This window comes from Pseudorca crassidens, chromosome X (genome assembly GCF_039906515.1).
Source record: "Pseudorca crassidens isolate mPseCra1 chromosome X, mPseCra1.hap1, whole genome shotgun sequence".
NCBI lineage: Eukaryota > Metazoa > Chordata > Mammalia > Artiodactyla > Delphinidae > Pseudorca > Pseudorca crassidens.
The window spans coordinates 2,852,718-2,970,987 of NC_090317.1; the positions used below are offsets into that span (position 1 = coordinate 2,852,718).

Sequence of the window (118,270 nt, forward strand, 5' to 3'; positions counted from 1 at the left end):
GGGGGCCAAATGCAGCACAGCTTCAGGGGCCCTCCCCTGGAGCAGAGGCAGGGAGGTCCCCTGTGGCCCTTGGTTGTGGGCTCTGATGCCCAATCTTGTCCTCTCGCCAGGAGTCTGGCTAGACAGGCCTGGTCCTGGGCTCTAGAGGTATAATGGGGTGAACGATAGTCCCTCAAAAGATATGTGCACGCCCTAACTCCCAGAACCTGTGAATGTGAGTTTTCCGGGAAAAAACTCTTTGTAGATGTGATGAAATTAAGAATCTCAACATGAGATCATTCTGGATGACCCAGGTGAGCCTTAAATCCAATGACAGGTGTTCTTATAAGAGATAGAAGAGGAGAGACACAGACACAGAGGAGAAGCCACTTGAAGACAAACGCAGAGACTGGAGGGATGTGGCCACAAGCCCTGGGTAAGGCAACTCCTGTGGCTTTGGGCAATTATTAGAGAGCCTTGGCATGCAACCTTCACGGAAGGAGGGAGTGAGGGCCTGAGGCTGGGAGGGGGGGCTCTGGGAGCTCTCCGTGCTACCCTATTTCTGTCCCTAGCCCAAACCTCTCCTCAGAGCCCTTGCCCCTTATATCCAGCTGGCTTCTTGTCATCTCCACTTTGATGTTTCCAACTCATATGTCCAAAATAGAACTCATGATTTTCTATGCTCTTCCTGAGTCCTCAGCCACAGTGACTGGAGCCCCCATACACCCATGTCACAGGCCAGAAATCAGAGACACGTCCCTCACTCACCTTCCACATCTGACCAGCCACAGTGTTTGCTTAGTTCTCCACATGTTTTAGGTTCGTTATATCTGCCCTATCGGCTCAACTCTATGACGCTGCCACTACTATTGCTCAGGCCACCACCATCTCTCCCAGGACAACCCCAACTGCCCCTTGATAGACTTTCTGCATCCACTCTGTGCCCTGCCCCCCCATAATTCTTCCACAAGGAAGCAAGAGAAAACACCTGAAAATACGTGCTCATGTTACACACACACACACACACACACACACACACACACACACACACGAGTGCACTTGCATCTCTGACTTCAAACTGTTCAGTGGGTTCCTAACTCTTAGGTAAAGACCAGCCCCTCCCTGAGGCTCACGAGGCCTACACGGCTTGTTCTCTAGCTTCAGTACGTGGTGTTCTCTCTCTGTGGCACTCTGTGTGTGTGGCTCTCGCTCCCGCTCTCCCTCCCTCCCTCTCTCCCTCTCTGCTCCTGCCACACTGGTCTTCTTTCAGTTTGATACTCACTGTGTTCCTTTCAGCCCCAGGACTGAAAATTTACACCCGCATTTCACTCAGCTGACACCAGTCAGTGTGCTGGCCCCTCCTCTCACTCCCCCGCCCCCGGCCTTAGCCCTGTAGGGACACGGTGGACCCTTCAATGGCACTTTACGGCAGGCCATGGGAGACTCTCCAGGGAGACCTCGTCCCAGCTGCCATCCTTCAGCTAATTCCCTTTGCGCTGCCATTGGCCACAGTGAGGTGTGACGGCTAAAGATTCCAAGTGGTACAAGGGCCTCCCAACGACACGCCTCGAAAGGAGCCCCAGCCCCCAAGCTCCTGCTGGGTGGCCGGGGGCTGGAAGGTCATGGCTAATACCTGCAGGGCAAGTCTGGGGGAAAGCGGGCGGTGGGGGGGCTTAAGGTGCGGGGCCATAGGAGAATGGGGTCGGGGGCCGGGTCTTTGCTTCCTGTCTCTTGGAACTGAAGTGTGAGGGGGAGCCAGTCCGATGGCGAGAGCAGGGCCTGTGGTCTGTGGTCAGAGGCAGGGCACACACCACTGCCCGAGCAGCCCGTCCAGGCCCAGGTGGAGTCGGCAGTGGAGAGAGGAGCCTGTGAGGAGGGGTGGGGAGGCCCTGGGACCGGGAGTCTCGAGGCACAGCTTCAGTGAGTGTGAGTGTGTGTGTGTGTGTGTGAGTGTGCACACATGTGGTGTATATGTGGGTGAGTGTGTGTGGTCCACGGTAATGGTTTCTGTGAATATGTGTGAATGTGTGTGTGACTTTGTGTGGGGTTTGTGTGAGTGTGTGTGAGTGTGTGTGGTTTTATGAACGTGTGAGTGTGGGAGCACTCAGGCTGAATTACTTTCTCTGACGGGAGCCTGAGACTTCCAGTGGCTTCCCTCTTCCCCATGAACTGGAGGAAGAACACAGCTGACTCCTTCCAACTGAGGGGGCCAAGGAGACTGGTTGGGGGGGACCCTGTCCCCAATGTCCTGCCCTGTCTCCATTCCCCAAAGCTTCAGGTGCTCTACTCATGTCCCACATGGAGTGGCTGGAGACGTCTCCACAGGCCTTGACATCCTTTCACATCTCCTTCTCCGTCTCTGGCCCGCAGTCCAAGCCCACGTTGTTCTAGCCCCTCCTGGCCCTGCGGGGACCCGAGGCAGCCGGCGGAGGCCCACAGAGTGGCGCCCTCCACCCCCTGCCACGCCCTCTCCAGCAGACAGGGCTACGTCCATGGCTCTGCAGCCGCGGGGTGGCCGCTCACCGTGTGGACGGCTCTCCCTGGAGCCCCAGGTGCCAGCCCAGTCCCCGTGTGCAGAGGGGAGACTGTATTTAGCAAATGGCCGCTGAGATCCCCCCTGTGGAGCGGCTGCTTGGGTCAGCACCTCGGTGCCTGTCCCTTGGGGGGCACTGTGGAATTGGCCTTGAGCAGCTCCCCACAGGGGCTTGGTGTGGGACCTTAAGCCTTGCTCTGCAGACACACTCTAGTGGTCACACTGGGCTTTGGGGGACAAGTTCACCAGAGCGGGGCTCCAGGGACTCTGCCAGCAGCCAGCCCCCCCAAGGAGCCAGCGACCTCTGGGTGAGCAGGGATCTGGGCTCAGGTTGGCCTTGAGGGAGCTTGTGAGCCTGCACTCCAGTGGCCGCCTTGCAGACCCCAAAGCCTGGTCTTTTTGAAGACTTTGGGCTGGAGAGGCTGCTTCAATCATTGCCACGTGAGCTGCCAGTCTCTCCATCTGGTGTGTTCCAGACATCTGGTTCATTCCAAGCTCTTGGGGGATCTGAGAACCTTGCCCTGGGGGCTGCATCAGGAACTCGTGCTGGCTGCCAGCACTGCTACAGGGCGGTGCTGCCCTGCAGGGTCCCCAAGAGGTCAGGCCCCAGAAATTTCCCCTCAGTGATCCTTTCGCCGAGCCCTGCCCTCTGGAGCCCATGGACACAGATGCCCTCAGGGCTGGGGGGCTCAGGGACCCAAGGGCACACGTGTACTTCTAAAGCAGAAGGTGGATGTTTGCAGGTGCACATAGAGGGGCAGCGGGGAGGGGTGGAGGAAGCAGTGAGGCATCCCCAGCTGGGAGACAGCACTTGTCAAGTGTACCGTGTCGCCCGGGGTAAACTGCAACTCATTTTCCCAGAATTCCCTGCTCTTTATGGTCCCAGGTTCGGGTTGACCACAGGCTGCTGGTTCCTTGTTGCCCCTTGCTCCGCTTTGTCCTCCTGGGGTGCCTCGCCATCCTCATTGCCTTTGCCTTTCAGCAGTAACTTCGGGCCACTTTCTCTTTAACTTCTTCCCAGGGGGCTGGGAAGGTCTGCCATCTAATGCCCTGGGTCACGGTTTAAGGAACCACTCAGTCTTGGGATTGCCCAAGACCCCCGACTTGGTCATCAAAGGGATGGAGCCCATTCGCCACGTCCAGCCGTGTTGGGATATCAGACATCTCCTTCTATGCTAGTCTTCAGCTCCCTTGTGAGGCCCCTGAGAGGCAGCCAGCTGAGGGCTGGCTCCCAGCCATGACACATCTCCCAAAGATCTAGTGTGACATGTAACAGACACATTGGATATGACCTCACAAGTATGATGGCTGGCAGAGGGCTGGGCTGGGTGACAGTTCTCACCCATCTTCTTCCGCATAGAGCAGCTCTCAGCTTGGACGGGCTAGGTCTTCCCAGCCTGGGCCCCTCCCCAGTCGACAGCCTGTGAGCTGGCGGAGCTGGGTGCTCTGTGCTCCTGCCTGAATCTTAGCTGCTTGTGAAACATACTGACTTAAGAAAGGAAATTCCTTCAAAGCCTTGGGCTTTCCCCCCCTCCAGTTTAACAGAAAAATGATGGGCTGGCCTGGCTTCAAAGAGGAAAATGGCTACAACCCCAGACTACAAATTAGGAAGCTCTCCAACCAAACACTGCTATGTCTGGACAGGGATAGGGAGCAAGCTGGGCCAGCAATGCATCCTCAGAACTGGAGCAGGAATCAGACTGCCCCTAAGTCCAAGGTTACAGTCCGGAAGATCTGGTTAGATTAATGAAAATTAAAGACACAGAGCACCGGAGCAGCAGAATGTCACTGTGGAGACCCAGGGAGAAGATGTGGACATGTTGGCAAAATCAAGGGCATTCACAGCCCAATATGGGCCCTATACATAAAAGGGAAACAGCAACAATTACAAAAATAATAAGGGGAGGAAAGGAATGGAAGCAAACAGGAAAAGGAAAGCACATCACAAGGGGAATTACACGAATAATACAGGAAGACTCTAGATAAAAACAAAAGAAAACAAATAAAAAAAACCCCCAAAACTCCATAGATGCAAAAAAGTTTCAGAAAACATGATTGCTCAGAATAAAATTTGAAGAAGAGATGTAGGGTTCAAAGAAGAGACTATAGGAAGGCAGAAGGAGATGGAAGGAACGTAGCAGAACTCAGAAAAGAACTAGAAGAGAAAAATAGAAATATTACTGAGATGAAAGCCACACTGAGAGCAATAACGATTCAAGTAAATGTGACCAAGGAGACCACGTACATAATGGCCACCTGGGGACACAGCAATTAGGCTTGAAGAAATCACAGAATACAAAATTGGAGAGAGTAGAAGATTGCAGAACAGACGACAATCTGGGAGATAGCAAAGGAGATGCAACACATATATAATTGGTTTCCTAAAAAAGAGAACGATCAAGAGAACAATATCTTCCTGGGAAAAGTCATGCTGGCCTTAGACTTCTCTGAATCCGTTCTCTGTGCCAGAAGCCAGTGGGAAAAGTTTTCCAAACTTCTGAGGAAGACAGTTTGTTCCGAGAATGTTCCATTCATCCAACTTGTCCTTCAAGTCTAAAAGCGGAAAGTTAAAATTACCACTGAAAAATAAAGGCTAGCCAAATAAAAGATGAATTGAAGCAAAGAACTTAGAAATGGAAGAACAATCCTGACCACTGAATCCATTTATATGCAGAACTAATATTCCATAACTGTGGAATTATGCATTCATACTTACCCTACTATAGGACAGAACGGAAATCTCAGAAATCTTGACAATGTAAAAGTAATAATCTAACCAAAACCAGAGGTGGAGGACTGAGGGGGCGGCAGGAAGAGTGTGGAATGATTTGTTCATCTGTTAGAGCAGAGAGTCATTGGATACTGTGTTGGAATATATCATTAACATAATACTTCAGGGACTTCCTTGGCGGTCCAGTGGTTAAGACTCTGAGGTCGCAAAGCAGGGGGTATGGGTTTGATCCCTGGTCAGGGAACTAGGATCCCACATGCCATGCAAGGCATGACCTAAGACATAAAATAAATAAATAAAGATTAAAGTTCAAAAAAAACCCCAAAACATAATATTTCACTCTTTAACTTTTGTGAGATCTTTTAGGAACTAACACTCCTCGTGAAGAAACATTTAGTACAAGTTCAGGTTTCTTGCAATTTCTTCTTCTTTGTTCCCAATCAAATTAAATGAGTGTAATGCAGGCATACATCAGACACGTCTCGGGTTCGGTTCCAGACTACCTCGATAAGTGAATATTTCAATAAAGCGAGTCCTGCTCAGTTATTTATTTGAGAAGTGTTTACTGTACCCCTCCTGTGTGCGTTTGTCAGTCGAGGGAGGACGGGGCCTGGGCTGGAGTCATCGGCAGGGATAATGGAAAGGGGTGGATGGCTGGACTGGGGATCGACCGAGGGGCTGAGAAAACAAGGGTTCGTGATGGACTGGAGAGGGGCATGGGCTTGTGGTTGAGGAAGAAGGAGGAGTCAAGGATGATGGGGAGGTTTTCAGCCTGGGCAACTGGATGGGAGTTACCGGTCAGCAGGTGTGTCCATCAGGGGGCAGGCGATGTGCTCCTAACCTGGGCTGCTCTCGTGTTGGGAGAGGGAAGGGCACAGGTTGAGGAGGACATCACCCTGCACGCAGCCTCTGCCGGGTCCTCACTCAGTGTGCCCTGCTGGAAGCTGCCTCCCCTGCCACGTTGGCATCTGTGCCCACGGGCTGGTAGCATGTATCCTCCAAGGCTTCCTTCTAGGTCAAGGTGGCTTTCATGGCTGGCCTGGGAAGCCAGCTGTGAGTAGCATGCGTGGTTCAGGTGGGGAAAGAAACAGATCCAAGTCCCAACAAGCGACATCTATCGGCCCTTGGCGCTGTGTGTGTGTGTGTGTGTGTGTGTGTGTGTGTGTGTGTGTGAGTGAGTATGTGGGGGAGCTTCTCATAGATGGAGACAGGCACCCTCTATGGGAAACGGTTGTGTCCCAGAGCCCGGTAGGGGCCTCCCCCAGTGCAACGCCTCCCCAGCTCTGGAGCTGCGTTGGGTGAAAGGGAATGGGCAGGAGGCCAGAAGTATCGAGAAGTATTGCTCCCCTCCCCAGCAGCCTCCCAGTAAGAGATGGGAGAGGGTGCTGCAAGCCCCCTTCACTTCCAAACAACAGCTGCAGAGGCTTGTCTTGGCTTGAAACTTCCCAGGCTACAGAGGGATGCTAGCGCTACCCCCTTTTCCGTCTGCCTCTGTCTCTCTCCCCACCCCTCTCTCTCCCTCTCTCTGTGTCACACACACAAACACGAAGCCAAGAGGCCCCTGAGGAAAGCCGAGACCTCACTGGGTACAACATAACCCTGTGTGGCTTCCAGTCAAAGCTAAGAATGATCTAGCCCTTCCTGTTCTCAGAACTGTGCTGTTTCCCAGACAACCAGTTTTGTCTAATCATGGTCAAGGCAACGTACATTTCTGCTCAGAATCAAGGTCACAGTATAATACCAATTCACCACGGCAACAGCAGAGTACTCATCTGACACGGGAGATGGGATTTGCAAGGAAAACCGCGTGCAGAGCGCTAGTTCCCTGCCCGCCGAGCTAAGCTTCTTTGTCGCAGGCTCCTGGTTACCCTGCACCGTGAAATAGGCTTCACCCTGGTGGACTCTGGAACCCATGTCCTTAAGAGGTGCAGACGCCCTTGGAAGTTTGACGTAAGTAATTTGCCAGAGCCAGCCAGGCACGTGGTGCCACTGGTAAACCAATGTGTCACAGCAGGATCGTTCTACCTGCCCTGGCTTCAGGGGCTTAGTTCAGTCTGCAAACCCACACAGGTCACCTTGCCCTTTGCAAACAAGCTCCGTGCTGCCCCAAGTCAAGCTCACCGTGGGACCCAGGCAGCCGCCCGCCATTGGTGGGTCTCGGACGGAATAGCTCTGATGAACAGAGGTTCTAGAACAAAACCTTGTAGCTTAAGATTTGATCCTGTTCCTAATTTTTAGGCCCAAGGCCAATTGTCAGTCACCTCCTAGCTCATGGCTGTCATCTCTGGCCCCTGAAATCAGAGCGAGGAGGCACTGCTCCCTCTGTTTTGGTAAGCGTGGGCCTGGGAGCACCATGCAGTCTGTGAGTCTGAGCTCAGGTCCGGAGCCTTGGAGCCCTGCGGCCCCATGGGCTGAGGTCTTCATGAAGGTGAAGGTCACCTCGCACGGTCTGCCCTACCCCCAGCCCCATGGAGGGGACTGGCTGTTGGCCTCGGGGAGAAAAGGGTGGAAAGAGAACACAGGCAGGAAGGAGGGCAAGAGGACCGCCTGGGCATGAGCCTGGCCATGATCAAGGAGAGCTTGGGAACTGGGGTGGGTGCGCGTATGGTGGTCCACGTTGGGGGAGCTGGTGTGGGGAGGGGGCGGACTCCACACACTCTTACTGTTGCTGTTGGTGTCAGAACTCGGGACAGCAAGTCCGTGTCCCCTCTGCTGTCTATCCCAAGGCGGTGCCAGGTGTTTGAACTGGGGTAATGGGGTCCCACAGCAGTGACATTTTTAAAAAAGGCCACCAGGACAAAAGGAAACATTAGGTGTAACACCAGCTCCCGGGTGGCTTCGCATCCACCCTGGTCAGTGAGAACGCACAGGTAACCATGCTGGGTTAGTGAGTCCTCAAAAATGCACGCTTCTGACAACCTCGAATGTCATGTGGGCCTCCCCCGACCCTGATTCAAGTTAGGACGCATGGGCGGGGCAGCCATTTCTCTGGTGCTGAAAGCAGGACATATTTCTCAAGATGACGTGAAACATACAGGGTGGCAGGCCCGAAGCTGCAGCACCAGGAGAGAGGGACCGTAAGAGGGGCCCCCTCAGCGCTCCTGGGGCCCTGGGTCCTGCCTGAGGCCTTGAAGGCCAGTTTCAAGTCCCCCTCCTAGGTGAGGGCGGGCGATGGGGTCTCTGAGGGGCCCTCGGGAGCAGAGATGCAGTGAGAAGTACCACTGCCTTCTATTTGTGTCTCTGAGCGCCCCAACCAGAAAGAAGGTGGCACAGAGGAGCCCGCAGGTACATTCTGCTCCTGGCATGCTAGCATCCCTCCCTGGCCGTCCGTGCCCTCTCCTCCCCAGGCAGGGCTGTCTCTCCACATTTGGGACCAGACTCTGAAGCCCGCCTTCCACAGCACCCTCTCCAGGGGTCTCCCGCCTTGCCTCGGTTACAGCCTGTGACCTCATGGGCCACTTCTGTCTTACCTGCTGGCCTGAGAGCCTCCCTTGGGGACCTCTCAGAGCCCAACTGACCCTCTTCCACCCGAAGGCACCATTTCCAGAAGCCCCACCTTGGTGACTTCTATTTCAGAGCTGTAAGGCCTCGAGGTCGAGAACTGGCCTGCAGTCAGTGAGCACAGCTCCAAGGGCAGGGTCTGGGAGAGTGGCCAGTGCTGACAAGGTCTGTCCTCAATCAGCAGCTCAGCTGATGGAAACATGTGTTCTAACTTAGAGCGCTCCGTGACTCAGGCCAGGGTCTCCCAGGAAGGGCTGGAGGCAACCTCTGTAGCCACGTGGTCAAGTGATCAAAGCCCGCCTGACAGGAAACTCTCTCACTCCACTGCTTTGGTTACCAACTTTCCGAAACTTACATTCTGTTCGGATCTCACGGTTCAAGGAAATACCAAAAGCACTTTGTAGCAGATGCTGTGCTGGGCACTTTTCCACAGCTCACCTCATTTCATCTTTACAACCCCTCCCTTCACTTATTCTGCCAGTGATCGTTGAGGCCCGGCCCACGCCAGGCTAGGTCTTGGGGCACGTGAAAGCCCAGAGGACAGACTCAGGGAGGTGGACATTCATGGAAGATCCCACTCCCACGTTAGAAAAGAATGGACTGGGAGAAGTGCCCCGAAGTGAACAGACAGGATAGAGATGAACAGGGGTGGGGTCAGGGAAGGCGATCTGAGCAGGTGACCTCGAATCTGAAACCTGAAGGACAAGCAGTAGGGGCAGGAGGCTGTTCCATGGAAGTGAGACACACGTGCCAAGGCCTCGTGTGGCACATGTGACCCAAAATGTGGAACACGATGGGAAACTGAGGCTTTCTTTGCCAGAACCATTGTTATGACCCCACTTCTTTCCTGGCGGGGTGACTATTTCCCTTTCATGACCACGAGCTCCGTGAGGGCAGGGAACGTGTGGTTCCCCAGACACCCCAGCTCCCTGCCCTTTGCCTGCGCACAGCAGGTGTCGTTCTAGGACACTGAAGTTCGTGGAACACCCGCTCTGGCCCGCCTGGGTCAGGAGTTCTGGGCACAGACATGGAACTCGGAGTTTGGTGGGGGAGCGGGACAGCTCCCTGGGGGCCCCACACCCCCACCTAGAGGCCCGAGAGTGGGCCACCAGGGAGCCCCGAGATCCATTTGGAAACCTTGGCTGCAGCTGAGCCCACCAGCCTCACCGCCCACTCTTGCCAGCTCCCTGAGCCTCCTCTCCACCCCCCGCTCCCTGCACTTCCCTCCACCGTCTCCTCTGTGCCCTCCCCAGGCCTTCCAGTGTGCCCTCCTCCAGCCCGCACCCCCTCTCCTCCAGCTCCTGCTTCAGCTGACGTGCGTCTCTAGGGGCCACCACCTCACACTCCTCTTGTCTTCCCACCTACAGAGTCACTTCCTGTACCTGCGTTCCTCTGCCTGTGTATACACTCTGGCCCTTCTAGTCAGATGCGTGTCGAGTGTCCCTGTTGCTTGTGCCCCCCTTGGTTCCCTGTTCTGTGGGCACACCCTGGGCCTGCCCCCTCCCTGACAGCCGAGCACCTCCTCATTCTGTCCTCCCCCCACTCCTCTCCTCCCCCCTCCCGTGACCTTGATGGGAGACAGCACCAGCCCAGCCCCTTCTGGGCTCCCCTTCTTCACTGCCTGGAATTTCGGGGCTGCCCCTGACCACCTCCTCGGCACCCCTGCCTCCCACGTTGCTGCTCATTCATCCCATTTCTTGAGCATCAACTGTGTGCCTGGCACTCTGCTAGGCACTGAGACAGAGCCGGGAACCCAGATCAGCCAGTTCCCTGCCCTCATGGATGTCACAGTCCAGACACAGGAAAGTCACCTCACAGTTAAAAAACCGCTTACAAATGGTGACAAAGTGCTGTGTAGGAAAACGCCAGGCATCCTGAGAGCCCAAAAGGGTCCAAGTGTAGTCTAGGAGGAAAGGGGGCAGAAAAGAGGCCTCGAGGAAGTGACTTTTATGCTGTGATCTCCAGGAAGAGGAGAAGCAGAGTCCCTTCTCTTGGGTGTTAGCCTGCTGCAGCCATGTGTTCAGCCAGGGACCAAATCATGATTGGCAAGTGTATTAGCTAGCTACGGCTGCGTAACAGATTATCACAAACTCAGTGGCCTTCACCAACAGCCGCTTATTAGCTCATAGCCCTATTGGTCAGAAGTTCCAGGAATGATATGGCTCGGTCCTCTCTCAGGGTCTCACAGGTTTCACTCAAGGTGTCACCAGGCTGCCTTCTAGCCTGGAGTCTCATCAAGGTCATTGGCCACGTTCAGCTCCTTGTGGCTATAGGAACCAGATCCCCGTTTCCTTGCTGGCTGTCAGCTGGGAGCTGCTCTCAGCTCGCCGAGACTGCCTGCATTCATGCTACATGGCCCCCTCCATCTTCAAAGACAGTAGGAGAATTTCCTTCTCATTGAATCCCTTTCATGCTTTGAATCTCTGACTTCCTGGTCTCTGGCTACTACCAGATTTAAAGGGCTCCTGGGATCAGGTCAGGTCCAATGGGGATAATTTCTCTTTCTTAAAGTCACCTGTGTCCTAGAACATAACCCAGTCATGGGCGTGGTGGCCCATCAGATTTGCAGGCTGGGGCATCACGCAGGAGCTGGGACTTGGGGTATGTCAGAGAAAACTCAAAGCTGAACCCTAGTTAAAGAGGCAAGAACAAATGTTAATCAGTAATATACTATTGCACTGGGGAAAAGAGCCCAGTGTGAACTCAACACAACTCCAATCCGTACAGAGGGGACTGGGAGTTTTAAGTGGGGCTGGTCCACGTGAAACCTGCATGGCTTTGCTAACTGTTGCTTCTCAAAGTTAGGCTCCTGCCATCCCACAGAGGCTGGGAGATCAGGGCCCATCTTTAGGCGTGGGCTAGAACAAACTGCAAGTTCTTTTGGCAGCCTTGAGTTTTCTCAGGCCAGTGCTCTAAGGAGGCTAGGGTCATTCTAGGGAGGCAGACTGGAGCTGTCAGAAACTGTGTTAGTGTTTTTTTTTTTTTTAATTTAATTTAATTTATTTAATTTATTTATTTTTTATATAGCAGGTTCTTATTAGTCATCAATTTTATACACATCAGTATAAACATGTCAATCCCAATCTCCCAATTCATCACACACCCCCCACCCCCCCGCCGCTTTCCCCGGTTGGTGTCCATACTTTTGTTCTCTACATCTGTGTCTCTATTTCTGCCCTGCAAACTGGTTCATCTGTACCATTTTTCTAGGTTCCACATACATGCATTAATATATGATATTTGTTTCTCTCTTTCTGACTTCCTTCACGCTGTATGACAGTCTCTAGATCCATCCACATCTCAACAAATGACCCAATTTCTTTCCTTTTTATGGCTGAGTAATACTCCATTGTATATACGTACCACATCTTCTTTATCCATTCATCTGTCGATGGGCATGTAGGTTGCTTCCATGACCTGGCTATTATAAATAGTGCTGCAATGAACATAGGGGTGCATGTGTCTTTTTGAAATATGGTTTTCTCCGGATATATGCCCAGTAGTTGGATTGCTGGATCATATGGTAATTCTATTTTTAGTTTTTTAAGGAATTTCCATACTGTTCTCCATAGTGGCTGTATCAATTTACATTCCCATCATGTGTTAGTGTTTTGTTCAAGTCTTTATCAGCCAAGGTTGAGGCTTGTGGGGAAGAGTGCTCAGAGGAGGAATTCTGCCGGCCACAGTGAGCCACTCATGTGGGTCTCATTCCACGTGCCAGTGGGCGCTTCGGCACGGCCACGAGTGCATCCAGGGTTTGTGGGGCCTAAAGCTTATGCAATTTGGAGGGCCCTGTTTAAGAAAAACAACATAAAATTACAAATACAATATTGCTAGTGCCCCTCCCAGGACCTGAGAAGGAGCCTATGCTAAGGAGCTTATACAATCGGGGGAGTCAGAAGTCTGAAATCAGTATCACTGGGTCAAAATCGAGGTGTCAGCAAGCCTGTGCTCCCTCTGGAGGCTCTAGGGGAAAATCTGTTTTCTGGTCTTTTCCAGCTTCTAGAGGCACCTGCAGTCTTTGGCTGGAGGCCCCTTCGTCCATCTTTGATGCCAGCGGTGCAGCATCTTCTAACTCTGTCTGCTGCCATCACTTTGCCTTCTCACTTCTGCGGCTCAGATCACCCCCTTATAAGGATTCACATGACCGCTTAGGGCACTCCCAGATCATCCAGAGTTGTCTTCCGGTCTCAACATCCTGAACTCGAGCACAACTGCAAGGTGCCTTTTGTCATATAAAGTCACATTCACAGGTTCCAGGGATTAGAACGTAGACATCTTTTGGGGGCCACCACAAGTCCACTGCCCTTGGCTACAGGGGCTCTCAGCAGTACAGGAGGTGCAGAAGCCTTGGAGCACAGCCAGGGAAGAGTCTGCGCCCTCTGGAAAATTCTGCTTTCTGCTGGGATTTACAGCACAATCCGAATGGAATGTAAGAACTGGGAAGCCGGCCTAGAAGATTCAATCCCTGTAAGGGCTGTACAAGTCCCTCGTACCTAGAATTCCATTATGCTTACTCAGGAACTGGGAAGGACTGTAAAGGTCCTGGCCCAGCTGGGGTCCAATGAGCTCAGAATCACAGCCCATGGAGGGAAGGGCCACTGCAGTCACCTAAAAGGGACGAGTTGATGACCATAATAAAGGAGGCAGGAATGTACAGTGGAGAAAGGACAGCCTCTTCAATAAGTGGTGCTGGGAAAACTGGACAGCTACATGTAAAAGTATGAGATTAGAACACTCCCTAACAGCATACACAAAAATAAACTCAAAATGGATTAGAGACCTAAATGTAAGGCCAGACACTATGAAACTCTTAGAGGAAAACATAGGCAGAACGCTCTATGACATAAATCACAGCAAGATCCTTTTTGATCCACCTCCTAGAGAAATGGAAATAAAAACAAAAATAAACAAATGGGACCTAATGAAACTTCAAAGCTTTTGCACAGCAAAGGAAACCATAAATAAGATCAAAAGACAACCCTCAGAATGGAAGAAAAAATTTGCAAGTGGAGCAACTGACAAAGGATTAATCTCCAAAATATACAAGCAGCTCATGCAGCTCAATATCAAAAAAACAAACAACCCAATCCAAAAATGGGCAGAAGACCTAAATAGACATTTCTCCAAAGAAGATATACAGACTGCCAACAAACACATGAAAGAATGGTCAACATCATTAATCATTAGAGAAATGCAAATCAAAACTACAATGACATATCATCTCACACCAGTCAGAATGGCCATCATCAAAAAATCTAGAAACAATAAATGCTGGAGAGGGTGTGAAGAAAAGGGAACACTCTTGCACTGCTGGTGGGAGTGTGAATTGGTACAGCCACTATGGAGAGAGTACGGAGGTTCCTTAAAAAACTGCAAATAGAACTACCATATGACCCAGCAATCCCACTACTGGGCATATACCCTGAAAAAACCATAATTCAAAAAGAGTCATGTACCACAATGTTCATTGCAGCTCTATTTACAATAGCCAGGAGACGGAAACAACGTAAGTGTCCATCATCGGATGAATGGATAAAGAAGATGTGGCACATATATACAATGGAATATTACTCAGCCATAAAAAGAAACGAAACTGAGCTATTTGTAATGAGGTGGATGGACCTAGAGTCTGTCATACAGAGTGAAGTAAGTCAGAAAGAGAAAGACAAATACCGTATGCTAACACATATATATGGAATTTAAGAAAGAAAACGTCATGAAGAACCTAGGGATAAGACAGGAATAAAGACACAAACCTACTAGAGAATGGACTTGAGGATATGGGGAAGGGGAAGGGGAAGCTGTGACAAAGTGAGAGAGTGGCATGGACATATCTACACTACCAAACGTAAAACAGATCGCTAGTGGGAAGCAGCCGCATAGCACAGGGAGATCAGCTCAGTGCTTTGTGACCACCTAGAGGGGTGGGATAGGGAGGGTGGGAGGGAGGGAGACGCGAGAGGGAAGAGATATGGGAACATATGTATATGTATAACTGATTCACTTTGTTATAAAGCGGAAACTAACACACCATTGTAAAGCAATTATACTCCAATAAAGACGTAAAAAAAAAAAGGGACAAGTTGATGGATTGATCGGTCCATTGGGCACCACCTGATGGTTCAAACAGGCGGGGCGGGGGGCACTCGCATACTGCCTGGTTTCCTGCTGTGGTCGCATTTCCCGCTTCCTTGGGTTATTGAGCAGGAAGCAAAGTCTACTATGTGTGAATCCGAGGCCCCTCTTTGGTCTCGAAAGGGCTCTGTCCTTCCTGTCAGCCTCACATTCTCTCGGTCTAGCAGGCTCCAGGCTGAGCTCGCAGGTGCCCTCTGTCCTCTGGACCATGGGGACTGCCCCCTGTGGTTCTCCCGGCCTCCAGGTCGGTCTCCTCCACCCAGCAGTAGAGGGGTCCTTGGCGAGGGCCACTCACATCTCGCCCTCACCTGCTTAAAGCCGCTCAGTGGCCCCTTGCTGCCCCCAGCCGAGGGGCCAAGGTCGGCAGCAGAACTGGCCCCATCTCCTCAACGTCCCCCCACCCTTCTGCACACAAAAGTCACCAGAGTGAACACCGCCTCTCGGATGGACACACCCACCCTGCTGAACTCGCCATTCTCTCACACTTCTCCTTTGTTCAAAGCCTTCCTTTTCCTCAGGATCAAGCCCGATTCAACTCCCATCCCTACTGGACTCTGGATCTCCATTGCATTCTGCCCCGGGCACTACTGCTTGGTGCACTCACAAGGGTATGGGTTTCATGGGGCTGCCATAACAAAGGGCCATGAACTGGGGGGCTTAAAGTAATGGAAATGCATTCTCTCCCAGTTCTGGAGGCAGAAGTCTGAGGTCAGGTGTGGGCAGGGTTGGTTCCCTCTGGAGGCTCTGAGGGAGAATCTGTCCCAGGCCTCTCTTCCAGCTTCTGGTGGTGGCCAGTAATCCTTGGTGTTCCTTGGCTTGTGGCCACATCACTTCAATCTCTGCCCTCATCTTCACGTGGGCTTCTCCTCTGTGTCTGTATCTTGTCTTCTGTCTCTTATATGGACCCTAGTCATAGGGTTTAGGGTTCACCCTCATCCAGAATGATCACATATTGAGATCCTTCACTTAATCACACCTTTTCCCCAAATAAGCTCACATTCACAGGTTCCACGTGGATATGTCTTTTGGGAGGCCACCAGTCAACTCTCTACAACAGGTGTGTGTTTTCTATTGCTGCATAACAAATGACCAAAAATTTAGCAACTTTAAACAGCACACATTTTAGTCTCCCAGTCCCTGGGTTAGGTATTTGGGCTTGACTGGTCCTCTGCACAAGATCCTGCCAGGCTGTAATCAAGGTGTTGGCTGGCTGCATTCTCATATGGAGGTGCAAGGGTCAATGCTCCTGGAAGCAGCCCTCAAACAATGACAGATGAGACTTGGAGGATAAATACCTCAGCTCCTTTGCATCTCAGGCTTGAGATTCACTTGTACACAGTGATGACTTGCTTGATAACATACCCAGTGCTGACATCCTTCCTTCCCTGCCTCACTTCCCCATTCTCCCACTGGCCTTCATGGGGTCACTTTTAAAATAAACTACTTTCACTTAAATCCTCATTTCAGGGTCTGCTCTGGGGAATATAATCTAAGATATGAGCCCTTTGTCTGTCTGGGAGAAGAGTGTTCCAGGCAGAGGAAACAGTGCAAAGGCCCTGTGGCAAGAACAGGAAGGAGGTTAGTGAGGCCAGAATGGAGTGAACATGGGGGAGAATGGTAGGAAATAGTGCCTAAAGTAAAACTGGGAGGGTGTAGTGTCACAGAAGCCAAGAGAATAGTGTTTCCAGGAGGAAAAAGTTGCCACTTGTGTTGAATTCTGCAGAGATGCTGAGTGAAATGAGGACATAAATGCGTCCATTGGATTTAATAACTTGGAGGCCATTGATGACCGGGACAAGAGTTGGGGATGGAAGCCAGATGAGAATAGTTTAGACAGGGAATACTGAACGCCAAGCCAGCATCATGTGTGATGTACGGCCGAAATACACATCACCTGCATGGGATGGGGGTACTCTCCTGAGTCAAGAGACTAACAAAGCGACTGCCAGACCAGCCAGGCATCAGCCATGCTCAGAACTCCTGTGGGAGAGTATTCCTTCTGAGGATGAACTCACAGACTAAAACCATAAAACACACCAAGAAGCCCAAAGCCCTGCCAGAGAGCCCTCCATCATTTCAGAGAGATAAAGGAAGGACCAGCACCCATAGGACAAGATCAGGATGTCATAAAACAAAGGCAGGAAGATACAGATGAAAAACCAAGGTAAGAGCTTAGAAATTTAAAATGGTCAATGGAAGAAAATTTCACTGAGTGAGTCAAGTAGCAGAGCAGACAGAGTTTGCTGGGGCTGCTGCAACAAAGTACCACAAACTGGGTAGTTTTAAGCAACAGAAACATATTGTCTCCCAGTTGTGGAGGCTGGAAATCCAAGGTCAAGGTGTGGGCAGGGTTGGTTCCTTCTGAGGGCAGGATCTGTTCCAGGCCCCTCTCCTTGGCTTGCTGATGGCTGTCTTCTCCCTGTGTATTCACGTCATCTTTCCCCTACGTGTATGTCTGTGTTCAAATTTCCCCCTTTTATAAGTGTACCAGTCATTACATTAGGGCCCACCCTAATGACCTTATTTTAATTTGATTACCTCTGTAAAGACCCTGTCTGCAAATAAGGTTACCTTCTGAGGTATTGAGGGTTAGGACTTCAACATAGGAAGTTTGGGGGTGGGAGGGAAACACTTCAGTCCATAACAGAAGATAGAACAAGGAACTTCTTGCCCCTAAAGCATAGCACAGGGAGACAAAGAGACATGGATGATGATCAGTCAAGACCCTCCAAGACAGAATAGGATATCCAATTAGAAAGAACAGTACGGGGCTTCCCTGGTGGTGCAGTGGTTGGGAGGCCGCCTGCAGATGCAGGGGACGTGGGTTCGTGCCCCGGTCTGGGAGTATCCCTCATGCCACGGAGCGATTGGGCCCGTGAGCCATGGCCACTGAGCCTGCACGTCTGGAGCCTGTGCTCCACAATGGGAGAGGCCACAGCAGTGAGAGGCCCGTGTATCACAAAAAAAAAAAAAAAAAAAAAAAGGACAGTATGACAGATCAAATATTCTAGGAGCTAATGGTTGAAAATTTTCCAGATTTGAATCAAGATACAAGTTCTCAAATTTCAAGAGCTCACCAAGAGCCAAACAAGGTTAAAAAAAGACAAAACACATCCTCAGCCACATTGTGGTGAAAGTGTAGAACGTCAAAGACAAAGATAAAATCTTCAAATTCATTCAAGAGAAAAGACAGATTGATAGTAAGTATGCATCATACAACAATAAAGGAATTCCAAGTCCTGATGGAAGAAAGCTGTCTACCTAGCATTCTACATCCCCGTGTAGTCTCACTCAAAAGGAAAGGCCAGATGTACCAAGCTTAAGGGATTCTTCTACCCACAGACAAATCTAAAAGAACTACTGTGGCAGCTACTGTTAGTTGCTTACTCAGCAACCTTCGGCTGGAAAGAGTCAGACATGCATATTGGCTCTCCAACTGTCTCCCTTCCTTATGCCAGGAATTTTCACCCCATTCAGGAGGTTCAGAGGCCATCTTCCTACCATGAAGATGTGAGCCACATGCTCAGGAATGACACGAAAAGAAGACAAAAGGAACCTGGGTCCTCAAAAAGTCCTTGAGCAGCAGGGCTAATCTTGGACCGCTGACTTGGGACTCCTTATTACAAGCATCCAAACATAGTCTTTACTTATACAACAACTAAAGGGTGTACTCCTGTAAGAATAAAACTTATCCTGTAAAGAGTTGTATGGAGAAGCAATAGTGAGCAAATAAATTGGCAAAAGATGTTGAAAAATGTAAATTAGTATTGGGGAGGGGTGGTGAAAATTTACACAACACTAAGGATGAAGTAGGGGCAGGGAGGGATATTAAAATGCATGAAAGTTCTCATCTTGATTGGAAAGAGGCTAGAGATGGTGACTGACCTTAATCTTTCTTAAAAAAAGATATAAATTAAGGCATGTATATTAAAATTAAGGATAATCACTAAAAGAATAGACACAAAATGTATAAATTCCACACTAGTAAAGGAAAATAAAGGGAAAAAGTTAAGTAAACAATCCAGTAGACCACAAGAAAGGAAAAATAAAAACAGCATATGAAATAAGATGTAAACCCCAAATGTTTCAAGAATCACAATAAGGGTAAGTAGGTTAAATAATTGATTAAAATAGAGTCTCAGATTGGATAGATAAAACAGAGATACATCTAACAAAGTGGTTAAGAAAGACTGAGAATAAAGGAAAAGAAAAAGATGAACCAACTCAATACTAACCAAAGGAGAAGAACTATTATAATGTTAATTATCTTACAAAATAGAATTTAAGGCAAATAAGAGGTAGAAGAAGCATTTATATTGATAAACAAAACAATCTACTTTGGACATTAAAAAAATGAATTAGCCTATGTGTAACTAATAATAGCAGATACTTACAATTCTAAGTACCTTATACTATTAAATCACTTAGTGCTCACAAAAATCCTATGAGGAAGGTACTACTGTGATCCCCATTTTACAGATGAAGAAACTGAGGTACAAACATTAAGTCAATCATAGAGAGGATCCAGGATTTGACATTCGTAGTCCAATACAGATTTTATGATTTTTAACTGCTATGCTATCCTTCCTTTTCTAACAATGTAGTCTATCAATCTATCTATCTATCTACCTACCTATCATCTATCTATCTATCTCTAAAAATTATAAAATCAGTCATTGGAGGAAATGGCCAAATCTACAAAAGATAAGAACAATCTAACATAAAAATAAGTATATATTAGACACATGTGAATGTGCACACATACATTCACACAAAAGCTTGTGCCCAACAGAGAAGGCTTTTCAGGCACACAGAGAATATTTGTAAAACTCAAGCACACATTAGGCCACAGTCTCCTCAAAAATGTTCTCTGACTACAGTGCAACAAAAATAGAAATCACTAAAAAAACCCTCTCCCATAGATTTACAAATATTTAAAACACACTTGCAAATAATCCATTAAAGAGGTAATGGAAAATTCTGAACATCATGAAATGAAAATTTTGATATATATCAAAATCTGTGGCGTTCAGCTATGGTAGTTTTTGGAGGAAAATGCATAGCTTTATAGGCATTTATTTAAAAAGAAGAGATCATGAAACTGAATTAGCAACTGTTCAGCTTAAGAAGCTAGAAAAAGAGCAACAGAACAAAGCCAAAGAAAGATGAGTGAAATAAATAATAAAGATAAATGTGAAAACTAATGAAACCACAAACAAATAATGAAATAACAAACAAAGCAGAAACGATGACCACTACCAAAAGCTGATTTTTTGGAAAGACTAATAAAATGTGCAAACTTCAGACAAGAGTGATCAAGAAAAAAAAAAGGCAAACAATAATCTGCATAACAGATTAAAGGAGAAAAATCATATTACCATCTCAATAGACCCAGAAAAGGGATTAGCCATACATAAATCAACACCTGTACCTGATGAAAGTTCTTATCTAACTAAGAATATAAGACAACTTTCTTAACCTAATAAAGGTTAGCTACCACAAAACCTACAGCAGCCACCATACTTAATGGAGAATAAATTCCCTCTGCTTGTTACTACTACCACTGTTCACATTTGCATCTGAAGTACTAACCAATGCAATAAGAAAAAGAAATGAGCAGGATGGAGATTAGAAAAAAGGAGACTAAATTACCAGTATTTGAGGACTGTTGGATTATGGATTCTATATTACAAAAAAAAGAGAATCAATGAACAACTTACTAAAATTAATAAAAAGTGTAGCAAGGTAGCCAGTAAGAAGGTCAGCATATAGAAAACATTAGTATTCCTATATACTATCCATCACCAAATAGAAGATGAGATAGAGACAAAGGAGATACAATTCACAAAGCTATAACAACGAGAAGGTATCTAGGAGTAAACCTAACAACAAATGTGCAACACCCTTATGGAGATAATTATCAAAAGTAAGTGAAGAGTAGAAAAGACTACCTAAGTGAATGGAGAGATATACCACACTCATGAAGGAGAAGGTGTTGCATTGCCAACATGACAATTCTTCTAGAAATTAAGCTCTGAATCAAATATAAATCCAATAGGTTTGTAAAAACCTGACAATCAGGTCCTAAAATTAACATGGATGAATAAAGACTGTGCAGAATATTTTTAAAAAGAAGAACAAAGAAGAGTACTTGCTTTATCAGATATCAAGACATTTTCAGCTCTGGTAATTAAAGAAGCCTGGTATTGGCTCAGGAATAGACAGATGAATGGAACAGAAAAAGGATGAGACCTTTACATATCTAGTATATGACATCTGGTATATGACATCACGAACCAGTGGGAAAGAAGAGTGTCTTCAATAAATGGTGATTGGAAAATTCAGCGCTCCACATGGACAAAAAGAAAATAGATTCCTACCTTACATTATTCTCAAAAATCACCTCCAGAGGAGTTAAAGATATAAATGTGAAAAACAAAATTCAAATACCATTAAAATAAAATATGAGACAAATGATTTGTAGTAGGAAATTTTCTGAAACTTTCTTAAGTAAGACACAAAAGCACAAAGGCAAATACACATTTTACTACATCGAAATTAAAAACTGTGTTGATAGAAGTCACAATTAACAGGGTTTATAACCAAACGATGGACTGGAATAAGATATTTCCAATGTATAAAACAGACCAGGAATTAATTTCAAGACCTTATAAAAAATTCCTACAGATCAGGAAGAAAATGACAAATCATCCAACAGAAAAATGGGCAAAGATAAAAGCAGAAGATTCACTGAAGAAGAAATAAAAATGGCCAACACATCTATAAAAGATATTAGATATGATTAGATGTCATGGGGATATAAATTAAGATATCAACAAGGTACCGTTTTTATTTATCAAGTTGACCAAAGAAATTTCAAATGCTGGCAAGGGCGTAGGGAAAATTATATTCTCTTATGTTTCTGATGGGGGTGTAAATTGATAGATCCATTCTGGAGAACAATTTGACAATAACAAGTGAAATGAGAATGAACACTGTATGACTCAGCAATTTACTCCTGGCGCTATACCCTTGAGAAAATCTTGTCTATGTATACATGAGGACATATACATGGATTTTTGTTGAGGCATTTTTTTAAATAATAGGGCAAAATTGGAAACAATCCTAACATCCATGAGGAAGAGAATAGACATGTTCATAAGACATGTAAATAAGTTTTAAATATATGATCAAATGCTGCACAGTGATTCATTAATTCTGTCATATTCCAGTTAGTGACCAAAATGAAGTCACTGCCCTCATGGAGCTTACAGTCTTGAGAGAGGAGGCAGAAAGTAATGATACAAGTGTCAGATGATGGTATGTGATAAGAGGTAAGATAAAGCAGGCAAAGGAGACAACACATATGAGGGAGCAGCAACAAGCAGTAACTATATATACATGTATATAATTTATCCTTCAATGCAGCAATCCCACTTCTAGGAATCTACTCTCGAGATATACCTTTAGCGATATGAAAATACATATGTACAATGTTACTTATTGCAGCTTTACTAGTAATTGAAAAATATTGGAACATTGGAAACTACCTAAATGTCTAAACATAGGAGAGTGATTGAAGAGACTAGGATATATACACACAATAGAGTATTATGCAGCTGTAAAAAAAGAACGAGGAAGAGCTCTGTGCACTGATGTAAAGTGATTTACAGGAGTTATTGTTAGGTGGGAAAAGCAAAGTGCAAAGAGAATATATAGTATGGTGCCTTTTGTACAATAAGGAAGTGAAAATAAGGCAGTATACACACACGTGCTAATCGTTATAAAAACAGACAGGAAGGATAACCCAGAAAACAAAGAAGTTGGTTATCTACAAGAGGTGGGGGAAATGGAGCAGAAGGGGTATGGGAGGGATAGGAAGGGGGGAAAAACCCTAAAACAGAAAACAAACGAACCTGATTGGATGTCAACTGAATATTATAACCACATTGAGGAGGAAATAAAACACTAACTCATAAACACCATTTTAAAAAATTATTTTTTGGGCTTCCTTGGTGGGGCAGTGGTTGAGAGTCCGCCTGCCGATGCAGGGGACACGGGTTCGTGCCCCGGTCCGGGAAGATCCCACATGCCGCGGAGCGGCTGGGCCCGTGAGCCATGGCCGCTGAGCCTGTGCGTCCGGAGCCTGTGCTCCGCAACGGGAGAGGCCACAGCAGTGAGAGGCCCGCGCACCGCAAAAAAAAAAAAAAAAATATATATATATATATATATATATATATATATATATATATTTTTAAGCTTATTTGACTATTTAACCTCAGTATTGGGCAAGGTTGCTGGGCCAAGGGGGACTGCCAAGAGGCCCAAGCTCTTAGTAGGTTTGTTTATGGCAGTGGAAGTGTGAAGCAAGTTGGCTATATTACAGGCTGGGGCAAATGTGTGACTGAATGTGTCATTGTTGGGAGTAAGGGTTCTCACTGGAATAAGCGAGGTACAGATAAGGAACAGAGGAAGACAAATGAGAAGCCCGGGGGATGAATGTGGAATGAAGGCACACATGTACATGCATGCAAATGTGCACATGAATATGCATGCATGTAAATATGTATGTGTGTATAGTAATAAGTACATGGATATGTTTCTTAGCTCCTTTCAGTGAAAGAAGCCCAGTAGCAACTAATACACTCAACACCCAGATCTCGGTCCCTAATATCGTTCTTTACTAAAAGAAACCAGGGCTCCTCAGAGAAATAGCCGATCTCAGAACTGGGGCAGAAAGTAAGGCAGTGCTCAAATAAGTAAGGAAAGTAATGAATTATAAGACATTGAAAGATGGAAACCTGTGAGTCCACACCCATAATAAAGAGATAAATCGATGGATAAACAAATGGACAGGACTCTTGCTTTTAGTAGCAAAGATAGAAAGAGAGGATGAGAATGATAAGGTAAATGGGGCAAAATGTTAAGAGTAGGTGAATCTGGTTAAAGTGTATATGGGTTGTTTTTATTCTATTCTGGATACTTTTCTGTCAGTTTGAAATGATTTCCAAATAAAAATGGAAAATATTTAATTTATAACAGCATCAAGATTATAAAATATTATGATGTAGCACAGGTGATGGGTTGTCACTTGCATAACTTTTAAGTATGTACCTTTAAAAGATGGATTCTATTAACATAACTATAATATCATTATCACACTAAAAATTAACGACAATTCTGTACTATTGTCCAATATCCAGTCTGTGTTCAGATTCTCCATTTTCACATTTTTTCTTTATACGTAGTTTTTTTGTTTGAATTAGGAACCAATTGAGGTCAAGTGGAATGATATGTTTTCAAGTGTCTTTTTTTTTATAGTTTTCATATTTTCTGTGTGTTCAGTTTTTTTTAAATAAATTTATTTATTTATTTATGGCTGCGTTGGGTTTCATTGCTACACGTGGGCTTTCTCTAGTTGTGGCGAGTGGGGGCTACTCTTTGTTGTGGTGCGTGGGCTTCTCATTGTGGTGGCTTCTCTTGTTGCAGAGCACAGGCTCTAGGTGCGTGGGCTTCAGTAGTTGTGGCACACCAGCTCAGTAGTTGTGGTTCGTGGGTTCTAGAGCGTAGGCTCAGTAGTTGTGGCGCATGGGCTTCGTTGCTCCACGGCATGTGGGATCCTCCCCGACAAGAACTGGAGCCCGTGTCCCCTGCATTGGCACGCGGATTCTTAACCACTGCACCACCAGGGAAGCCCTGTTTTCAAGTGTCTTTTAAACTGCAGTTTCTTCCTCTAGCTCTTTTGGGGTTTTCTTTTGCAATTGATTTGTTGAGAAAACTGTGTTGTTTGTACTGTAGAGTTCCCACGGTCTGTATGTTGATGATTGCATCCCTGTGGGGGTAGTTTAACAAGTTCCTCTGAGCTTATTATTTCCTGTAAATTGTTAGTTGGATCTAGAGGGCTGACCAGCTTTGGGTTCAAGTTTTCCTTTTTTTTAGCAAGAATAGTTCATATGTGGAGCTGGGAGACTTTAACACACTTCTCTCAGTAATTGGCAGCTTTATGTAGTGAACATGTACAGAACACTGCACCCAACCACAGACTGCACACTGTTTTGCACACACAAGGGAACTTTACAAAAACTGACCACATACTGGAAGTAAAGCAAGTCTTAACATGTTTCAGAGGATCAAAATTATTCATAGCATGATCTCTGACCACAGTGTAATTAAGCTAGAAACCCATGAGAAAGGAAAAAAAGAACAAACCAGCAGCCCCTGCCATTTGTAAGCTGGCCTGGCTCTCATAGCCAGGCCATGCTGTTCTTTGACTGGGTGTAAACCCTCTCATGGAATAGCAAGCTTAGACAAGGTTACTCTGAGACCATGATAAAGTCAGATGAAGCAAGGCCATTTCATGATTTTTTTCTAAGCACAGATAAAACCAAGGTCAATGTGCAACCGGCAGATACCAAACATTTCCCTCTTACCTGACTTTCCCAATCACAGCTTTAGACTTACTGTAGTTGATCTCTCTGTAGAGAAGATTTACTGACATCTTCAGTCACAGAATTGCCCTTGCTTTCTGATTGCATCTAAAGCAAACCCTCAATTCCTTGGACTCTCCCCCAAATCACCCAACTAAAGCCCAAATATTACAATAGGTTCTTTCTAGTACATTCATTCTGAGACACCCCACAGCTCCCCATGACGTGCATCTCACTCACTACAGAGAGTAATAGGCCCAACTTGTTCATCTACAGTTCTGTTTCTGGGCATATTGACACTCATAACAAAAAGATTACTAGGAAAATCCCCACATGTTTAGAAATGAAGAAATACACATTTAAATAACCCAGCGTTCAAAGACAACAACATGATGGAAATTAGGTAATGTTTCATCGAATGATTAAAAAATACTACTCATCTGAATTGGTCAGTGGCCTGACAGGAAACAGACGGTGCATGCAAACTAAGTAATTTGAGGAGAGTTAAATAAAGGGATTGGAGTGGTTTTGTAATTTGTCATCTTGAGTACCCTGAACTACATTTCCCAGAATTCTCTTTCCTATAGGTTTCAGTTAGGGTGGGCCACCTAAGAGATTCTGATGGGAGATTTGGAGAAGAGAAGGGAAACACACATCACTGACAACATTCTCCTAACTAGAAGATAGAAGGAACAAAATAACAAGAAAAAGACAAATAACACAGTATAAAAATGGGCCAGAGTTTTGAACAGACATTTTTTTTCACATTACACACCCACCAGATTGGTGGGAACCAAAAAGTCTGACGATTCTAAGAGTTGGCACACCTGTGGAGCAATGGAAAATTAATTTCATACACTGCTGACGGGAATGTGTGCTGGAAAACAGGCTGGCATTTTGTAAGAAGATTGAAGGCATACTTCTATGAGCCAACATTTCATTGCCAAGTATACAAACTCTGGGGAAACTTATGTACGTTGGCACCAGGAAACAAGTGTAGGTGGTTGTAATGGGTTCAACAGTAGCCCCCAAGAGATACGTGCACATCCTAACTCCCAGACCCTGTGAATGGGACCTTATTTGGAAAAAGGGTCTTTGCAGGTGTGACGAAGTTAAGGATCTTGAGATAGGATCATCCTGGGTTATCTGGGTGGGCCCTAAATGCAATGACAAGTGTTCTTGTAAGAGCAAGGCAGAGGGAGATTTGGATAGACAGAAGAGGAGAAGGTCATGTGATCAGGGGCAGAGGTTGAGTGATTCTCCCCTAGAACCTTCAAAGGGAGCATGGCCCTGCTGACACCTTGATCTTGGATCTCTGGCTTCCAGAACGGTGACACAGTAAATTTCTATTGTAGTAAACCACCAAGTTTGTGGTACTGTTAAGACAGTCACAGGGAACTGAAACAATGGTTCATCATAGCATTTGGGTGCTGAAAACAAATCCACTATCCAGCGAGGATAGAATGGATATATAAGCTATGGTAAAGTTATACAGAGGAGGGACTTCCCTGGTGGCGCAGTGGTTAAGAATCCGCCTGCCAATGCAGGGCACATGGGTTCGATCCCTGGTCTGGGAAGATCCCACATGCCGTGGAGAAACTAAGCCCATGTGCCATTAGCTTGCACTCTAGAACCTGTGAGCCACAACTACTGAGCCCACATGCCACAGCTACTGAAGCCCGTGTGCCTAGAGCCCATGCTCTGCAACAAGAGAAGCCGCTGCAATGAGAAGCCCGTGCACCGCAACGAAGAGTAGCCCCTGCTCGCCACAACTAGAGAAAGCCCGCGTGCAGCAACAAAGACCCAACGCAGCCAAAAATAAATAAATAAAAAGTTATACAGAGGAATACCCTACCAAAATATGAGAATAAACTCTATATATACTACAGCATGGGTGAATTTTAAAGACAGTGCTGAGTGAAATAAGCAAGACACAGAAGAATACATAAATTACAATTCTATTTATATAAAGTTTTAAAAGAGGAAAACTTAAAGCACATTTTTTATGGTTGGATGTATGTTCAGGTGGCAAAACTCTGATGAAAAGCAGGGAAATGGTTACCATAGAAGTTAGGGAGGGAGAGGGAGATGATTTCGAGCAGACATGCTGGGGCCAGAGGGTAGGACTCTAAGTTTTTGATCTGGGGATGGTTATAAAAGTATATTCACTTTTTTTCTGTCTGCGCCACACAGCACATGAGATCTTAGTTCCCCAACCAGGGGTCAAACCCATGCCCCCTGCAGTGGAAGCGCAGAGCCATAACCTCTGGACTGCCAGGGAAGTCCCTAAAAGCACGTTCACTTTATTTAAAGTTCAGGAAATGCATGAAAAACATATATGATTTACACCGTTCTCCGCATCTGTGTTGTACTTCACAATTTGAAAGGTTAAAACATTACAAAACAGAATTGAAATGATGACTATTTGCAGATGATATGCCTCTATATCTGGAAAATCCAAGAGAATCTACTTTAAAATGTTACAAAGAGTTAAGAAGAATGCACTAAGTTGGCTGGGTACAGAATCATTTAGACAAATGACAAACTAGAAGACATAATGAAAGAAAAAACTCCATTTAACAAAAAAGATAAAATATCTAGAAATGAACTTAACAAGAAATATGCAAGACCTATGAAAAGAAACTTTAAGATGTTCCTCTGGGACATAAAAAAAAGTCCTGACTGAATGCAAAGGTCTACCAAGTTCTCAGGCAGGAAAATTTAACTTCAAACAGATGCAAAATCTCCCTACATCAATCCATAAACTAAAAATGTCTCAAAAATAAGATATAATTTGTCGGAACTTGTCCAGGTGATTCTCACATATTACTTCGGAAAACTAAAGGAGTGAAGATAGCCATCAGGTATTAAAACATAATAAACGCACAGTAATTTAAAAAGTATGGTAATGGTGTATGAAGACAATGACAGAACAGGAAAAAAAGGAAAGTCTAAAATACACCTGAATAGAAATAAGAATTTAGTATATGATAAAACTGTTATTTCAGTTCAGGGGAAAATGAGTCACTCAATAAATGGTGTTGGGGCCCCTAAGTGGCCATCTCGGAAAAATATAAAGTTGAATCCCTACCTCATACAGCAAACTAAATTTCAGATGGATAAGATTTAAAGATTAAAAAAGCAAAATGATAAAACTACTAGAAGAAACAATGGTACATTTAAAATATAATGTTGGAGGAGGGAACAACTTTTAAAGTACAACGTAGACCTCAGAAGCCAAAAAAGAAAAGGGATCCTAATTAAATACATAAAAACAAACAAAAAAAATTTCTTTAATACAAAAATTACCGGGCTTCCCTGGTGGCTCAGTGGTTGAGAGTCCGCCTGCTGATGCAGGGGACACGGGTTCGTGCCCCGGTCTGGGAAGATCCCACATGCCGCGGAGCGGGTGCGCCCGTGAGCCATGGCCGCTGAGCCTGCGCGTCCGGAGCCTGGGCTCCACAACGGGAGAGGCCACAACAGTGAAAGGTCCGCGTACCGCAAAAAAAAAGTAAAACTATAAAAACAGATTTATAAAAAGAAAACTGGACTATATCTTTCTAGTCCTTGGATAAAGATGTTATTAAGCAAATATGCAGACACCACAAAAGGAAAACTCGCTAACATCTGACGGCATAAGGATAAAAATACAACTTCTGCATCACAATAAATGTACTATAAACTAAGTTAAAAATAAATAACTGTGGAAGAAAGCATATGCAACACGTATAACAGATGAAGGGCTAATGTCAAGCAGATAAGAAGAACTACAAGTCAAAAGGAAAAAAGACAAAGAATATGAACAAGCAGTTTGCTGAAGCGTCAATGGGAATGGCCCATAAGTATTTGAAAAGGTGCTCAACCTGACTGTTAGTAATCAGGAAAATGCTAATGATAACAAGGAGATACCATTTTCCCATGAGTGTTGGCAAGGGTGGGGGGAAGTGGGAGCTCGTATATACTCTTGATACAGGCTCTTTTGGAGGGAAGTTTGACAGTATCTATTTTTTTAAGTGCCCATATCCTTTGAACCCAGTAAATGCCACTTCTGAGTATCTGTGGAGGAGACTGTTCATTGTCCCCACCTGAGGCTGTCTTTCCTGGGCGCTGGGCAGCTCAGCTAGACGGTTTCCCAGTCTCCTATGGGGTTGGTGTGGTGGCCCCTTCACTTCACTGGTGCCCGAGCACGGGTGTGCCACTGCAGGAGCTGACCCCGCAGTCAAGGCAATGTCCTTGAGCCGAGCTCCTGGGCATGGTCCCTGGACCACTGCTCAGCCACTAGCTGTCTGTTAGTGGTCGATGATGAGGCTAGTACAGACATCAGGAAGAAGTGTTATGAAGCTGTTATAGCAATTCAACATCGCCATGACGTCTTTATTGCATTTTACCGAAGTCTTGGTCTGCTGTGGATTGTGGGGGGGCATATAAGCTGGTCTGGAGGAGACAGAATAAACAAGATGCGAGGACCCGGGGTCCCTGAGTGACTGTACGGGGCAGAGCTGCCACATCAACCTGGACCGCTCAGCTCAGACTTCTGTGGGCAAGGAATAATCTTCAGTCTTCCGTAAACCACCACATTATTGGTGGACTCTTTGTTGAAGCCATCTAGTGCCGCCCTACCTGACTCAGCATCCATCCTGTCCTGTGTGATGGGGCAAGGCTGCCCATGCAGCATTGTTTCCAAAACCCTGCAAGACACCTGAATGTGCACCAGGGAGCAGAAGCAGGGAACAAAGCATGCTATATCTGTGCTGTGGAATACTGAGCTGTAGTTAGAAGCTCTATCCCAGGCATGCTTCATTATATGAAGAGAGTAAGCTGCAGAATAATCATATAGTGTGAGAAACTCTCCCACGTATATGTATCTATATGCATGTGAATGTGCGGAAAATGTCAGGAAGAATCCTTTCGGGGGGATTAGGAGGGGCCTAGAGAGTGGCCAAAAGGGCCTCTATTTTACCCCTATTTGTTTAATATTTTAAAATGAGCTTATACCCATGTTTTGCTTGTGTAATTAAAATAAATTTAAAAGAATATAAAATACAGAACATTTATACATTTTAAAATAATAATACAATACAGAATAATAACGTCATTCAGTGGTTCGGTGTACCAGCACAGCATTCACTGCACTGAGTAAAAGAACTTTAAGAATGAAATTTAGTACTCAGCTGTTTGATTCCATTTAGGTCATGAATATTTTCAGAAAAAGTCCTACGGGGAATTCTCATTTTGTAAGATTTTCCAGAAGGAAAATCTCCAAAGTTGTATACAACTCTGTCTTTGATAAATCATCTCTGATCCTGAAATAATAAAGAATTGAAGGTATGAAGAAAAGAATCAAGTTTTAGAGAAAAACGAGGCTCTCAAAACAGGAGGGATGGGGGTTGATGTGGGGGGGGGGGTGATAGTTAAAGGGTTTAGCGTTTCTTTTTGACCTGACAAAATGTACTAAAATTAACTGGTGATGGTTTTGAACATCATCATATTGTACACTTCAAATGGGTGAATTGTATCATGTGTGAGTCGTATCTCAATAAAGCTGTTAAAGAAAATAAACAGAAGGCTAGAAACAAAACAAAACAAAACAAAACAATTTGGTCTCAACTAAACAAACGTCAAACCAGACTTTACAAAATGCTTAAATTGCTAAAAAATTTCAAGGAAATCTTGTCACAAGAACTGCTATAGATGCCGACAGTTTTCAGTGACTAAAGACAATGGGTTTTTGAGATTTGACCAAACTGTTAATCCTAGGTTCTGTTGACTTAAAAAATGCGCAACGTGAGAGTTGCGAGTTAAGTTTTATTTGAGGCAAAATGAGGACTGCAGCCCGGGAGACAGCGTTTCAGATAACTCTGAGAAACTGCTCCAAGGAGGCGAGGGGAGGAGCCAGGATATAGAGGAGTTTTGCAATGAAGAGCAGGTAATTGGGAACATCAAAAAATTATTGTTAAATAAAGAAAACCAGATATCTCAAGGTAAGGAATTTAGTGCTTTTCTATGTCTGGGAAGATGCAAGAGTCTGGGCTCACTGAAATCATTCCTTTGACATGTACCTCAGCTATCTGGGGCCAGTATCCTGTGTTTTTTCATCCTGAGTTTCCTCAGGGCTCACCGTGGGGAGTGGCTGCAGTCTGACGGCTGCTGGATGGCAGGTATTCTTTTCAGCCCGGAGTTTCCTCAGGGCTCACCAGCTCACTTTGGAGGGCTGCAATCGTTGGTGACTGTGACATCCTTTGTTTCTTGATATGGCAGGAAATATTCCATTTATAACTATTCCATTTATCAGTACAAACTTCCTTGTGGAAAACATACTACCGAAACCTTTCTTCTCAAATCCTCGAAAAGCATGAGGTCATGCTGAGGCAAGTGCACAGCACAAGGACCCAATGAACCAGTCACAGACAACTGAGAGCATGGGTCCTGAAAGTCGGAGGATGAAAGTGTGTAACGAAATTGGAATAACAGTTACATTTGGAGAAAATTTCAGAATTACTGAATCTCAGAAGTTCATTCTCTGATGGCGAGATTTGGGACTTGGCCTTGGCCATCTTCCGTGCCAGCTCGGTGCTGTGAGGCTTCTAGAGGTTCAGGGTCAGCAGTCCCCACCCCCAACAATTCAGCACCTCCCATTCAGCTTCCCAGAGTGCAGGCGTCTCCTGGTCTGGGGGGTGGGGCTTCTGAGTCAAGGCTGAGGCTGCATCCGTTCCCATCCTCCGGGCACGTGCCACTCACCTGTCATGTCCAACCAGACTTTCAAGTGGAACGAAGTTGAGTTCGGCCAGGCTTCCTGCTCCCTGACGTGCCTGGGGCTCTGGCACCCACCCCGGCTCCCCCGGGGCCCTCCTTCCCTTCCCGAGGGTTCTGGGCCCCGCACCTCGCCCCATCTCCCCGTCTGTAAAGGGAGCCATCGGCGCCCGGCTCCGGGGGTGGGTGCGGGCGGAGGAGGCGCCCCGGGGGTGGGGCGTAGGGGGTCGCCCTGCCCCCCAGCTCCCCAGGCCCTGTCTGGCGGCCGCCGTCCGCCCGCTGCTCTGTCCCCACCTGCACGTGCCGCAGAATCCTCTGAGCGCACCAGTCCCCCAGCTCCGCGTAGCTGCCCGCCAGCTCGTCGTCGGCCTCCCCGAGCTGCTCCACCAGGCTGAGAAGCATCATGGGCACCGCCATGGACTCCGCGGCCGGGGCCCCAGGGAGCTGGGGCCGGCCCAGCCCAGAGGGGTCCTCCCGCACCCAGTGCACGATCTGATCCATCATCTCCACCGCTTCGCTCTGGGGAGGGATGAGGGGAGGCCCAGGCTGAGCTGCATCATGGGCGCCGCCATGGACTCTGAGGCCGGGGCCCCAGACAGGAAGGTCTTTGTGATGTAAAATCAACAGGACATGAGGATGGAGGGAGGGTGGTTCATTTGCTAATATTATGCGCTTGTGTTTGGCTCTGCAGTGTTTTTTTTAAATTTATTTTTTTATTTTTAACCCAAGTGTAACCGGTATCCACTAAACTGCACAAATCCTAAGAGCCCAGCTTTGTGAACTTGGGTCCCATTTGTGGTAGCATTTTGGTTATGGGTCTGTCTCGTTGTAGTGCTCTGTCCCCGGGGCAGGGGTTACGTCATTCTCTTTTGGACTTGGAAAACAGAAGGTCCTCAATAAATGCTTGTTGAATGAAGGTCAGAAAAGGGGTGAGGGGTGAGAGAGTACAGGGTTTTTTTCTAAGCTGTTTTGCCTGAAAAAATTTGGGGGCCATATTTTTATTATATATTTTAAAATATTTTAATTAAAGCAGTAATATGTGCTCAGTGGGAAAAAGGTCAAGCAGTTCACCAAAGTATAAGTCAAACTCATAAATGCATGAATCCAAGAGAAGCCCAAGTCCCCTCACCTCCATTAATGGTGGGCAGGGCAGCCTTGCCCACGAGTTTCTCTCTTCTTCTTTCTTCTTTCTCTCATCACCAGTGTGACAGTTTCAGTCCAGTCCTGCTGGACCACCTCAGACTCACATCAACGGTGCACTTCAATGTGAGGCTAGTGGCAGCCCAGCAGTCAGTCTTTTGAATGAAATGCATTTTAGCCCAGTGTTCCGATGATGACCTGGGCCAGCGGGGCTGGCACCCAGCCGATGCTCAGCATCTCTTGGAGGAGCTGGTGAGGGTGGACCTCGATACAGCTCAGGAAGCTTCAGCCTAGTGGGCTAGGAGACTATTGGGAGTATTCTGCATTTTAGCAGAAGTATCCCCTTTCTACTTACATGCTGGCTATGGACTGCATGTCTGTGCCCGCCCCCCCAACTCATACATTGAAATCCTAACCCTCAATGTGATGGGATTAATAGGTGAGGCCTTTAGAGGGCTTTTAGTTCATAAGGATGGAGCCCCATGAATGGAATTAGTGCCCTTATAAAAGAGACCGCAGAAAGCTCCCCCACCCTTTCCACCACAGGAGGACACAGCTAAATGACAGCCATCTATGAATCAGGAAGCAGGTCCTCGCTGGATACCAGCTCTGCCAGCACCACGATCTTGGACTTCCCATTCTCCAGAACTGTGAGCAATAAATATGTTGTTTAAAAGCTACCCAGTGTATGGTATTTTTGTTAGAGCAGCCTGAATGGACTGTGGCCCCTCCCAGGTGGTCCGTGAGCTGGGCAGAAGTGGGCTGGGGCACAGGGCCGTGGGTGGGAGCCTCCTTAGCAATGAGGGAGGCTCAGACGCTGGCCCATGAGGTGGGGGGTCTGGGAACTGTGAGCTCTCAGGTAAGCAAAAGACTTCTGGGGGCGCTCAGAGGAGGGTGGTGTTGAGAGAAGCCCTGGAGGTCCACAAGGCCCCAAGAGAAAAGCCCCAGGCTGTCCCCCCTCCCCTGGGCCCATTATTAGCTATTCAAGTGGGCCTGTGGCCTTGACTTTTACACAGGGAAGTTTGCCAGAACAGAGCTTGCACGTGTTTTAAGGAGAACTCGGCGAAACTCTTAGTAGCAAGCACATCATGAAACCGGCAAAGCAAACGCATGGTTCTTTCCAAACTGGGCTGCGCGTGGGGCAGGGCGGCATCACGCCACCTGCTAGAAACTGCATTTGGGTAGAAGAATAATTGACAGCGTGGTGAGGATGGGACCATGGGGGAAAGATGACATAGGCCTTGCCTGGGCGCCTCCAGGGAGACTGGGTTGGTGGGTGGAGTCATGCACCTTTCCAAGATGTGGCTTCCTCTTGTTGGAGCACATCGTGGCCCAGAAGGGCCCAACCCAAGCACTTCCTGGAGCCCACTTTACACTTGGCCTTCCAGGATGGGGCAGCTGACTCCATGGCCGATCTCTGTTTGTTTGCATTTGGGAGGGTCAGGAAGCCAGCAGCCTGTCCTTGTCACCTGCCTTTTCTGAGGCTATGGACACTACAGAGAAGGCCAGCCACTGGCCACCAAGAAGACTGACCTCCCCACTCCCACGCAGCCCAGAGAGGCTGGCCAATTCTCAAGTCCCAGAAGCCACTTCTGTCACCCCATTCCTGATTCCTAGGGGAGAAGCTCAGGGTCAAGCCGGTTTTCTGCTTCCACTTGGAATTCAGACCCAGGGGAGAGCTCCAGCTGGAGTGGAGGGAGGCAACTGGCTGAATGACAGGCCCCTTCTGCCAAGGGAGAGCTTAAACTTCCAGGAAAACCAGCCTTCTCTCTCAGGGCACCTGCTTTCCCCTCTAGGCATCCAGCAGGCAGTTGCAGGGGCTGGCGGGGGGGGCAAGGCAGGGGCGGAACTCCAGAGCGTGGAGAAAAGAGGAAGGGGAGAACTGATAAAGCAAGCTTTGACGAAATAAGTCAAGGAAGACCAATGCCATTGAACATACATTTATTGAAATCTACTCGATGCAAGGCACTGTGCTGGATCTGGAAGGGGAATCAGACATGAAGGGTCACCCTGTCTTCTAAGAGCTCACAATCTAATGGGCCGGGGAGGGTGGGAGGGAGAAGCTCTAGTGCAAAGCTGGTTATAGTAAGTGCCATAACACGGACAAGTTAAGGGGACTGGGGAGGAATGAGAAATAGTGCCAACAACCGAAATACAAGCTGGGGCAGGACACAGCTGTCCTCACATCTGCAAGTAGTGCTGAAGGCCATTTTTGTTTAAAGAGACCATTTCTACTCTTGAAAATAAACACCCAACTGATGCAATGAGAACTACACAACGTAAGGATACTAGTCATACAGAAGTTATCAATTCCCCAATCTGACGGGTTTGCTACGAGTAGCGAGACACTTCCAAAATAAAGAACAGGGTGGGCGGTGACTTAAACTCATTTCCTGGGGCAAACATGGGGTCAGTACAGGAACAGTGCCCAGACAGAAAAGCATTGGTCAAACTCAGAGACTAGGAGGCATAGATTTGCACCCACCCTGGCAAACAGAATACAGTACCACATTTAAAACAGGTGTTTACGACAGTCAGGTGGGCCTTGGGCCAGGAACGAGGGCCAGGTAGGACATGAGGAAAGCGAGCCGTGTTATTCTTCTCAGGAAGCAACCACATGGGACAATGCAATTGCTCTTGACAGACTGCAAAAAGCAGAGACCCACTCAAGCTGGCCTAGGTCAAGGGAGTCTATGGCAGGGACACAAGTGGACCGGTGAGGGCAGTTGCCAGAGATCCCAGAAGGTAACCCAGTCAGGCCTCCCTTGCGGTGCTGGGGTTGAGGCTGCTCTGGGGGTGCCCAGCCGGAGCCCACAGATCTTCAAGCTGGTGCTGCCCATGGGGGCAACTCCTCTAAATCCCAGGTGGCTCCCTCTTTCTTCCAGCACCAACTAGAAACTTCTCTCTGTTTCCTTGTTTGTACTTCACAGTTGGAGAACCTGAAAGGTCTGGTCCATGTCTCCAGCGCTGTGGACCGGTTGCTGCCTTTGAGTCAGGTGCTCAGTTCTGGTTGAATTAATGTGGCCTAGACGGGGTGGGGGCCACATGGCGCACAATGGGGCTGGAGCCCCAGGCACGTGGAATGCAGCCCCACGCGAGAGAGACTGACGCCCACCGTAACCGGTGGGGCTCAGTCTGGAATGACACAACTAATGGGTATGACACAACTAATCCACACGGTTAATCTTATTAAGCAGCACAAGTGGTAAACAGTTACTTTCTTTTGAAAATTTCAGCAAGTATTCAAAACTTTAATAAAAGCAATGGAGGGTTTCTTTCAGAATATAAGAAAAGGGCCTATTTCGAAGGAGAGCCAGCATTCTGTATAACCCACCTGCTCTCCATTTGCCTTGCAAAAGGAATACGTGTGATTAGAAAGAAAAATGAAATGAGGTAGATACACAAATGCACAGACAAGCACACACGACAGCAAGTCTGATCACGTTTTGCATCTGACGTAGCAGCAGACCTAGAGAGTCCAAGGAAATCCACCCCCCAGGGACCAGAGGCAAACACTTGAACTCGGTGCAACTACAGGACACACATTAAAGCCACAGAGAGAGCACGGACTTCACCTGCAAACAGAGTGACGGAAAAGACGTGTTCACTCTGGCAGACGGCCTGTTCAAGAGAAAATCATAGAACCAAGAGTGGAACAAAGGAAAGGAGGGCATGACGGGATGCCAAGATGCCATGCCCTAGCTGGGGACAAGTACAGCGGTGACGGCGACGCTAAGTTCTGAGTTAATACTGCACCTGGATCCTTCATAAAACCCGGGCAAGACATGGCAAGGTACTTCCAGGTTAAGGTGCCAGACTTGCCCCACCGTGGACGCCAACATTCCTTACCAAATAACAGTTGTAGCGAATACGTCATAACAGCTTGAAAAGAGAAAACTCATGAGAGAAGGAAGTAGTGATTTCACACACAGATTCACAACTACTGCAAGAACTGAGGCCCCCAGAGCAGAAAGAATCACTACGCAACAAGTGCTGTCAGCTTCTCTCCAGCCCGGGGGTCAGGATGGAGACGTCACAGAGAGCCACTGGCGTGGCCTGGGGGCCATTCCAGAGTACCTTCTGGCTAAGGTCACAAGGGTCACTGTGGGACCCTGCTTCCCAGCCTCTACCCCAGGCACAGCTGCTGGGAAGTCACACTACAGCCCCGGTGAGGCCAGCTTCTATCTGTGGGCTCTGCGGGCCACTGGAGGAGCCAGGTTCCTGGCCAGCCCTTGCTGCTGAAAGTGACAGGCCAGCCCCACGATGACCAACTTCTACTTTTATGCCACGTGGGCCGTCGTCAGAAGGGCATCGTTGCCCTCCAAACCCTTGTTGTACTGCCCCTCCTGGGCAAGGCTGTTACAAGTCACAGCCCAGGCCTGGTGTGGCCATCAGTGGGGCACGGTTCGTCTCCGAGCCTTTGCTCTGTCGCCCCTCTTAGGTGTGGCTGCAGGAGGTGACGTCAGAACACATGGGTGAATTTCCCCCTAGTTGCGAGAAGCAGAAGCCACTAAACCGACCTCTTTCTAGTTCCAGAATCACTCGCTAGGAGGATGCCATCCACGCGACGGTGTCAGTCGGGTAAGTCTTCTTGTGTTTTAGATGTCTCTCGGGTGGATCTGCTGCTCAGGCACTGAGTCCACGCTCAGCATGGCCAAGGCTCCCGGGAGCTGGCAAGACCAAGTTCGGACCGCCCCGTTGATCTAGGTGAGGCCCAGCCCTGCTGCTGAAGGTTAGGGCTATACCGAGGAACAGTCAGAGTGTTCTGGCCAATCCGAGATGGAAATTCCTCTCGAGTGCCTGAGTGGCCAGGTTGGATAGTCAAGTACCGCCCACAGACATGCAGAGTCTGCATCTTGGATGAGGAGTGAGCCTGTGTCTCCGGCCCATTTCCATCCAGCCTGCCCACCTGGAGCATCCACCTTTTGGTGGGGCAGGGTTTTCAACTTTTCGTTTGTAATTCAAATTCTAGAAGAAAATGTCATCATCTCTAACTACTGAAGCAATGGAAGTTAAGACTTAACTGACAACAGTGAATGTTTGGATACGTAAAAATCAAAAGCTTGCACAACAAAAATGTAATAAAACTGCTACAAAGAGCAAAGCAATAAAACTGGAAAAGAGATCATCACAATCGATACAGAAAGAACTGCTGTATAAAGTCAATATATCCAAAGGTAACTTGGTAACTGGTCAAAGGAGATGAACGTACTCTGCATGCACGAAAACGGAAACAGTATTTTAAGTCATCACGTGAGAGAAAGAAGATGAGACTAGGGGTCAGGAGGCCTGGGTCCATCCTCAGTTTGGGTACTAATGAGTCACAGAACAGCAATAACCATGGTGATGACGGCAGATGACTTCACTGAGTGTGAACCTCCACGCCAGGCACGGCGTCGCAGTCGTTGCGATAACCTTAGGAGGTAGTCCTGTGATCATCCCCATTTTACAGAGGTGGAAACGGAGGATTGGAGAAGTACCACCTAGGCCCCATATGCGAGGCTATCGTTCCCGAAGGGAAGGCGTCACCTTACACTTGAGTCCTTGCGACGTCCCTGTTATTACGGGGATGCTCTCTCAACTACCTGATTTTGAACAAAACAGTGCTGCTTGAGGACAAGACCCATTAGCCTGAAACAAACCCCATTCAACGCTAGTATTGGATATGCCTGGGAGTCACCAGATTGAATTGGTTTAAGAAACAAGGACACAGAAGAAATTTAACTCAGATTCAGTGCTTCTTAAGAGTATGGCCTCACAATGGCAAGTCTTCGATGCTTTAAAAGGCCTTTTAAAGGCCTTTAAAACAGGAAGACCTTAAGTGCTTGCACTGTGCGGCCACAGGATAAATTAGAAAACGACAGCCATCATTCTAATGTTACATGAACCTGTACTTATGGCTCGGGAGGCGCCTTCTAGTGAGACCCTTGTGCAGGGATTGTCACAGTGCTGCGTGGCACATAGTTCGGATGGATGGAAGTCATTGGATGCGTGCTTTGAAAATGATGACTCCAAAGGGCCTCTGAGGTTGGTGAAGACGGTGACGTTAGAAATGCATACGAGGAATTAGGATAAAAAGATCTCATGGAGTGGGGCTAGGGAGAAAAGGAATCTTTTCTAAATTAATATATTATTCTATATAATATGTGATTTACAATATGTATGCAGAACTAAATTAATAAATTAAATATTATAAGACATTTGATTATTCTATTTACAACCCTAAAAATTTATAAATTCAAGTAGGCCAAAAAAGTTTGGGGCGATCGATCTTCTGTTGGGGAAAGTCGGGATCACATTCTGTGGACACCATCATTGAATAGCTCTGGGTCTCAGTTTCCTTGAAGGGGGAGCTTGCAGGAGAGGACCAAGCATCCTGAGCTCCACCCCCACGTCCGGGTTTCTCTTCTCTCGTTCTCCAATTCAAGGCCTGTGCATTTAAATACCTTGAAGGTACTCGATTCCAGCTGAACCAGCCAAAACTCAATCAAAATGGTAGAAGCTACTCTCGATAGGCAAGATGGGAAACACAAACACTTATAAATTGCTGGTGGCAGTATAAATTGGTTTCAACCTTTCTGAAGAGAAAATATATAAGCGCTACAAAACTGTTCATCTCCTTTGACCCTGCCCTCCCCCTCTAGGGCCCCGGGCCCCGAGGGGATCCGCTGCCGGCCACGGGGCCGCGGGCCTTCCCTACTCGCGGTGGGTCGGTTGATGCTTCTGCAGCGCGGACCGCCTCTTGAACACGCGGCCACACTCGCTGCACTCGCAGCGTCTTGCCCCGCTGTGGGTCCTCCGATGGCGACTCAGGCCGGAGCTCCGGCGGAAGGCCTTCCCGCACTTGTCGCACTCGTAGGGTTTCAGTCCGCTGTGGATGCGCCGGTGTTTGATGAGGTCGGAGGGCCCCCGGAAGGCCTTGCCGCAGTCGCCACACGCGTAGGGCCGCTCCCCGGTGTGGATGCGCTGGTGCTCCAGGAGGCTGGAGCTCTGCCGGAAGGCCTTCCCGCACTGGCTGCACTCGTACGGCTTCTCGCCCGTGTGGATCCGCCGATGCTTGGTGAGCTCTGAGCTCCTCCGGAAGAGCTTGCCGCAGTGGGGGCAGCCGTAGGGCTTGGCCCCGCTGTGGATGCGCTGGTGCTCGGCCAGGCCGTTGACCCCTCGGAAGGACTTGCCGCAGTCGTCGCAGTCGAAGGGCAGGTGGCCGGTGTGCATCCGCTGGTGCTTGAGAAACTCCTGGCGATCCAGGAAATCCCTGCCACACGTCTTGCAGGCAAAGGGTTTCTCCGAAGTGTGCAGCTTCTGATGGCGAAAGAGGTGGGTGTTGACTTTGAAGGAGCGGCCGCATTCCTCGCAGTCAAAGGGCTTCTCGCGGCTGTGGACGCGCAGATGCTGACTGAGGCCCGCGTTCTTCTTGAACCTTTTCCCACATTCTTCACACTCGAAGGGCTTCGCCTCCCTCTCCATTTGCTCCCTCTTCTCCACGGCCTCGTCAAGGGCCCGGCTGGGGCCCGGCCGGGGCTCTGCCGCCACGTGGCTCTTCCGGTGCTCGTTGAACTCAGACACCCCGCGAAAAGCCTGCCCGCAATCGCCGCACTCCCAGCCCTTTTCCTCACTGTGAATTCGCTGGTGCTGCACGAGGAGGACCTTAAGCCGAAAGGCATCCCCACACTCTTTACATGCAAAATGATGTTCTACAGGCAGATTCTGGGGGCTCCCTCCCCTCCCCTCAGAGTCCCCGTTCTGTTTGACCTCAGGGCTGTGCTCGCTGGCCGTCGGGGAGCTCGTGGACGCCATCTCCTGTGACTGGGCGACTTCACCCATCCTCGGCGGCTGGGTCACCCAGATGCTTTCTGAAATGAAAACCACAAGACACTGCACTCTGCCGAGGCGGAAGGAAGGAGGTTACTCTCCTCTGTCAACAATCACTTTCCTCCTGAGACAGCCGCCGAGCACCGGGCCTGGGGCCACTGGGGCGGGATGGCGGCTCCCCGCCCAGCTGGAAACAAGCGCGGGAGATGGAAGGGGCATAAGGGCCCGATTGCTGGATGCTCCCTGTCAAGGTGATTGAGGGGCAGGCACGCCACTCCCACCCCAAGGGCTCACCTGGGCCTCCCCAATGATGCCCTGACATTTCTTCAGGTTTCTTTTTTACTCACCTGAATGCTCAGCTCGGTCCACGCGAGGGGATGGGTCTGACTTGCACCAGGTGAGAGACCAAGTCAGGATTCAGAACAGGAACTCCTGCTTGCGGAAAAGGAAACAAGCTATGGCAGCAGCCAGAGATGACATCAGGATCGAGGAGGAATGGCTCAGGGCCTTTGAAGGGGAGAGCCTTTCAATCCCCAAAGGCTGGGTTGGCTGTTCCCTTAGGCAAGTCATTCCTCCATTTAAAATGCCTTTCCCAACAGTCGGCTCCTTCCAGGGGCTGTGGATGAAGCAAGCTCTGGGCCCATCTGGGTGCCAGTTTGTCTTCCTGAGGAGCTGATCCTCCCTTTCCCCCATCCGCCCTCCTCAAGGTCTGCACATTGAACTTGGGGTTCTTCCATAACTGTCAAAGCTGACCCCTGGCAGTCTCTCCTCCGAAGAAGCCTCCCCACCTCCCCACGTGCAGCCCCTGATGGTGCAAAGGAGCTTGCTACGTCAACCTCTCTCAACGGTAAACTACGGTAAAGTTGCCATGAAATTTATATAACTTGTGGGTTAAAAAAGTATTTAATTAGGTGGCATAGGAAGGGTGGGAGGGAGGGAGATGCAAGAGGGAAGAGATATGGGAACATATGTATATGTATAGCTGATTCACTTTGTTGTAAAGCAGAAACTAACACACCATTGTAAAGCAATTATACTCCAATAAAGATGTAAAATAAGTATTTAATGCTAGTGGCTAGTTTGTTCTAATTTCTTTCCCAATGAAAGACTGAGGGGGCTTCTTTCCATGCCATTAGGAGTGGGGAGGGACACCTGCTACTTTGAGATGTCGGGTGTAGCAGACCCTCTGTACTTCCTCACAGCCCATTCCCAAGGAGCATAAGCCCCTGGAAGGTGAGCTTGTGGAACGCTATGCCAGGTGCCCCTTATCCTACTCCCAGCTTCGTAGGACCGTGAAGCTGGTGGCAAAGCTTGTGGAAGGGCTGGGGGCATCCTTACCCACAGAGGTCACATTCCTTCAATATGCCGGTGTCCTCTGCTCAGGATCTAGCCTCAGCCACTCCCTTTGAGGAGGTACTGTGCCACGTCACCAAATGTCACCGGATCCTGAAAGAATTCCCAGGGATAATCTGTCCTTCCATCCACTCTAGAATGAGGCAAGGGCAGTGCCACTAACCCCAGGGATGAGAGGTGAGAGTCTGAAGTGAGCGTGCATTGCTAACATGGAAATGTAACTACAAGCCTCAAGAAGTGCTAGAAAGAGAACCTGACCATGTACCAAGAGACCTGGGCCGTGGCCCTGGCTCCCACTGTCCTCCCAAGGGACTTCAGTTCAATCACTTTCCTGGATTGAAACGCAGCTCCCCCATCAGTACGATGGGAATTACAAGCCCGGCAGGCAACCATTCCTTGGCAGACTCCGGGGAGAGAAGCAGAGAGAGGGAGGGAAGGCAGCAGGGGGGTTCAGGCCCTGCTGTGTGTCATGCTGGGGCAAGAGGCAGAGTCCAAGGCCAGAATCAGGGAGCAGTGACAGATTCCCAAGCCAGACTGAAGGAAGCACAGCTCACCTGGGCCTCCAGCACCCCAAGGGGGCCTGCCAGGACTTGCTTTCCCAGGAATCCATCTTGTGGAAGGGCAAGACCCTGTGGGGCAGGCAGAGCTAAGGAAAGTGAAAAGAGCCGTGAGTGACAGCAGCCCTGCCTCTGGGTCCCGTGGGATGAGACTGGTGATTTCCTTTTCCCCTGTTTTAAATTTTCTTGAGTCTTCTCTTGCACAGAGGCTGAATGACAAGCCAGAGCACGGATATACCTAACAAAATGCATCCCAAACAGTGGGGAAAGTGGGCTGGCAGAGAACTGATACAGGCAGGCCAGAGGGAACCCACACAAGACAAATGAATGTTAGCCCAGGCACAGGCAGGAGAAGACAAACTCAGACCAAGAGCCAGTGGCAGGGAGACTGGCTCTCAGAGACAGGTCGGCCACAGGCCTCCCAGCAGTAGGCCTTGTAGAGTTCAATGCTCACACTGCACAGGAAGGAAGCATCCCCAAAAGAACATCAGAAGAAATAACTAGGAAGTGAGAGATCCTTCTCAACTTGGTAGGGGCAACAAAAAACCAGACTGGGCTACTGGAGGGAAGAGACATAACAGAGCAGGAGTCAGGGCTTCCTGACTAGCAGTAAGGCCGTCTAAAGGCCACACTCCACCCCACCGAAACAGTTCACCAGGTGACAGCTTGCAGACAAGAATGTTTCTGTGATATATTTACAAAATGAAAAGTTGAACAAAATACCTGGAAAAAGACACCTCCAAAAAAAACAAAAGATCTTCAAAGACTAAGTTGCTAAAAAAAGGATCTGAACCACATGTGTAAGTTGCCGTTGTCTTTTGGATCCCACCACAGGTGTGCATGCACCGCAGGCCTCCCACTTCAGTGAGTTCACAGAAACAGGAACACAGTTTCTATTCTGATGTCAGGTCAATTCGGCTCACAGTTATATGAAAAGGAAGCATTTTTACACTAGCTCAAGGAGTACAGAACCCAGATACTCCAGAAATACTTTTACATAAAATTAGATGTTATATTAAAAGGGTTGGACAGAGACTTCCATTTCTGGCCATGATGGAGTAACAAGGAACAGATTTAATGTCGTGCCATAAATAAGTAGAAAACTGGACAAAATAGATGTGAAACAACAGTGTTTAGATATTGGACAGCAGGCAGCACAGGATCATGATCCTGGAGAGAAGAGAAACAAATGAGGGGAGCTTTATCAGTGGCCCAGATCTCTTCCTGGAGGCAATTTCCAGATTGAGAGTATAGGGAAGGGGAACCCAAGCAGAGCTTGGTGGCTTTATCATCAACACAGACCAGCGTTCAGGGAAGCTGAGGCAGAAGAGAGTTCCAGAAAGGAGGGAGCCATACAGAAAAAAAGAGCTCCAAAAAATCTGTCCAAGGCTCCCCTTTAGTCTTTCTTAACTACTAAGCCATGCATGCATAGAGTGAAACTCCCAAAGACTAGGAAAAGAATGACCAGGAAGCTGTAAGTTCAACAATTCCTAGGACACACAAAGGTAGGGAGATGTTTGGGGTCTAACCAACCAGAGCAGGGAGTCCTCAGTGATCACGTGGGGTAGTCAGTAGAGAATCAGAGGGGCCATACCTTAGTAGTAGGACTGATCTATTCCCTGGAGCCACAGCCACCCTGGATCTGCTCTAGAAAAACTTGAAAGTAGGCCTTGAAGGGATGAAACTATTCCACAAATAACTACCTCCCAAAACAAAGTCCAACAATTTTCACAGTGAAACAACAAAATACAGACACTCAACAACATAATCTCTACAATGTTCAACATCCAATAAAAAATTAAGTAAATGTCAAGAAGCAGGAAAATGTGACTCATGGAAAGGAAAATAATGTCAATAGAAACACTCAGAAATGATCACTGACGGAACTCACAGGCAAGGATAACAGCTAGTTTAACAATGTATAAGTATTTAAAGAAAAACAGGAACATAATAAAAGAAATGGATGATATAAACAAGAATCAAATGGGACTTACTGAGGTAAAAACTGTAATATTTAAAATGAGAATTTCATTGGATGTGATTAACAGCAGATTAGACACAGCCCTCTCCTCCCTAAAAAATTAGAAAATTTGAAGACACAGCAATAGAAATTATCCCAAATTTAGATCAGAAAGAAAAACATATTTAAAAAACAGAGTCTCAGTGACTTGAGGATAACAGAAAGTGGTCTAACGCATATGTAACTGGAATCTGAGAAGATGAGGGAAAGGAGGAGGGGGATAAAAGTATTATTGAAGAAATAATGGTTAAAATGTATTGTTTTCTAAATTTGATGAAATCTAGATCCAAGAAGCCCAATTACCCCCTAGCAAGTCTAAACAAACAAACAAAACGAAAAAAAAAACCCAACAACCCCACACATGTACACTAAGACACATCATAATCATATTGCTGAAAACTAGTGATAAAGAGAAAATCTTAAAGCAGCCAGAGGGAAAAAAAGATGTTGTATACAGAGGAGCAAAGATAAGAATAGCTGCTAACTTCTTATGAGAAAATGTGCAAGCCAGAAAACAACTGAATGACATTTTTAAAGTGCTAAAGGAAAAAAAAAAAACATGTCAACCGAGACTTCTATATTCAGGGAAAGTATCCTTCAAAAATAAAGGCAAAATAAAAACTTTTTTAGACAGAGAAAAGCTGAAAGAATCTGTTACCAGCAGACCTGTACTACAAGATATATTAAAGAAAGTTCTTCAGGTGAAGGGAAATGATACCAGATGGAAACTTGGATCACAAAGGAATGAAGAACATCAAGAATGTAAATATGTGCAGAAATATAAACACTTTTACCTCCTCTCATTTTTAAATCTTTAAGAGATAACTGAACATTTAAAGCAAAAATAATAAGGTAGTGCAGGGTTTATAACATACGTAGAAATAAAATGTACATCTGTGTGCTTTACAAAGCCCTCCAAGACTCTGATGCATGCCAGTAGTGGAGATAAAATACAGTTCTAAAAACTAATCCAAAAGAAGAAAGGTAAAAAACACAAAGGAAAAAGAACATATGGGGCAAATGGAAATAAATACCAAGAGGCAAATTTAAACACAACCATATGGATAGTTAAATTAAATATAAATGGACTAAACACACCAGTTAATAGGCAGAGATCATCAGATTGTATTTTTTTTTAAAAAAAATGAGACTCAACTATATGCTGTCAACAAGAAACTTTAAATATAAAGAGTTTAAATGTAAAGACAGAGATAGGTTAAAAGTAAAAGGATGGAAAACAATGTACTATAACCAACAGGAAGAGTCTCAATAACCCCAACGTCATAAAAACATGAGGGAGACCTTTCTGAAGAATCCTACAACTCAGAGCAGGAAGAATACTGGAGAGCTTAAGTATAAAATCAATTGGTGGTAAGAGACAAGAAAAAAAACAGAAAACATTTAAAAAGTAAATGAAAATGAAAAAAAAATCAACAGGTGGCCAATGCAGAATGACACACAGCAGATTACAAAAATTTGAATCCTCCTTCAAAGAAGATTATAGACAGACAGTAACTGTTTATTGAAAAAATCCAAAGAGGGTAGGAGAAGGGAAGAGAACGGTATATATTTATGTTTTAGGAGAAAAAAGGAATAAACTGAGAGTGACTCACAGTGAATGAGCACATCGAGACTGCAGTGTGCACCACCCTGGGGTAGAGTCCAGGTCTAGAAAGGTCTTCTGCTTTCTGTTTCTGTAATGAATTTTTAGTAACCAAACTGCATTTCTTTGGTAATCAGAAAGGAACAACAATTTTAAAAGATTTCAGTTGACTCTGGATAAGAAAGACGCTCAGCATGTGAGAGGACAGGGCTAATGCCAAGGAGACAACAGGGAACTGCCCCTGAAGCTGGGCAACATCCCGAGGTGCCCACACAGGCAAGGCAGGCACAGAGGACCAGGGCTGGCCGGAGTATGTGGGCAGTCCTAGACAGCTTAGAGGCAGGTCCATGAGGTTGTCACTTCCTGGGATCATCCCCCCAAGCTATCAGAACCATGACAGGTGTGAGCAGAAGGCCTTCTTTGGCCCCAGTGTCCACGGAAACTCTACTTCCATCTTTAAGTAGCTGGCAGCACAGGTGCTCCCCAGTGTGTGAGGGAAGCCCCAGGTGCCCAGCAGCCAAGCCCTCTGTACCCCACTGTCACCCAGGCGGAGCACCCTCGGAGCAGTTGGATTCTTCCTGTTATACATTTGATGTCTGGTTTGACTTTGGCTTCCAATACAAAATGAAATGGTCATAGATTACTTATACAATTCATTCTAAAAACTTCGCTTCCAATTGACATTGAGGTTTTGTTGCCGAGTAGAATGGAGAGGAGAACATCTCACCTTCACCTCCTGAGGAAGATGGTCTGTTACAAGCCTCATCTCACCACCCTCAGGCCAGAGACCTAAGGCCTTAACCCCCTCCAAGTCCCTGGCTGAGCCCACCAGACCCACGTCTGCACCCCATGTCTCAGTCATTCCTTCCAGACCCTCGGCCTTCATCCAGTCAGAAACATGCCAAGGCAGTACCCCTGAGGGCCTCTGAACCTGCCTCAGGTGGCTCCTGCGAAGAACTCGGGCCTCATTCAAGTGTCACCTCCTCCAAATGACTTCACTCTCCAGCCCCATCACGGTTTACTTATAACACTTTTCACTACCTAAAACGTATCCTCCGAAATTGCTTGTTTTTACCTGATTCTCCCTGGGGGAAATGTCACCTGTGACAGGACAGGGCCCTTCTCTTTCTTGGTCACCCCCGAATCCCCAGCATCTGCAGCAGCTCCTAACACTCAGCGGGCATGTGAGAAACTGTGGGGGGAGGGGTGTGTTAAATGCATCAAACTTCCATTAACGGAGCGCCTACTGTGCGTTTGGCACTGCGCTTCTCCCTTCACGTAATGTAACTATCGCCACCTATAGTCATTCCCGCCTCCATTTGACAGAGAAGGAAGACACGGATCTGAGAGGTGAACTAACTTGCCTAAGGTCTAGCTCCCAAGATTTGAGACATTTCAAACCACACCAGAAAAGAGAGAAGTAATATGCCAGCAGGTAATATCTAACACCAGGCCTTATCCAAAGGCCAGGCAGCCATTGAGTGTCCTTGAAGCCTAATGGTGCGTATGGGTTTAGGGGACTGGCTTTAAATCCTCCCATGAACATGCCATCACAGACCCCCCCCTGCGCAATAGATACACATGTCACTCTCTCTCTCACTCACAGTTTTTCCAAGCCACCCATGTTTAATTGAGCAGGTCCTCCCAAAGTGTTCCCATTTAATTGAGCGGATCCCACCAAAGTGTTTTCACTTAATTGGCATGATTAACTGTCGAAGTCCTGGAGCCGCAACCCCCAAGTGAATTGTTAATTATCCTTTAATTCCTGTGTAGCAACAGGACTGGCCCTTCCTGTACCAGGCTTGCCCAGGGGACTTAACCCAAGTGCACTTCAGATCACTACCCACAGTGACAGAACCCACAGACACACAGAGAACATTTCGAAGGTGCTCATAAAAACGGGAGGGAAAAAGTGAGCCCTGCTTTCACAAAAGGAAGCTAAACTCTGCACAATGAACAAGGCATATCGGGTAAAAGCTTTATGAGACGCAAGGGAAGATCATTAAAAAAGATAATACACATTAATCCCACTGCAGTTAAAAGCAAAATCATCATCAATCCTGAAAACAATCTGATAATTCAGAAGCCGGACTGCCCAACTGCTCCACTTTAAAACGGTGGAACTAATCTGGAAAAGAAACTGCACTGTGACAAAAGTGACACATACAGGTGTCTACTGCCTTCCAAAAGTGGACCTTGGGAGATCAAGGTCAAAGCAATTCCAGGCACAATGTGAAAACCACTGTAGTGCACCCGATGGATACAGAGGGTGATCCTGACCTTGAATGTGAGGCACTTGCACTCACCATGGAAAAGCATGCCCCAAACCTTGTAAGCGCACTTCTTCACCCAACCGGTAGAAAGACTACGGGAAAACAAATCTCTGCCTCTTAATATAAATATTATCTTCCTTCTGTAAGTGGGATCTGAAGTATAGAGTCTAACGACTATATGCTCCCAGAGAGTGAAGGCCCTATCAAAGCTGACTGCGGATTCCACTCTGGACCTAGCCAAGTGCCACAGACACTGCAGCTGCTTCACAGACACATTTCTGAAAAATCATGCTTCCTAAAACATGAGAGTTCACGTGAGTGAACAAATGTTCCTGAAATGTGCTTTAGATGGCAATGTAAATTTTAACCAACTTATTTAAATCCAATTTTCCATATTGAATCAGAAACATTGAGAACCAAACCAATCATTTCACTTTGACTTGAAAGAACAGAAGTTAACAGCTGAACCCAGTGGAGACAAAAGCCAACAGTTGTCACAAAAAAATAGTGAATAATTAGGTGTATTCTGGTCACCTTTGAGCTCGGGACCCCTCCTTAGGATGTCTCGCTACTAGGAAAGCTCACTTCTGAGCCTAAAAGATCAGTGTTAGACTAATTCCATGGCACAAGTGGCCAAGCAACCTTCTCAGCAGGTGCCATCCTTCCCTGGGCAGTGGGGGCAGGGGAGAGGGAGCAAGGCCACCCAAACTAGACCAATCTGGCAGCTTCCAGAAACTTCAAACGGGTGCCAGAAACACCTGGACTCCCTGGAGCATCTAGATAAGGACCTGAAACAGAATGTCCTCAGGCCCCAGAAGACAACAGGTGTCTCCTGGTGTGCATTTCAGTTCTGGGCCGGAGCAAAAATGCCCTGGAGGGAATCTTTACAGGTCACACGAGAGACTGCACTCTCGATCACCTAATTCAGATGGGTGCCTTCAGCGCCCTCTCCCACCCCTAGCCCTAACCCTAAATCAGCCTATTAATTACCTAGATTCAAAATTCTCCTTACTGGATATCTGTTCTCCCTTGAGTTGTGTTGTTTAGATCGAGAGAACTATCTCTGGGCAGAGATGGTTCAACGACACTGGCATATATAAAAATATAAGTGCTTCCAGAATCGAAAACAATACTTCTCACCATCTTGCGTCCCCATGGCGTCTTCTAACAGCATGGCCAGCTTTAAGGCCAGCAGACATGGTCTATAAACATCCAGACTTGCCCCAAAGAGAGATGCAGGGATGGCATCATGTCTCAGAACAGTTCTGAGCGATTAGTCAGGCAGGTAAGATCCCACCTGTTGGACTGAAATAATTTGGGGGGACAGAAGCAGACTTGGGTACTCCTTCCGGGAACATGTCTTTTGGGTCATGAGTGCTCAACCAAAGGACAGGCTGTGAGACTGAACACACTGCTGAGACCCCAATCCACCTGAGTCAGGCAAGCCTGGGATCCTAAGCCGAGCCCCTGGGCTGGAGCTGGGCTTAGCCTTCGGCAGCTCTCCACCCGTCCCGCCAGGATGTGGCTGCAAAGGCCCCCTTTGGGCCCACCCTGTACTGTGAAAATGCACGCTACTAGAAGTGAATCCTAAAGGGCCAAAAGAGAGGGTGTTTCACCAGGAAAGTCTGTTTCTCTCGGGATGTTTGCGTCTGTGTGTGCCTTTTTCTGTGTGCGTGGGTGGGAGGCATCTGTCTCCGTCTTCCCCGTTTTCCTGTCTCTCTGCCTGGGCACCTGTCTCTCTCTGTTTAGGTTTCCATTTTCTTCGCCTTCTATAAAAAGCCAGAAGGTAGACCAGAAGGGGATTTTGTAGTGTTTGTTGTACTTAATTGAGGGAAGGTTTATGTTCCCATTTCCCCAAGAAGACGCATGCTCTCTTACTGAAAATCAAAATAAATTTTAAGTATAGCTTCGTTTAAGTCACACTGCCCAGGATATGAACGATTCTAAATGGGGGTGGGGGAATGCTGTGCAAATCCCAAGGGGCCCTGGGCAGTTGGGGAGCCCAGGCAGGTTAGGGCCAGGGTTGGATGGGTGGGTTAGAACCCTGGCCTGGGGTTTCCTAAGAACTCGGGACAGAGCAGCTGGTGTAGGTGGGGATGAGAAATCTGCATTTTCAACCAGCACTCAGGAAACTGGGATGCTGCTCTGTGCCTGGTTAGCACTGGGCCCGTCTAGGATCTGGAGGTTTCCTCACCTCCAGGGCTCATCAGACAGGACTCTGGCCCATGAGCCTCCTGAACGGGATCCCACTCTCTGTGCTGACTGTCAGATTTCTGCGAAGAGAATTCACAGTTTCTAGTGATTTTCTAAGGGGTCTCCTCACCCAAAGAAGGCTGAAAATCACTGTTCGATAGGATTCTAAATGTAGATCCTAAGGCATTTGGGGGGAATGGATTGGACTGTGTCAGGCACTGTGCAAGCTGCTTCTACTTAAAGGCCCAGGGCAGGAGGGAGGATGGGGGATGGGGCGAGGCAGCATTAGTACCCAGAGCGGGTGCTGTTCTAGCAATCCCATCTGAAATCCTTTGGTAAAAGAAAAATGTCGGGTCTGAGGTTGAAGAGGAAATATTTCACTGACCAAGGAGACTGAAGGGGGCTGGTGGCCCCCAGCTGGGCCAACGTTGGCTGGAGGGTGTCAGTTAGAACAGGGTGGGACCTCCGGGAAGAGGGCCAGGATTCTGGCGGGGTTGGTGTTTGAAAGGGACCATGGGCTTCGGGCAGCAGGCGACTGTGTCGGGGGGAGGATGGAAAAAGACATGTAATTAATCACCCAAATATAGACTAGAGGAGGCAGCAAAGGAGTTTAAGGGGGGGGCACTGGAGCGGGTGATGGTGGCCCCAGAAGGGCGACAGAAAAAGCACTGTTCAGATCAAGGGCCTTGAGCTCGTTTTCACCCAGCAAGGGCTGCCCCTCCCCCTCCTTCACAGCATTTGGGCTCTAGGCTGCCCCCCCATCCTCCCCGACAAGCTGACGCTCGACCCCCACCCAAAAGGAAAGGAGAGACTCCGCCAGCAGGAAGTCCCCAGTACACCTACCCCGCGTCTCCGACAGCTGTTCAGCCCCTCCCCCAGACTGGGGAAAAGCCCTTTAACACCTCCCAACGCCCCCTCCCACTTGGCCTCCTCTGCACTTGGGGTGGGGGCCCCCTCTTCCCATAGCGACCGGTTCCCATCCCTTAGCGTCACCCCAAAAGCAGCGTAGGCCTCAGCACGTCCAGCGATTCCCGCCCCTAACCGTCGCCCCCTGTCCGCCGCGGGAAGGCCTTCGGCCTCTTCGTACCCGCCATCCCGGACCCATCTCCCGCTCCACCTGGCCCCAGGGCCGAGCAGCTTCCCGCGGGAACAGAGACGCCCCCCAACAAAGCTTGGCCGCCCCCTGCCCCCCCACCGCACACTTTCTGGAACACTCACCCCAGTCCTGCACACTCTCCTGGGCCGTCCCCTGCACATCCTCCCGAGGCCCAAACGATCACCCGGGACCCGCACATTCATCCGCGACTCCCAGCACATCCTCTGGCGGCGCGCGCGCTCATCCCGGCCCCGCACACCCTCCCGGGCTCCGCACACATCCTCTTGTGGCCCGCACGCTCACCTCGGCCCAGCGGCTGCCAACGCGCGGTCCTCGGCGGAGCGGCGCTGGCGCGGCCCAGGCCCGGCGTGGCAGGAAGCGCCACGGAGCCGCCAGCACCCGGCTGAGCCCAGCAGCCCCACGGCGCGTTTCCGGAGCCGCGGGCGCCGCCGTGGGTAGTGGGAGAGCGAGGCCCCACCCTGGCTCCGGCCCCGCCCGGCCCGCCGGTCTCGATTGGCCCAGAGAGGGGGCGGGGCTGGAAGGGGGCGTGGCCGAGCCCTGGGTGGGTGGGTCAGGCCAGACCCCAGGGGAGCTACGCGGTGGGGCCAGGTGCTCGGGTGGAGGCGGGAGGAGTAAAATGAATGTACTAATGAATGAATGAATGAACTAGCGAATGAACCAACAAGCCCACGAAGGAGGGAACGAAGGAATGGAGAGGACCCCTCCCCCTTGGGCGCCTTTAGGACGGGAATATGGGTGGGGGAATGAGAACGGAGGGCGACGCAGAGCAAAGCCAGCCCCCACTGGAGGGGTCAAAGCGCCTCGCTCAGTCACGGAAGGTGTGAGCTCTCGCCGTGCCAAGCACTGAGAATACAGCTGTGAGCAAAACCAGGCTGCATCCCTGCCCTCAGGGGGCGCGCATTTGGCGCCCAAGAGCTCCTGTGAGTATGTGTTTGTGTGTGGGTGTGTGCGCGCGCGCGCGCCCGCGTGCTCGGGTAAAGGTGGAGGGGAAAGTCATTTGAGTTAATTTCAAAATGGCAGGTCATACTAAGAAGAGAAGAGAACAGGATTCTTGGATAGGGGGTGCTGCAAGTAGTGACAGCCACTTCCAGAGGAATTTCTGCCAGTCAACAAAGATCTAGGAAGCTGCTGCACCCTGCAGTGTGCTAAGCCCATCGATGCTTTCTTGAAGATTCCTGTTTCGTAAGGAATACAATAATAAACAAGGGTCAACAAACAACACACAAGAATGACAAGAACTGTGAAGAACATCAATTAGGGGGGTGTTTGGGAGTGATGGGTGGGTAATTTCAGTGAGACTATGGTTGATATGAGACTTGGATGACAAGAAGGACTGAGCCGTGTGAAGGTTGTTGATAGGAAGAGCATCCACAGGTAAAAGGAATAGCATGTGCAAATTCCCTGTGGTAGGAACCAACTGGGCATATTCTAGGATCAAAAGGAAAATGCTGGAAAGCAGTAAGCCAAGGGAAAAGGAGCCACACTAGCTGGGCACTGAAATTAAGTCTGAAGGACACGGTCTAACTTTTTTGTTCATTTTTTATTAATATACATTTATTGTTTTATTAGTGATAATGATTATAACCAACTTCTTAAATATTCTTGTAACAATTTTATCTGTTAGATGCTACCAACTTTTTTTCTTATTTACCTTCCACATTTTATTATGAAAACTTTGCAACATACAGATCAATTGAAAGATTTGCACGCATATACCAATCACCAATATTCTACAATTAGCATTATGCTACACCTGCTTGATTGCATGGTCATCCTTATTTAACTGATCCATTTCAAAGTATCAGTAAGTTGCAGACATACAAGCACACTTCACCCCTTAACACTTCAGCACGCATAGCATTACCTAGAGATCAATACCTGTTTACTGGGGTTTTTTTTGTTGTTTTTGGAGGTAAAATTTACATACAGTGAAATGTGCAAGTCTTAAGTGCCCCATGCAGTGACTTTTGACAAATGCATACACCAAGCTCTTGTCAGGATACTGAACATTATCAACACCCCAGAAATCTCCTTTGTGCCCATTCCCAGTCAGCTCCCACCACAATTCCACACAGAGGCAACCGCTGTTCTAAATTTTTTCCATCTTAGATTACTTTCGCCTATTTGAGAACTTCATATGGATGGAATCATATGGTATGTACTATTTTGTGTCTGGTTTCTTTCATTCAGTATGACGATTTTGAGATTTATCTATGTTGTTTAATGTGTTGCTTCTTTCCTTTGATAACTGAATAGTATTCCATTATCTGGATATATTCCAGTTGGTTTTTATTCATTCACCAGTTTATGATCTGGTCTCTTTTCGTTTTGGAGTATTATAAATAAAGCTACTGTGAACATTCGTGTACAAGTTTGTGTAGACATATGCTTTCATTTAGTTGGGTAACTACCTAGAAAGGGAATTGCCACATCATAGTAGAGTTGTTTTATGAGAAACTGCCAGAATGTTCTCCGAAGTGGTTGTACGAGTTATGTTCCCACAGATACGTATGAGAGTTCCTTTTCCTTCCAATCCTCCTCTGTATTTGGGGTTGTAAGCCTTTATTTTTAGCCATTTAAGTGGGTGTGAAGTGGTAACTCATTGTGATTTTAATTATCATCTCCCTGATGACTAATCATGTTGCGTGTGATGTTTTTATGTGTCTGTTCAAATAGCTTGCCCACATTTATGCGTTATTTGTCTTTTTATTATTTACTTGTAGGTGTATTTTTTTTAAAAAAGCAGCTCTTTTGAGGTATATTTGACAAACAATAACCTGGACATGTTTAAGCTGTACTATCTGATAAGGTTTGACATATATATATATATATATGTTCATGAAACCACCACCACAATCAAGGCAATTAAAGATATCCATTACTCTCAAAGTTTCCTTGTGTCCTTTTCTCTTATCTTGTCTTCTTCCTCTTGTCCTCAAGCAACCACTGATCTGCTTTCTCTCACTATAGGGTGGTTTGCATTTTCTAGAGTTTTATGTAAATGGAATCGTATAATAAGTGTACTTTTGTATCTGGCTCCTTTCACCCAACAAAATTATTTTGAGATTTATCCATATTGTTGTATGTATCAACAGTTCACTCCTTTCTATTGCTGAATAATATTCCATTGCATTAACGTACCATAGTGGGTTTATTCATTCATTGGTCGATGGACATTTGGGTAGTTTCCAGTTTGGGGCAACTATAAATAAAGCTTCTGTGAACATTTGTGTACAAACCTTTATATGGACATACATTTCCTTCTACCTTGGGTAAATACCAAGGAGTGGTATGGCTAGATAATATAGTAGAGGTATGTTTAACTTTCAAAAAAAACTACGAAATCGTTTTCCAAAATGGTTGTACCATTTTACATTCCCACCAACAGTGTAGGAGAGCTCCAGTTGTTTCCTATCCTTGTCAATGCTTGGTATAGCCAGTCTTAATTTTAGCCATGCTGATAGGTATGTAGTGTAATCTCATTATGATTTTAATCTGAACTTCCCTGACTAGTGATATTGATGTCAGCCGTCTGTTACTCTTCTTTGGTGAAGTGTCTACTTAAACCTTTTGCCCATTTTACAGTGTTATTATCAGGTTGTTTGTCTTCTTATTAAGTTGCAAACGCTCTTTATATATTCGGAATACAAGTCTTTTGTCAGGTGTATGCTTTGCAAACATCTTATCCCGGTCTGTAGCTTGTCCTTTGAAGAGCACAAATTCTAAATTTTGATGAAGTTAAATTTATCAATCTGCTCTTTTATGGATTGTGATTTTGGTGTCATATCTAAGACATCTTTGTCTAACCCAAGGTCACAAAGATCTTGTTTTCTTTTAAAAGTTGTATGGTTCTAGGTTTTATATTTACTTAGGTTTCTGATCCATTTTGAGTCAATTTTTGTGTGTTTTGTGAGATATGGGTCAAAGTTCATTTTTGTGCATGTGGATATCCAATTATCTCATCATCATTTGTTGAAAAGACTATCTCTACTGTAATTTTTTGCCTATATCAAAGATCAGTTTTCCAGAAATTTGTGGATTCAGGGCTGTCTATACTGTTCTATTGATGTATTTTCTATCTTTATACCAATAACATGAAGCTTTGATTAGTGTTTTGTAATAATCTTTGGAATCAGATAGTGTAAGTTCTATAACTTTGTTCTCAGTGTTGTTTTAACTAGTCTAGGTTTTTTTGCATTCCCAAAAATGGGATTTGGGGATTTTGATCGGTACTGGTTTAAATTCTGTAGATCAATTTGGAGAGAATTGACATCTTTTCACCAATATTGAGTTCTTTGAGCCATAAACTAGGTCTCTCTCCATTTATTTTGGTCTATAGTTTCTCTCACCAATATTTGGTATTTTTCAATGCACTGTTCTATCATATCTTTTGCCAGATTTGCTCCTAAGTACTGCACATTTTTGATGCTATTGTGAGTGGTATTGTTTTTAAAAAAATTAATTTCTGATTGATCATTGCTAGCATATAGGAATACAATTGATTTTTGTATATTGATCTTATATCCTGCAGCCTGCTAAACTCCCATATTAGTTCTAGCAACTTTTCTATAGATTCCATTGCATTTTCTAAATAGATAATCTTGTCATGTGTGAACAAAGACAGTTTACTTCTTCCTTTCCAGTCTGGATGCTGTTTACTTCTTTTCCTTGCCTAATTTCCCAGGCTTGAACCTCCAACACAGTGTTGAATAGAAAGTGTAAGAGTGGGGCTTCCCTGTCTTCATTCTGATTTTAGGCGGAAAGCACTCAGTCTTTCACCACTAAGGACGATGTTAGCTGTAGGTTTTTTTATAGATGTCAGTTATCAGGTTGAGGAAGTTCCCTTCTATTCCTAGTTTACTGGGAGTTTTTTAATTTTATTTTATCATGACTGGATGTTGGATTCTGTCAAATGTTTTTTCTGCATGTATTGAGAATATTGCTGTAGTCAGAATGTATCCCCCCGCCCCCCCCCCCAAAATCATATGCTGAAATCTTAACTCCCAAAGGTGACGGTATTAGGAGGTGGGGCCTTTGGGAAGTATTTAGGTCCCAATGGGATCAATGCCCTTATAAAACAGGCTCCAGAGATGCCTTGCTCCTTTGGCATGTGAGGACCTAGCAAGAAGTTGCTGGCTATTAACTAGGAAGCGAGCCCTCACCAGGGTACAACCATGTTGGCACCTTGATCTTGGACTTCCAGCCTCCAGAACTGTGAGAAATGAATTTCTGTTGTTTATCAGCCACACAGTGTGTGGTATTTTGTTATACCAGCCTGAATAGACTAAGAGATATGTCATATTGTTTTTATTTTTGTTAATCTGCTGAGTTATGTTGATAAAATTTCAAATGTTTAAACTAAACTTGTATTCTTATTATAGACTACTTAGTCATAATATGTTATCATTTTTGTATCTTGTTGAACTCCATTTGCTAAAATTTTGTCTAGAATTTTTGCATGTATGTTCATGAAACACATCAGTCTGTAGTTTTCTTTTATATGATGTCTTTGAATGGTTTTTTGATATAAAGCTAGTGCTGGCCTCATTGAATAAGTTGGAAGTATTCTTTCCTCCTCACGTCTATGGAAGAGTTTGTGTAGTATTGACATTATTTCTTCCTTAAATAATTTGTAGAATTTGATATTCCCGCTTGCATATTTGCTTACATGTGAGGGCAGGCTGCAGAGGATGTCATGCTGGGTGGCTAAAACTTCAGAGACCCAGAGGACACAGTTCAGGGTGACCACAGTGGAGGGAAAGTGAGAAGGAAAACCCTGGACAGGAAAGAACCAGAGGCACGGAACCCAACTTTGGCATATAAACTCTGCTCAAATCTCTGGTGACACTGGGATGTGTATGTACAGGGCAGACTCTAAGAAAATAACTGAGCAGAGATATCAGATGACGTTCAACATGGGAGACAGAGTTTGGAGTCTGAGTTTAGCTAAGTTAACTGGCTGCTAATGCAGCAGCAGCAGCAGCAACAATAACACCTCTTTGGAGAAATATAACAGAAAGCAAGAAGCCAGAGCCACTAGAACACATTATTGACAATGTCCAGGATATGATGCTTAATTACTAGACGAAACAAGAAAATGTGATGACACTCAAGAAAAAAAACATTCAAGGGAAACTGACCCTGATATCATAATTCACAGACAATATTTTTCAAGCAGCTATTATTAATATGCTTAAGGGCATAAAGCATGCTCATAATTATATTTTTACAGTGATATATATGCCTCATTAACACATAATATAACAGTATCTAAAACTGGTCTACCAACTGTCTAATTTTGAGGTAATGCTATTTTCAGTAAATATTTCTAGATATCTGCAGTAACTATAATGGGATATAGAAATATTTATTTTTGTTGGTGATGAAGTAACATGTACTGCTAATAGTACTGTGGTTTGCTGTCCACATTCATAATTGAAGGAAATGCTATATTTTAGTTGCTTGAGTAAAAATAAATATGAATTTTCCCCCATCCAAGTTCACAGATTCCTTGAGTTCTTAATGTCAGGTTTAGATCTTAAGGTCACAGATACTATTTTTCCCAGTAAAACCAAAAACCATGTCTGGCATATAATAGGTGCTCAAAAATATTTCTTAAATAAATGAATACATCTGTGTTCCAGTCTGGTGGTTAAGGGATTAAAATTTGTTCCCTAGTCTTTCACATCCATCTTAATAATGAACTGAGGGGCTTCCCTGGTGGTGCAGTGGTTAAGAATCCACCTGCCAATGCAGGGGACACGGGTTCGAGCCCTGGTCAGGGAAGATCCCACATGCCGTGGAGCAACTAAGCCCGTGTGCCACAACTACTGAGCCTGTGCTCTAGAGCCCGTGCGCCACAACTACTGAAGCCCTCATGCCTAGAGCCCGTGCTCTGCAACAAGAGAAGCCACCACAATGAGAAGCCCGCACACCGCAATGAAGAGTAGCCCCCGCTTCCTGCAAAAGCCCGCGCGCAGCAACGAAGACCCAACGCAGCCAAAAATAAATAAATAAATTTATTTAAAAAAATAATGAACTGATATCAAAAGCTACTATTTGATGATTGTTTGCTATGTACTAGGCACTGTTTTATAAATACTATCTCATCTTATTCTTACAATGACCCTGAGGCATGTACTATTATTACTCCCATTCTCTTGTTACAGAAACTGGACCGGGATGGCAGGAGGGCTGCAGGAGACTTTCTGACACCAGCAGGTAACCCCTTTTTCTTGGCATGGAAGGAGAATGATTTAACAGCCTCTCAATAGTACGTTCTAATTAAGTAAGGCATGTTCAGGTCTGTGTTCTCCTCTGATATAGGAAATATCTGGACTTAAAGGTAATCTTTAACATTTTTGTCTGCTTTTAATATTTTTATTAAAACGTTATGGAAAAGCCTCTTCTTCTGTGTCCCGAATAAAGCAAAAGAAATCTATTCTGTCACCAGATGACCACAACTTCTGGTCCGAAAAGTGACTACAGGCTTCAGAGCCTTGGTACTCCAAGCGTAGTCAGGGATCTACAGCATGGAGTCACCTAGCTTTCGAGAAACGCAGAACCTCAGTCCCACCCCAGTCCTCCTGAATCAGAACTTTCATTTTTACCAAGATCTACCAGATTTGCAGACTTCCAGTGCGATAACCTGAGCTCCCCCAACGCCGTTCTCTGGAACAGCGAGTTAAGAGTCCCGCGGGCCCCAGGGAAAATGTTCCAGTCTTCCTTCTGTGGAAGAAATTTTCTTTGGAAAAGGGCGGGAAGCAGTTTGGGTACTAGGTGGGCAGTACTAGGTGGGTAGTACTAGGCTGTGAAGTCAAGGGAATAATGGGAGAATGTAATCCTTTGAAAGTTTTCGGTCTCTTGGTGAATACGAAAAATTTTCCTGCCCTTGCATTTTTCCCGGAAGCAGCTGTATTTCTGCTGTCCGCCTCTAGAAAACAGAACAATTTAAAAAAAAAAACGATCAGGATTTCATTTAGTAAGCACCCACCGGGCTTTTACTTTTGCACCCGGCCCTGCGCTGACCTCTTGGAATATTCAAATAGGGAGAGCGACTGGTGACTGTCACGCCACAGCTCCCGCTCAATGGGGAACAGACATGCTAAACAAGAGCCAAGATGGCTGCTGGGCCTGGCGTGGCACGTGGTGGGTCTGGCGGCCTCCTTCCAGGGACCGGCCTAGGAATTGCAGGGGACCCTATTGCACACCTAACCCCGCTCACAGTCCAAGGCTGGATTCTGTCCAGCTCTGCAGTTTAAGGTGCCCCGGTTTAATTCGAACTCCGTCCGCCTAGTTGCGCACACTGGCGCAGGGCGGGGCGAGGTCTCCCCCTTCCGAGGGGAAACGGTGGGCGCCACGCTGCTAGGGCGCAGCCGCGAGTGGGCCGTGTGCAGCTCTGCGGGGCGGGAAGCGGGGGGAGCGGGGGCGGGGGGGCGGGGAGTTTGTAGCCCGACAGCCCCTTTCCACGGGCTCCCGGCCCAGTGTGCACCGCGCGAGCCGTGGTTCCGGACGCGTGGTGGTCGTGGTGTGCAGGCGCTTCGGCCTGTAGGCACCTGCAGCAGGCACAGAGAGCCATCCAAACCGCGTGGGGTTCCGCACAATGACCCTTGCCCTCTCCCGTGGCGTCCCAGGGGTTGGTGGCTACAGGTTTGCCCTGGAAATGGGATCCCACTGCACCAGGCGTTGGCACCGCATCCATTCCGTGCCATTTCCAGGCACCGCGACCAGCCTAGGAATTGCAGGGGAGCCTATTCCACACCTAACCCTGCTCACAGCCATTGCGGTCAGGACTAGCGGCTCTGGGCCTTATCCTAGAGGGAAAGTGGCTTCAGCCCTTCCTCCCCTGGCCTCCACCAACTTCCACTGACCACGTGTATTCCTGCTCTGGAATGAGGGACGTTTGAGGTAGCGGGTGTGTGAGGGGTCGTGGGGACTTAGGGAGGAGGGCTTAGGTGTGGGTGGGGACAACAGGGGAATGAGGGCGGGAGGCTTGGGGACAGTAGTTGGACTTGAGTGAGGCCAGGGCTTGGGACGGGGATGATGCTTGGGAAGGGGGGGGACATGGCTTGGGTGGGGGCAGGGATTTGGCTTGGGTGGGGGCAGGGCTTTGTTAGGGATCGGACTTGAGTGGGGGATGGGACATGGGAAGGGGTGGGGCTCGGTGGGGGCAGGGATCGGACTTCCGTAATCCTGGGGCTAGGCGTCAGGGGCTGGGCTTAGGTGGGGGTGGTGCTTGGGTGGGGGTGGGACTTGGAGGGGGGACAGGGATCAAACTTCCGTGAGGGGAGGCTTGGCGTCAGGGGTGGGGCTTAAGTCCTCCCTCGTGCGTCAGTGGGGGCAGAGTTTGAGGGAGGGGGTGGATTGGAGGGCGGGGCAATAATCATACTGTAGGATCCCTCCCGTACTAGCACTGTATACCAGTTGAGAAGTTTCTTTTCTTTTTTTTTTGAATTTTTGAATTTTATTTTATTTTTTTACAGCAGGTTCTTATTAGTCATCCATTTTATACACATGAGCGTATACATGTCAATCCCAATGGCCCAGTTCATCACACCACCACCCCCCGCCCCCTGAGCAGTTTCCTGTATCCCTGTACCAGAGTGCCTCTGTAGGCTCAGAATGGGCACAGCCTGAGCAGGGCCGTGTGGGGTGGAACCGTAGCAAAGCACCTCTGCCTCGCCTTGGACAGATGCAGTGAGGCAGTACCACCTCCCAGCACCGCGAGCTGCCTCTGGGCAGAGCTAGAGGGCAGGCCTAGTGTTGCGTGTCTGCACTGCCGGTGGGTCCCTAGTCAGCATGGTGAACAGCTGTGACGTAGACCTATGTCGGGAGAGGCTTCTGTAACTTCCTGGCAAAAAGCCGGAGGGGTGGGGTTGCCTGCCAGGGTTTCCAGGGTCTACAGGGTGGGGTCACACCTAGGGTGAGGGTTGTCTTTCAGCAGTGTGGCACTGTAGACCCTTTCTGGGTCCCTTTTCTGTCCCTGATTCTAGCTTCCGCACAGTTTGAAACGGTAGGCTACTGTTTTTCAGCACGTGATCCTTGCCGCCCACCCCCCATGTCCCCTCCCCTCCAGCGACAACAGGACACTTCTTTGGTTGGAGGCCAGTGACATCCCCTGTTGCTCCTTAACCTTTACCACATAGCACCCCTCTGCGATGGAAACCCATGGTCCCCGCCCTTCTCAGTATCCACGGCAACACTGCAGCTTGTCACACGTTCTCCACACCCACCAGTTTCATTGCCTTGTGCAGAGAGAGCTCCAACCATCTTTCTCATTTGTCAGACATTCTCTGAGAAAGGAGGGAACTCACATCTCCGTCCTCCAACCTTTGCCCCAGAGAAGTGGATACCGGGTGCCCTGGGCCTGAACAGCCCTGAGGCAGGGAGTGGGACAGCCTGCTGTCCTCTCCCGTTTGGCGGGCTTTGTCAGGCCCCTCCTCCTGACGCTGACCTTTTCACCACAGGCACCTGCAGTACACACAGAGGAGTCCTTGGACTTTGAGGAGGAGTGCACGGCAAGCCGAGGTCAGCAGGGAGGGGAGCTTGGCCTAAAGACACCTCTCCAGCAAATGACTGGGGAAGCCCTGAAAAGCAGGGCCTGGATCTCTGTGAGCAGAAGTGGGGGTAGTGCGTGGGCTTTTAGTCGGGGTGGGAGGGTGCGCGTGAATGATGCTCTCACCCCATTTGCATTATAGGCTGTGCAAACCCGGAACGATTCTGCCTCCATACTCGGCGTTGACTCAGAATTCCCTGAGTCCCGGTCCAACTCTGTGAGCTGCCTACTGCCCCTAGTGTTAGATCAGTCCATAGACAGTGGGAGCAATGCCTGTGAATCTGTTGGAGGATTGGTGCAAGGGCATGGACCTGGACCCCAGGAAGGCCCTGCTGATCGTGGGCGTCCCTGTGGAGTGTAGTGAAGAGGAAATTAAAGAGACCCTGAGGGCGGGCTTACAGCCCCTGTGCGCCTACAGGGTGCTGGGCAGAATGTTCAGAAGGGAAGACAGCTCTAAGGCAGCTCTCATTGGATTGGCCGCCCAGGTCAATTACGCTACGGCGCCGAGTCAGGTCCAGGAAAGGGAGGTGCCTGGGAAGTGGTGGTGAAGCCCCGTAGCCCAGATGATGAACTTATCAACAGACTGAACCACTTCCTGAAAGCTGAGGGCCGGAGAATGGTAGATGTGGTCAAAACCCTGGGGTATATCACTCGCCCTGAGGAGGGACAGCCAAAAGGCTTGGCCCAAGTCAGGCCGCCAGACCCGCGGCCTCTGCGAGAAAGCATGTGGTACCCAAAACTGAAGGTGTTTTCGGGAAGCACTTCCCCAGGCCCGGGCGAAGAGAACTTGGAAGCCTGGCTGGAGCAGGTGACGCAGATGATGCAGATGTGGCGGGTGTCTGAGGTAGAGAAGCAGCGGCGTTTGCTGGAGAGCTTGCGCGGCCCCGCCCTGTCCATCGTGCGGATGCTCCGGGCCAACAGTGGCTCCATGACCGTGGCACAGTGCCTGGACGCCCTGAAGCAGATCTTCGGGAATAAAGACAACTATAGAACCGCACGTTTTCAGTTGCTCCAGACCTTGCAGAAGCCCGGAGGGAAAGTCTCTGCCTTCTTGCTGCGGCTAGAGCCCGTGCTGCAGAACGCTGTGCGGCACAGCCCCTTGCCAGTGAGAAGCGCAGACATGATTCGCCTGAAATACACCCTAGCCCAGGCCCACGTGAGCACCGGCCTCCGGGACAAGCTCATGGTCTTGGATCAGCGAGGCTGTGCGCCCCCCTTCCTGGAGTTGATGCAGCTCGTTCGAGACGTGGAGGAGTGGCAGACCGCCGCGGCAGTGACCAGGGAGAAGCAGAGGCAGGTAGGAGGGGGCCACAGGGCCTCTGGCACCCAGGTAGTGGCAGAAACCAGTGTCCCGGTCCGTCCGGTCATGGTGCGGGCAGGGCAGTTCCATGACAGCAGCACTCAGACCGTCCAGGAAGGGGCTACCCTGTCACTGAAGCGCAAGCAGGTGCCACGCTGCTGCGAGACTGGGGAGGAAGGCCACAGCCAGGCCGCGTGTCCTAGGGCCGAGGACCAGTCCCCGGCAAAGCAGGCGCCTCAGCCTGCAGCAGAAGAGTCGGGAAACGAGATGCGGGCCGGGGCCGGGAGCCACCCCAGGCCCCAGGAAGCGTAGGCTCAAGATATGCAGGCACCCCCTCCCCTAGCAGGCAACACAGATATTTCAACGAGGGGAAGGGGCAGCCCACAGAAACAGTGGGGGCCTTGACTGGGGCACAGGGGCAGGGCAGCCAGGCCGAGGCCCCGCCCCAGCCCCCGCAGCGTCCACCAGCTGTTAGGGACTCCACCAAGCAAGCCGAAATCAGCTCAGGGAGGCACCGGCGGCACAAGCGGGAAGCCGCCATACGCAGCACGAGGCGTACCCGAGCCTCAGACACAGACCCCAACACAGCAGAGGCTGACAAAGGTATAGTCGGGGGCTCTGGCGTCAGTCCTGTCTTCTGGCCACCCTCAAACGCCCACCCTGGGGGCTCTGAGCTAAGGGTGTTGATGGGTCCCCAGGCCACGCGGGGCCTAGAGGCGCCTCCCCCGGGGCCGCCCCTGCCAGAAGGAGCCGGCCTGGCGAGGAAGGGCTGTGGGGCAGAGAGGAGATGCCCCGGAGGGACACCGCAGGGTCCAACTTCACGATCATCTACAGCGCTCGAGGGGAGCCCCGGGAAGGCAGCACCCTGGAGCCTCTGCGCAGGTGAGGGCAGGAGCAAGTCTCCTGCCCCTGCAGCCTGAAAGGGCAGTAGGGGCAAGGACAGCAGACACTGAGGAGACGACCCCACGCGAGAGCGTCAGGTCAGCTTGGCAGGCAGGGCGCTGAGTCCCTGGTTGCCCAGTACCCCACAACTGGCTTTGGTGTGAGTGGGGGTGCAGGGAAGCGTTTGTTCCAAAGGAGGAGGAGGAGGGAGGAGGAGGAGACGGAGGAGGGAGACTCGGAGAAGAGGGGAGGGGGAGGGGCGGGAGGGGGAGGGGGTCCGGGCAGGGTCCAAGAGAATTAGTTGGCGGGAGGAAGGAGTGTTTAGTTCTCCCTAGGTTTGTGCGTGGCCACTGGAGACGTGGGACTGGCCTGGAGAACCACAGCTCACAGCTGCCAATGCCAAGGCCAGCCCCAAAGCCTGCCACCTGGGAGCAGCCCTGAGTGGCCAGCCCCGGCCTGGGTGAGGGGCACCTGCAGATGGCTGCCACCCACACTGGCCTAGGAGTCGTTAGGGGCCACTCCAGGTGCCTGGGCCTCCCTCCTGAGAGGGGACCCCTATTCATCATCCCCTGGGGCAGGTTGCTCCCTGTACTGGCAAGCCCAAATGTGTCCCTGTAGGCCCCAGAGGGACCCAGGTGTCAAGGAACCCCCCAGCCCCCGCTCCCCTTCCCCCAACACACACACCCTAGCCATCGTCCCCCCGCAGAGCCCTGAGGTGCGCCACGTGCCAGCCAAGGCTCTGGTCTCTGTGGGCCAGTGTCGTGAGCTCAACGTGTGCTTTCTGGGCATAGATTCAGGCCCAGCGCTGCCTGTTGTTGTGGAAATGTGCATGTGTTCTCCTCTGAGCAGTTCCCCCAACCCCTGCGCGGTGTGGAGACCCCGAGCCCAGTCCCAGGAGCCGGCGGGAAGGACGGGATGGACGAGGTCACAGCCAGCGCCCACCCCAGGACCTGGGAGCCCACCTGCGACCTTCGAAGGAAGACCTTGACCGGGGCTGCAGGAGGTCTGCGGGAGGCCCCCCAGGGCTTGTGTTCTGCTGGGCCACCCCGTTGTTCCTCGGGACTCCACGTCCCCGGCTCGGTGGCGTGCGCCCTGCTGTGGGACTGTCCTGTGCCCGCCATAGGGCAGGGCCAGGCCCCGGGCATGTGGGCCAGAAATGGAGGGTCTGCCCTGGGGGGAGCGGGCATGGCCGGCGCCCATCTTCCTGGCGAGAGGCCACCCGCGGGGCCCTCAGGAAGGGAGACTGTGGGGAGATGGAGGGCCGCCGGGTGGGGTGTAGCGGAGGCACCTTTTCGAGGACCCTGGGTGGGGCCGGGACCTGTGAGCTCCGGTGGCCGTTAGAAGTTCCTCTGTGTGTTGTTATGCCCTCTGTTCAATGGTTTCAGTCAATGTTTCTGTTTAATAAATTTCCCTGAACGTTTCATCTGAGTTTGGCCTCTGCTGTGGGCAATGGCGTGAAGGGGCTGCTGTGGTGGGGTCAGGGTTGGGGGCAGCAGCAGTGGCCTGGCACCCCGAGTCGGCACGGAGGTACGGTCCGGGCAGGGTCCAAGAGGGTCCATGTGGTCTCCTCGGCTGGATGGAGCAGGGCGGCAGGGCCTTGTGGGCACGGGCCATGGCTGGTTGGGTCCCCGGGAAACTCGGGGGGTCCCCGGGAACCAGTGGGTTCGGTGTCAGGGGGAGGGGGAGGGACGGCAGGCAGGACCGGAAGCTCCAGGATCCCTGGCAGCTCTGTGGGGGCTCGGGGCACCCAGAGAGTTCAGAGGCATCACGTGTGCCCTCCCAAGGACCAGCCGGCCACAGAAGGGTCTGGGCGTGAGGTCAGAGGCCCCTGCCAGGAACGCAGTGCAGGATTCCGGGGTGGGGGTTATTTGCCCACCTGCCTGAGATCTGTCTACCCCTGCCGTCCCGCAGCGGCCCGCCCTGGTCTAGGCGCTGAGGGACGTTTGGGGACCTGGGGCTATGGGGTGGCCGAGGGAAGGAGGGCCGTCCAGCAGGAGTTGCAGAGCCCTCAGGCCCTGGGTGGGGGCACAGAAAGGCAGGGAGAGCTGTCCTCCACTTTAAGTCCCGGGCGGGGCGGCCCCCCGAGGGGCAGGGGCGCCCCCTCCCTGTCCCACTCCCTGCATCACTCCTGTGTCCTGGGAGCAGGCAGGAGGCGGGGGGGGGGGGGGTTGGGGTCCTGTGAGTGGGAGGCTGTAGATGGGGCCCCGGAATGACCCCTTCCTGCCCAGAGGCTGGCTCTGTACCCCCGGGTCCCTCTGTGCCACCTGAAGAGGGCATCGGCCAGGCTGGAAGGCACTGCTGATCCGGGAGACCCCTCCCAGAGGGCCGCAGCCTGGGGGGCAGTTCTCGGTGGCGGCTGTCATCGGGTTAGGAGCCAGGAACCGTCTTCCTCGACATCCCTCACCCCCGCCACCCCCCCCCCCCCCCGCCCGCCCGGGTCCTGCCTTCTCACCCCAGGGAATGGATGAGCCCGGTGCAAATTGGGGGCTGCCCTCCATCTGCCTTTGAAAGGATTCAGAGTCTTTGGGGGAGGGAGCAAGGGATTGGGCCCCTCCCTGCAGGGTACTGTTGGGAAGGAGGTCCCGAGGGCCATGCCTGCAGCCTCCTCGGCCCAATGGGCTTGGTCCCTTGTTGTGGGGACACTTGGATGTGTCCCATCATGCTGCATTGCAGGATCCAGGAGAGGCCCCAGGTGGGGCCCGTGACCGTCAGCAGGGCAATGGCAACCGGCCCCTTTCCAGAAGCCCCTGAGCTTCTGGGGGCAGGACAAGAAGAGAGGGGATGGGAGGGGGCCGGTCCCTCGTCTCTCCCTTATTCAGAGCGTACCTGTGTTTACGTGTTCCCTGGGCAGGTGTGAGTGTGTGTGAGTGAGTGGGAGTGTGCAAGAGAGTGTGTCAGAGCTCGCAGGTGAGTCTGAGTGTGTACTTGTGGGAGTGGTGTGTGTGCGTGTTGGGTGGCTGGTGGTTTTGAGTCCTCCTAGGGTGGCGAGGGGCAGCCACTTTCCCGCCTCTCCCACGGCAGGGGCATCCCAAGGAGGGCCGGAGCCCCCACGCAGGCTGACCCAAGAGGGACCCTGGGAATCAGCCCTCCTCCTCCTGGGCCTGGCACAGAAGAGAGAGGACCCCGCCCCCAGCCCCCGGAGGCCCCTGCCTCCCAGCCTTTCCCTGGTAGGGAGAGGATTTGGAAAGAGGAATGTGCACTCTTCCCCCATCGGCTCCCTTTTTCCTCTGCCTGTTCAGTGGGACCACCCCTCTCCCTGACCCCACCCCCACCTGCTGGCTCCTTTGCCTAGGGCCAGTAGGCAAGGTTCAAAGACCAGGTGATCTCAAGCCACTTCCCCAGGCCTGGGAGATAGACCCACATCCCCTGGCTGCTGGGGGCCCCCAGAGCTGTGCACCCCAAATTCTTCCGTATCCAGGTGGGCCCCGTGCCCGGGAGCTGGCTCTGCCCTCTGAGATTTTCCCCACTTGAAGCCCCCATCATTTGGGGTGCAGCCCTTCTCAAGGCCGCCGTCCTGCTCCAGACCCCACGTCCTCCTCCTGGAGCCTGGAGCAGGGCCTGCCTCCAGAGCCTGAGCTTGCTGTCCCTGTACTCGGGGGTGGTTCCTGTGAGCACTTTGGCTGTCAGCACCTCGGGCTGCCCTGCTTTTTCCACAGCTACCCACCTGGGCTCAAACTCAAGGCTGTCTATCTCACAGTAGAAAGTTTTAGCTCTCTATCTCCCCAGCACCTCGTTGCAAGCCATGGTCCCCATCACAAAGATGGAAGATGAGCCCCTTCAACAGATTGCTTTCCTATGCTAGAGCATGGCTGGGGCAGATTCCTCTCCACCAGGGCTGCCAGCAAGCCCAGATTACCAGCGAGTACCCTCGTGGCCTGTGGCGCTGTTCCAGGGCACGTTGTACTGCTGAAGACGGGGCCCTGACCTCCTCCCTGAGGCCAGCTCCAGGTGTCCTAGCACATGGCCACCTGGGCCCTGCACAGGGTGATCCCCACGCTGCGTGCCGTCCACACTGTGCTTCTGTGCACTGCTCATGGCAATACCGCACCTTACTTCCAGTCCCGCGAGGCAGTCTGAGAGCCATGATCCCACCTGGTGAAACAAGGGACAGCAGAAACCTGGCACTAATGGCCCCGTAGCACTGCAAAGGTGCTGAAGGGTTTGGAGCCTGGGAGAAGGGTCAGCCCTACACCCAAAAGCTTGCATCTCTGAGTACTGACTATGTACCAGGCACTGGGCTGAGTCCCTGGGCCCGCACTCGCTGCTCAAGTCCTTAGAGGAGCTCTGGGGGGCAGGTGAACACTGTTACGACCCCTCTACTCCTGTTGAGAACACTGGGCACAGGAGGGTTCAGAGACTTGCCTGAAATGCCCCAGCTTGTCAGCAAAGGCGCGGGGATTCCAGGCTAAGCCGTCACGCCGCACAGCCCCGGCCCTGGAAAAGCAGCCACAGCGCTGGCTGGAGACACGTGGCCAGCAGTGCCAGTCCTGGATACGCACCTGAGGGCTTCGAGGCACATTGTTAGTGGTGACAAGGGAGTGATGGCCCCTGGCCTTCCGCTCCTCCCTGACCCCAGGCACGGCCCTGTTGCTGGCCCTCTGCCTCTTCTGGGGCAGGTGTTGGGGTGTCTCTCTGGCATCCCCTGGGATGTCACCCCTCACATCCTCAGGGCCTCGCTGGGTATCTCCTTGTGCACTGCGGTCTGTGCACACAGCCCGGCTGGTTCTCAGGCAACACAAGCTTGTTTCTCACAAGGCTCCCCACCCAAGTGAGAGGACAAGTGAGGGTGGCCAGGTCCTGCCAAAAATGGAAAACGAGAAGGAAGAGAGTGGCAGAGGGCCGAGGTGAAAGCGAGACAGGCCATTCAGCTCACGTCCCTGAGCCCCTGCTCTGGACAGCTCGCCAGACGCCAGCTGGGGGCCTGCGAACGTGGGCTCCAACCCCAGATCCTGACCTTGGGGGACCCTGTGCCCTCTCCCACGTGCTGTCTCATGCAGCAGCTGCCTGCAGGCCACGAGATGCAGAGACCAGAGCCCGGGCTCTGCGGGGGGCCCAGATGAGGTGGGGCACCAGAGGGGGCCCGGATCGGTGGTGCGGGTGTGGGCTGCACGCCAGGCAGGGAGGACTCAGACCCCCACCGGCACCCCAGCCGTCTCGGGAGTCAGGCTGCATGGTAAAGGCCAAGGAAAGGGCCGAGAAGGGGCCTGGCACAGTCTTGGAGTTGGAGGGGGCCTGGCACAAGTGGGGACACGGCCAGATGAGGCTGTGCAGGAAGGCGGGGCTTGCCCTGCGGGGCTGAGCTTGAATGAGGGGACGTCTTTGACCGCCTCATCTCAGGGCCTGCGGGGTCCTTCCCGGGGCGGGACTGGTCCCTGGGGGAGGCCTGGGGAAGGCTCCAGACCGGCAGCAGGGCCTCGGGGTGAGCAGGGCCGAGCCACTGCCCACATGTGTGCTCCAGACCCCGTGCCCCTGCCAGGCTGTGGGACGCAGCCCTCATCCTGCAGCGCCTGTGAGGTTTGAAACAAGGACCTCCTGTCTCCCTCGGCTGTACTTGCTCCCAGGACCGTGCCTCCTTGACCCAGAGCCTCGCACATACCCTGTCCTTGGAGGCCCTCAACCTTGTCGGGCACAGCCCCCAGGGCAGCTTCCCCCAGCCTCTCATCTGCATCCCTGGCTGCTCCGGGACAACTCCTCCCTCTGTGGGGCTCCAGGGGTGCAGCTCCGAGCTGTGCAGGGTCGGGCCCTCTCTCTAAGGCCACAGAGAAGAGAGCTGGGCAGAGGGGCCTCCTCCAGGCAGCCCCTGCCACTCCTGGGAAGGGTCCTCCCTCCTTCCCCATGCGGACCCAGGTTTCTCTTCCTTCTCTTCTTTCTCTCCAGCCCTGTTGGGCTCACCCCTCCCTCCAGGACCCTTGTTCTACAAGCTGGACCCAGTCCTCTCCCTTCTCCCCACACTGTCTGCCTTTGCTGTAGCCCTCAGCCCAGTGACTCCCTCCCGTGACTCGGGGGCTGCAGTGGGGCCGGGGAGGGAGATGCTCCACAGGGAAGGCAGAATTGTATTCACCAGCACAACCACTAAGAAAATGACTCAAAAATATAGCAAAAGAAATGAGAACACATGAACATGGTACACTAGAAATGATCTATTTAACACAAAGAGGCCATAATGGAGGAATAGTGGGACAAAAATGACGTAAGACATATAGAAAAGAATGGCAGACATAATCCTGTGTTATCAGGAATTACATTAAATATAACTGGATTAAGGATTAAAGATGCCCAACTTCGTTTGTTTTCAGGGAAATACGAATTAAAACCACAGTGAGGCCAGGTATTGGCGCTAATAGCCAAGCTGGCAGCTGCCTGGAGTGTTTATGAGGTTGAATCTTCCCCAATATGTCTGACACCAGTGTCCATGTTTCCAGGGTGAGCTGTAGCCACCCCCTGCCACTCCAGGAGACTCTCCAAGACCAGCAGAGCATGTCACCTCGTCTTAGAGCAGCCTTTAGTCACAACCTCAGGAGGTGTAAGGATACTGGGGATGGCGAAGATGGAGCCTGAGAGAGATGATGGTCCCTGTGTCACCTCGTTCTCAGCGGCAGCTGCCGACTCTTGTCTCCTCAGACTCTGGCTCAGGGGAGATAAAGGCACTTGTGGAAAAGGATTCCCAGTTTTGTAGAGACAAGGGTAGCAATGCTGGAGAACCTCAGGCTCCCTCTGTGCCTGGAATAGCCGTGGGGGCTGGAAATGATTCCCAGGGATCCTGGACTTGTGGAACACACCTCCCAGTGTGTCCTAGAAAATATATGGTTGAGATTTGCAAGGCAATGGAGTTCCTGCTAAAAAGATGGCAGTCGTTAGCTGGTAAAATTCGGTTTTGCTGTTTAATGTGACATTGTTTTGCCCAAGGGTGGGTGTGGAACCATTGGGAAATGAATGAATGAATGATCACGACTAGTAAAATGGAATTCTTAGAAAATAGTTTTCCCCTGTAAGATGTCAAATATTTTAGTGAATCCTAATAGAAAAATATTTTATTTGATTTTTTAAAAATTTGTATTGGAGTATAGTTCACTTACAATGTTGTGTTAGTTTCAGGTATACAGCAAATGATTCAGTTATACATGTATCCATTCTTTTTCAGATTCTTTTCACATATAGTTCATTACAGAGTACTGAGTAGAGTTCCCTGTGCTGTACAGCAGGTCCCTACTAGTTACCTATTTTATATATAGTAGTGTGTATATGTCAATCCCAATCTCCCAATTTATCCCCCCCACCTTTCCCCTTTGGTAAGTATATGTTTGTTTTCTACATCTGTGAGTCTGCTTCTGTTTTGTAGATAAGTTCATTTGTACCATTTTTTTGGATTCCGCATATAAGCAATATCATATTAAAAAAACACACAATGAGATAGCTCTTCACACCAACCAGGATGTCTGGTATGAAAAAGCTGGACAGTAACGTGTTGGCGAGGATGTGAGGACATTGGAGCCTCATACGTATGTGGGAGCATAAAATGGTGCAGCCACTTTGGAAAATGGTCTGGTAGTTCTTCAGAAGATTAAGCATAGAGTATCATAGGATCCAGCATCCACTCCTAGGTACCTACCCAAGAGAAATGAAAAGATATGTTGACACAAAGACTTGCACAGAAATGTTCACAGCAACATTATTCATAGTAGCTGAAAAGTAAAAACAATCCAAATGTTCAGTAACTGATGAATGGATAAATAAAATGTAGTTTATCCAGACAATGGAGTATTATTCAGCCAGGAAGAGTAATAACGTACCAATACATGCTACAATATGGACGAACATTGAAGACATTATCTAAGCGAAAGATGCCAGATGGAAAATGCAACATATTTGATTCCGTTCATATGAAATGTTCAGAACAGGTAAATCTATAGGGAATGAAAGAGTAGTGGTTGGCAGGGCCCGGTGGAGGGGGAATTGTGGGGTAACTACTTAATGGGGACGGGGTCTTGTCTGGAGGGATGAAAATGTTCTGTAACTGGATAGAGGTGAGGCTACACAACACTGTGAAGTTGTCCACTTCAAAAGAGTGAATTGTATGGAAAGGGAATTCTATCTCGATTTAAAAGCAGGTGATTTCTTTATACTGGAGACTACCACAGCTCCTGAGTCAGCCCACAGCAGTGCACACAGAAGTGGATGTGGAACTGCAGTGCCGTCACCGCTTTTCCCTACACACGCGCCATGTGTGCATCCTCACATCACATCTGTGCAGTGCTCGGGAGTACCACCCACGGCCAGTACTACAGGGCACAGGGGAAAGGCCACATCCAGCTCCCCCTGTGCCCATCACTGAGGATGATAAGACCACAGTGAGGTCACTTGGGATCGCTTTCCCACGTAATCATTACATGTTAACCTATGAAAAAAGCAACTGGAGCAAACTCCCAGAAGTCCGCTGTCGCCTGAATCAGTTCAGCCCTTCACCACCCCTCTCTGAGAACCGACGTGCAAATGTTCTGGGCAATTCTGCAGGCGTGTTCCCAGTGATCCGGAATCACTGAGAGGTGCTGCAGATGAAGGGCTGCCCTGGAGTTGAGGTGGCACTGGAGGAAGGGCATGTCCGGCCTGTCACTCCATGCCCCCTGCAGACTCCTGCCTGGGTGGGACACGTGTGTATCTACTTGTGTCCCTGCACCCCCAGGGTCTGATTGACAAGTAGCGGGCACAGGATGGGGGCTACGGTTCCAGGGTCGGGTCCTGACTCCTCCCAGAGGGGAGCTGCTCTGGGAACAAACGAAAAAGCAGGCTGGCCACGTGGGAAAGGGCCCCTGAGAGGGGCAGGAGGTGTGCATGCCTCTCCCTCCCCCTCCCTCGGGCAGCTCTCTGCCAACCATGCCCGGCGAATCCCGGGCCCTTGGAGGCCCTGGAAGGGGCATGCCTGGGAGCAGGTGGGGGAAGAACCGAGATACACCTGGGTAGAGTCAAAGACCCTCTGGTACTTGGGGATGGAGGGCGGGCCCTGCAGACCTCAGGGCCCTGGGCTCTGACTGTGGGCAAGTTCCTGCTGATGCTGGTCTCTAGGCGTCCCCCAAAGAGGGGGGAGTGCCTGGGGGGCCAGAGGAGCTGTGAAGGCCAGAATGGCCTAGAGGGAGAGAGGGAGGCATCATCCTGCCTGCCCTGCAGGTGGTCCCCATGGTGACTCAGAGCCCCAGCAGATCTAGTGATGCTAGACACACTTGCATAGGACACACTTGCTCAGAGGAGAGGTCAGGATCCTGGGGGTCTGTTTCTTTCGTTGTTTACCAACAAAGGGCCCCATGCTTGGTGCATTCCTCTCCAAGAGATGGAGGCATTTAGTGGGGTTTGTTGCTGGCCTGTTTACTCACACCTTGGAGTTGCTACTCTGTTTGACAGGGCCGGCACCTGTGCCACCAGGCACCCTGATAAAGGTAGTGGTGGCAGGAATGCCGCTGCCCTCACTGAGCACTCGCTAAGTGCTGGGCCCTCCTTAGGACTTTGTAGGCACTGGTGTCCCATGTTCGGGCAGTGCAGAGCACCTGGGGCTGAGTGTGTGTGGGGTGTGTGTGTGGGGGCCAGAGAGAGATCAACTTCGATGACATGGAACTCAGTCTGAGGGGGATCCACAGGGCCTCCCTGGAGGAGACGTGTTCTGAGCTTGGTCTTAAAGGCCCAGCCAGGGCTAAAGGGTGGAAGACTAAGGGAGCAGTGTCAGCAGTTCTGTCAGAGAGGAGATCCATGTGCACCATGATACTTGTGTTCTTGGAGGGCCTGGCACACCGAGAGAGGCTGGAGAGGCAAACAGGGACTGGTAAGGAAGTTTTCCATAATAAGCAGAGAGCTCTCTTGATATCTGCTATGGGGGCGCATTCTGTGCAAAAATGCATAACGGTGGTCTGCATCAGGACAGAGGCGGCCAGCTCCAGTTCTTGCAGAGGAAAAGCCTGCAATTATAAGCCAGGATTGGCTAGAAAGCAATTTGGAAGACCCCAGCCAGCCGACACTGTGCAGCCTTGGAAGCTAGGCTGTGCCTGGACTCCCGACCCAGGGCAACTGTGCATAATAAGTGGGCACTATTTTAAGCTTCGAAATTTGTAGCTATAGGGTACACGAGGCTGAATTAGGTAAGTGCAGCTCCTTCCCATGGGTGTGGCTCTCTCGTCATCAAGGCCACACGGGGTGGTGGATGCGGGGCTCAGCACTCCTCAGTCTCTGGGCTTCCTTTGGTCAACTTCCAACTGTTTTCCTGGCTCAACTCACTATAACAATTCGGCAGTGTTTTTGCCCTCGTTTGTCTTTCTTTACAAGATCTCCTTCCCTAAATTCACTGACCAAACTCATTTCATTCCTAGCAACGCTTCTCATCACTGCAAGCTGCATCTTTAAATGGCCTCGAGGTCCCAAGGTTTAGAAGGTTTTGAATTTTGGAAGACTCCATGTTTTTCTTCTTTCTCTTCCTCCATATGGCCCCTCCTTTCCCAGGCTTTTGGCGCAAGGGTATTGGAGTTGGTTCTAAAATTTGCAGGTCCGGATCACTCTTCCCATCTGCATCATCTGAGCAGTGCTGACTTAACGTGAACTGGCTCCCCCAGCCCAGCAGACACTCCCGGTCTCTGTGAGGTCCAGCAAGAAACTTAACATCAGAAGACCCAGGTCCCTAAGTAACGTCTTCAAGCACATGGCGACAAAAAGCAACAATACAATAAGGGATTTGGGCCTGACAATCTCAGCTTTTTGTTATCATGGACTGAAATATGGAATTGGCTTCTTTGATTTGAGCTCCATGACTTTAACTCATACCTCTTTCCTGTATAATTTCTCTAACTTGTGCCATTGTCCATTGTGATGGGTTGAATTGAGTTCCCCCTAAAACGATATGTTGGAATCTTAACCCCCAGTGCTTCAGAATGTGACCTTATTTTGGAGACAGGATCTTCACAGAGATAACTGAGTTATAATGAAGTTATTAGGATGGGCAGATCCTTCCCTAGCACCTGCAGAGGTAGCATGGCCCTGCCAACACCTTGATCTCAGAATTCTGGCCTTCAGATTGAGACAGTAAGTGTCTTGTTTAAGCCACTCGGTTTGCAGTACTTTGTTACAGCAGCCCTAACAAACAAATACAGCCCATTTCTTTATCGCAGGCAGTTTCAAGCTGAATCCATAATTCCTTATCTGCATTCCATTTATAGACCCTTCCCATATAAAAACAAATAAAGAGAATTTTAAGGCACAAAAACTGTTAGTACAAACATCTGATGTTTTGCATGGATTACAAAAATCTTCCATGTTTGCCCTCCTGAATTTGCATTCTGTGGTACCTGCCCCATCATCAAGAGGAAAAAAACATAAAGTCATTGATAAAAGAGTAAAGACTGGGCTTCCCTGGTGGCGCAGTGGTTGGGAGTCCGCCTGCCGATGCAGGGGACGCGGGTTCGTGCCGCAGAGCGGCTGGGCCCGTGAGCCATAGCCGCTGAGCCTGTGCGTCCAGAGCCTGTGCTCCACAATGGGAGAGGCCACAACAGTGAGAGGCCCGCGTACAAGAGTAAAGACCACCCCCACCCCAATAACCTAAGATACCATGAGAAATTTTTTTCTTCATTCCATTGTGGAGCATCAAATTAAGCAAGTCTTTTAAACATTTTGGCCTCAGGACCCCTTTGCACTCTTAAGATTTACTGAGGACCTCAAAGAGCTCTTGTTTATGTGGGTTATACATATCAATATTTACTGTATTAAAATTGAAAATGAGAAATTAAAAAAATTGTTCATTCATTTAAAGATGACAGTAATAAAACCGTTACATGTTAACATGAATAACATATTTTATGGAAAAAATCTATAAAACAAATGAAATTTAGTGGAAAGAGTGGCATTGTTTTACACTTTTGCAACACTCTGATGTCTGGCTTAATAGGAGACAGCTGGGTAATCATGTCTGTTTCTGACTTCAGTCCGCCGCAATATCACACTTAGGTTGACTCTGGAAAACTCTACCTTACCCTTGGGAAAAAGTGCAAAAGGCAAAAACATCTTAGCATCATTATGAAAAGAGATTTGATCCTGTAGACTCCAGCTGAAAGGGTCTCAAGGACTCCAGGGTTCCCTGGACTCTGCTTTGAGAACCGCAGTGTTACTCCGTACTTCTTGGGTCCTGGAAATGTATTTATTAATTACATTGACTATGGTCACTGTTATCATTAATCATACATTTTATGTTTGTGGATGCTGTCACTCCACCTGTCCCGTGGAAAGCAATCTGGAGCAGCACGGAGAGTCAAAGGAATGGCAAAAGGTCAGAATGAAACAGTGGTTAGGCCAGGGCTACGGAGGGACCTGAAAGCTAGCATGGTGGAGACATGCCGTTGTGAACAAGCGTTTCTGCAAGCCTGTACTTGCAGCTGGGCATAAAAAGATAAGTAAGACAAGGCCATTCGCTTGGACAATTAAGAACTCAGCATGAGGGACAGACAAAGACAAACGTAAGTAACGCACAAAACTATGAGGTCATTGTTACAAGGAGTAGCGACAGAATGTGGGTGCAGATTGCTGCAGGCAGAGAACGGGTTGGAGAAAGCCATCTCCTATGGGTGGACCTGGAGAATTTTCCTAGGGTGACCCGGGAAGGGGACATTCCAGAAGGGAGTGCCCCAAAGCATGCAGGCAGGACTGGATCTTCAGTATTGAGGGCACTGCTGGGCCAGTGCTGGCGGTGGGCTCTGAGAGGAGGTAGAGGCCTGGAAACTAGAGCATCACCATCCCCTGGAAACTTTCAGAAATGCAAATTCTCAGGCCCTACCCTACCCCAGATACTTTGGGAGTGGAGCGCAGCACTCTGAGCTTTAACAAAGCTCTCCAAGTGGTTCTGACAGGGAAGAAGCTTCTAGAAGCACTGTAGCCCAGCATTGGGTTAAGAGTACAGGGTTTGGTGTGACTGTATTCTAAGCCCAGTCCCACCACTTATCAGCCTTGTGACCCCCAGCAATACTCTCCACCTTTTGAACCCCATTTTCCGCAACTCTGAAGTAGCCATAATAAAGGTATCTCCCTGGTAGGCGTGCAGGGAGTCTCGGATGGGACAGTGTATCTAGAGCACTCAGGAGGTGTCTCAGACACAGCGCTCGGCTGACAGAACGGGGCGCCCTTTTGCCCACCCTTCTCCATGTGACTGCCCTTGACACGGAACTGGCCTCACTCAGACATGTTCTCTTGCTCAGTTGACTTGTTTTGGTGATTACCCTTTTCACCCCAAGAAACACCATTTCCTTCCCTTCTCAGTTTCCTCATCTGTAGAATGGAGGTCATGAGATGCGCTCTCGGGCTGGAGCGAGGAAGTGAGATGACCAGAGACGGCCTCTCCCGTACACTGGTGCTCACCCTTCTCTCGGTCCTTTTCCCGTCTGCTGTGATTGTCCTTCTGCGTGTGCCCAGCATCACCGCCCAGAGGGGGCGCTCCTGCAGCGTTACTGTGGGAAGAAGCCCTACGGTTTTCTCAGAGGGGCTACTGAGAGCCCTGCCCTGCTCCCACCCCGCCTCGGTCCCGCCTCCGCCTCCGGGTGCCTGGGCTCTGCGGCTCTTCCAGCGGCTCCTCTGGCTTCTGGGAGCGTGGGGCGGGGCTGTGAGGGGGCGTGGCCTGCCGAGTGGGCCGGGCTGCCAGTGGCCACGTGGGCAGAAAGGCGAGTCTGGAGGCTCTGCGCAGTGCGACCCTGGATGCAGGCTCGGTGAGCTCCGCGCGCCTTCCTGGCATCTAGACGCTGACTGACCGCAGGCCTGGACTCCCATGGAGCAGGGCGGCGGGCACGGCGTGCATCCAGGTCCTCATGCAGCATGTGAAAATGCAGAAGCCGGTGTTTCAGGTCACCTCCCCAAGTCAGACTCGCAGGGGTGGGGCCCTGGAATCTGCATTCGAGTCGCATGGGCAGGGCGATGCTGCGAAACACGTTTGAAACCCTGGTGGGTCGGCACTGGCAGTGTTCTCCAGCGAAGCTGCCATTCCAAGGTCATGGAGTGGCACGCGCAAGGTTAAGGTCTTGAAAGATGGCTTTTGAAAGCTCCAGGCAGCTTTGGAATTGACCAAGACAACAAGCTTCTGGGTATAATTTTAGAGCATAATTTTAGTGTCTCATCATATTCAAATCCTTTGGAATTAGAAATCTGTAAGTGATGTGTTCAGTGGCGAGGTAACCAGAAGCCGTTCTTGGTAGGCAGGTATGCAGGACCCCAGGTGTGGATGTGTGTGGCTTAGCACTGGAATTGAATGACTTGGGCTGAGAATGAAAAAGTAAAGAAATATTCGTGTGTGCTAAGGAGAAACGCAGGTGAAAGAGTCATTGGATGATAGACTCATTGCTACTAAGGGATAAGGGCACATGCAGATGACATGGGCCAGGAGGAGGCTGAACTCCAGGACCAAACTGTGCAGTAATTACAATAATAGACACAAGCATCAAGCGATCGTGATGCTCTAGGCAATGTGTCGAATACTCTGTGTAGGTTATTTCATCGACGCCTCACAAGAACCCAGTATGACCATTTTTCAGATAAAGAAACGGAAACAGGTTGGGTGACTTGCCAAGGACAAAACTGGTCTCCAGTAGGGATGGGAATTTAACCCATGTCCTCTTCCTCCTTACATGTGCTGCGTCGCCATAATTTTCTTTTGTAGACATTAATTCTTGAGGTTATTTGCACTGGGGTCATTTTAGAATATATACGATTTAACAAGTTCAACTTCAGGAGTATCTGCTTCCTGGGTGCATGTTCTGGTGCTCAGTACTGTGGGAGGTCTAAAACGAGTGGATGACGTTGCCTGCTCTTTTATTTATTGGCAAGGGTTTTTTTTTTTTTTTTTTTTTTTTACCGAGCTCCTGCTGTGTGCCAGGCAGTCTCAGGCTCTGAGGACACTTCAGTCCCTTGCCTCACGCAGCCTGCAGGCTAATGAGGGTTAAGAGACATTCTTCAAATACCCACACAGTGTGATTTACAGTTACAGTCATGAAATGGAGAGGTTCTCAGGGCAATGAAGGTGCATGAAGGGGAATTGGCATAGTGCGGGCGGTCCGGAGGGCTTTACCAGGGCAGATCTGTACACGTATACCCAGAGCATTGTGTATGTGAAGCAAGGAACCCACTGTTTATCCAGTCATGGCTGGCAGAGGCAGCATCCAAAGGCCCTCTTGGTGTCCCCAGAGGACTCAAGATGCCCCCCTCCCAAATGTGTGCATAGCTAGCTATTTATAAAGCACATATGTGTTACTACTGTAACATAGTATTACTGCACTATGAAATCTCCACAAACTAGACACTTTAAATCATGTAAGAAAAATGGAAGATGTACTCTTGCCCCCTCCCACCTGGGGCCTGCCACCCGGTTTGTAGACTGCTGACATTGAGGACTGGGCATAAGCTGAGTGAGTGGCATTTAACCAAAGTCACTTTCTCACTCCAGCCTCATGCTCAGCACTGCCCCATTATATATATATATTCTCTGACTGGAGGGTAAAGAATGGTTTAACATTTTCAAATGGTTGAAAAAAATCCAAGGAAGAATAATATCTCACGACACGTGAAAATTTTATGAAGTTCAAATGTCAGTGTCCATAAGTAAAGTTGTATTGGCACATAGCCTCGCCCATTCGTTTCCAGCAGCGTTGAGCCAGCAAAACTAAAAACATTTTCCCTCTGGCCCTTTACGGAAACAGCTTGCCATCCCCACCTTGACTCACTGTGCTCCTTTTTGCCTGTAAGTGCTTTTCCCTGCCTCCTATTCCCGCCTCCTTGGCCTGGGTAGCTGCTACTCATTATGCCTTTTTCTGCTTAAAGAGTTCGCACTGGAAGCCTTCCCTATCTGCTGAATACGGGGAGGTGCCCTTGCTCTTGCCTCCCATAGTCCTCTGACTTCCACCATCTCGGATCTTAGCAGCATCCTCTGATTTCCAAGTGCCTGTTTCAGCATCTCCTCTACTGGGTGCTGGTTTATGTGTGTTGTGCTGGGGGTTTGCTCTAATCCCAGCTCCCGGACTAGTTGTTGGCATGGCATAGGTGCTCCAAAAGTGCTTCTTGAATGAATGAATGCCTCTCTGTGCTCAAATTAAATAGGGTTTCGGTTAGATAAACACCAGAACTCAACTTCGTGGCCGACTGGGATAACTCAGTTTACATTCCTCTTTCTGCAGAGACTCAAAAAGCAATAGCAAAGCTCCTACTGATCTTAACCCGGATTGTTTTCCAATCGGGAGTGAATCAATCCAAAGGACAAAACTCTCTTTTGCCATCTACATGTTTATATGTATTTATCCAGCACAGAGCACTGATAAGAGGGTGGGGCTTTGTTAATGATCTGCCAGTTGAAGACGAGGGAGGGGTCCACGCAGGCACACACAAAGCTGGGGGTAGGAGTTGAGAGCGGGCGTGTGAGCCAGTCCCTGTAGGTTTCCAGTACACACGCTGCAGCCATGGGCCAGCCACATTAGGTCAGGCTGTTCAGGCTAAGCATCACGGGTACACTAGAAGAAAAGGCTTTTCTTTCAGTAATTGCCAAGGACTATATTTACTTAAGTGACTTCTAGCAGGTTCTTGATGTGACTGTTTATAAAACAGCAGTAGCCAGGCTATTCCTTGAGGCTGCTTCCCCTTGTGCTGGACCTTCTTCCCTGTGGTTTCAGGATGCTGGCTGTGGGGCTCAGACCCAGCTGGCGTATCCTCCGCAGGACACTGCTGGATGTTGAAAGCCTCACCTCCCAGGTGGGTTGCGGCTCAGAAATGTTGGCACGAGGTGGTCCTAACTGGCTGTCAGCAGCTTCAGAGTTCCTCAAATCCCCGTGGTTGAAATTGCTTGTCCTTACTTGTAACGTGGAGCGTTAGTTAGTGTGCTGAAATTAAAATGCTTAGCTAGCTTTTCTTTCTCTTTTAAAAATATTTTTAAAGGTGGTAAAAGACACATAACAAAATATTTACCATCTGAACAATTCTGTGTACAGTTCAGTAGTGTTAAGTATATCCATGGTGCTGTACAGCCAATCTTCAGAAATTTTTCATCTTGCAAAACTGAAATTCTGTCCCCATTAAATATGTCCTCATTATTCCCCTCCCCCAGCCCCTGGCAAACACCATTCTACTTTCTGTCTCTATGAATCTGACTACTCTAGGGACCTCATAGAAGTGGCATCATGCATTACCTGTCCTTTTGCAACTGGCTAATTGAACTCACCATAAAGTTCTCACGGTTCATCCATGCTGTAGCATACGTCAGGGTTTCCTTCCTTTTTAAGGCTGAATAATATTCCATCGTATGGATAGACCACATTTTGTTTGTCCATTTGTCCACTGATGGACACCTGGGTTGCTTTCATGTTTTACTTATTGTGAATAATGCTGCTGTGAACATGGGTGTACAAGTACCTCTTTGAGACACTGCTTTTGATTCTTGTGGGTAGATACCGAAGTGGAATTGCTGGACTGTATAGAAATCCTATGTTTAACCTTTTGAGGAACTACCTGACGGTTTGCTAGCTTTTCTTTTTTAAAAACAAAACCCAGGGGAGAGGGGGAAGATGGCGGAAGAGTAAGACGCGGAGGTCACCTTCCTCCCCACAGATACATCAGAAATACATCTACCTGTGGAACAGCTCCGACAGAACACCTACTGAAAGCTGGCAGAAGACCTCAGACCTCCCAAAAGGCAAGAAACTCCCCACGTACCTGGGTAGGGCAAAAGAAAAAAAAGAGACAAAAGGATAGGGACGGGACCTGCACCAGTGGGAGGGAGCTGTGAAGGAGGAAAGGTCTCCACACAGTAGGAGCCCCTTCGCGGGCGGAGACTGCGGGGGTGGAGGGGGGAAGCTTCGGAGCCGCGGAGGAGAGCGCAGCCACAGGGGTGCGGAGGGCAAAGCGGGGAGATTCCCGCACAGAGGATCGGTGCCGACCGGCACTCAACCAGCCCGAGAGGCTTGTCTGCTCACCCGCCGGGGCGGGCGGGGCTGGGAGCTGAGGCTCTGAGGCTCGGGTTTCGGTTTTGGACGGAGCGCAGGGAGAGGACTGGGGTTGGCGGCTTGAACATAGCCTGAAGGGGTTAGTGCACCACGGCTAGCCGGGAGGGAGTCCGGGGAAAAGTCTGCACCTGCCGAAGAGGCAAGAGACTTTTTCTTCCCTCTTTGTTTCCTGGTGCGTGAGGAGAGGGGTTTAAGAGCACTGCTTAAAGGAGCTCCAGAGACGGGCGCGAGCCGTGGCTAAAAGCGCGGACCCCAGAGACGGGCGGGAGACGCTAAGGCTGCTGCTGCCGACACCAAGGGGCCTGTGTGCGAGCACAGGCCACTCTCCACACCCCTCTTCCGCGGAGCCTGTGCAGCCCGCCACTGCCAGGGTCCCGGGATCCAGGGACAACTTCCCCGGGAGAACGCACGGCGCGCCTCAGGCTGGTGCAACGTCATGCTGGCCTCTGCAGCCGCAGGCTCGCCCCACACTCCATGCCCCGCCCTCCCCCCCCCCCCCGGCCTGAGTGAGCCAGAGCCCCCGAATCAGCGGCTCCTTTAACCCCGTTCTGTCTGAGCGAAGAACAGACGCCCTCCGGCGACCTACACGCAGAGGCAGGGCCAAATCCAAAGCTGAGCCCCGGGAGCTGTGAGAACAAAGAAGAGAAAGGAAATCTCTCCCAGCAGCCTCAGAAGCAGCGGATTAAAGCTCCACAATCAACTTGATGTACCTGCATCTGTGGAATACCTGAATAGACAACGGATCATCCCAAATTGAGCAGGTGGACTTTGAGAGCAAGATTTATGATTTTTTTCCCCTCTTCCTCTTTTTGTGAGTGTGTATGTGTACGCTTCTGTGTGAGATTTTGTCTGTATAGCTTTTCTGTCACCATTTGTCCTAGGGTTCTATCCATTCGTTTTCTTTTTTTGTTGTTTAAAAAATTTTTTTCTTAATTATTTTTTTATTTTACTAAATTTATTTTATTTCACCTTACTTTACTTTATTTTCTTTCATCCTCTTTCTTTCTACTTTTTCTCCCTTTTATTCTGAGCCGTATGGATGAGAGGCTCTTGGTGCTGCAGCCAGGAGTCAGTGCTGTGCCTCTGAGGTGGGAGAGCCAACTTCAGGACACTGGTCCACAAGAGACCTCCCAGCTCCACATAATATCAAACGGTGAAAATCTCCCAGAGATCTCCATCTCAACACCAGCACCCAGCTTCACTCAACGACCAGCAAGCTACAGTGTTGGACATCCTATGCCAAACAACTAGCAAGACAGGAACACAACCCCACCCATCAGCAGAGAGGCTGCCTAAAGTCATAGTAAGTGCACAGACACCGCAAAACACACCACCAGACGTGGACCTGCCCACCAGAAAGACAAGATCCAGCCTCAACCACCAGAACACAGGCACTAGTCCCCTCTACCAGGAAGGCAAAACAACCCACTGAACCAACTTTAGCCACTGGTGACAGACACCAAAAACAACGGGAACTACGAACCTGCAGTGTGCAAAAAGGAGACTCCAAACACAGTAAGATAAGGAAAATGAGAAGACAGAGAAACACACAACAGATGAAGGAGAAAGATAAAAACCCACCAGACCTAACAAATGAAGAGGAAATAGGCCGTCTACCTGAAAAAGAATTCAGAATAATGATAGCAAAGATGATCCAAAATATTGGAAATAGAATAGAGAAAATGCAAGAAACATTTAACAAGGATCTAGAAGAACTAAAGATGAAACAAGCAACGATGAACTACACAGTAATTGAAATTAAAAATACTCTAGAAGGGATCAATAGCAGAATAACAGGCAGAAGAATGGATAAGTGACCTGGAAGATAAAGTAGTGGAAATAACTACTGCAGAGCAGAATAAAGAAAAAAGAATGAAAAGAACTGAAGACAGTCTCAGAGACCTCTGGGACAACATTAAATGCACCAATATTCGAATTATAAGGGTTCCAAAAGAAGAAGAGAAAAAGAAAGGGACTGAGAAAATATTTGAAGAGATTATAGTTGAAAACTTCCCTAATATGGGAAAGGAAATAGTTAATCAAGTCCAGGAAGCACAGAGAGTCCCATACAGGGTAAATCCAAGGAGAAACACGCCAAGACACATATTAATCAAACTGTCAAAAATTAAATACAAAGAAAACATATTAAAAGCAGCAAGGGAAAAACAACAAATAACACACAAGGGAATCCCCATAAGGTTGACAGCTGATCTTTCAGCAGAAACTCTGCAAGCCAGAGGGGAGTGGAAGGACAAATTTAAAGTGATGAAGGAGAAAAACCTACAACCAACATTACTCTACCCAGCAGGGATCTCATTCAGATTTGATGGCGAAATTAAAACCTTTACAGACAAGCAAAAGCTGAGAGAGTTCAGCACCACCAAACCAGCTTTACAACAAATGCTAAAGGATCTTCTCTAGGCAAGAAACACAAGAGAAGGAAAAGACCTACAATAACAAACCCAAAACAATTAAGAAAATGGGAATAGGAATATACATATCGATAATTACCTTAAATGAAAATGGATTAAATGCTCCCACCAAAAGACACAGACTGGCTGAATGGATACAAAAGCAAGACTCATATATATGCTGTCTCCAAGAGACCCACTTCAGACCTAGAGACACATACAGACTGAAAGTGAGGGGATGGAAAAAGATATTCCATGCAAATGGAAACCAAAAGAAAGCTGGAGTAGCAATTCTCATATCAGACAAAATAGACTTTAAAATAAAGACTATTAGAAGAGACAAAGAAGGACACTACATAATGATCAAGGGATCGATCCAAGAAGATATAACAGTTGTAAATATTTATGCACCCAACATAGGAGCACCTCAATACAGAAGGCAAATACTAACAGCCATAAAAGGGGAAATCGACAGTAACACATTCATAGTAGGGGACTTTAACACCCCACTTTCATCAATGGACAGATCAACCAAAATGAAAATAAATAAGGAAACACAAGCTTTAAATGATACATTAAACAAGATGAACTTAATTGATATTTATAGAACATTCCATCCAAAAACAACAGAATACACATTTTTCTCAAGTGCTCATGGAACATTATCCAGGATAGATCATATCTTGGGTCACAAATCAAGCCTTGGTAAATTTAAGGAAATTGAAATTGTATCAAGTATCTTTTCCGACCACAATGCTATGAGACTAGATATCAATTACAGGAAAAGATCTGTAAAAAATACAAACACATGGAGGCTAAACAATACACTCCTTAATAACGAAGTGATAACTGAAGAAATCAAAGAGGAAATCAAAAAATACCTAGAAACAAATGACAATGGAGACACGACGACCCAAAACCTATGGGATGCAGCAAAAGCAGTTCTAAGAGGGAAGTTTATAGCAATACAATCCTACCTTAAGAAACAGGAAACATCTCAAATAAACAACCTAACCTTGCACCTAAAGCAATTAGAGAAAGAAGAACAAAAAAACCCCCAAAGTTAGCAGAAGGAAAGAAATCATAAAGATCAGATCAGAAATAAATGAAAAGGAAATGCAGGAAACTATAGCAAAGATCAATAAAACTAAAAGCTGGTTCTTTGAGAAGATAAACAAAATTGATAAACCATTAGCCAGACTCATCAAGAAATAAAGGTAGAAGACTCAAATCAATAGAATTAGAAACAAAAAAGGAGAAGTAACAACTGACACTGCAGAAATACAAAAGATCATGAGGTTACTACAAGCAATTCTATGCCAATAAAATGGACAACCTGGAAGAAATGGACAAATTCGTAGAAATGCACAACCTGCCAAGACTGAATCAGGAAGAAATAGAAAATAGGCACAGACCAATCACAAGCACTGAAATTGAAACTGTGATTAAAAATCTTCCAACAAACAAAAGCCCAGGACCAGATGGATTCACAGGCAAATTCTTTCAAACATTTAGAGAAGAGCTAGCACCTCTCCTTCTCAAACTCTTCCAAAATATAGCAGAGGGAGGAATACTCCCAAACTCATTCTACGAGGCCACCATCACCCTGATACCAAAACCAAACAAAGATGTCAAAAAGAAAGAAAACTACAGGCCAATATCACTGATGAACATAGATGCAAAAATCCTCAACAAAATACTAGCAAACAGAATTGAACAGCACATTAAAAGGATCATACACCATGATCAAGTGGGGTTTATTCCAGGAATGCAAGGATTCTTCAATATACGCAAATCAATCAATGTGATACACCATATTAACAAATTGAAGGAGAAAAAACATATGGTCATCTCAATAGATGCAGAGAAAGCTTTCGACAAAATTCAACACCCATTTATGATAAAAACCCTGCAGAAAGTAGGCATAGATGGAACTTTCCTCAACATAATAAAGACCATATATGACAAACCCACAGCCAACATTGTCCTCAATGGTGAAAAACTGAAAGCATTTCCACTAAGATCAGGAATAAGACAAGGTTGCCCACTCTCAGCACTCTTATTCAACATAGTTTTGGAAGTTTTAGCCACAGCAATCAGGGAAGAAAAGGAAATAAAAGGAATCCAAATCGGGAAAGAAGAAGTAAAGCTGTCACTGTTTGCAGATGACATGATACTATACATAGAGAATACTAAAGATGCTACCAGAAAACTGCTAGAGCTAATCAGTGAATTTGGTAAAGTAGCAGGATACAAAATTAATGCACAGAAATCTCTGGCATTCCTATACACTAAGGATGAAAAATCTGAAAGTGAAGTCAAGAAAACACTCCCATTTACCATTGCAACAAGAAGAATAAAATACCTAGGAATAAACCTACCTACGGAGACAAAAGACCTGTATGCAGAAAATTATAAGACACTGATGAAAGAGATTTAAGATGATACAAAGAGATGGAGAGATATACCATGTTCTTAGATTGGAAGAATCAACATTGTGAAAATGACTCTACTCCCCAAAGCAATCAACAGATTCAATGCAATCCCTATCAAACTACCACTGGCATTTTTCACAGAACTAGAATAAAAAATTTCACAATTTGTGTGGAAACACAAAAGACCCCGAATAGCCAAAGCAATCTTGAGAACGAAAAACGGAGCTGGAGGAATCAGGCTCCCTGACTTCAGACTATACTACAAAGCTACAGTAATCAAGACAGTATGGTGCTGGCACAAAAACAGAAATATAGACCAATGGAACAGGATAGAAAGCCCAGAGAAAAACCCACTACATATGGTCACCTTATTTTTGATAAAGGAGGCAGGAATGTACAGTGGAGAAAGGGCAGCTTCTTCAATAAGTGGTGCTGGGAAAACTGGACAGGTACATGTAAAAGTATGAGATTAGATCACTCCCTGACACCATACACAAAAATAAGCTCAAAATGGATTAAAGACATAAATGTAAGGCCAGAAACTATCAAACTCTTAGAGGAAAGCATAGGCAGGACACTCTATGACATAAATCACAGCAAGATCCTTTTTGACCCACCTCCTAGAGAAATGGAAATAAAACCAAAAATAAACAAGTGGGACCTAATGAGACTTCAGATCTTCTGCACAACAAAGGAAACCATAAACAAGACCAAAAGACAACCCTCAGAATGGGAGAAAATATTTGCCAATGAAGCAACTGACAAAGGATTAATCTCCAAAATTTACAAGCAGCTCATGCAGCTCAATAACAAAAAAACAAACAACCCAATCCAAAAATGGGCAGAAGAGCTAAATAGACATTCTCCAAAGAAGATATACAGACTGCCAACAAACACATGAAAGAATGCTCAACATCATTAATCATTAGAGAAATGCAAATCAAAACTACAATGACATATCATCTCACACCAGTCAGAACGGCCATCATCAAAAAATCTAGAAACAATAAATGCTGGAGAGGGTGTGGAGAAAAGGGAACACTCTCGCACTGCTGGTGGGAACGTGAATTGGTACAGCCACTATGGAGAACAGTATGGAGGTTCCTTAAAAAACTACAAATAGAACTACCATATGACCCAGCAATCCCACTACTGGGCATATACCCTGAGAAAACCATAATTCAAAAAGACTCATGTACCAAAATGTTCATTGCAGCTCTATTTACAATAGCCAGGAGATGGAAACAACCTAAGTGTCCATCATCAGATGTATGGATAAAGACGTGGCACATATATACAATGGAATATTACTCAGCCATGAAAAGAAATGAAATTGAGCTATTTTTAATGAGGTGGATGGACCTAGAGTCTGTCATACAGAGTGAAGTAAGTCAGAAAGAGAAAGAGAGATACCATATGCTAACACATATATATGGAATTTAAGAAAAAAATGTCACGAAGAACCTAGGGGTAAGACAGGAATAAAGACACAGACCTACTAGAGAATGGACTTGAGGATATGGGGAAGGGGAAGGGGAAGCTGTGACAAAGTGGGAGAGTGGCATGGACATATATACACTAGGAAACGTAAAATAGATAGCTAGTGGGAAGCAACCGCATAGCACAGGGAGATCAGCTTGGTGCTTTGTGACCACCTAGAGGGGTGGGATAGGGAAGGTGGGAGGGAGACGCAAGAAGGAGGAGATATGGGGACGTATGTATATGTATAACTGATTCACTTTGTTATAAAGCGGAAACTAACACACCATTGTAAAGCAATTATACTCCAATAAAGATGTAAAAAAAAAAATCAACTCAGAATGGATTAAAGTCTTAAATGTAAGACACGAAATTGTTAAACTCATAGAAGAAAACAGGGGAAAAGCTTTATGACAAAGGTCTTGGCAATGACTTTATGGATATGACACTAAAAGTATAGGCAATGAAACCAAAAGTAAAGAGGTAGGACTACAATAAACTGAAAAGCTTCTGCACAGGAAAGGAAAAGAAAAGTCTACAAAATGGGAGGCAATATTTGCAAACCATTAACTCCTTAATCAAGGAATTAATGTCTAAAATATAATATATAAGGAACTCATACAACTCAACAGTGTAAAACATGTAATCTGATTAGAAAATGGACGAAGCACATGAATAGACATTTCTCCAAAGAAAACATATAAATGGCCAACAGGTACTTGAAAAGGTGCTGAACATCACTACTCATCAGGGAAATACAAATCAAAACTACAGTGAGATATCACCTCACACCTGTCAGCAGGGCTATTACCAAAAAGACAAGCAATAACAAGTGTTGGCAAGGATGTGGAGGAAAGGAAACCCTAGTACGCTGTTGGCAAGGAATGTAAATTGGTGCAACTACTGTGGAAAACAGTATGAGGGCTCCTCAAAAAATTAAAAATAGAACTATTTTTTAGTTAATTTTCAAGGAAACATTTATTATGAATTAATTATAGGCCAGATATTAGGTCCTGGGAATACAGGAGGCATAAGATACAATTCCTAATCTTGGAAAGCTTGTGGTCTCGCAGGATGGGTACAGCCGTGGTCTGGTAATCACAGCACAAACCATAAGAACAAAGTATGATGAGAGCCTGGTGTGAGCAGGGTGGTCGCATACCTCACCCCCTCACCTTCAAGTTTTTTCTCAAATGTCCTCTTTTCAATGAGGACCACCTTGAGTCCCCTTTTAAAAACAGGAGCACCTGCCGTCTCTGCATTCTGAGTTCCCTTACCCTGCTCAACAATGTTTTTTCTTTTTCCCTTACATTTATCACCCTCTGTCCCACTTGGCTGTTGCTGAATGACCAACCATCCCCAAACTAAGTTGAAAACAATGATTTCCTCTCTCTCACTGTTTCATTGGTTTACAGGACTTGGTTGGGTAGTTCTTGCTTGGGGTTGCCACCAGACATAAGCTAGCACCGCAGACATCTGAAGGTTCTGTTGGGCAGGACATCCAAGGTGGCTTCTCACACGGTTGGCAGTTGAGGCTGACTTGGCTGGGAGCTTAGCTGGTGCTGGCCTCCAGAGTGTCTTCATGTGGCCCCTCTACGTGGCTCAGGCATCTCGCAGCCTGGCAACTGGATCCAAGGGGCAGGAAGCAGAAGCCACCAGGCCAATGACAGGCTACACTTGGAACTGGAACAGCGTTACTTCTTCTGTATCTCTCGGTCCTAGGATCCGCCCAGATTTACTTTTGATGAGGGAGTGGCAAGATTACATTCCAGAAGCGCGTGTGGGATGGAAGATATTATTGCAGCCACTGTTGGGGAATAGGTTCTGCCATACTTTCTTAGTATACATATAGAATTTATTTATTTTTCTGTCTATTTTTTTGTTACTCCTGTATTATATGATCCAGCAATCCCACTTCTGGGATTTATCCAAAATTATTGAAATTATGCTCTGGAAGAGATATCTGCACTCCCATGTTCACTGCAGCATTACTCACAGTAGCCCAGATGTGGAAACAATCTAAATGTTCACTTGTAGATCAATAAAGAAAATGTGAGACAGGAATAAAGACACAGACCTACTGGAGAATGGACTTGAGGTTATGGGGAGGGGGAAGGGTGAGCTGTGACAGGGCGAGAGAGTCATGGACATATACACACTAACAAACATAAGGTAGATAGCTAGTGGGAAGCAGCCGCCTGGCACAGGGATATCGGCTTGGTGCTTTGTGACAGCCTGGAGGGGTGGGATAGGGAGGGTGGGAGGGAAGGAGACGCAAGAGGGAAGACATATGGGAACATATGTATATATATAACTGATTCATTTTGTTATAAAGCAGAAACTAACACACCATTGTAAAGCAATTATACCCCAATAAAGATGTTAAAAAAAAAAAAGAAAATGTGGTATATACACACAATGAAACACTATTCAGCCTTAAAAAAAAGAAAGAAATTCTGCGATATGTGACAATATGGATGGACCTTGAGAACGTTATACTAAGTGAAATAGGCCAGTCACAGAAAGACGTTTACTGCATGATTCTATTTATATGAAGTATCTAAAATAGTCAAATTCATAGAATCAAAGAGGAGGATGCTGGTTGCCAGAGATCTGTTGTGCACAAAACTTTGTATGTCAATGTTTTTACCACAGTAAAATAAAAATGTTTTAAAAAGCAGGACAAAAAAGTGTAAAGATACTAAAATATAGACCATTTCTACTTAAACATAATTTTATTATTCATAAAAATTAATAGGAGTAACTTCTATACATGACTAAAAACACAAACTTATAATTGCAAAAAAATATTTTGGTACTATAATTTTATATAATAAATAAATAACAGTAATACTTTATGAAGCATGCTCAGTGTAACAAAAACTTTTTTGCCAGGAAAGTTTTCTTGAATTATACATTGTAGTATTTGTTCTTTTCCTTTGCTTTGGCAATTTTTAATCTTTGGGGACTCCTATTATATGTATATTAGATCTTTTTTTTTTAATCTGTCTTCTGTATTTGTCATTTTCTCTCAAATCCTCTTCATCTCTTTATTCATCTTTCTTTAACAAATTTCCATACTTTCTTCTGTTTCTCCTAAGACATTTTATGTTGTATTTATTCACTCTCAGTTTCCTTTTAATTGAATCTTAATTTCTGAAATGAAAAAAATCTTTTAAATATTTTATCTGCTATTTCTAATTCTTTTCTGAGTCTATCAACTCATTTCTGAGTTTTTCTAATTGTGATATATGTTATTCTTTCATGTTTTGAATCATTTTCTTAATGCCTTTAGATTGCTTTACAATAAAGGATTGTACTTCCTTCTGTCTCATGAACAATTCTTTTAGGGATGCTTTCAGGGTCTAGAGGGATGTTATTCTGCTCTGTATACTCTCTTTTATTTTAATGGCTTAGTATGAGATTTGCCTTTGATCTTTTTCTATTACTCATTTTCCGAAATGAGTTTTCCTGCATTTGTAGAAAGGAGGTAAATGGTAGAATTTCTAATTTCAAATATGAAGAACGCCCTCTTCTGTTTATTTTGAGAACTGTTAAAATGTGTCACCTTACTTTCTTTTTCTTTTTCTTTTTTTTTACATCTTTATTGGAGTCTAATTGCTTTACAATGGTGTGTTAGTTTCTGCTTTATAACAAAGTGAATCAGTTATACATATACATATGTTCCCATATCTCTTCCCTCTTGCGTCTCCCTCCCTCCAACCCTCCCTATCCCACCCCTCTAGGTGGTCACAAAGCACCAAGCTGATCTCCCTGTGCTATGCGGCTGCTTCCCACTAGCTCTCTATTTTACGTTTGGTAGTGTATATATGTCCATGCCACTCTCTCACTTTGTCCCAGCTTACCCTTCCCCCTCCTCATATCCCCAAGTCCATTCTCTAGTAGGTCTGTGTCTTTATTCCCGTCTTACCCCTAGGTTCTTCATGACATTTTTTTCCTTAGATTCCATATATATGTGTTAGCATACAGTATTTGTCTTTCTCTTTCTGACTTACTTCACTCTGTATGACAGACTCTAGGTCCGTCCACCTCACTACAAATAACTCAATTTCGTTTCTTTTTATGGCTGAGTAATATTCCATTGTATATATGTGCCACGTCTTCTTTTGTGTGTGTGTGTGTGTGTGTGTGTGTGTGTGTGTGTGTGTGTGTGTGTTACACGGGCCTCTCACTGTTGCGGCCTCTCCCGTTGTGGAGCACAGGCTCCGGACGCGCAGGCTCAGTGGCCACGGCTCACGGGCCCAGCCACTCCAGGGCATGTGGGATCTTCCTGGACCGGGGCACGAACCTGCGTCCCCTGAATCGGCAGGTGGACTCTCAACCACTGCGCCACCAGGGAAGCCCTAATTAGTTAATTTTAAAAAATTCTTATTTCTTTTGGAATTGTATGTTAGTACCGTAGAAAAATACTGGTACTCGGGTAAGTAATTAAGTAGAAATAATTAGAGATAACTAGTAGAAGCCAGGCAGTAGAAAACACATTCTCCTCAATTCTAGCATCTAATTTCTTGTTGAAATTAGTACAGATAATTAGTGGTACCTAGGCAACTAGTTTACTAGACACAAGTTTTAAAGAGCTGGTTAAATCTAGGCAGTGGAAAAAATATTATTTTCAACCTTAAATATTTCTTTTTATAATATCGAGTTACTATTATAGAAAACTAACTTTAATTAGGTAAGATGTAAATAGAGACAATGAATATAACAAAAAAAACTTTGTAAAGCCAAGAAGCTAAAAATCACCTTCTTCTCAACTCTGAATTCTTATTTCTTGTTGCATTATTGATTTAGTACTGGAGATAAGTAGTGGTATCTAGGAAACTAGTTAACTAGATATGACTAGCAATAACTAGAATGTATATATATATGTGTGTGTGTTTGTGCGTGTGTGTGAAAATAGGAAACACATTCTTCTGAAATCTAAATCCTTGTTTCTTGTTGGAATCATGAGTTAGTTCTCTAAATATCTTGTGAAGCCTAGGTAAGTACTTAATGAGACAGAACTAGAGATAATTAGAACGCCTAGATGAAGTCCAAAAGCTGAAATGTTAGATTTTCCTAAAGTATAAATAGTTGTTTCTTGTTTTATAATGTGTTAGTATCATATATGGCTAGTGGAACCTTAGAAATTAATTAACTAGAAATGATTAATGATAACTAGAATAATTAGTTGAAAGCAGGGTTCTAGAAATCACTCCTCAACACAAAATTCTTATTTATTGTTGGAATAATACATTAGTACTATTGATAAGTTGTGGGATCTAGGAAAATACTTCCTTAAAGATAAGTTGAATAACAAGTAGAAGCCAGGAATTGGAAACATTTTTTTCAAATACAATATTTTAAATTAATGAGTTAGCGTTACATAACTATGTATTTGTAGATAACTAGCTAAATGGATATTACTAGATATAATTAGAATAAATAAAGACCAGAGGCTGAAAATTATGCTTTTCTGAACTCTAAATTTTTATTTCCTATTGAAACAAGAGATCAATACTCTAGATGATTAACGTTACCTAGGTAAGTTATTAACATGGGGATAAGTATAAATAACCAAAATAACCATTTGATGCCAGGAAATTGCAGAATAGGAGTTTTCTACATCAATGCCCAGCCCCACACAGAACACCCATCTTGACAGTCACTCATAGATGAGAGCATCTTTGTTCAGGAGTCCAGTAGAGAGCTCCCTGCAGGCTGTTGGAGCAAACATCTGAGAATAGACACATTGAAGAGGGTAAGGACAGTTTCACTACACCTGTGTCACTCCTCCCCCAACGTGGCACAGTTCAGTGCCACGAGAAACTCCCTCAGCCCACAATGTTTCCCACAGGGGAAAGTGAGAGAATGGGAGTGAGCACCCACCTTCCTCAGTCATGTGGGAGGCTGCCCAAGATGCCCGCTTCCTTCTCGTCCCATACAGAATACTGAGGTAATCTGTGCAGCTGAAGGATTGGAGAGAGGCTGGGAGAACAGCAATGAGAGCTTCGAACTCATCAAAGGGACACTACTAACCACTTCACGGTTCATTCTATGACCTACTTTGTGGAATCCATTAGGAAACCCGCCCATGAGATGTTGAGGACACCTCACCTGCAGACCGCTCCCCAATTGGCCCACAGGCACCCCCAATGCCTCAAGTACCACCCCCACCCCCCGCCAAAGCCCTGTGGTCAGCTCCTGGAGTGTACTCCTATGGACAACAAATGAAAGCCTTTGCAGACAGCTAGCGAGCACATACCAAAAGCTGGCCTAACTCTGTGGGATTGGAGTAAGGCTCACAAACTTGACCGTTTCAGGGCACCACTCTAGGGAACACAAACAGGGGGCTCTCAGCACCCTGCCTGGCTTTGCAGGATTGAAAGCATGCAAGCTTAAGAATTCCCTCCCAGAGATCAGCTCGGTGCTTTGTGACCACCTAGAGGGGTGAGATAGGGAGGGTGGGAGGGAGACGCCATACGGAGGGGATATGGGGATATGTGTATATGTATAGCTGATTCACTTTATTATAAAGCAGAAACTAACACATCACTGTAAAGCAATTATACTCCAATAAAGATGTAAAAAAAAAACATGCATTATAGGAGGTGCATCAAACTGATAAGGAATTGAATTTTGAAGGAATTCAAGAAGAAAAAAACAAAAAAAAGAACACTGGTAAAACCAAATACCGTGTCCCACAGCGATCACACTGCACAGCCAGAGTTGAAATACGTTCATTTTCTTAGTTCTCAAATATCCCAGGCTGTCTTCAATTATAGTGACTTCTTTTGTGGTCTTTAAGGTTTTTGTCCCACAAGTAATAACATGAAGTATTTTATTTAAAAGAATTCAAGCAGTCCAGATTTATATGGAGTAAACTATAAAAGTACATCGTGGCCCTCCTGCAGTCCCACCACTGTATCCCTCTCCCTAGTGGTACCCACTGTCAATGATGACGAAGAGTCACCCTCCGCTGAACTGCCTCTGGAGAGTTTGCCGCACTTTCTCAGACCCTCATTTGCCCTGGAGGTAAACTTGCCTTGGACTAGTCAGTATCACATTTCAGAGAACATAATTCATTTGGGGATTGCACTAAAAATCACTGAATTGTACACTTTAAAAGCATTGACCTTATGGTGTGTGAGTTTTATCTCATTTAAGAAGAAAGTTAACCCATAACGACCTCAATAAATCAATACAAAGGCAAAAACAAAAAGGAAATCACTTTGTTTAGGGTGGTGGAATGAAGGGGTGGTTTTCAGTTCATTAAAAGTGATCGTTAATGTTATTTCACCTTTTCAGTGAGAAAATTGTCATTACACCCCACTTGTAATGTAAAAAAAAAAAAGGGATTCCTTTGGGGTGCCTCCAGGCTTCATTCCTGAAGACTGATTCACACTGGGTTGCCAGTGGCGGTCAGGAGTCATGCCTCTTGCCTTGCCTAAAAGCATTTCCCTGGGCGCCTGCTAATGAAGCCTGAGGCACAGGCACAGAAGCCAACAGACAGAGTGGCTTCCTGGCATGCCCTCAGAACTCCATGGGCAGAGATACAAATAGCCTTCTCCCTCCCTTTCCCTCACTCCCTCTCTTTCCATAAATAGTACCGTATTCTTTTGGTAGTCCAAGCTAAATGCCTGGGATTAATCCCTCATACCCACTTCTCTCCCTCATTAACCCACAAGTACCGTCACCCAGTTCTGTGCATTCATCTTCCAGCAGTCTTCTAACTCTGCGCACTTCTCTCTGTCTCCATAGCAAGTCCAAGCCAGCACTCTCTCTAGCCTAAACTACTGACTACATTCACCTCCTACCTGCTCCTCCTATAGGCTCTTTTCCCCCCTTTATTTAAAAAGTAAATCCAAGCCTATCACATTCTTCTCTGAAAGTACAGCAGGCAGGGGCTTCCTATCACCCTTGGAAATAAATCCCAGATCCTTCCTATGGCCTCCAAAATCCTGCCTCACTGCCCCAAGTGCCCATCTGACCTCAACTTGTGCCAATCCCCCTATTGACTCTGCTCCAGCCACTCAGACCTCCCTGTTCTGAAGACATAGCAAGCTCTGATGTGCTATTACTTCTTCTGGCAGTGTTCCTCCACTTCAGATGGCCGTCACCGCCCCATCCCTCAGGTGTCCATCCAATACCACTGCCTCAGCAGATGTGGTAGGAAAATTTCCTGGGTCACAAGTCTGCCTTCCCTCCCTTCCCTTGCCACGGTTCGCTGTAGGTGGAACATACTTCCATGCCCCTCTACATTTGGGCTTTGGTCTGTGATGTGCATTGGCCCATGAAATGTGAATGGATATGAGCTACACTATGTCCAGCCAGAGGCTTTAATGTGCTTATGTAGTTTAGCTTGCCCTCTTCCACCCCTGCCCTGGACCATTAGGAGACCTTCCCTAACTCAGGTAGCCACTGACCTTTTCATCTGGGTCCCAGAATAATAAAAGACCGAAAGCCATCTCCATGCTGACCACAACCGACCCGAAGTCCTATACAGGACAAATAAATGTTGTAAACCACTGAGGCCTGGAGACTTCTCGTTGTGCAGCAGTATTCCAGCAAACACTCATGGGGAGAAGTATTTAGTCAAAACTAGAGAATGAAGTTAAAATCTAGATAGATGAATAGTGAGACACCCAGCTCCACTTCCTACCTAGCTCCCATACCACTGGCCGCCAGGTGAATATCTTCCAGACAAAAGATGAAAAAGGACTTCTCCATGGAGAAAAAAGGTGGGGAGAAAAGTAGATGAAGAGGAAAGGCCTGCAGACACTAGCCATGAGAAAATCCATCATTAAAAAGCTAGTTCATCATTTGTTGGCCTTTTGGCTAAGATCAAGTGTAAAAAGCTAGTTTGCTTCCTTGTCACCCAACAATCATGCCCTCCAGGGAGTAGGTCTCCCTGACCCCCATACACACAGAGCTTCCAGTTAGTTCCAATCCATTTTCAAGGGCCTTATTGTTTTTTCTTTAATAAAAAATGTACCAAAATATTCATTTTGAAGTAGGAAAAAACCTGAATGTCCATCAAAAGAGGCTCTCTGCTTTTGGGAAAGAGGCCGAAATGGCCATGCCTCACTGGAGTGTTCCTGCATTGCCCCATGGCCACTGCCTCTCTCCACGCCGCTGCCATATTTAGCCTGGATGACTCACTATACTCCCACCTACTCTCCCCTTGCCTGGACTTCGGCACTCATTCTCCACATAGCAGTCAGGGGGTCATTCTGAAACGCCCATCTGATCAGATCAGCGCTTGGCTCAGAACTTCCAGTGGCCAGCAGACCCCTGTCCGTGGCCTGCAAGGCCCCTTCCTAGCTCTGCCGGAGCAGGTCCCGCTTGTCTGCCTTTCACTGGTTCTACTCCAGGCAGGGGCCACAGATGGGCCTTTCCCCGTTCCGAAAACCCGTGTCTCAGAGGCTGTACTCTTCCTGCTTCCTTCACTTGCCCAGAATCCCTGAACTCGGGCTCCTCCTTATCCTTTTCCCATCTTCACAAAATGGCTTTTGTAACCACTCTGTCTACAGTAAGTATCCCCCCCAATGCTTACTTTTTTTTTTTTTTTCCTGTACGCGGGCCTCTCACTGTTGTGGCCTCTCCCGTTGCGGAGCACAGGCTCCGGACGCGCAGGCTCAGTGGCCATGGCTCACGGGCCCAGCCGCTCCGCGGCACGTGGGATCTTCCCGGACCGGGGCACGAACCCGCGTCCCCTGCATCGGCAGGCGGACTCTCAACCACTGCACCTCCAGGGAAGCCCAGCAGACAGATTCTTAACAACTGAGCCACCAGGGAAGCCCCCAGCACTTACTCTTAATGTTTTTGTCTTAACATTGATGAGGATTTGTAATTATATAGATTTTTTTCCTTCCTTGAGTTATTGCCCCAGACTGTAAGGACCACTGGAGCAGGCCTCACGATGGCATTCACTGTGGAATCCCCAGCATTGATGCAAGGCCTGGTCCAAAAGAGACCTTCCAGAAACGGCTCTGAATGAAAGGGCCAGGTGGGATCTGTGATAGGGTGGAAAGTGCTTGATGTACATACTTACTAGCGAGCAGACCATGGTGCCTTTGTGTATGTGGCTGGGAGAAGATGGGGCAAGTTCACGTAGAATAAAATCTGAGTGTTTCTCTGTCCCCCCTGCAAAATCCTCTGCCTTCCCTTTGGAGCGTCTCCTTCTCCAGCCCCACTGCAGCCCTGAGTCACCAGTCACGGGAGGGAGTCACTGGGCTGAGGGCTACAGCAAAGGCAGACAGTGTGGGGAGAAGGGAGAGGACTGGGTCCAGCTTGTAGAACAAGGGTCCTGGAGGGAGGAGTGAGCCCAACAGGGCTGGAGAGAAAGAAGAGAAGGAAGAGAAACCTGGGTCCGCATGGGGAAGGAGGAAGGACCCTTCCTAGGGGTGGCAGGGGCTGCCTGGAGGAGGCCCCTGTGCCCAGCTCTCTTCTCTGTGGCCTTAGAGAGAGGGCCCGACCCTGCACAGCTCGGAGCTGCACCCCTGGAGCCCCACAGAGGGAGGAGTTGTCCCGGAGCAGCCAGGGATGCAGATGAGAGGCTGGGGGGAGCTGCCCTGGGGGCTGTGCCCGACAAGGTTGAGGGCCTCCAAGGACAGGGTCCATCCTACCAAAGGAACACAGGTAACTGCTGCATCTTAATTCAACTGGCTGCTCACTGAAGCCGACTGGCTAGAGCAGGAAGCACCTGTGTCTATCACCTGTGTGAACTGGCAAGGGAAGGTACGTTGGCCTACGTGTACCTGTGAGCCTCTGGAGCCAAACTGAGTGGGTTCGATTCCTGACTTGTCCCATACTTGCTGTGTCCACTTGGACAAACCACTTGCTCTCTTGGGTCCTCAGTTTCTTCATCAATAAAATGAAGATGATGCTACCTGCGACCTAAAGCTTTTTGGAAGATGAACTGAGTTATATTCGAAAAGCACCCGTAATTCTGTGTGCCTGGCAGACTGTAAATACGATACAAGTGTTTGCTGTTGTTATTACCTGTTCTCACTACCTGCATACCGATTCCGGATGACCTGAAATCCAATTAGTGGATGCTGAGGGGCTCAATTCTGAAATTCTGGAAAACTTCAACCTGCCAGGGAGGCCCAGAAGAAGTAGGAACAATAAATTAAAGACTTGGAGAATTTCTAAGAAAATGTTGTCAGTTACTTTTTAAAGACCAATTCAACTTTATTTTGCATTTAGTTAAAAATGACCCAGGAGTGTTGTAAGTTTCAAAGCAATAATGCATATTAGATATCTTGCACTTCACCATTTGCCCCATCAATCCCACTCCATAGTAGATAGCCTGACAAGTTTGCAAAGATGTTGCATAAGGTTGTTTAATTTTGCTGTTGCTTACAATAATGGAAACCTGAAAAAAACCACAATAGCTATCAATAGTGAATTGCTTTAAATAGATTATGGTATGTTGGTAAAGTGGAATGCTATGCAGCCATGAAAAGGGGTGAATATTTGTCTATGCCTGTATATTCACTGACATGGAAAGCTGTCCACAACACATTATTGAGGGCAAAATGGCAGGTAGAGAATCACAGTATACACCTCCAAGTACCCATATCTCCACACATAATTGTGCAGAGAGACATGCTCAGAAGAATGCTCATACAAAAGTTGGTAGTGGTTGTCTTTGGGAGGAAGGATTTCAAGATATTTATACTTTCTTCTTTATGTCTCTATTTTTTAAATTTCTAGAATTAGCACATATTATCTTTGTAATAAAGCAAATCTCGGTAAAAAAAATCTATTTCTTAAATGAATGAATGTCTTTCAAATAAAACCATGAAACACAACAAATAGTTTCCTTTCTTGCCCTTCTCCCGCCCCTTTCTCTGGGGTAAGCTGTTATTATTAAACATGGTATTCCTTTGAATGAAATGTCAATGTCCCATGAGGGAGAAGGCAATTGGGAATATCTCACACATTGTTATGAATGCTGAATGTGGGTAAGCACCAGAGGCCAACAAAAAGCCCACACAACATTTAGAATTCTTAAAATGTTCATTTTTTTTCCTGCTCAGAACTGGAGTTGCAAAACCCAGTTCAATCCAGGACGTCCAGGTGGTCAGTTCCCACTCTTTCTGTGAACGGATCACATAAGAGTGCCTCCCGTGGGAGATACTAAATAAATAGAAAACCGCTCTTACTACGAGAAATTGAAAGAGGCCGTGCATGCCTTCCGTCACTGCTCAGAGGACACCAACTCGCCTGGCTTTCACTCACTCGCCTGGACAGGAGACTCCTGGCGCTTCTCTTTCCAGCATCCATGGTCCCTCTGCTGGCTCTAACTGGGAGATCATGTCCGGTCTGGAAATTGGAATCCCTAGTTTTTGAAAAAGAAAGGGGACCTAGTGATTTGTGCTGCGGACACAATGGAGTCCCAGAGTTCCATTCCGATCATTTGGCCTTTGGGGGAAGAGGCATTATGGGAGACCCCACAGAGTGGTACCAAGAATATCTATCTCCACAGAGCCCAATGTGATTTCCAAGGAGGGCTGGAGGAAGGGAAAGGCGGTAGGCCTAGGAACAGTGGCGGGAAACTCTCAGCTGCAAGGAACAGCTGGCTTTACCCCCCCAGATAAAATGGGAATCTCAAGTCATCTCCATTGGAGCCTGAGAGGAAGACCCTGGCCTAGAAGGTCAGAGGACAGAGCGCTCAACGCCTCTGAAGGAGCTTAAGGAAGTTTATCGACAGCTCCATCTGCCACTGGGCTTTCGACAGGAAAGAGAAACAGATCCCTCCGAGCAGGGCCCAGCCACCCCCCACCCTCCTGGTAGAAGCCTCGAAGACACATCTGGGAATACCACAGACTCCTAAAAGACCCAGTCCATTCCTACTTACCTTGAGCCTCCTCGGGGAGGGCTGGAGTTGGCAGCACTGTAGAAAGAGAAGATGGACGGGAAGGGGTCCAACAGTGTTCAAGATCTCCTCTGCTCCAAGACCGTGCCAGCTGAGCCCGTACTATGGGTCTAGCTGAGTGCTTTACTCTGTGGAAGCTACAAAAAGGAGCAGACACACCTCTTCTCTCACGAAGAAAACCAATTTATTAGGAAGAAAATAATTAAAGCACATTCCAATGAGCCCTTACATGCTGGACATGGTGGGGATGGGAAATTCTCTCAGCAACAAGGAACTGGCTTGACTTGTCCCTCCGTACAGGCCGAGCACTCCCAGTTCCAATCCCCTCCAGTCCCAGCTCTCGGCCTGCTCAATAAATGTTTGTTGGGGGAATGATTACAACAATTTGAGGATGAAAGCCCTGAGTACGAAGTCAAATGATTAGTTTTATTGTAGAGAGTATATGGACTGCTGGAGCGACAAAGAAGGGAGGGAGGTGGGGTTGGGGCAGTGATGCTGGATGAGTGAGAATGGCTTTATAAGGGAAGCTGAGACTTAGAGGGGACACTTCATACCTTTGACCCACATCATCAAGAGTCCTTACAGCAGAGGTTCAAGCCCCTTCAACTTCCATTGCTTTGCAGGGACACATCCCCCCCGCCAGGGCCTTCTGCGGGATTACTGCACTTGTCTCATAACTGATCTTCTTGCCACCTCCGATCTCATGCTCTACCTTCCATTGTCTACACGAGGGTGGCCGTTCTGAAGTGCAATCCTAGGCATGGCAGGCTTCTTTTTAAAATCCTCTCCAAGCACTCCTTCTAGGATGAAACCAAACTCCTTCAAGTGATACTCTAGACCTTCATCAACCTGGCCTTATCTCCACCTACTCCTGCCCACAGAGACACCCTGCTCCAGCAGAACTGTCCTTTTCACTGTTCCCTGCATACATTATGCTCCTTTATGTCTCCAATGCTTTTGTACATGCTTTTGAACACATTCAAGTTCAAAAGCAATTACCATCTGATCCTAAAAACACCCCCACACTATCTCCTCAGGGATTTAAAACATCTAGACACTCATAATTACAAGGTTAGGTGAAAAAGGAGATAACAAAAATAGACATGAAAATGCACAAAAACAAAAGAAAATACACAAATTTGAAATCAGTTTTGTTGAGTAATAGAGTTATGAACAGTTCCTTTTTCTTCTACAAGAAGAAATACGTTAGCGTTGCTATACAGGTGTGCTCTGCTTTCGAAAGTTTTATGCTGCCACTTCCGTTTTATAGACCTACATCAGTACCTCTTTTCGCTAACCAAAGAAATCCAAAGGGAATTTATGAAAAATGAAAATTGCAACGTGTTCAGCGTGTGTTTTGCCGGGGGCCACGACAGAGGCAGTGCGCGCCCCTGAGCTGCAGCAAGAGTGGCACCTCCAAGCTCCTTCCTCAGGAACTACAGTCAGCATCTCAGCATCGAGCCTTCAGAGCTTTGAAATGTGTCTGTGAGCATCTGTGCTTGATCTCAGATTTATTTTGTGCATCCGTGAACAAGATGTGCCCTGGGGTCATTGCTTCTTTGCTGCCATTTCAGCACAGGAAAGGTTTCAGAGGAACACCCTGCTTTTGGATAGCAGGGAAAACCTGTATTTAGATTTCACTGGATGCCATCAAAATTGTGGTGTTAAAGTTTCATTTTCAAATGTCAACATTTACAGTGTAGCAGAACTGATGTATTTACAAGTATTTAAACTTAGAGTGAGAGCTTTAGATGCCAACTGCCATGTGTGAGGGGATGCATAGTTTCTCAGAGATTTTTTTTAGGGGGTTTGTGAGCAAACACTGACTGCTTCCCATCTAAACTGTCCTCTGCCGGCTAGGGTTCTGCAGCAGCCCATTCAGTGGTGTTCTGAAAGACCGCCTCGTCCCCACCAAAACTTTCTCCACGTTGCAGCAGGAGTGACCTCTTAAAATGCAAATCTGATCACATTAGTCCCTTGCTTAGCAATCCTTCAACGACTTCCCACTGTGCTTTGAATTAGGGCTAGAGTCCTTCGCCTGGTTTACACAGCCTGAGAGGTGTGTTATCGGTCTGCCAGTCCTGATGATCTCGAACCAGCCTCCCACCCTTGTCCCATATGCCATATTTCAGCCTGTCTTAGGTAATATTGTCCCCACCGCTGGACTTGTGAACACTGCTGTGCCCTCCGCCTGAACGCTCCTGCCTTCCTTCTTCCCCTGGGCATCTCCTACCTGTCCTTCAGTTGTCAGCACCGTTGCCCGAGGGAAGACTTCCTTGACTTTCCAGACTGATTCGTATCCCTCTAGAGAGTTGTCCTAGAGCAGTGTGTACCTTTCCTCATAGCACTAGTCATATTTGCCATTTTATGTCTCTATATCAGCGGGCATGACACTTAAGGCAGAGCCACAAAGACTCGGGAGTGACTTTACAAACAACTGAAATTGCAGTCCCTCCACACGTATTCCCGTCCCATCCACAGGACAAGCTCCCAGTTCCTTTCGAGTGAGAAAACAGCTCTTTGGCCTCCCTTCATTCCTCCCCACGCTGCAGTCTACAGGGAACTGTCCATGCTCTGAGGTCTCCACGCTTGATGACCCTTGACGCTGAAAGGGGTCACTTTTCTGTCTCAAGCACCTGGCTCTGACAACCAAGAGTCATGGCTTTCAAGGGGATTGTCTTTGCCAGTCTCCACAGACGTGTGAAAAAAAAAAAAACCCAAGAGTCACACCCTTTGTTGTCTTTGGACATTTCCCATTGTGTTCACCGCTCAGATCCCTGAACTCTAGAGCCCTACCTGATTTGGAACAAGCACTCAGGGAACGTTGGTCGACCCTTTGCATCTCTGTACCACCCATTCCTGGAAGGAAATGCACATGAAGAGCTTTTGCTGCCACCTGGATGGATGCTAGGACACTGGGATGCATCCCCTTGACGGACATGAAAGAGTTTATCCCACAACGTTTCCTCGGGGGCTCATTTCCTTAAGGTCTCTGGTCATGCCTTAGACTATGCACTGAGTTAGGGCAGGGTGTGTTTCTGCTCTGGCCCGCAGGTCGGCGTAGGCTCAGCACATACTACAATGGGTGGAACATCGTGGGGCAGCTTAACTCCTTGTTTGGGTGAACTAAAGGAGGTCCTCATTTTGTCTGGGGAAAGCCCCAGGAGCTCCCCGAGTTCACAGGGATGGAATATCCTACCCTGTGGGGAGGGGCAGGGTGAGGATAAAGCCTACCTTCCCTTCCCAAGGGAGAGGGACAGACAGTCCCCTTCACACCTGGCCCCCCTGGAGGCGAAAGGAGTGCTTGCAGTTGGAGAAGACTGAAGGTCAGTCAGGAGAGAGAGGGCCTAGGAAAGGGGTCCATAGACAAGCAGGCAGAGCCTTCGGAGCTCCCTGAGGGTCCACTGGGTGGGGCTGGATCAGGCTTCTGAGGGAGGAAGTGGACTCAGTCACCCTGGGTCCAGGTGTCATAGGGCAGGACACACCCTTATTCTAGGCATGGACGGAGGTGGCACGTCAAGAGGGACTAGACCTGCCCGCCTCTCCCGGGCTTCGGTCCTAGGAAGTGGGACCTGCTAGGCTCTGAGGAGATAGTGCCGGGAGAGGAGGACCAAGCCTGACAACACCGGGCCAGCCCTGCCTTGCAGCAGCCCAGCTCTGCAGCCTGGAAATTGCTATTCCTGGAGTCTTCACGACTGAAGGCTCCTGAGTTCCCCGAGCCCCTCCCTCACTGGGGCTTTGCCCCCGACCGCCCACCCTGCATGCTGCAGGAGGCAGACAGAGCCTGGATGGGACATCATGGCAGGGAGCATAGCATCACCTCAGGAAAATATAGAAACAGGGACTCTTCAAGACAGTACCACATACACACTCACAGGGGATCCTCACAGCCTCCAAGCAAGACAGAGGGGCAGATGACTCCAATCGACAGATGAGCAGTAGGGAGCCGCTAAGGAAGAGTAACTTCCCCAGGCAAATACGAGGGAACCCAGGAGTCTTCATCAGCTCAGGCCACCGTAACCAAAAGCCACAGACTGGGGGCCTTAAACCGCAGACCTTGATTTTCTCCCAGTTCTGGAGGCTGGAGGTCTGAGATCAAGGTGCGGCAGGGTCGGTTTCTGGTGAGAGGTCTTTTCCCAACTCATAGGTAGGTGGCAGGCATCTCACTGTGTATGACCTCTTTGTACAATGTGGGGGGCAGAGATGGTGGGAGAGAGAGCACAAGGGCAAGCGAGAGGTCTCTGGCTTCTCTTCTGATAAGGACCCTACTCCAATCCGATCAGGGCCTCATGACCTCATTTAACCTTAATTACCCCCTTGTAGGCCTTATCTCCAAATCCAGTCCCATTGGGGGTTAGGGCTTTGACATACAGACACTGGGGAGACCAAATATGGTCCATGGCACCAGGTGCTCCATAACAGAGACTCAGAGAATATGGCTTATTTCACCACCGCCTCTGTTCAAAGTGTTCAAAGTGACAGTTCAATGCATTTGGAAAACCGCATCCACCCCGCGACTAAGCCAGCGCCCTGTCAAAACAGAGAACATTTCTATCTTCTCAGAAAGGAGCCACACCCTCCTTGCCAGTCGCTTCTACCTCCCTGGAGACTCTGCCACCCTCTGAAGTTCCTTCACCACAGGCCCATTTTGCCTGGTTTGGCATATTCCGTGCCAGTGGAATCACACAGTGCCACAGCCTGGTGTCTAATTTCTCTCGCTCGGCATCCTCTCTGTGAGACACACCCATGTGGCTGCGAGGGTCTGCAGCCCGCTGGTTTTCACTTCTGTGTAGGATTGCCCCAGGGTAGGGGATTCACAGCAAGTCCCTCGTCCCTTCTCCTGCTGATGGGCACTTGGGCTGGTTCTGGTGTGGAGCCATTATGATAAAAGCTGGTGTGGATGTCCTTGAGGGAGTCTCTCTGTGGACGTGTGTGTTCCATTGTCCTGGGTAAATAAGTAGGAATGACAGGCTGGGCCACAAGGGAGGGAAGTGAACGATTTACTTAAGATGGCTCCACGCAGAATGTCCAAAGTGGTTGTGGCAATTCACACTCACATCACCAGTTCCTGGTGTGGGGACCATCCCAAGCCAGACACGAGGCAGAGAGAAGCCGGCCGCTTATCAGGCCGTGGCCTGAGTCCCACACCTGTACTGAGCACGTTACGGAACATGCTGCAAGCAACCAGATCTGCGAAGGTCGGAGACTTGCTGACACTTACCCAGCCCAGTAGGAGCCTCAAGTCGGGGAAGCACGAGAACCGTGTTGGGGTGGCGCTCAGAAGGACCATGCCACCCGAAAGCAGCCAACTGCACCTGCGAGGTATCCGTGGGCAGGTGGACGCGGAGGCTGCTGGCAGCCAGGAAGAAGCTGTCCCCCAGGTAGGAGTGGCCAGTGAGGGAATGGCAGGTTCACAAAGGGAAGAAGGGGGCCTGCTTGGCTGCCCGAGAGCCTGTGGAGGGTTTGGGGCAGGGCTGGGAGCCCCCAGAGGTGGGGGCGGAGGAAGAGGACCACTGAGCAGTCAGAGCAGGCTGCAGCTGGTGGGGAGCTGGTCTGAGGCCAAAATTTAGGAAGTGTGGGTGGACACTGCCTGGTGAGAAGGTAGGGGAGAGCTCCAGGCTCTCCCTAGAGGAGACAAGAGGGGCGCGTCGAGCTGCGCAGAGCTTGGGCCCTCGGCAACTGTGGGGCACAGAAGCCCCTCCCGGGCTGTGAGCCGACGACTCTCCCACTCAACCCTCAGAGGCTGAGGGACATCTCCCAGGTCACCCAGCTGGCAGGCGGCCAAATGGAAAGAAACACTGAGACCCTCTCTGCTGCCACACTTGCCGGGTTTCTGTGAGCTTAGCTAGGCTGGCCGTCCCCTGGACTTCATTCCCAACAGTAAGGTGTGTGGTGGAGGGGGTAAGTTATGGGAGCACCCTGTCACCTAGTGGCCCGGAGCCTGTGTGAATCTGTGTCTATTCCTCCCTTGCTCAACATCCGCTGGGCACTGGCTCTGTGCAGGGCCCGCTGCTGGCAATCGGGGGAACAAGCCCAAAGACAGAAGACCCCGGAGGCTGAACCAAGCCAGTGGCATGATGACAAGCCCTTTACCTGCATCCGGGAGCCCAGCGGTCTGCCCTCGGAGCCCCACGTTGGGGGGTGGTGGTGAAGGGAGGAGGAGGACGGAAGGGAGTAAACTGTGTGTCTACCTGGGCGTCGCAGGGGGCTCCTAAACGTGAGCATAGCCACAGGAACTCACCCCGCCCCGCCACCCTGATGCCCACAGCAAAGGCCCCAGCCAGCATCTATTACATGATGACACACGAGGCAATGCTGCTGATGTGAATATGAGCGGAGGGTACTCCAGGGCCCATGTTTGATGTGGGCGGCCAGTCGGGGAGGCCTCCAAGGCCAGGGCGTGGGAGGGGGGTTCCGCTGAGACTTGAATGCGGAGGAGGGGGCCACCATGGGAATTTTGGGGGGGCGGCTTGTCCCACACAGAGGAGGAACCAAGGCAAAGGCCACAGATGGGAATGAGTTTGGTGTGCTCTGGGGCCGGCCGAGAAGTCCATCACAGCAGGAGTCTGGTGAGGGGGCTGCCGATGGGTGGCATGGGAAGGAGAGCCTAAGAGGAGGCCAGCTCCCGGCGGGGGTGGGGGAGCTGCTGGCCAGGGAGAGGACTTTGGAGTTTACTCTAAGGAGATGGGGAGCCACAGGGAGGACACATCACCGGGGAGGAGTGGGGTCTGGTGGCGTTGCAAAGAGTTTGCCCCAGCTGTCATGTGAGTGGGAGTGAAGTACAGAAAGGGGCCAGAGTGGGAGAAGAGAGAGGAGTAGACAGGGCCAGGGGCCGTGGAGATGTGGACGGGGGCAGCAGTCGCCGACTAGAGTCACTAAAATCTGATGATGGGTTAGATGGGGGAGGAGGAGCAGAGGAGAGGGGAGGAAGAATTCTGGTACCTCTGCTTGAGCAACCGGGTAGAAGGCAGAGCCCTTGGGGAAGCCTGGGGAAGAAGCAAGCGTGTTGAGGGGCATAGAGTGCTCCAGTCTGGACATCTTCATTCTGAAGTTCCCCTTGGGCATCCAAGTGGGCAGTTAGTTTGATGAACACACGCAGAGCTCAGGGAAGAGTTCCTGCCCAGAGACAGAACGTTTGGAGCCATCGGCAGGCAGATCCTTCCGGTGAGAGTGGTGTCAGAGGTGCCAAGGGGCCCGGAGCTGAGGCTGGGAGCCCACCTCCACCACACTGAACTCCAAGCAAAGGAGGAGGAGGAGGGAGTTGCAAGGAGAACAGGAAGGCAGAGAGCGATGCGGTCAGCCTGAAGGTGGGGGGCGGGGCTGACAGAAGCCAAGAGACAAAGGCAAGTGTTTTGAGAAGGTAGGATGGTCGGCTGTGTTAGGAGGTGGAGTCAAAGGAAGGCTGAGAGGTGGCAAACTGAAGGCAGTCAAGGCATCGCAGCCCAGCCCCAGCAGAGCGCGCAGCTGGTGTCCGGAGGCAGAGCTGGAGGAGAGTCCTGCAACTGGAGTCAGTACGTATGGAAGGAGGGAGAATAGGAAGGGAGGAGGCTGAAAAGAGGGGAAATGAGTCAACAGTCTGCTTGCAGGCCAGCTGGCCAGTTGGCAGCAAGGGTCCCGCATCTGCTCCCACGGGAGCACCTCCTCTGAGGAAGGACCCCAGACAAATCATGGCAGAAACCAAGGAGGACGCTGTGGGGTGGAATCTGTGACAGGACTGGGGCCGAGGTTCCCTAGACAGAAATTCTCACGGCAAGTGTTAAGAGCAGACAGTCTCGGCCCTCAGCAGTGGGAGGGCGGGGAGTGCACGCACCCATGAGGCCAACTGGGAAAGATGGTTTCTGAGAGAACACCCGTGTTTCTTCATTTACCCAGCACTTACCACCTGCGAGATAGGAAAGCTGGGAGAGTAAGGCCACGTGGGCAAGCCAAGGTCCAGCTATAAGGCCAACTCCAAGGTGGCCTGCTTCTGGGTGATGGGTGAGTGTAAAACAAATGAGAGTGCCTTCAACCTTGATGCCAGGAACTTTCTCCCAGAAACAGGCCAACAACGCTTCTCCGTGGTGGGGAGGAAATGAGCAAAGGCGATTCACAGAAGAGCACCCGGGCACGGTTGGCAAACTTCTGAGAAGATACCCGCTCTCACAACCAACTGGGGAAAGGCAAGGCGTACAGTAATGAGGCACTGCTTTTCCTTGTGCGGTGGGCAAATGGTCAAGGCTGGACAAGACCCAAGGCTGCTCAGGCTGTGGGGTCCACAGGACCGCTCCCACGCTGCTGGTAGGAGTGAACATGGGTTCAGCCGCTCATGGGAGGTAACGGATTAGCAACACCGGGTCATGGGCACAGCCCAAGTCCCAGCAAAACCACTTCTGAGCTGACAGCGGCTCAGACAGGCATGTGCAGGGTGCTGGTGGCAGCAGTGTCTGTAACAGCTAAAGACCAGGAACAGCCTGAATGCCCATCCTTGGGGTCATGCACAAATAAACCAGGGCTGCGATTCAACCAGGAGCTGGACACTCAGAGAAGTCTTGACCAGTAAACCTTGAGTAGGAAAAGCAAATCGCAGAAGAAGATGGTTGGCCGGATGCCAGGCAAGAAAAGAGAAGGGGGGAGGGGCAGCAACGACATCCGGAGGTGTGACCCCTAGAGGAACTCCCTGCCACCCGAGCAGTGGAGAGCTTGTCTGCATGGACCCAGACTCCCGTGAAGGGACAGGTGCAGGGTGGCGAAACCCACAGGGACTTGACCTTTGTTTCCAGCAGAGGCAGGACTGCCCTGGTGCACCATCTAGCTTAGGTGGCAAAGGAAAGGGGAAGGACCTAGGGAAGAAGGCTGACTCAGGGCCAGAGAGCCGGAGGTCTCTGGGGAGGTGCAACACCCATGCTGCCCTGAGGGGCCAAGAGAGCAATGTCCCAAAGCCCACTAGGCTGGTGAGGGCAAGGCACATATTGAGTACCCAACTCGCAGCACAGCAGCTCTCTGGTACACACCCTCGGGTGGAGACCCCAATTCTGTCCTTCCGCTAAGGCGTGGAGAAGGGGCAATGACTTGCCCAAGGAAACAGAGTAAGACACAGGCGCTAGGAGTTGAGCTCTAAGTAGCAGAAGCCCACTATTGGGATTTGAACTTGGCAGCGAGCAAAACCGTGGCACCCTCCTGGGAACTGGCTACTGGCACTGGGGTGGCGGAGTGCCTTGGCCCGTCATGCACCCACAGCGGCTGAAGCCTGCGGCTCCCGGCCTCCCGGCGAGCGGGGAGGGCAGCGTGTGGACCGCAGACCCTCCGATGGGGCGGTGTGTGTGTGAACGCTCGTGTGCGCCTGTGGCATCTACTCTGAGGAATCACACCTGGGCTGGGCGAGGTGCTCCTCGCCTAGCCTGGAGACAGGACCAGTCCTGGGAGGGGAGGGGGAGGGGGAGAACTGGTAAAGGAGCCCCAGAGGGCCACCCCCACGCCGCTGCTCCCCATTCCTTGTCGGAACGCAGTGTCCGCGGGCGCACCTCAGGGCCATCCAGCCACTCTCCGGCGGGCACCCGGGGGTGTGCAGCCCTCCCCACGCCGGCGCCCCGAGGGCTCGTTCCGGGAGGGGCGGGAGACTGGGCTGGGTCCCGGGTGGGGGCGCCGACCCCCGGACCCCGAGGGTCCCCACCGGTGCCGGCGCCCCGTCAGGGGCGGGGGAAGGAACAGGTGACGTCACCCGCGGTCCCGGGGCGTTCGCGGCGGTGGCGACAGCCCGGCCGCGTGACCCGCGCGCGCCAATGGCCCGGCCATCACCGGGGCGCCGCGGAGGGTCCGCGCGCGGCTACCACTGTGCCCCCGCCCCGAGTGAGTCCGCACTGCAGAGAGCGGTGGCGGGCGGGCAGGCAGGCGGTGGCGCGCTGGCCCACGTGCAGCGCTGAGAGGGGACAGGGACAGGGAGAGAGAGAGCCGGGGAAAGAGGGGCGCCCGACCCCGTCGCCACTCAGCGCAGCCTCGCGCCCCTCCTGCTGGGACCTCGGCCAGGAAAGACCCCGACCCGAAGAAGGTACCAGACCCGGGGTGGTGCGTTTGGCTCCGGGAGACCCTGCCACCTTCCGCTATCCCCAGCAGGACAGCGGCAGCCCGCGGGGCCGTAGGCGGGGGTGGGGGGGGGTGGAGGGAGCGGGGGGGGGCGGCGTGGGGAGCGGGCTGTGGCCCCTGCGGGCAGGTGGAGAGCGGGGCGGGGGTCAAGCCTGGGCCGCAGAGGCAGCACGGGGGAGAGGAGGGGCAGCACGTGGTGGGGGTGGGGTGAGGTGGGGGGGCGGGTCGGCCTTAACCTCGCTCTTGTCCTGTTCGTGTTCACAGGCTGTGGAGACCTGGGCGGTTCTCTCTGAGTCCTAGACCCCAGCCCCAATTCATTCCCGTTCCCCCACCCCCCAGGGCCAGCCACCCTGGTCTGCACCGGGAAAAGTTTCCTACCCCTAGCATTAGCCCCGCACCGGAGGAAGCTGCGGGCGGTGGTGGTGACGATGCTGCAGGACCGGTGCAGGTGGATGCGCGTCAGCGCTCACAGGGCCCTGCTCATCCTGGGCATCCCGGAACACCGTGATGAAGCCGGACTCCAAGAGTCTCTGGAGGCCGCCCTGTGGCCGGTGGGCCACTTTACCGTGCTGGGCAAAGTGTTTCGAGAGGAGGAGAATGCCACTGAGGCCCTGGTCGAGCTTCACCGGAAAGTCGATTATGCTTTGGTCCCCAGGGAAATCCCAAGCACTAGAGGTCCCTGGAACATGGTCTTTGTGCCCCGATGCTCAGGAAAGGAGTTTCTAGGTGGCGCGTTCCCCTTCCTGTGGCAACAGGGGCAGACGGTGGAGAGTGTGGCCGGTGCCCTGGGGCTGAGGCTGGGGCTGAGGCTTGGGCTGCGCAGGGTGTGCTGGCTCCCATCCATCAGTCAGGCGGTCCAGCCTTGGGTGAAGACCCTGCGGTACCAGCGCCTGGGCGTGTTTTCCGGGAGGGACCAGCGGACCCCGGGGAGGAATCCTGTGAGGCCTGGCTAGACCATACCTCTGCCATGCTGCATGTGCGGCGTGGGGTTTTGGAAAGGGAGAGGAGGAGGAGGAGGCTAATGGAAGGCCTGCGAGGGATGACCCAGCAGTTTGTGCCCAGGATCCTGGTGGAGAACCCTGCCAGGACCGCACAGGACTGCCTGGCGGCTTTGATCCAGGTGTTTGGAGACAACGAGTCCCAGGCGACCATCCGGGTGAAGTGTTTGCTCAACAGCAGTCAGGTGAGTGCCTCTCTGCTTTTGTGTTGCGGATGGAAGCCCTGCTGCACAAAGCCATCAAGAGAGGGACCCTGACCAGAGCCTCAGCTGACCGTGTGCCCCTGAGGCAGGTGCTCACTGGGGCCAGCCACACTGAGCCCCTGGATGAAGCACTGAGCAAAGCTGAGAGTGGTTGGGAGGCCTCCACGTCTCATGGAGATGCTGAGGAGCGTCTGAGAGTCTGCGGCGTGGGAGGCCAGTCTAGCCAGGAGCAAGAGAGCCCAGGCAGGGGAAGGGGCTTCTGCCCGGGCCAATGCCCAGGCTGATGCCAGAGCCAGAGCTAAGGCAGAGGATGACAGTGTGGAGGAGGAACAGGGGGAGGTGCACGTCGACGACAAGGACCCCACACCTGCGCGCCCAGGTCAGGCGGGACACTCAGGGGCCCCCGGAGGCCCCACTGCTCCCTGGATGGGCAGGGCTTCCCCGGCGGGCCCAGGAGGTCCGGGCTGGGAGCCCGAGGAGGGGCTCAAGTCCATCCCAGACGAGCCAGGAAATGAGGACGGGGCTGCGGAGAGAAGCAACTCCAAGTCCTCATGTGGCCAATAGGCTCAGCAGGCCCTGGGGGGCCCCCGGGCCCGGAGGCAGGAGGAGGCCCGGCCAGGCAGCCTCCTGGCCCCACACGGGGAGCAGGGTGGAGGGAAAGGCCAGCCCAGCCCAGCTCAGCCCAGACCAAGCCCCTGGGTCCCCCCCACCACCCCCAAGGGGCCGTGGCCACCACGATCAGTCCTTCCAAGTGACCAAGATGACCATGTTTGACACCAAACTAGGCAGGGAGAGATGCCCCCCTGCTTTGCCACGGCAGCACCACATCCAGCCCCTGCTCCAAAGCCTGCCAGCTCAGGCGGCTGACCTGGGAGCAGCCCTGAGTGACCAGCTCTCACCTGGGTGAGGGGCACCTGCAGATGGCTGCCACCCACACTGGCCTGGGAGACATTACGGGGAACCTCAAGGTGCCTGGGCCTCCCTCCTGAGAGGGGACCCCTATTCATCATCCCCTGGGGCAGGTTGCTCCCTGTACTGGCAAGCCCAAATGTGTCCCTGTAGGCCCCAGAGGGACCCAGGTGTCAAGGAACCCCCCAGCCCCCGCTCCCCTCCCCCCAACACACACACCCTAGCCATCGTCCCCCCGCAGAGCCCTGAGGTGCGCCACGTGCCAGCCAAGGCTCTGGTCTCTGTGGGCCAGTGTCGTGAGCTCAACGTGTGCTTTCTGGGCATAGATTCAGGCCCAGCGCTGCCTGTTGTTGTGGAAATGTGCATGTGTTCTCCTCTGAGCAGTTCCCCCAACCCCTGCGCGGCGTGGAGACCCCAAGCCCAGTCCCAGGAGCCGGCGGGAAGGACGGGATGGACGAGGTCACAGCCAGCGCCCACCCCAGGACCTGGGAGCCCACCTGCAACCTTCGAAGGAAGACCTTGACCAGGGCTGCAGGAGGTCTGCGGGAGGCCCCCCAGGGCTTGTGTTCTGCTGGGCCACCCCGTTGTTCCTCGGGACTCCACGTCCCCGGCTCGGTGGCGTGCGCCCTGCTGTGGGACTGTCCTGTGCCCGCCATAGGGCAGGGCCAGGCCCCGGGCATGTGGGCCAGAAATGGAGGGTCTGCCCTGGGGGGAGCGGGCATGGCCGGCGCCCATCTTCCTGGCGAGAGGCCACCCGCGGGGCCCTCAGGAAGGGAGACTGTGGGGAGATGGAGGGCCGCCGGGTGGGGTGTAGCGGAGGCACCTTTTTGAGGACCCTGGGTGGGGCCGGGACCCGTGAGCTCCGGTGGCCGTTAGAAGTTCCTCTGTGTGTTGTTATGCCCTCTGTTCAATGGTTTCAGTCAATGTTTCTGTTTAATAAATTTCCCTGAACGTTTCATCTGAGTCTGGCCTCTGCTGTGGGCAATGGAGGGAAAGGGCTGCTGCGGGTGAGGGCGGGGGTCCAGAGTCCGATTCCTGCTCAGCACCCATGGGACACCTCTCCGGGGAGAGGGTAAGGTAGGCACTTTGCAGACCCAGACATTGTGAGGGTTTTTCTTCCAGTTCATGGGTGAATTGTAAAGTTTTAGCGCCCTTGACCGTGGGCCGCGTCTCGGGCGATGCTCGTGCTTGAAATCATGGGTGCTGTGCACGGCCCGGAAGGCCAGGGGACACACAGGAGGACTTCTGACCTCGTGGGTCACACGTGGGTCCGTGCACGTCTGCCTGGCCCGGGGGCTCCGGGACCAGAAGGCTGTGCCCGGTTTGCACGAGCGCTCGGCCTGTGGTTCTGCACCCGTGCACGAGTGTCTTCGTGCCCCCTGCAATGACGGGCGTGAAGCAGGAGGCTGACATGCTGACGGGCCTGCCCTTTATGATGTCACTTCCTGGCTGGGCTGTGCTGTCACCCCCGAGCAACCGGAGCACTTCTGTGAGGGGCTGAGCGGGAGTGTGAGCCCAGGGTGCTGCCGGCCGCGCTGCACTGTCCCGTTTACATGGCGGAGGGGCACGCCGCGCTCCGCATGGCTGCGGACGAGAAGGGCCCCGCCGCGGGCAGGGCGCCCGGCTTCGGCGAGGCGCCTCTTCCTCCCGACACAGCGGCTCCGGCCCTCGGCTCAGGGAGCTGCACCCCCCAGTCCCTCGCCCTGGACCAGCCCGTGCCCGCGGGGCACCCCGACCTCAGGCTGCTGCCTGGAGAAGCCGCTTTCCAGGATTTGACGGAAGAGCCTTTGTTGAAAAGGCCTCGCACCGCCTGCGAGGCCGTGTGGGAAGGCAGCCTGCTCTTCCACCCCTTTCCCAGGAAGCTGTGGACGATCGTCCACAGCAGTCGCTTTGCATCCATTGGGTGGAATGAAGACGGGACTTGCATAGGCGTCAACAGGCCGCTGTTTCAAAAGGAGGTTTTGGACAGGGACGGCCTAGACAAGGTGTTCAAGACAGAACGTGTGGAGAGCTTCATCCGCCAGCTTAACCACTATGGATTCAGCAGTGTGCCAGGACATGCACACGTCCCTCTGCATGACCAACCTGTCCACGAAGGAGCGGCCCGCCCACGTCCTGAGCGAGGTAAGGAGGGCGGGGGACGGCGGGGGAGGAGCCCTCTCCAGGGGCTGAGCCGCTGGGCCCGGGGGTGGGGGGCGGGTGCCAACCCCGGGGCCGCCTGGGACGGCTGCAGGCGTGTCGGGAGAGCTTCCTTTAAAGGTGGTACTTGGGCACCGGCGTGACGGCCGGAGCTGGCAGTGCCACGTGCTGTGTTGGGACGTTGTTATGGGGGGACCCGAAGCGTTCTCAGCACAAGGACGTCACTTCTCTCCTTCCTCCTTTTCCCTTTGGTGTGTCTGTGTGAGGTGATGCGTGTGAACTGGACCCCCTGTGGTGATCATTTCACAGCACACGCGGGCAAGGCGTCATCCTGTACTCCTGACACGTGGGCAGTGCCGCTCGTGCCTGACACGCAGTCACAGCGGGGGACAAGAGGACACTGCTGCAACGCTGGCCCTTCCCGTCCTCCTGCTCGGGGACAGTGGCCCGCCGGGGGGAGGGGGGAGGTCTGTGTGCCCCCTTGACTCCCATAGCTCCAGAGCATCACTTGAGTGGGGGCGCAGGTCCTTTCCTGGGAAGCAGTCAGCGTCCCCGGTCTGGCCCCTGGAGGTGCTGGCCAGGGGGCGATTCGGACACTTCCTTAGGAAGCTACCGAACCTTGTTGCAGTCTCGTACCTGCAAACGCCAAGTCCCCTTTCGTGGGCCTTGTACTCGTCCTAAGGGGCCATTTTCAGTCATTTTCCAAGGGCGAAAGGTGATGGTGAGTGAGCGAGTCTCGGGGATGTCAAAGCTGGGGCACAGCATCCTGCTGGGACCGGGTCCCGCTTTCTCCAAAGAGGCCCTGGGTCGGCTGGGGGAGGGCGCCCAGGGGCCCAGCCAGGCGGCTGCTGCTTGCGAGCAACTCTTTTGTGACTCGGGGTTTCCTTTTCTCTCTCAACCGCGACCTCAGTTACACTTCTACCACAGTCCCCTGTTTCAGAGAGACTGCCCGCACCTCCTGGTGAGGATGAAGCCGAGAGTACACACTAAACCAGCATCCGGGCAGGTGGACGGCGAGCCGGCAGCCCCGGGGCACCTCCCGGCGCCCAGCGCCGCGGAGCCGCAGGACGGCCTCCCACCGTATCCTGAGCACATCCAGGGGACCCCGAGCTACCCGCAACTCGACCATGCCTCCGCCCTGGCCAGGACTGACTCTGTCGCTCCGGCCCCTCCTTGGACAGCAGCCGAGCCCCCCACGCCGGATCCCAACGCGCAGGTTCTGGTCCCTCTAGTCCCTGTCCTGGCAGAGGTGGCCCAGCCAGCCGAGGTCCCCTGGCTCTGCTGCTCCTGGCCTCCCGCCCAGATGAGTCCTCCCTGGCCCGTGCCGGGCCTGGCCGCCGCACCCCCCCAAGTCCTCAGCCTTCCCCCCCCGCGCAGCTCCCGGGGGCCGCGCTGCTGCCTCTTGCGCATCCTGGATGCTCGAGGCGGCCGCCAGGCCTGCCGCCTCCCTGACCTTGATCCGTCGGCCGCTGAGCCACTTCTGCCATCGCTGCGTGGGCTCCCGCTCTTTCCTGGAATACCCGACCCCTCCAGGCAGGCCCACAGAGGACCCTGACCAGGCAGACCCTGCAGACACACGGAGGTGGTAACGCGGCCAGAACCTTGCAGGGCAGTAAAGAGCACGGGGACATGAGAGCGATGTTCCACCCAACACATGTTTGGCGCCTCCGTCCTGGGCGTGGCTGAGCAGTTGAGTCCCCTCAGCAGGAAACGATGACAGGTGACAGCCCACCCCCGGCACAGTGCGGGCACCTAGCAGCTAGCCAGTGAAGCCCCTCAGACGCCCTGTGTCCACCCACTAGAAAGACCCTTGAAGGGCTGGACAAGCACAAGGAAGGCCCTGGCACCCGCGGCTTCACAGTTGCGGGGGCATCGTGTCCAGCAGGGTCTCGATTTGACA

General features: G+C 49.4%; 4 protein-coding genes across 9 annotated transcripts; 3 read left to right on the top strand and 1 right to left on the bottom strand.

Annotated features, from left to right (window-relative positions):
* Positions 1-35,236: 35,236 nt before the first annotated feature.
* Positions 35,237-52,548, bottom strand: ZNF275 (zinc finger protein 275). 6 transcript variants are annotated; one of them, XM_067724306.1, is made up of 6 exons: positions 52,410-52,535; positions 46,555-46,635; positions 42,919-43,010; positions 42,350-42,457; positions 41,359-41,443; positions 35,237-41,052 (listed from the first exon to the last, which is right to left on the bottom strand). In XM_067724306.1, exon 6 carries the CDS (start codon positions 41,021-41,023, stop codon positions 39,896-39,898), a length of 1,128 nt encoding a protein of 375 aa, XP_067580407.1. In that variant the 5' UTR covers positions 41,024-41,052; positions 41,359-41,443; positions 42,350-42,457; positions 42,919-43,010; positions 46,555-46,635; positions 52,410-52,535; the 3' UTR covers positions 35,237-39,895. The 6 variants fall into 6 exon arrangements, with proteins under 6 accessions (XP_067580407.1, XP_067580405.1, XP_067580408.1 ...); XM_067724304.1 differs by lacking the exon at positions 46,555-46,635; XM_067724307.1 differs by lacking the exons at positions 42,919-43,010; positions 46,555-46,635 and having other exon boundaries at positions 52,410-52,547.
* A 199-nt stretch (positions 52,549-52,747) lies between these two features.
* LOC137216842 (paraneoplastic antigen-like protein 5) lies at positions 52,748-65,082 on the top strand. Its single transcript, XM_067722954.1, is given in 4 exon segments — positions 52,748-53,047; positions 59,297-59,348; positions 62,594-63,192; positions 63,195-65,082. Coding segments are annotated over 2 exon segments (1,341 nt in total). The 5' UTR covers positions 52,748-53,047; positions 59,297-59,348; positions 62,594-62,951; the 3' UTR covers positions 64,295-65,082.
* PNMA6A (PNMA family member 6A) lies at positions 64,770-115,189 on the top strand. The gene is given in 7 exon segments (XM_067723961.1): positions 64,770-64,864; positions 65,483-65,636; positions 65,714-65,867; positions 112,422-113,036; positions 113,039-113,284; positions 113,287-113,456; positions 113,458-115,189. Coding segments are annotated over 7 exon segments (1,863 nt in total). The 3' UTR covers positions 113,887-115,189.
* Positions 115,190-115,784: 595 nt separating this feature from the next.
* Positions 115,785-117,925, top strand: LOC137217298 (heat shock transcription factor, X-linked-like). Its single transcript, XM_067723963.1, has 3 exons — positions 115,785-116,232; positions 116,279-116,355; positions 117,311-117,925. Exons 1-3 carry the CDS (start codon positions 115,785-115,787, stop codon positions 117,923-117,925), a joined length of 1,140 nt encoding a protein of 379 aa, XP_067580064.1.
* The last annotated feature ends 345 nt before the right edge of the window (positions 117,926-118,270 follow it).

Excerpts from the sequence above, each read along its gene's own strand:
- LOC137217298 (XM_067723963.1), top strand. The coding sequence starts at position 115,785 with ATGGCGGAGGGGCACGCCGCGCTCCGCATGGCTGCGGACGAGAAGGGC. Across the intron at positions 116,233-116,278 it reads CAAGGTGTTCAAGACAGAAC|TGTGCCAGGACATGCACACG; the intron begins GTGTGGAGAGCT and ends TGGATTCAGCAG. Across the intron at positions 116,356-117,310 it reads CCGCCCACGTCCTGAGCGAG|AGAGACTGCCCGCACCTCCT; the intron begins GTAAGGAGGGCG and ends CCCCTGTTTCAG.
- ZNF275 (XM_067724308.1), bottom strand. The coding sequence starts at position 41,023 with ATGGGTGAAGTCGCCCAGTCACAGGAGATGGCGTCCACGAGCTCCCCG.